The sequence below is a fragment of the Microcebus murinus genome, chromosome 12 (assembly GCF_040939455.1).
Source record: "Microcebus murinus isolate Inina chromosome 12, M.murinus_Inina_mat1.0, whole genome shotgun sequence".
In the NCBI taxonomy this organism is placed as follows: Eukaryota; Metazoa; Chordata; class Mammalia; order Primates; family Cheirogaleidae; genus Microcebus; species Microcebus murinus.
In genome coordinates this window covers 25,716,008-25,860,186 of record NC_134115.1, presented here as the reverse complement: position 1 = coordinate 25,860,186, position 144,179 = coordinate 25,716,008, and the positions used below count along the sequence as shown (strand labels likewise).

General features: G+C 37.6%; 1 protein-coding gene across 1 annotated transcript; it reads left to right on the top strand.

The window, feature by feature from the left end:
* Positions 1-29,823: 29,823 nt before the first annotated feature.
* LOC105874783 (transmembrane channel-like protein 1) lies at positions 29,824-140,789 on the top strand. Its single transcript, XM_012770907.2, has 17 exons — positions 29,824-29,952; positions 52,629-52,719; positions 53,457-53,538; positions 61,851-61,957; positions 64,781-64,879; positions 87,578-87,720; positions 98,166-98,310; positions 98,941-99,135; positions 102,315-102,494; positions 102,612-102,773; positions 109,430-109,558; positions 121,822-121,889; positions 126,780-127,019; positions 131,596-131,721; positions 135,186-135,264; positions 135,378-135,429; positions 140,767-140,789. Exons 1-17 carry the CDS (start codon positions 29,894-29,896, stop codon positions 140,787-140,789), a joined length of 1,980 nt encoding a protein of 659 aa, XP_012626361.2. The 5' UTR covers positions 29,824-29,893.
* The last annotated feature ends 3,390 nt before the right edge of the window (positions 140,790-144,179 follow it).

The following is a 144,179-nucleotide window of genomic DNA, read 5'->3' as shown; positions in this document are numbered from 1 at the left end:
ATTTTAATTAAACGTTTATTCACCTAATAATAGATGCTAAAGAGAAATATGAGAAGTGACATCACTACAAATTTTGTATATAATTAAAAGATAATAAGACAGTATAATGAACAACTCAGGCCAATAAATTTGAAAACTTAGATGAATTGCCCAAATTGCTTGTATGGCAATCTACCAAAGTTCACTCAAGAAGAAACTGATAAACTTAATAGCCATTTATCTATTAAAGAAATTAAACTTATAGTTAAAGATTATCCTACAAATATTTACAGCTGTGATTGCTTCCCTAGGGAATTCTAGCAAGTATTTAAGGAAAAGTGATTCTAATTATGCACAAATTTTCCTAGGAAATTGAAGAGGAGGGAATGTTTTCCAACTTTCACTGAGATCAGTACTGCTCTACCTAAACCAGACAAAGACATTCCAAGAAAACAAAACCACAGACTTATATATGCAAGCAACCATAAGAAATTAAAATTTAAAAAAATATAATTTACAATGTCAGAAAAAAGAATTACAAAGTATGTAGGAACAAATCTGACAAAAGTGATGTGAAACTTGAACGCTAAAAACTACAAAACATTGGTGTAAGAAATTAAAGAATGCAGAAATAAAGGGATAGCCTGGTTTGTGAATTGGATAATTCAATATTGTTAAGATACCAATTATCCCCAGGTTGATGTATTCATTGGTATATGGGAGATTCAACACAATCCCAATCAATATTCCAGTAGACTTTAAGAAATGCTCACAAAAATTGACAAGTTGATACTAAAATTTATATGAAAATACAAAGGACCTACAAGAGGCAAACTATCTTTGAAAAAGAAGAGCACAGTTGAAAAACATATACTTGTCCTCAAGTCTTATTATAAAGCCATAGTAATGAAGACAGTTTGAGTTTGGCATAAAGACAGATAAAGGCAATTTCTAGGTCATGAGAGTTATGTTTCCTAAAAGAAGGTGGCAGGAGCTTATTAACTTTCCCCACTGCCTCAGGCTGTCTTAAAGCAGTGGTTCCTAAAGAACCACTAGCAGTATTAACATAACCTGGAAGTTTTTTTAGGAAAGCCAATTATTGGGCCTACCCCAGACCTACTGAACCAGAATCTCTATGGGTAAGGCCAGGAATCTCTGTTTTCAAAAGCTTTCCAGGTGATGATGTTGCACATTAACATCATGTTGCATTGTCTTGGCCTCTTCCTGTTAGAAATCCTCCAGAATTGGGAAGACAGGTGAAAAGGAGACAGGTGTTTGGAGACAGTGGCTGAATTCAACACCACCAAATGAAGAGGAATTTTGATGGCATTTGTTCATGGAATCCCAATGCTGCCAGGCTGAGCTGATGAGTGAGAAAAAAGCTAACCTTCTATCTAACTGTCAGGCTTTGGATGATAATTGTGCTTCAGGGTGAGCAAATAGCTTTACCAAGCACAGACATTTGACCCAATTTGTTGTTTGGAACAAACTTACTGTAAATAGATGCTTCAGAATAATGCAGAAGTTGTGGGGAAAAAAATCTAGGATTCTGAAACCATTCAACTAGATCTTTTAAAATATTCTCTTTCTGTTACTCTTTGTCTCTCTTAGTCTCTTTGTCCTCTTTTTCACATGCACAGACATAAATAAATGCACGCATATATTCACAATGAGATTTCATGACACATGAGGCAGGATGTGGAGCTAAAGAGTTCTGATAAATGTCTGAGTGGTGTGATCACCTTAAACAGCCATAGGTGAAGGTCTATTCTAGCTGGGCCTGTGCTATGAACTAGTTTCTTGGGGAACACTTGCACACATTAGGGAGACCAAGTAGTTTCTGAGGCTACCATCAGAATTTTATTCCTACCTCCGATCAGTGGAAAAATATGCTATAATTGCATTAGGAAACTGGGTTTAATATAGTCTGATCTTACTTTCTGGAATTAAGATATGGCTTGTCCCAATAATCAAAGTGTTTCCATCCCAGGTGAGGCAAAGAAGGGCTAATGAGGAATTAAAAAATAATGAGCACCTGCAATTATTAGCTACTCCTTTAGAGGAGTCTCTCTTCATCAACAGCTTTCTTTTCTACTTTCCACCATGCTGTTAGGAGACTAGGTTTAGATCTTAGACCACTGTCCTTCCCTTCAGGATGTGATAGTCACAATTACAGTCCCAACTCTCTGGTGTATGAAGGTAAAATTAATTACCCTCCACTGAAAACAAAAAATTGCTTACAATCAGGATACCGAATACATTGGCAAGGACAAAGTCCCAACTTTTAGTGGACTTGGCAGACTGTCAAGCTCTTACTAAGTGACCCCACTGTACCCTTTCCCCCCATTTTTTTTCCCCTGTTGCCTCACAGTCATGACAATTTGTTCTCTGGATGCCAGAGTACTGAGTACTGTCAAGAAAAGAAATTCTGAAGGTGGGTGGGAGTCTCTCGTTCCAGACTCTATTGACTCCTGCTTCTTTCTTTGTATGTATGGAACTGATTTTATAATTTCTGTGGCACTGAAAGACAAGGACCTTAAATGGCTGCCAGTCCTTTGTTTATTGATCGACCTAAGCCTGTGCTACAATTGCTCCTCCCATTGCTAACAAAAAATTGGATGGTGAAGCTGACCATTGGCTCAAGCAGCATGACAAGTTTGAATTTGGCTGCATCTACTCTCAACATCGATTGGCATCATAAACAGCCATGGGTGTCAGAAGAGCTAAGAGCACCAGGAGACAGAGTGTAGAGTAATAGTTTGTGCCTAGTCTTTATCTTTTGGTTAAATGGCTCTTAAGATCACCTCACACTAAATATTATGGCACTTTTCCTACCTGCAGAATCCGAGGTATTAAGGTAAACTCAAAGTAGATATGTTTTCCTTATCTTCCTAGAATTTTAGATGAAAGATGCCAAAAATGTGTATGTTGGTATGTATTAAAGCATTGAACAGCCCTTGTAGACTATTATAACCTTTGTTCTATGCCAGGTACTCTACTATCTATATTGCATGCATTTATTATTGTATTTAGTTCAAACAGCAACCCTATATAATGGTTATAATTCCTTCCTTTCACTAAGGCATAGAGTTTAAACAAATTATCCAAAGTATAAGATAGCATAACTCAAACATGGCTCTGTCTGACTCAAAAACACAGGCTCTTTCTACCAGAGCCAGCTGCCAGCCCTGAAGCTCTGAGTTGTCTTTTCGAGTTCTGTTCTGTGGTATGAATGCAATAGTCTTAGGAACTAGATGAACAAAAGTCTTTCTTTCCTATTCATATTTCTTAGTATTAGGCCAGTCATGGAGATAACCTCTGTTCTTCATGGCCATGGTCTTGAAGAAATTGGGTTTAATTCAAAGGAAATTAAGTATTGAAATGTATATTTATTTATATTTAATAATCTGCTTGTTTACAGAACTATTTGAAGAAGTGTAGCAAAAAGCAAATATCCTAAAACTCTCTAATGAACCTGATCTCTCTCTCTCTCTCTCTCTCTTTCTCTCTCTCTCTCTCTCTCCTCTTTCATAGCTCTTTTGCCTATATTTCTCTGGTGGAATTTGCCAAATTATTATATCTTGTGTCTTGTTTCTATTGTACTTGTTTAATTTCATCAAGGTAACCTTGAAGGCAAAGACTCTCTGTATTAGCCAGTGTTCTCCAGAAAAACAGAGAGAATAATAATTATATATACAAAATAAGGATTTGGCTTGTGAAGTCTAAGACACCCCAGGATCTGTAGTTCTAGTTCTGCTACTTTCTTGCTGTGCAGACTTTAGCAAGTCAGTTAATTTTTCTAAGCTTCAGATTTCTTACCAGTAAAATCATATTTTTAATAACTATCTTATATTATTATTATATGCATGAAATGAAATAATGATTAGAAAGTACTTGGCACGAAAAGGGTCTTAATTTTAGCTTTTAAAAAAGCTGTATATGTTTATATATAATAGAGTTTATATATATATTCTCAGTTCCAATTGTGCAGACTATATCCACTGTGTTTTTCATAGAGTTATCAGTTTTTCCAGGAAATAGTTAACTTTAGTGAAATACATGGTTTGACCACTTTTGACTCTGATATTCTTCAGAAAGTAAGATAATTAGAAATTCCTGATTGTAATATTCATGTAAAATATTTAACAATCATGGGTAAAATGATGCCAGGAATAGGATCACACACATAAATTATTTTCTTTATCCTAGTATTACCCTTAGTGTCTATGCTAGGCACATGTGTATGTGTTAGGACCAAAAACTTACTAGTATGTTTGTTTATAACATTCCCAACTCCCATCCTACTAAAGAAAAGTCTATGTTGGCTTAGTTTCTTAGTTTTTCTTTTCTCTAAAATTTATTATATTTTAATCAGTGTTATTCCATTTCAAGCTCCCAATATATTTCACCCTAAAGGCTCTCGTTTTGCCCTTGCTATTCCAGAAGCATATTTGTGTCAATGAATGACTCCTATTTTTGCCTTAGATTTACAATGATCTTTTTTTTTGATGCTTCATTTTTATTATATGATGCCATCAGATTGTATGAATTGCATTTTGTTTTGTTTTGGTTTTTATTTTATTTTTTTAGCATATTATGGGGGTACAAATATTAAGGTTACGTATATTACCCTTCCCCTGCCCCATCAAGTCAGAGCTTCAAGAGTGTCCATCCCCCAGATGGTGCACATCGCACTCATTATGTGTGTATATACCCATCCCCTCCCTCCTCCCACCTGCCTGACACCTGATAAATGTTATTCCCATTTGTCCACTTAGGTGTTGATCAGTTAATACCAGTTTGCTGGTGAGTACATGTGGTGCTTATTTTTCCATTCTTGGGATACTTCACTTAATAGAACAGGTTCCAGATCTATCCAGGAAAATACAAGAGGTGCTATATCACTGTTGTTTCTTACAGCTGAACAGTACTCCATGGTATACATATACCACATTTTATTAATCCACTCATGTATTGATGGGCACTTGGGTTGTTTCCACAGGTTTGCAATTGTGAGTTATGCTGCTATAAACATTCAACTGCAGGTGTCTTTTTCATAGAGTGTCTTTTGTTCTTTTGGGTAGATGCCTAGTAATGGGATTGTTGGATCAAATGGTAGATCCACTTGTATCACTTTAAGGTATCTCCATATTGCTTTTCACAGAGGTTGAACTAGTTTGCAGTCCCACTAGCAATGTAGGAGTGTTCCTATCTCTCCACATCCATGCCAACATTTATTGTTTTTGGACTTGTTAATAAAGGCCATTCTCACTGGAGATAAGTGATATCTCATTGTGGTTTTGATTTGCATTTCCCTGATAATTAGAGATGTTGAGCATTTTTTCATATGTTTGTTGGCCATTAGTCTGTCTTCTTACAATTATATTTTAATTGGGACAAATGGGTTGGTGTTTTTTTGTTTTTCCTTGGGTTTCAGACCTCACCATGTTCAGCATAAGATGTTAGATGTAATTATCTGCTGTCTCTTCTCCCTTTGTCTCTAGATCTTTATTTCCTGACTCTAGAAGATTTGCCTAGGTCTGTCCCCCACCCCATTCTCATTCTCTCTCTCCTCACCATCCATCTATCTATCTTCCTCTATTCTGAGTGCCCTTCTGGGTTCACTTAAACCAAAGCGTTTGTTGTTTGTACACAGTACAATATATGATTGTCTTAGTCTGTTTGGCTGCTATGACAAAATACCATAGACTGTGTGGCTTATAAACAACAGAAATTCATTTTTCATAGTTCTGGAGGCTGGGAAGTCCAAGATCCAGGCAGATTTGGTGTCTGATGGGAGCCTACTCTCTGGTTCATAACCAGTCACCTTTTTGTTGTGTCTCCTCATGGTAGAAGGGGTGAGGGAAGTTTCTGGAATCTCTTTTGTGAGGGCACTAATCCATTCATGAGGGCTCCAGCTCATGACTTAATTACCTTCCAGAGCCCCATCTCCTAATACCATTATATTGGGGTTATGTTGTAACATATGAATTTTAAAGGGCCATAAACATTCAACCTATAGCAATAATGTTTTTTAAAAAAACTTTTATTGTCTTATGACATTCTATGGTGAATAGCTATTTTGGTAATTCTTGAAAAACCTCATATTTCCTTGAGAATATCAATGTTCTACTGTATTTTCTATTTATTTTATTTCTAAATCTTCTATCAAGGCATCTCAAAAAAAGAGAGATGATAATGTTTACCCTATGGGGTGTTACGAAGTGACTTTTAAAATGCTGTCTTGAAAGTTTGTAGTATCTATACTGACCAAACAAATAAAAAAAAGAAACACAATCTAACAAGTAAATGCAAGATTGTATTCATTTCTATATGTAATGAGATACAGCGTGGAAAACAAATTGGCTGGGGCAGGAGGGGCTAATTCAGTAACTTGGGAAAAGGAGATGGTAGCTTTTCCGTGGTGTTGACTGTCGAGATGGACAAAAACAGACAGATCAAGAATGTCAAATCAATAGGCCTTTGTGATGAAATTTGGGACAACTTCAAGGCAACCCTCAGATCTTTAACTTACTATCTGTGTGAGCTGAGAATATCTACACACACTCATACTCTCTAGTTCTCTAAAGTAGCAGTCTCCAACGTTTTTGGCACCAGGGAGCAGTTTTATGGAAGACAATTTTTCCATGAACAGAGGTGGGGTGGGAGGATGGTTTGGGGATGATTCAAGCACATTATATTTATTGTGCAGTGAAACCTCTCTGCTAATGATAATCTGTATTTGCAGCTGCTCCCCAGTGCTAGCATCACTGCCTCAGATCACCAGGCATTAGATTCTCATAAGAATAAGCTTATGAAGAAAGCTACCTGGATATCTTGCATGCGCAGTTTACAGTAGGGTTCGCGCTCCTATGAGAATCTAATGCCACTGCTGATCTGACAGGAGGCGGAGCTTATGGGGCGATGTGAGGAATGGGGAGCAGCTGTACATACAGAGGAAGCTTCCCTCACTCACCTGCTGCTCACCCCCTGCTGTGAGGCCTGGTTCCTAATCAGCCCAAGACCAGTACTGGGGGGTGGGGATGGCAGAGCTAACTCATTTGGAAAATGATAATAATTTATACTGTTTCATAGGGATATTATCAGATAACCAAATCCTCCATTAAGTGGCAAAATAATCATTTGGGACTCCTAGAGTACATACCATTCCAGAAAAAATATTATTGAGGCTAATATATTCTCTGACTCTGTGCATACAAAGACAAGGACAGAAATAATATTTATAGCCAATCCACACACCTTGATCACATTTAATTTCACAAAACTTACTTCTAACAAGCATTATTCTGATTAATAAATCATCTGATGTTAATCTGAGATAGAGATGGCTGAAGTACTTCTGACTAGAGTCTTTTTAACGTTGTGGGTTACTAACTAGAGTACTCAAATATTAACTAGCTGCCATAACAAAATTATGCCGTATAAATTAACACACAATATCACATTCTATGTAAGCTATTTTAATTACATTACAGATCATACACAAATTATTTAAAGGTTTAGTCTTCCTGAATATTATAAGTTGGCTCTGTGGGAGAAAAAATTGGGATAAGTTGAATACACCTAAAATTTGGAATTTGTTTTTTTTAAGTGATGACTACATGAACGCGTATCCCTAGTTGGGTAGCAAATCCTACAAAGTGTGATTTTCCCTGAAGAGCTAAGGAGCAGAAAAAAAGTGACTCATTTTAGTTAATGACTCACTTTTTATTTTTCTTTTCTTCCTCCTCTTTTAGAAAAAAATTAAATTAAATTAAATCATTGCATCCTTCTTGGTGCTATTACTATTTTGTCACAAAGACAGATCTTCCAAATTTTAGCAAACTACAAATCCAAGTCTTACATTGCTCTCATTTTCTTTGTCTCTGTCTTCTGTGGCAGCCCTTCCTTCACCACTAAGCAGTCATTGTTCCTCTACCCTGCCCCCACCACCTTTTGTTCTTTAGAAGACACTAATTAACATTTGCTAATGTATGCTAATGAGCAATCATTAGCATCTCTGATGTGAACAAAAGCAGTGCTACAAAGGCAGGGTAGAGATGTGTTCAGAGTTCAGCCAGCCTTTTATGCTTCCTTATGCTTTAGGAACAATCCTCTGTTTCAGTTGTTTCACAATTCTTTAGTGTTTTTTGTTTGTTTCATTTTGTTTGTTTATGCATGTATCCTGACAACCATTCTTCATGACTTGGAATATTGCAGAAATGCTACGGAGGACAGAAAGATTCCTTTTTGTTCTAAATAATCCAAGGATATAAGCAAGCTGCTAAGGGTTTATAACACGCATTTATATTTTCATCTGGTTGTTATTTTGGTATCCTATTACTATAAAAGATTTTAACCACAAAACTCACGCAAGAGAATGTATTTTTATTTCACCACACTTGTTTATAGTGATTGCCCTTTATGGCGGTAATTGCAGTATGAGAGCACACACCCTGAATATATATTATGGTAGCACGGTTAAATGAAAAAAAAAAAATGTTCCCTCCCCCCAAATAATCTAAATGCAAAGAAAATGCAAGTCTCACCATTACTTATTTTGTAACTACAGAGAGCTCTAAACTGCCTTCATAAATAGCTATTTATTTATTGAATATGTATAGTTTAAAAAAAAAAAGCCAACCCTCCAAGACCTATAGAGTAAGAGCTGTTTTTGTTCTTTCTGTAGACCAATGGTGTTGTGAGATACCTAATTGCAGTTTCTCACAAATACTCCAGCCTGTAATTCGCCATTTGAAGAACTATGCTTCAGCATTTTATATTTGTTCTTCCAGCGCAGGGGTGGTAGAATTTGGAAACACACCAGCTACCCACTTTGCTCAGCCTGTGTTTAATTATAATTTCATGTATAATAAAAGCAGAAGGAAAAAAAATGCAAGAAAATTTTGATGTGCGTCTCCTTCCCCTCCTTCTTAAGTACATAAAAAAATATTTATTTCTATTGTAAAAGGAGAGAATGGGGATCTTTATTTTGTGTGGATTTTCTTTTTATTTCCTTTCTGGTCGGCTCGGGGAGTTAGTCATCCTCTCTGTGACCTTAATGTATTTTTCCACAGACTTCATCTTGTTACATTTGTCAACTACAGTATTTTATATTGTGCTTTTAATAAAGCAGCCATCAGCAGCTATTTATTCCCTGCTTCTTGGGGGCCCTAGAGCCTCAAAAATGAGTATAATCTAGAAGAAAAAACATTGGAGGATGACAGCTATTGTAACAGTTGTAATTTTTGCCTGTCCCCCTTCTTTTGGGTGGGTGAGTCTTACCAAAAGCCAAAATTATTATTCTCTTTGCAATTTTAAAACCACAGAGATTGAAAATAACTATTTAGTTTCTTCAAGAAATTATAATGTTTGAAAATATGACCAGCTTCTAGGGCATGTATTATGCAAGTTTCCATTAGGATGTTTTGGAATACGTGTGCCCCCTCGTTTTCTCAACAACTGTTTTTAAGGATGATAAGAAAGATTGTGGCACCCGCAGAAGGAATATCAACCCAGGTCTGTCAAATTGAATCTTTCCCCCAGATACTTTGATGGTATTTAAGTATCATGATCTCATTCTGTGTTTCCTATTTCTAATATTTTTTAAAATGTCTTATAGTTTATAGGTTTATTAAAGTATTTGATTGATATAAGAACTAAATAATTCTTCTGTTCATGCAATGGCTTCTGCAGTATCATGCTTCATTCTGTCATTTGAAGGACTTGGGATTGTTATAAACAATTGCTATGAGCATCTTCTTGTTCTTACCTAAAAGTAGCAAAAAGAAAAGTAGCTGCTTATATAACCAGAGTTTGATTTAATGTCTTGAGTAGATATTTTTCTAGAGTAAAAGGAATTGCACCCCATCATTTTTATTCAATTTTGTAGACAGTGGCTTCTGTTCTCTACTTCACATCCACTAGCCGTGTTCATCATAAATGAATGGAAGCAGAGAGGTGGGCCATTCTCTACGTGGAGATGCTTACCTGAATGTGGTTTGGTAACTCAATCTGGCATCTAAGTGGCTCACTGTTGGATAGTTCTTTAGTCGTCTTTATGGTTAAGTTGATCATTCCTTTTGAAATTTGGATTACTTTATTTTTTGTTTGGTTTTTAGAAAAGCAGGAAATCTAAATGCTGTTCTTGGCTATAGCTTGTACACACACGCACACACACGTATGTATACATATATATAATTTTCTCCATATTATAATTTGCATCACCATCATCATTAAAATTGCTATAATCAAAACTTAACAATGTGAGGGGCACTGGATGGCTTCAGACATAGAATTTTCAGAGCATAAAGTCACACAGGGTCTATTCATAAGGATGCTGAATTTTAAAGAGATTTTAATTTTTAAATCAATTAAATCACTTATTTTTTATAGTTTCACTGATCTGTTTTCCCCCTTGTCTCTTATTCCCGCCCCCCACCCCAGAGGAGAGGTTTCATGCTTTTATTAAGGGGCTCATAATTCTCCTTCCTTATAGAACATGATGAATTTTTCTTTGTAATATACCATCTTTTTTTTAAAAAAAAAGGTCCTTTATTCATATTTTCTAGGTCCTCATCTTCACCTTCTTGTTAAAGCAAAATGTTCATAGTATAGATAAGCTGAAGATGATCTAATTTTTGTTAACCTGAGGTTACATATATATTTAATACAATGTATACAATAGAAAATTGTATTTATATTGCATAAATACAATTGTATTTATATTATATTTATATTGTATATTGTATTTATAACATGTAGCAAAGACAAAAATGCAAATTTTTGCTTTCTTTATATTTTTAACTTTATATTTATTCTTTTCCTTTATCATTTACTGTAATTCTCACCCCATTTTCTTCTTTTACTTTCCTTTCTTTGCCATACTCTTCTCTTGCTCTCCTTATTCCTTCCATTCCTCTTTCTCCTTTTTTTCTTCTCCCCTTTCTCATCCTTTAGTTTCAGACTTTTGAATTGGCATAGAGTAGACCCAAATATAAACAAACGGGTATATTAGTAAGTTGCTCAGTCTTTTAACGAAGTCTCAGTCAGAGAAGAACAGCCCAGGAACAAAAGCAAAAGCAACTATGAAATTAAGGAATTAATAATCTAACTTGTGTTGTTTCCATAACATTATGGAGGGTTGATTTTATAACCTGCACCATTAATTTCTCATTCTTATTGGATCTTTCCTATTAGCATATAAAAACATTCTATTCCTCATTGCCCATTCTCTCTTGAAGCCACAGAAATTCAGGCTTTTGTCTATAAACTTCATCAAATCTATGCCTGCCAAGATTATCACTGATCTCCATATAGTCAATTCCAATGGTCCATTTTGAGTCCTCACCACACTTGACTTAGCAGCCTATAATATAGCTCTTTGACGCACATCACTTGCCTTCTACAATTCTTATTTTCCTTCTACTTAACCGATTGTCATTCTGTCACTTTGGTTGGTTCTTCTCCCTGTCCTCTCAATTTTGGAGTCTCTTTTTTCTGTTTTGTTTACGCTTATTTCCTTGGTGATCTCACCTGGTCTTATGGCTTTAAATACCATCTATATGGTAATAATTCCCAAATTTATATTTCTAGCCCAGGCCTTTCTTCTGAACTCCAGGCTCTACTTAACATCATGCTTGAATCTCTAATGGGCATCTGAAATCCACCACATCAAATTAAACTCCCGATCTTCAAAAATATCTCCCACCTAAACTATTTTCCCTATATCTCCCATCTTCATTTCTTGCAATTCCATCCTGCTAGTTGCCCAGCCCCCAAATCCTCAGGGTCTCCTTTGATTATTCTCTTTCTTTCACATCCCACGTCACACCTGACAAGGGTGACATGAGTTCATTAGCTAAGATTTGGAAATGTGCTTGTCATGCCATAATTAACATCCTTGTCAAGGAAGTTTGGTCTGAATTCAAAGACACCCCATTTGTATGAGAGGGGCTGATTTCCTCACATACAGAAAGGAATCCTGAGAAAACACACACAAAAAGCCTAGTAAACATATCTAATAGATTACTGCTATAGCCCAAGTAAGCTGGCTAAGATACTCATATCTAATCTCTAACCTTATTGTTAGAAAGTCATTCTTTTCCATCAAATAGCAAGTCCCAATAAAGGCAGTGGTATTTTCTTTCACAATCTACAAACTCTTATCCCAGAGCATTCACTCTGTATACCTTTGGTAGTGAACCATTTGGGAGTGCTATCTGAATAAATAAATTTTCAATTTCTAAAATAATAACCTGGTGTTACAAATGTTGCTTCAAGAGAGAAATTGTGGGTCAGAGGAACAGGTGACACCATTCAACTCTTCTGGCCACTTGGCTCTTGTGTGATCCTGAAGAAGCATAAACCACTTTCAGCACTCTAGATTAAAAAAGAAACAATATCCACTTTTCTGAACGACTCCAATGCTTCTGAACTGGGACATTTTGCTGTTGTTTCCTTTTACTGTTTTAAATTACTGAGTCTATTTGCATGAAATGAGGATCTGGGTTGCCTAGGAGTTCATCTGCTCCCACTGCATATTCCTCTCTTAAATACGCATACTTCAATGCTGTTTTGCTTGCTGCCTCCAACATTTTGACAGACTTCTCCTCCTTTTCTTTCACTATCCTCCCATCACTCCCCAGGAGAGAAGGTTATTTTTAAAGTGCATGATCAATAGGCATTGGGAAGCAGCCAGAGCATGAGGGATCATATGATTGGGAATAAGCCACTAGGGATTGCTGAGAGAAGCGATGGCAATGAGCCATCTCAAAGATTGAGAAAGGAAAGACAGTCTGTAGCTCCCATTCAAGTATTCTGAGTTATTCCTTTGCACAGGCTTTTGTCTTTGAGGGGGTTCTTAGCTTGGTTCCTTAGCATTGGCTTGAGTTGAAGGAGGCACAGATCAGTGCTGATAATTACTTTTCAGCCCAAATAATATAACATTAAAATCAAACTTGGTTTAGGGATAGTGATAGAGTCTTAAATCTCCTGGTCACAGTGCTTCTGTTTAGTTCTTGATGCTGATGATGCCTTTGCTGACGGTTTGAATCAAGAACAAAACAAGTATTATCATGATGGCTATCAAAAATGACTGTACTATAGCCAAAGGAATGCTGTTGAGCAAAGAAGGCACCTAATTAATGGCATGTGGAGATGATCATGCTCAGATCAGCATCGCGATTGGAAAGCCAACTCAAGAGAGGGGAATGGGCCATTTCTGCAGCACTCTTCATGGCATCACTTAGAAATCACAGCTCTGTTTTAATTCCGTAGTTGCCACTGCAGCGAATGTCTTCCCTTATGGATTTTTAGATTTTATTTAATGGTCATTTACAACTATCCTTTCTGTGCCAGAGAAGATGATCCGTGATCCCAATCCTGCTTTTTCTCTCCTCTGGTTATTAGAGAAAACTAAATCATTGCTTATCTCCTTGGCTTAATTCTGATTCTGCTGTTTTTATCTAATATATGATCCTTCCTAAAGATTTGCTTCTATTTTTGTTCATGAAGTAGGTTTACCTATTTTATTTAATTTACTTAATCACATTCTAGTGAATTGGTCATTACATATCAGTATAAGATACTGTGCAAATTTTTGTTTTAAATTTTCTTTGACTATGCATGTTGCAAAATAGGCTATGGGTGAGCATTTGCTGTTTGTCCTCAGCTGTTTCTGTGTTTTACATAACTGATAAGACCCTGCTCTGAGGCTAATCTTATATCATTAAAATGCCTTCCTAGGGAATTTTTCTTTGACCGAAGAAGCTTAGTGGTGGCATTAATTGCAAATAAAATACCATGACCTATTGTAGAATGTGGAATATCTTCTTAGAAGTGCCTGCCTTCATTATTGCAAACTCTCAGTAGTGACATAAAGATCTTTGTTCTGTCTGGATCTACTTACAATCAGCAAGAGAAGGCATATGTCCACTCTGAACAAAAGAACATTTATTTTCACATTCTGTGGCTGATGTTGAGTGATAACATTTTTGCATATCCTAAAAATTTTTATGCAGATGCTATTTAAAAGCGAATAATGTGGTTTTACAATAATCTGCTTTGTGAATGAAATTTACACTCTTGGCATGTGTTGCCTTTTCAATATGCCCGTCAAGTTCTGAATAATAACCCTTGACAGTGTGTGAGCAGAAACAAAACCAGAGATTGTTTCATCTGTTCACAGCAACATTGTTTGTCATCTTTGCTTTTTTGGACATATGCCATTCTAATTTAAATAAAAATATGATAAATTTAATATTTTATAAATGAGTTTGGTTTTTAAGAAATAGTCTGCTCTAATTTTTACCAAGACAAGCTTGAGTGTCTAAATCTGTGATGAATGGTCATTAGGTTGATAAGGGTAAAAATCTGCCAATTAATATATTCTTCTAATATTTCTGTATCATTAAAAATTTTGTAAAGCCTTCATAAAAATGAAGCAAAACTAAAAACAAGATGCTGTAGAAATATAGGGTGAGGAATAAACAGAACATGTGTTCTTTGGCTTGGAAAGAACTGTAAAATCACCTGTCTCTACTCTCTCAAGGGGAATCATATATTGGGAAATTTAGGCTATATCAATATAATACCTACAAAAATAATTAAAATAGAAAATATCAGACTTTAAGCCTTTTTCTAAAGACTTTTGGATGCTTGGTAAACTGGTTGGAACGAATTATTCTCAGTTTTTAAGTAGTTAATTTGGTTATAATAACCTAATTGATTTGGACATATGGCTATAGCTTTACTAACAATTCAATTTTTTTGTAAAATGAGATGACCCAACAAAACCCAAGTCTACCTACTGCATTACAGAATTTATTCTGGTTGAAGTTATTTTGAATTGAGGTGATAAGCTTATAACTGATATGCACTGCAAATCCTTGAAGGCAAAGAAACAGAAGAATCTTTACATAGTATGCTGCAGCTGTATATCTTTAATAAGTAATGCTCATTTTGACATGTTTATTGAAAAGTATTTTTATTAACTACACAAAAGCATGATGAGGAAAATAATAAAAGCAAAAACCAATTACTAACAATTGGTATAGGCTTTAAATAATTGCTATGCTTTTTTTTCTTTCTTTAACAGTACAAATCCAAGTGGAGGAAAAAGAAGATGACACTGAGGAAAGCTCAAGTAAGTGGTGATGAGCCCACTTGGGATATGTTTCCTATGAAATAGCAGTAAATTCAGGGAATTCATCCTCTTATCTTGTGGGCCTGAGCTACTGCATATAGGCAGAAGCATGTATAGATACTTTTTGGTGGCCTCACAAAAGGGATCAATCCAGGAAATGGAATCCCCATTCTAGCTTCTAGTCAGATACACACACAAACACACACACACCCCATTGATAACTTGCCCATGATCAGGTATATGGTGGTCCAGGAAATTTTGCTTTGTAAGTTTTCTCGTATTTTCCCCCCAAAAGCCTTTGGCTCTAAAAGCTTTTCTCTAAGACTGAGTCTCTATAATAGGACAGATTGACTGTTTTGACCGAACCAACCAGGTGGTTCAATGAAAATGAATAAATGTGTTTGTTCTCTTGTACCAAATTCATGGGTATTTTGTCCAAATTGCTCTGTTACTTTCACTTTGTGTAGGCTCAGCTCAAGAGACCACATTGTGACCTTTTTTTTGGCACCCAGGCCATGCAAGAACATGAGAAAGACCAAGAGCAAAAGCTTTGATTTTACCAAAAATGAAAGGAAGAGCAGCATCTAAAAAAAGAGCTCTGGCTGGGCACTGTGGCTCACTCCCGTAATCCCAGCACTTGGGGAGATGAAGGTGGGAGGATTGCTTGAGGCCAGGGGTTAGAGACCAACCTGGGCAACATAGTGAGATGCTGTCTCTACAAAACATAAATTTTTAAAAAAGAAATTAGCCAGGCATGGTTGATGCATTCCTGTGGTCCTAACTGCTTGGGAGGCTGAGATGGGAGGAGCACTTGAGCCCAGGATTTTGAGGCTGCAGTGAGCTATGATCATGTGTCACTGCACTCCAGCCTGGATGACAGAGTAAGACCCCATTTCAAAAAGAAAAAGAAAAAGAAAGAAAGAGGAAAAAAAGAACAAACGAGAGTTCAATATAGGGACATCAATGCTATCGATTTAATACCCTGATCACAATGTGGCAGCAAATGAATGTTCACAATGCCGACTGTTTTCATTAATTTGGTGCCTCCTAAATGAAAACAGCCCAGAGTCTCACACAGATCATGAGTTTCATGACTTGAACAGTGAATCGGCTCCATTCCAAAAGATAGGCTTTGTACACAAATGTGCAGTTAGTAGGCAACCATAAAATGTTCATTTTTTTAGAGTTTGAATATTTGGAAACAAGATAAAGACTAAAGACTGCATTTTGTTCCTAGATGGTAATAGCTAAATTTAATGATACACATTTCATCTGTGGTAAAGCTATGCAAGTTTAATAGTTTAGATTTTTTTTTATTGACTTCAAACTAATTTATTTCTGGATTCTCCCTCTCTTCTCGTCCATCCCACATCCTCATCATACATCTATAATTACTCTTTGGAAGAGTTTTAAGAGCCACTTAAAAAATTTAATTCTACTGTGGTTGAAATAATGTTTTGTATGATGCCAACCCTCTTAAATGTATTGACACTTGTTTTAATGGCCCAGAATATAATTTATTCCGCTGAATAGTTGATGTGCGCGAAATGTGCTGTTGTTATGTAGCGTGTTCTATAAATGTTAATTAGGTTAAGTTGGTTAATAGTGTCAGATCTTCAATATCTTTAATTTTTTATTGTGATAGGTACACTTAACATTAGACCTACTGTCAATAAATTTTTGAGTATATAATACAATACAGTACTGTTAACTCTAGGTACAATGTTTAGAGCAGATCTGTAGGTGTTATTCTTCTTGGATAATTGTAACTTTATATCCATTGAATAAAAACTCTCCATTTTTCTCTCCCCATGGCCCCTAGCAACCACCATTCAACTCTCCCCTTCTATGAGTTTGACTAGTTTAGATACCTCATATACTTGGAATCACACAGTATCTATTCTTCTGTGACTGAGTTATTTCACTTAGCATAATGTCCTCAAAGTTCATCCATATTGTCCATATATGTCGGGATTTCTTGCATTTTAAAGGCTAAATAATATCACATTTTATGTATATACCACATTTTCTTTATCCATTCATCTGTTGTTGAACATTTAGGTTACTCTCACATTTTGTCTATTGTGAATAATGCTATAATGAACATAGATTAAAAATATTTCTTCATGATCCTGATTTCAATTCTTCTGGACAAATACCTGAGAGTCACACTGCTAGATCATATATGGTGGTTCTATTTTCAAGTTTTTGAGGAACTTCCATACTGTTTTCTATAGCAGCTGTACTATTTTACATTCACACCAATATTGTACAAGGGTCCCAATTTCTCCACATCCTTGTCAACACTTGTTGCATTTTGTATTTTTGACAATAGCCATCCTAACAGATATGAGTGGATCATCTCATTGTGGTTTTGATTTGCATTTCTCTCTTGATTAATGATGTCGAGCATCTTTTCATATATTTTTGCCCATTTGTACATCTTCTTTGGAGAAATATCTATTCAAGTCCTTTGCCCATTTTAAAAATTGAGTTATTATTATTGTTATTTTGCTTTTGAGTTGTAGGAGTTTCTTATATATATTAGATATTAACTCCTTATCAAATATATATGGTTTGCAAATATTTAATGTCTTTCTATAGGTTGCCTTTTCACTCTGATTGTTTCCTTTGTTGTGCAGAAACATTTTAGTTTGATGAGGTCCCACCTATCTATTTTTGCTTTTGTTACCTATACTTTTGGTATCATATTCAAGAAATCATTACCAAGACCAGTATAGTGAAGCTCTTTATATTTTCTTCTACTTCTACAGTTTCAGGTCTTATATATAAGTCTTCAATTCATTTTGAGTTGATTTTTGTGTATGGTTTAAAATAAAGGTCCATTTTTTTAAATTTTGCATATACATATCCAGTTTTCCCAACACTGTTTTTTGAAGAGACTATTCTTTCACCATTGTGTATTCTTTGCAACCTTATGAAAGATCAGTTGACTGCATAAATGTGGGCTCTTTGTTCTGTTCCATTGGTCTATATTATTTTTATGCCAATACCATACTATTTTAATTACTATAGATTTGTGAAATATTTTGAAATCAGGTAGTATAATGCCACCAGCTTTGTTCTTCTCTCTTAAGATTGTTTTGGCTATTTGGAATCTTTTGTGGTTCCATATGACTTTTAGGATTTTTTTTTTTCTATTTCTGTAAGAAAGTGCCACTGGAATTTTGATAGGGATTGCTTTGAATCTGTAGATTGCTTTGAAAAGTATAAACATTTTAATTATATTAAGTCTTCTAATCCATGAGTATAGTGTGTATTTCCATTTATTTGTATCTTCTTTATTGTATCAATGTCTTATGATTTTCAGTGAAAGAAGTGTTTCATCTCTTGAGTTAAGTTATTCCTACATATTTTATTCTTTTTCATGCTGTTATAAAAGGAATTGTTTGATTATTTTCCTTTTCTGATAATTCATTATTAGTGTATAGAAATGCAATTGATTTTTGATTTTGTATTCTGCAATTTTACTGAATTGACTTATTTGTTCTAGTAGACTTTTGTGGAGTCTTTAGGGTTGCCTATGTATAAGATCATGTCATCTGCAAACAGATATTTTACTTTCTTCTTTCTGATATGGATGCCTTGTTTTCCCTTTTCTTGCCTAATTTTCTGGCTAGGACTTCCAGTACTATGTTGAATAGAAGTGGCCCAAAGTGAGTATCCTTGTTTTGTTTTTGATGTTAGAGAAAGAGTTTCAATTTTTCACTGTTGAGTATAATAGTAGTTCTGGGCTTTTCTTAATATAGTTTTTATTAGGTTGAGGTAATTTCCTTCTATTTCTAGTTTGTTGAAAGTTTTTGTATGAAAGGATGTTCAATTTTGTCAAATGCTGTTTCTGCACCTATTGAGACGATCGTGTGATTTTTATCTGTTGTTCTGTTAATGTGGTTTATCATATTATTTGATTTTTTAATGTTGAACTGCACTTGTGTCCCAGGGATAAATCTTACTTGGTCATGGTGTATGATCCTTTTTATATGTTGAATTTGGTTTGCTAGTGTTTTGTTGAGAAATTTTGCATCTGGGTTCATCAGGATATATTGACTAATAGTTTTCTTTTTTGTAGTGCCTTTGTCTGGCTTTGGTATGAAGGTAATTCTGGCCTCATATAATGAGTTTGGAAGTGTTCCTTCCTTTTCAATTTTATTGAAGAGTTTGAGAAAGATTGGCAGTAATTCTTCTTTAAATGTTTGGTAGAATTTACTAGTAAAGGCATCAGTTCCTGGACTTTTCTGATGGGAGGTTTTTGACTATTGATTTAATCTTACTAGTCATAGGTCTGTTCAGATTTTTTGTTTTTTCATGATTCATTCTTGGTAAATGGTATGTTTCTACAAATGTGTTCATTTCTTCTAGGTTATCCAATTTGCTGTTATTTAATTGTTCATAGTAGTCTCATATGAACCTTTTATTTCTGTGGCATAAGTTGTTGTGTCTCTTTCATTTCCTATTGTATTTATTTGTATCTTCTCACTTTTTTCTTAGTCTGGTTAAAGTTTTGACAATTTTATCAATTTTCAGAAAACCAATTCTTAGTTTTATTCATTTTTCTATTGGGTTTCTAGTTTTTTTAAAAAATTTATTTCTGCTTTAATCTTTGCCTCTTTTTTTTTTTTTTTTTTTTTTTTTTTTTGAGACAGAGTCTCGCTTTGTTGCCCGGGCTAGAGTGAGTGCCGTGGCGTCAGCCTAGCTCACAGCAACCTCAAACTCCTGGGCTCGAGTGATCCTTCTGCCTCAGCCTCCCGGGTAGCTGGGACTACAGGCATGCGCCACCATGCCCGGCTAATTTTATATATATATATCAGTTGGCCAATTAATTTCTTTCTATTTATAGTAGAGACGGGGTCTCGCTCAGGCTGGTTTTGAACTCCTGACCTTGAGCAATCCGCCCGCCTCGGCCTCCCAAGAGCTAGGATTACAGGCGTGAGCCACAGCGCCCGGCCTGCTTTAATCTTTGTTATTTCTCTTCTGCTACCTTTGGGCTTAGTTTATTCTTCTTTTTCTAGTTTCTTAAGGTGTAAAGTTAGGTGATTTACTTGACAGTTTTCTTCTTCTATAACATAGGTATCTATCACTATAAATTTCCCTCTTTGTACTGCTTTGCTGCATCACATAACTTTTAATATGTTGTGTATTCATTTTCATTTCTCTCAAGATATTTTCTAATTCCCCTTTTGATTTCTTCTTTGACTTATATATTGTTTAAGAATGTATTGTTTAATTTTTAGGTATTTGTGAGTTTTCCAGTTTTTCTTTAGCTATTGATTTCCAGTTTCATTTCATTGTGGTCAGAAAAAAACACCTCTCCCAGTCTTCATGTGTACCACCCTTGTACAGGAAAAGATTCTCACTAATTTGTCAGGCTAGGGATTCTTGGGTCTCTCAGAAGTTCCCTTTGTATGTACCTTCTCTGGACTTCTGTGTGTAAATTCTTTCAATTAGAGGGATTTGACAGTTTTCCTCCTTTGGTGTCTATCTGCAGTAATACATCTTCTGGGGCAGCAGCATGTCCTGTGTGTGCTCTCTCTCTCTTTTTTCTTATTCTTTTTATGGTTCTCAGAGGTTTCTAGGCATCAAAAGTATGCTGGGTCCGGTTCATTCTCTGAGACTGGCCATTCCCTTAGGCATCTTTCTGAAAAGTCTGAACATTGGGTATATATTTTAGTCATCTTTTTCCCTTTCCAAGGGTAAATCAGGGGCTGGAAGTCCTGCCAATCATGTTGTGCTGAGCTGGGGGGAAGGGCTCTGGTGACTGAGTACAATCTAGTCCAAATCTTCACCTTTGCTCCTTATGGTCCTGAGATATCTCAAATATGCTGGATCCCATTGGCTCGTTGGTAGACAGGTGGGACAGAGGCCAGTTTCTCAAAACAGCCCCTCCAAGTGTTGAAATGTTGGATGCCCTGTCCAACTCATTTCTTCCCCTGGGGAATTTAGATTTGGGGTTTATCATCTTCTTACTCTGTGCTAAGCTTGGGGGTGGCTACTGTGAGTGGTAGCATATTATCCAAACTGCTCTTTTTGCTCTCCTTAGCTCCCAACCAGGGATATTTCCTATCAGTACTCAGATTCTGGAGGGAAAGAAACCAGTCCCTTAGGCAACCCTCAGAAAAATCAGAATGGTGGACGTACGGGTTGGGGAACCTGAAGCCTTATGGCCACATGTGGCCTTCTGTATCCTTGAGTGCAGCCTTTTGACTGAACCCAATTTTTATAGAACCAATCCTTTTAATTCAGAGTCTCCAGTCCTTTCCTTCCCTCCCCAGGGGAAATCTGGAAGCTGATGATTTCCTCCTAATTGTATGGTGCTCTCAGGGTGAGAGATCATGATGAGAGGGGGTTTCAGGTTTTCCTAGCAGTTACCTTACTGATTTTGTGCTTACCCAGGGTGCAGGCACCTTTCAATTGGTTACTGGATTTCTGTGGAACCTTTCTGTTCCTGGAGGAAAAAAAGGTCTAGAGCTTCCTATTCTGCCATCTTGCTGATGTCATTCCAGTAGTTTATTCTTAATAAAAAGTACTGAAATCAGAGTAACAAGTAGCTGCTTGAGGTTTTATTGGGTGAAATTGTTTCTTATCCCCTGTCAGACTCTTGTCCTTTCTGTAATTAGTAACTAATATGACTAATAAAAGCTGGGTAAATTTTCAGAATGTTCAAATAATATGCCACGTTTGCCACAATATTTAATAAGCAGAAAGTCATTCTCAGTTTGAATGAAAGAGTATATATAGTTTTCAATGCCCAGTTAGAAAAATTATCCCCCTGTTTATCTCTGTTATTTAGTAATATAGATAATATTTAGGTCTTATACCTGAAATATCAATTAAAAAGTTTTGATATGGCCGGGTGCAATGGCTCATGCTCATAATTCTAGCACTACGTGAGGCTGAGGCAGGAGGATCACTTGAGCTCAGGAGTTCCAGACCAGCCTGAGCAAGAGTGAGATCCCATCTCTACTAAAAATAGAAAAAAGTTAGCCGGGCATGGTGGCACGCACCTGTAGTCCCAGCTACTCGGGAGGCTTAGTTAGGAGGATCACTTGAGCCCAGGAGTTTAAGGTTGTTGTGAGCTAGGCTTATGCCATGGCACTCTAGCCTGGGGAACAGAGCAAGACTCTGTCTCAAAAAAAAAAAAAAGAAAGAAAGTTTTGATAAGTGGTATTAAAAGATAATTTAAAAAACATAAAATTAGGACTAACACATATGGAAAAAGAATGTATTTGACTAATGAAGAAACTTGTGAAATGTTATAATATATTCAAAGGAAAACCTAAAGAACAGACATTTATAGATCATAAATATTAAAATGATTGTGCAAATGGAGGCAGAACATTTTTTGGAAGGGGGTTTATCTCTCCACTGAATAGAGTTTAATGTCAACAGATAAGAAGTGTTTTGGGCCGGGCGCGGTGGCTCACGCCTGTAATCCTAGCACTCTGGGAGGCCGAGGCGGGCGGATTGCTCGAGGTTGGGAGTTCGAAACCATCCTGAGCGAGACCCCGTCTCTACTAAAAATAGAAAGAAATTAATTGACCAACTAAAAATATATATACAAAAAACTAGCCGGGCATGGTGGCACATGCCTGTAGTCCCAGCTACTTGGGAGGCTGAGGCAGGAGGATCGTTTGAGCCCAGGAGTTTGAGGTTGCTGTGAGCTAGGCTGACGCCATGGCACTCACTCTAGCCTGGGCAACAAAAGTAAGACTCTGTCTCAAAATAAAATAAAATAAAATAAAAAAAAAGAAGTGTTTTGCATTGCTAGTTAATAAATCTCTATAATTTTCGGAGTTGTAAAAAAGCTCCCATAAATCACAATCAGATAACACAGACAGGTATGCTACAGATAATTCATAGTTTTCTACTGAAGTACATTTTCTCCTACAGTAGCTTTTATTTAAGAGAATAGTAATAACTGTGAGCAATATCTGATTTTTTATCACAGTTTATTGTAAATGGCAAAAGACATTAAAGAGCAAGAGAAATGAAAGTCAAGTAGGAATGTATGTTATAGACCTTGCATAGGAAGGGACTGAATTATCTCTCTACTCTTTACCTGGAATCTTCCTAAGAAGTTGCAGACATAGGAGACATTAATTACTAGTTTGGTGAATAAAACAAAATAATGCTGCCATTAGTCTCAATTTTACATTAAATTTATAAGTTATCTATTTCTATTCATAAGCATAGAATGATAAAGCAAATGTGTATTTTACCATTTCTTTTTTTTTTTTTTTTTTTTGAGACAGAGTCTCGCTTTCTTGCCTAGGCTAGAGTGAGTGCCGTGGCGTCAGCCTAGCTCACAGCAACCTCAATCTCCTGGGCTCAAGCGATCCTTCTGCCTCAGCCTCCCGAGTAGCTGGGACTACAGGCACGTGCCACCATGCCCGGCTAATTTTTTCTCTATATATTAGTTGGCCAATTAATTTCTTTCTGTTTATAGTAGAGACGGGGTCTTGCTCTTGCTCAGGCTGGTTTTGAACTCCTGACCTTGAGCAATCCGCCCGCCTCGGCCTCCCAGAGTGCTAGGATTACAAGCGTGAGCCACCGCGCCCGGCCTATTTCTTTTCTTTTCTTTCTTTCATTCATTCTTTCTTTCTTTCTTTTTTTTTTTTTTTTTTTTTTTGAGAGAACATCTCACTTTATTGCCCAGACTAGAGTGCAGTGGCATCATGATAGCTCTGTGCAACCTCAAACTCCTGGGCTCAAGCGATCCTTCCTCACTGCCTCTTCTTCTCTAGTAGCAGGGACTATAGGCGCATGCCATTATGTCTGGCTAATTTTTCTATTTTTTGTAGAGATAAGGTCTTGCTATGTTGCTCAAGCTGGTCTCAAACTTCTGGACTCAAGTGATCCTCCTGCCTCGGCCTCCTAAAATGCTAGAATTACAGGCACAAGCCACCATGCCTGGCCCTTTTTTTAAAAACTATTATTTTTATTTTAGCATATTATGGGGGTACAAGTGTTAAGGTCACGTAGGAAATAAAAGAAATAAATATTTGAAATCAAGAATGAAGAAAATTTGAATTGAGAGAAATGTCAAGGGCTGAATGAATTTCTTCAAAATTATTCTAGTTGATAGTATTTTTTTTTTGTCATTCCTGTGCTTTGTCCTAAGATAGAAGTAATAGAAAATGCATAGTAGTTAAGCATTCAATAATTATACGTTGGAATGCTAACCTCTAAACATGGACTTGATTTAAATGATCTTAGAGTTATGGTATGATACTAAATTCCAAGCCAATTAGTTACGTAAGTAAATGAAGACTAGAACTATAGGAATTATTAAAATTTGGGGATCTACATGTAAATATTTGAGTAGGTGAACCACAAAAGAAATAAAAATCTAGAAAACTTCATTTAAATGGCAGGCAAATTTATATTTCATGATGCATCTTATTGTGATGTGGAGAGTTGTTAGATTGTGGTGTCAGATGTATGATACTAGTTATGAACAAGTAAGAATAAAATTGGTAGTGACAGAGAGCACTTTCTGGTATCACTCACTGAATTGTCAATTGCTGTGTTTAGGTGAAGAAGAAGAGGAGGAGGAAGATAAACTACCTCGAAGAGAGAGCTTGAGACCAAAGAGGAAACGGACCAGAGATGTTATCAATGAGGATGACCCAGAACCTGAACCAGAAGATGAAGAAACAAGGAAGGCAAGAGAAAAAGAAAGAAGGAGGAGGTTGAAGAGAGGAGCGTAAGTTAGTTCAGATCTAACTGAAAGTGTTACTCATTCAAAAGCTCCAATGCTGAAAGAAGACCATACCTTTCAGCCACTCTGTGACTTTAAAATGAGTAGTTAAAACTACTTTTAGAAAGACAGCCTTAATCTGATGCTGCCATTTGACTCCACTTAATTAGATATATTTGAATAATTAAAATAGAATTAAAAATGAATATACATTAAAAATGGACCATGAAAAATTCTCTTATGAAGGATCTAAACTGTCATAGGTCATTAACATGTTATAGTTAGCTTAAAATTATCCCATTAGTTGTGTGCATTGTTATTAGGTTAAGTAGAAACTTCTAAATAATGAACTCATATCACTTTACCTTACAAAGCAGGTGTTGGCAAACTATGGCTAAATCCAGCCCAAGAGCTAATAATAGTTTTTATTAGTTTTAAAGGGTCATTAACAAAAATCAAAGATGAATATGGGACAGAGTAATGTAGCACTGAAAGCCTAAAATATTAACTATTTGGCTCTTTATAGAAAGGGCCTCTGTTACAAAGGATTTGGGTTGTCATTTCCTTTTTAATAAAACCCAGCATCATTCACTTCCACCAGGTCAACATTTTCCCAAACACTGACTTTGTGAGGAATAATATAGTAAATGCTCTTTAGGAAAAATTCAATAAAATAATTTTCTACTCTTTGCTTTCCAATTTTTTTTTTTGAAATTTGCAGATAGCAGGCAAGTAGGAAAAGTATGCGTGTAAAACACATCTAATAATAGAAACCCTAGATTCACTGGAAAGGATTAAAGAGACAGCCAACCTATTCCACAACTCACAGACAGTAGGGCCATGTGAATCACCATGATGTATGTGGTAGAATCTCCTCTAAACAGTCTAAAACTTTAAGTGAGGAAGAACTTTCTCATATGTCCTCCCAAAATGATACACTTCAGTACTCAATAGCTCTAACTATTATATTAGTCCTTATAAGTGATTGTTATTAAAAACAACTATATGAAGATTTTGTTGCATAGAGAAGCTTGGTATTAACAGATGATGCTTCCCTTTAGAATAATAGAGCATCCCATCCATTTCATGTTTTAGTTTATTTTAATTTTTGAATTTTCCTCATCCCCTCTTTCTCCTCTTTTTGTTTCTTTTCCTCCTCCTCCACTTCCTCCTTAAGCTCCTTTTCTTTCTCTTTTTGATTCTCAAGACATCACCTGCTTTTAAATTTTGACTCTGGTATTTTTTATTTATATCTTCTTTTCAACCATTTTTATGCTTTATTCCTTTCAGGAACAAAATGCAACACAATTTGAAGTCCCACATATTATTATGATTGTTAGTTCTATTACTATGTAGTAATAGTTCCTTATTAGCAAAGCTTATGCTTTCCATAGTGTGTTTCATTGAGAAAATGTCATCAATAGGGATGTGTGCATGATATAGGTTATGTGCCAAAATTTACATTTCTTTTCCACTTATGCCTCAGAAAAATCCTTCTAAAAAAGTGAATTGGGCAAGAAATTTTCTGCCCTCTTGGTATGCACAGGGCCTTCCTGTCAATTGCTCAATCTCTAGGAAACGGTGCCATGTGAACCAGCTGGGCCCCGTCTCTGTGACGGTGTCTCTCCTTAGCTGGGCCCAGTTTCATTCTGATTTTGAGAAACCAACAGGCACTTGTGCCTTCTTATTTCCCACTCTTCCACAGAACCAAATGTTGTCCCCATAGGTTTTGCAAATTATATTATTACTGCCACAATTTGTGGCGATACATTTTCTAAATTGTATCGTAAATTATTTGTGAGGATTGCTAGCTCTATTTTCTATTTTAGGGTCTACTTTTTATTGTTCATTTTCAAGATATGCTTTTTTTTTTTAAGAAAATGTATTAGCAAGTATATTTTTTGAGGAAGATTAGTAGGCAAATCAGGGCACATTTATTTAGGTTAACTAATTCAAGGTCTTTTTATTTAAATATTCAAACAATGCTTCAGGGAATTTCCCTTGCACTGCCACAACATTTGAAACCAACTGAAACCAAGGTTGTAATGCTAACTATCTTTGGAAATCATTAAGAAACACTGCCTTGTTAGACATTTTGGAGTATTTCCAGTAATATTACAGGCTTTTGCTGACCCAGTTTTAAGCGAGTAAGTAATATATTCATAGCAGTGTGAAATTCGGCATATTATGCCTTCTTTTTCCTAACAACTGTTGTTTAAATAAATCAAACTTAAGATAGAAAGTCATTCTTGCACAGATGAGGCTGAAATTTTAGAAGATGAAGCATGCCTATACTATATCCTTTTAATATGATTGGCTTTTTCTTTGAGTGATCCTAGAAAAGCAGGGTCCCTATAATGCTAGAGAGAGTAATAGCTGCATTACCTGTGTATTTGAAGGTAACTTATCTGTCAACAAGTATGCCCTGTAGCACAGTATGACCCTCCTAGAGAAATCAACAATTGACAAAAAACACTTTAAAAATAGACAGCGATGAATCATTTATTGTAGGGATAAATGTCTTTTCCATACTATGATAATCTTAGAGGGTATTGTTTATATTTCAGTCTACTTTGAGCTGTGATGATAACCCTGAGTCACCCAGAAAAGTTCTGTATATATGTATTTGTTCAATAATTATTTATCCAGGTCCACTTCTGTGGAAGGTAATCTTTGCCAGTTTCTTTGGGATACATGGATGTGAATATGCCTGAAACCTCTGAAAGTCCATAATATATTAATAGAAAGGGAGAGGCCACTTAGATACAAATTATTATGAAGTAAGACAGTATATATGTGCCAGAGAAGAAGTGCAAAGTGGTTTAGTGTCTCAGAGAAGTGAAAACTATTCTCAGAGGGATAATTAGAAAAGGGATGAATAAAGACACTTCATATGCATTTTAAAAGAATCTGAATTTGTATAGGCTAAACATACACAGTAATTTAATTAGTGTTAGAAAGGTTTCCATTAAATGATTTCTAAAAATAAATGTAGGTTTCGTTATGTGGCAAATCCACACATCAAATACATCACTATTTCATTCTTTGATGATGCTAGATTAAATGAGATGTTGTTTTATATATAATCCTTAATGGAAGTTAAGTAGTATCAAGCTTTAAGGTACTTATATATAAATATCGTGAGTTATTTTGAAAGGGTGGGTAATTTAAAGGCTTAAAATATCAAGCAATTCAATTATTAATCTTAAAGCTTTTTTTGCTTTCTAATGGACTCCATTATTGATCATTTCTTGGCATCTATTTTCTTTTATTTTTGCTAGTTCTGTAAATATTTTAGTGAAACAATTATCTATATAATTTAGAGTGATTTCTATATCTGTGTGGAAAAATTTTAATCATTTTTATTAAAACATATATCTTTTCCTCTTAAGACAAACCAACCCAAATATCATTCTAATTGACAAATTAAAAAAAACACATGAATATAGATGTATTAATAGTAAAACAAAATCCTCAACTATTTTATGCCATGCTGTCATGCCATCATAGGCTTTTATATAATAAACACCAAATAATTAAAACAGTAACAAACTAATAATAATCAGGGCTGTATCCTAGTAGAGCGTACTTCCACAATTCTTTTGAACTAAGATTATTATTCTAAGCAAAATATTTGAATTGTCTAAAAACAAACTGTCATAGGAAGTGTTGTTTTAAAGGGTTCATATGAATTTTTTTTTTTTTTTTTTTTTGGTAATCATGGCATAATTAAAAACTATGGGTTGGTGGTAAAGGGGATTGAAGGTCATTTTGTAGGGTGGGCTGTAAAACTGCAGACATGTCCCCCTGTTCCTCAGCTAGAACTTTAAAAAATAGCTTTTGCCATACTCCAACTGTGTCTAGTCATGAGCTTAGGGAAGAACAAAACATGTTTCTGAGTAAGACTGAATTGGATTACAATTTCTTTTTTTTTTTTTCTTTCTTTCTTTTTCTTTTTATTTCACCATATTATGAGGGTACAGATTTTAAGGTTTCAATAAATGCCCTTTCCCCCTCCTCCCACAAGTCTGAGTTTCCAGCATGACCATCCCCCAGATGGTGCACATCTCACTCATTATGTATGGATTACAATTTCTTGATCATTCAGGTGCCCAGCCCATCAATCCCAGCCCCAGCACCACAATATTAGGTCTAGAAGAATGTGTTTGAAGTTAAGAGATAACAGCTTAATAACTGAAACAATCTATTGCCAAAAAAAATTAATCTCTACAATATCATATAGCCTTCTTCAATCTAAATTGCTCATGCTTAGATTGTGTTTTCTTTGAATGCTGGACCTGATATTTTTGTAATACAGAAGAGAAAAAATACATCTCATGTTCAGTAAAGAGCTCAATTCCTTTGAAGGTCTCTTCAAAGGATTCACTGCCACTAAATATATTTCAAGTTGAATTTTATCACTTGAAGTTGTGAGTTTAATTAACAGATTAGCTTACCTTTGAGAAATAGATTTTTATTTTTCCCCTATTTCAATTTCTCTCTCTCTCTCTCTCTCTCTCTCCCTCACTTGAGACAGGGCTAACAAAATTTTTATGGGTACTTCAAAGACATCTTCACCTCTAATTTATTATCCTTCTTGAAAAATAAAGTATTTAAATGAAGTGTAGAATTGGTGGAGGAAGGTATACCAGGGAACAGAGAGGAGAGGGAAATATCTTGATAGATCTATAACTATTCTTTCCATAGACTTTCCATTTCTGAGAGTTTGAGGCACTGGACATAAAAGAACAGCTTAGTTCCAGGAAATCAGAAGGCAAACACTATTATTCAATGTCATAATTGTAATCCTGCATCAGTGTTCAGATATCAGTTTTAATGCTTGTGAGGATTATGGGAGGTCTTAGCACTGACTAAATACAGCCAAATTTTTAAAAAATGGGCAAATATCTGATATCAATCTTCCCTAAGTTTAGAAGTCAAGCAAAGCTTAACTTTATTAAGATTTTTTTTTCTTTTAAAGGGAAGAAGAAGAAGAGATTGATGAAGAGGAATTGGAAAGATTGAAGGCAGAGTTAGATGAGAAAAGACAAATGATTGCTACTGTCAAATGTAAACCTTGGAAGATGGAGAAGAAAATTGAAGTTCTCAAGTATGGTGTCACCTTTCATAAGTAGAAACACTTTCTTTGATATTGGTCTCCTAAATTCCCTGAGTCTTATATATTATAGGTAATACTGTATATATCACAAATATATATAATACTCATATCATTATTTATTATGCTCATAGTCATATGAACACTTATAGCATATATCTGCATATATATATGTACGTACATGTATAAACATATATATGTCTCTTATCACTAGAGAGACTGGGCTAATGATTATAAATCGTAAACAGCTATGAGAAATTGTTGGGGGTCTTACAACTTCTGTGGTCACTGTTAACCATTTGTTTGTTAAACTGGAGTTTCCTTACTTTGACACATTCGTTACCATCTCTCTGAAGGAAATAATATATTTGAATTTTACAAGTTTGTGTGAATTGCACACTCTTGTTTCTCTGCAGGATCCCGGTCTCAAATGATCTTTTCAAGCGACAGCTCACATTAAAAAGCAGGGAGGATGCTAAGCCAACAGAACAATAAATAGGATTCCAATTAAGGGTTATGCTAATAGCTATTCCCTGAACATGTCAGTGACCCAATTTCAGTCTTGTGTTGACTGCTGATGTGGGTGCAAACACACTCAGAGCACACAGATGTATAAATTCCTTTTATGCAAAATCAAATGATTATCCCATGTGGGGAGCAGATTCACCCCTGATGATCACACTGTATTTCCTTTCCCTGGTGGATGAGGGAGGAGGGGACGTGAAAAAGGGAACATGTCTGTGATAACGGCCATGTTTGCATAATTCAGTTTTGCCTTAGATTGCATTTTTCCACAAACCACTTTTATAAATAGTGGTGAGTTTCCAAAACTATCCCCCTATGAGCCGATTTAACTAATAATACTGTAAAAATGATAGTATAGTATTATTGTCTCTGATGATGAAAAAAGGAACTGAAGTAGCTATCAGAATAATTCACTTCCGTCTTGGTGCTGCCAGAACTTGCGTGTTATTTAACCTCCTGGAGCCTCAGCTACCTCATAACCGAAAGAAAGGAAGACATTATATGTTTTCTGTTTCTTTTTACAATTTGATTATTTTTTATTGTGGCAAAATATACATAACGTAAAATTTACCATTTTAACCATTTTATGTATTTTTTTATAATAATAATTTTTCTTTTTTTGTCCATCGTTTAAAAGTGGGAAGTTTTACATAAAAAAATGCATATGTCCAGCTTCTCATGGGCAAGTGGAAGATTTGGTGCCACATTCCTACAAGAAATAACCGCTGGGGCTAAGCAAGAACTGTCCCCTATTAACAGGGCATTCGCTCTTCGGCTTGCCCAGTTCCAAACAATCCATATCACTTGTTTATGCTTCTTGGGAAGATCTTGTAGGCATTGGAATTTGCTGCCTCCTACCAGGATTGCTGGGGGGCAAGCTCAGTATGTTACTAAGACGGTGATTCAGACCTTCAAAGCCAAAGTCAGCTTACAGAATGGAAGCAGAAAGTTAGGCCCAGAAGAGAAACAACTGTGGCTTTTCACCTATGAGCTAGGCTCACCATCTTGGGAAGTTTTTCTATGGCCAGCAGTGGTTCCTGCTTTGTGGCTGCGTCTGTGAGTTCCAGCTGGTGCCAGTGGCTCTGACCAGCCTAATTGTCTTGGTGTCAGCCTCTGTGATGAAGTTGTTGGTACTAAAGTGCCCGATTTGTCTCCCTTTGTAGGTTTTTGAATGCTTTATTAAGCTTCTCACCTATAGATACCAACCCCATTATTAGAACAAGTGGTCAGTATTTCATGGTATAGATACATAAATGTTTTTCTATCCAAATGTTACCAATGCATGGACATCAGGCAGCTTCCCCCCGACCTTTTATGTATTTCAGAGATATCTAACTCGGAGACTATTTCTAAGGATTATGTTATTCTTAGAATTAGCCTCTAGTCATTGCTCGTGGCTGCCTGTGAAATTAAAGACACTTGGGTCAGAATAACTGGAACAGATGTTCTGAGCACACGTTTGGATCTGTGTCTGAGTTCCAAGACTTCCCTTCTGGTCCTGGAGCCATAAAAACTTGCTGAACATCTAAAACGGATTTTAGAGAGGCTCAGGGTTTTAAAAGGTGTTTTAGAATAAAGCCTCAGGAATGATGGCTTATGGTTCTGAGGACGTTGTGGGCACTCAAAGATAGTTTTCACATTTTTAAAGAATGTCTATGACTAGGAACATGAGCATGCTCAGGGCTTAAGGTCTATAGTTGGTTAATACAGGCAGTTGCTGTGTAGTCAAGGAGCTCTAGGAATTGGTTGTGAATCCATATGAACTCTCAAACATGGCTCGGGAACTTGAGTTCTGCATTTTCAAGGTAGAAGAATTGGCTCTAGAGGTCCAAAAGGAAGCCACCTCCCTGCCACCATCACCGTTGTATATTTCACTGTATATTAATACAGTTTCACACATTCATGTAGCCTTAAATCTATACTTATCTCTGGGTGGAGGGGCAGATATGTGTGATCCAGACCAGAAATGTGTTTTTTTTATTTACTCTAAAAATACTGATTAAGAGTCAGGATTGGGAGCCACTGTTTACAATTCTAAGAAACAGAAAACTTCATTAAGCAGGACGTTCTGCTCTGGGGATGGTTTATTAAATGAGTGAGAATATGGGGAGGGGGCAGGAGGAGAAAGGGACTTCCCAATTATTTGAAAGTCAATTCCCAGTTTCTATTAATTACCAAAGTTTAAAATACCCATCTGTGAGAATATTAAGTATAATGTGTTTTTAAGTTGTTCACAGGTTTAAATCAGAAGTTGGATGGCTAACTAGGTCTTTCCTATCTATAAGAGATGGCGGTACTAACTTGGTAGCAGCCACCATAGGTAAAATAAAACACTCAGGAGGAAAATAATGGGTCTACTATTACTCATTTTGAAGCCCAAACCTTTAACTGTATCAGAACACTATATATGGTAAATTAAAAGCCCTCATGACCGAACCTAAATAAGCAACCACCTTGTTTTGTTACAGTGGAATAATAGGTTTTGGACTGAAAATCAAGAAACTTGGACTTCGACCTAAGTGTTACCTCTAACTTCTCTTTGAGCCTCAGTTTATTGATTTATAAAACATAGGCTGGATTGTGGCCCCTGTTTTGCAAACTGTTATCCTTTGAAGTCAAGTAGTGAAATTTGGTGAAACCAATTCAGAGCAAGGGAGGCAGAGCTCAGAGGGAGGGTCACCCAGACCTACACAATGCACTTCCATATAAAGCATTGATTTGAAGAAAGAATGCTTCTGTGCCTATTAAATAAAAGCCGGTTTTTAAAAACTCACTTAGCTGGGTATTTAAAGAAGCTTATTTTGGAGAGGGGAAAGTACTAATGTTTCATGAGTTCGCAAATTAGGATAGAGAAATACTCCAAGTACGCTTTTGCATGGAATTGACTCTTGGGTAGACAGTATTTTTAAATTATTTTATTTTGATAACAAAAATGTTTATTTAGCTAGTATATCCAATGCTTTAGTTTCTGAGCTTTGTAGCACCCTGATCTGCTGTTTCTGGGAGTTGTCCATTGGCTGAATAGGCCTGGTGATTTATTAATGAGACACCCAATAAGGCCAAGAAAGATATCCTTAGGATTTCACTTACACTTAAGCAGGTGCTTGAAACTGTCAGCCAGCCATTAAGGTAATGTTCCTCCTTACTCAATCTCCCTTCATCCTTCCACACTTTTTTTTTAAATTTGTTTTTAAATTTTATTTTGTTTTTCACTTTTGGTTGGGGGAACTAATACATTTCTAGGAAAGTGAGAACAGACCATGGTTGATTTCCTCTAATGGAGCCATCTGGGAAAACTTTGGGGAAACTATCTTTTTGGCTCCCATGCTCACCCCTTCATCTCTAGTTTTGATTTTCAGCTGAAGATTTTCATGGGCAAGATTCATGGTTTATGCTTTAATTCACAAAGGTATTTCCTTCATCTGTCATTGGGAAGGAATGAGAGATTCCACACAACAGGACTTTTAAACATGTGAACACACCACCAGCACAACCTTCAACCGTTTTGGATTCCTTTTAACCACTAACTCACCAAAGCATAGACCTTCAGCTCTTGTATATTACAGGTATCTTGAGTATAGTGCTTTTTTATCTGAAGAATGGATAATCTATAGTCAGTCAGTACATCTGGATTTTGTCAGTCAAAATGGGACATTGACATTCAATTTTTCTACTATTGAATAAGTCCATACCAGGTGTCAAGCATTATGCTGTAGGCAAGTTTCTTAACCCCTACATCCTTGAGTTTCCTCACTATGAATAGAGATAAAAGTAGTATTTCTTCATAGAGTTATTGTGAGAGGATTTAATCAGACATAAAGCACATGAAATGGTGCCTGGCACATAGTAATAATCTTATACATATTAGCTATTATTATTTTACTAACATAATTTAATTTATCCCCCTCAATTCATCCTTTAAGGTAGCTTTTATTATTTTGACTTTACATATAAGGAAACTGAAGCTCTGAGAGAGGATGGGTAATTGTTTATGGTCAGACAACTAATAAGTGATAGAGCTATGATTTAAACTTGTCGTGTGGAAAATTACCTTGATACAACGGCCACCTCTCTAAGTACGTTAACAGGCACATGCTCCCAGAAGTCACAGGACTAAAGGTGCACAGTCCAAATTAAAATGCTCAAATCACATGGCTTATTAAGTTTATTTAAAGCACAGTGAGAAGCGGGGGGGGAGACAGGTACATTAAGACACTTGGGAAAGAGTGGCAATAGAGTAAAATTGTGGGCAATAGGACCACACTTCTGTATCCTGGGTTTTGCCGTGTTCATTCCTTGTCTATCTCATCCTGCTGATGGTGTGGCTAGGAGGACTGAATTCTCAAAGGGGCCCACAGAATGAAGATGAGTTGGGCCAATGATAGGTACTTGCTCCATTGGAATGACACAAGGCAAGTACACTGGAACACAGCAGTAGCTTGTCAGTTAGCCTGCAGAAATGCCATACACTGTATCTACATTTCTTGGGCAGAGCCCATGTGAGAGGAAAAGAACCAAACCGGATGACATCAATGGGTAGCTAGGTTAGCAGTGACAGGTATCAGTCCCAAACTATAAGGATAATGACTTGGTCTTTCCACCCCTTTCTAACTATAATATTCTTATTTGTTCATCACATCTTCTCCCTATTTCTGTCTTTCTTTGGCAGGTATTACAGGTTACTGAGTCACCCACTGTCTGTATTGGACACATCAATTATGCCTATGTGTCACATGCTGCATGTTTACTTATTAGCTATATTTAACACACCCTATGCTGAAGACCAGCTACATAATTTACAGGATCTAGTGTAAGCTCTTAAGTGTGGGGCTCCTTGTTCAAAAATAATTAGAAATTCCAAGATGGTGAAAGAAACCAGAATCTGTCACCTCTAAATATTCCTCTTTGACATAAATATTTTTGAGCTAAAGGCAATGAAGAAGCAGATGCAGGAAAGCTCTGTGCCTCCTGTGTTTGCCTAAAAGCAGGACAGAGAATTACCAAAGCAAAAGATCTTTCTACCGTCCTCCTCCCCTTTCCCACCTAGAGACAAGATGTAAATTGTCTTTTACAACCTTTATCAGCTCACAGACAGCACCAGAAAGATCTGGAACAGACTTCACTGCTTCCCACAGTTTTCCCTCCTTTGGAAGCCAGGGTCTGCTTTCCTCTTTGTCCTGTCACTTCTCTAGCATGTTTTGCTCTTTATTGAAGATTTTATGTAAGCTGGGACTCTAAGCCACTGCCTTGAGTTACTTTTTTCCCACGTGATATGAGCATTAATAAACTTGCTTGTTTTTCTCTTGTTAATCTGTCTTTTGTGGCAGGCATCTGTCCCAGTTACAAACTTATGAGGGTCGGGGAAAATCCTAATTTCCCCTCAACAGTGGTGGCAATGGTAGAGCAGTAAACCAAGCACAGGATCCATCTCAGGGTGAGGCCCTGTGTGACAGCACGGGTCACAGGTCTGTGAAATTGTCCCTGCCTATGAGTTTTGCCTGAATATCATGAACCAAGAATTTGCTTATTATCTATGCTGAGAAGTTATTACTTTTAATGAGTTCTATTTATTCCAATCGCAGAATTCAATGGTCTCAAATAATTTAGTAAACTCATATTACACTATACAACTCTATGTAACTCCAAGACAGTGTTCATGTACTTATAGCCATGGTTTCCTTTTTAAATACCATTTGAACATTTGATCTCTATGTTCAAAGTCTTCAATGTCTGCCGAGTAATTAACAAAGTTTGGAAGCTTTTGTTTAAAAAAAATCAGTGAGCTCCACAACCAGAATTCCAGCTTCCTTTCCAAATTGACCCCTTATTAGTTATTGATGATTTTAAGCATGAGATTTAGGAGATGGACAAAACCATCTCCAAACTGTTTTGAGTGTTTACTCCAGATCAGATTCTGTGCTAGATGGTGTACACATTAACTTATTTAACTCTTATTTAACTTATTACCTTATTTAACCTTGAAGACAGAAAGTTATCCCTATTTCACAGATGGGGAAATTGTGATTGACAGAGGTAAAGTAGCTTCACGTGGCTAATAATGATGAGGATAAAGATTAAAATCCTGATTTCTCCATTTCTAAAACCTCACGCTTTTCCTACAGTGCCATACTTCTCATTGAACCATGTTTCCCAGGGACATGAGTTTAATCTTCTCTAGGCATGCCAGGTATATTCTAGTCTCCTCTCCATTTTTTTGGTGTCCTCTTCATTCCAGTCTCCTCTCCATTTTTTTGGTGTCCTATACTTCTTCCAGGCATGAATTTATCTCCCCTCTGAGGTTCTTTCTCTGCCAGCTCTTATAGAAAGCAAATTCTAATAAGTTCTCCTTATTATTCATTTGGCTTTCTTGTTGTGCTGCATTGTGTCACATTTTTAAAACTGTATGTAAATCTTTTTCCTTTCAGAATAGATTTTTAAGTTCCTCAGGACACAAAAGGTATCTTACAGCTCTTTATTTTCTCAGGGTTGATCACAGTGCTCAGGACATTGTAAACATTTGATTAATGTTTCATGTGTGGGTGACAGTGTTAATGATGATCTCTTGTTTTTGCTGGACACTCACTTCTGAGGCAAGAGAACAATTAACATGATTGGGATGTTTAAAGGGCCTGCATGAATAGGTAAGTAAAGGCCAGGAATGTAGTAGTAAAAAGCCCTGGTTTGTAGGGTTTGCCCATTTCCATGGTGTAAATACTTCCACTATGGCCAATTTCAAGCAATCAACAGTTAAGAGCCAGCTCATAAACTTCCTGAAAATTTAATAATCAGTGGCTCGTGTGAGCCAGTATGGTCACCTTCAGCATCCCTTTGGAGGAATCTAATAATGCCCTTTGATCAACTAGGTTTATGTTACAGGGAACTAATCTGGAACAACTCAGAGCAGAGGTGAAAGTAAAAGAACCGTTTGTTATTTAATCGGTAATCAACTATGAAATGCTTGAATTAGAGCTTCCTGTGAAAAGGACAAACAATATTCTATAATTTCAGGACTCCAGATAAAGGCCCAAAGTGCATTAATGACTTCTTATCCCAGTTTATCTTACCACTCTGCTAACTGTCTTTCATTTTATATTTTAGAATTTTCTCCCAACTCTGTTAGCATGTATAGAGAATTTGTCTTTCTTTCATCTCCTCCTCTTTTGCCCATTCTCTCCTTTTAAAATCCATCTTAAAGAAGAAAATGCTATTGAAGAAAAGTCAATTCTGGATTGAGATCAGAAGTCTCTTGTCATTCACTGTAGAGTTCATCTGCCACAATTGCCTGACTCATTATTTTCATTGTATTGAAATACATCTTTCCAACTAATAACTAGCCTGCATTTTACATAGTTCTACTAAACAAGAACAGTGATCCTGACAATTTTCTTTATTAGGCTTTAGCTTATTGATATTTGCTGTATTATTATGACTGTGTAGTAAATTATTGTGATCAATTTTAGTAATGCTTTTCAAAAAATATTTTTTCTTAGAATTTGAATGTTTTAGAAACTTTCTCAATTACTAAGAAAGTCAGCTCTGAAATATGGGATAAATATAACCTTGTTTACCAATAATTCTTCCTTGTATTGGGACTTGTTTATCACATTGACTATTATACTAGAAAAAAAAATTTTCCCTGGGGCCACAGTGTTTTATTAAAACAAAACATCCTTTCTAATTTGTTATTTCTTTTTTGTTTTCTGTGCATGAGTTATATGCAATACAATCCACATTGTATAAATGGTCAATATTAATTATAACAATAAGAACATCAACAAGTAGGATTTTCACAAACCAACTGCAGGGTTTTGCTTCCCACAGCCCTGGGCTCAAAACTAGTCTGAGTTAAATACAACTCACATGGATGCCAGTGTGTTAATCTTTCTTAGCTGTACTGTACCATTTTACCATAGTTACCTGGAGAACCTCTTGTCTTCACCTTGGCATGGCAGGCTTTTCAGGTAGCCCACAGGGCTACTATTCTTATTTCTTTTAGAGAGTTGTAGAGGTATTTATTACTCTTGTAACTACCTCAAGATCTCAAGTGCATGGCCTACTTAAATCAGCTTGAGGTTCTGCCCAGTTGGTTAGTGGAAGTGTATTAATCATTCCTGGATAATCATTAGAAAGATGAGTTTAAAAAATATAATATTCAAAGATGCTTTTCAATATTCCTGGCAATCAGGCTTATTCACCAACTTCCACAAACATTTAATTATCCAGAATTCAAGTAACCCTATGTTAGTTTTCTGCTACTATAACAGAATACCACAGCCGGGATAATTTATAAAGAAAGAGATTTATCTAGCCCACAGTTCTGGAGGTTGGGAAGTCCAAGAACATAGCGCTGGCATCTGGTGAGGGTCATCCCATGGTGGAAGGCATCATGTGGTGAGTGAGCACATGAGACAGAGAGAAATGGGGCCATACTTATCCTTTTATCAGGGGACCACTCCCAATATAACTAACTCACTCCTGCAATAACTGCATCAATCCATTCATGAAAGTAGAGCCCTTATAGCCTAATAGTCTTAAAGATCTCACCTCTTCATACTGTGAAAGTGGTAATTAAGTTTCTAACACATAAACTTTGGAGGACATATTCAGACCATAGCAAACCCCAAACTTCAAATAAACAGAGTTGTTTTTTTTTTTTAGAGTACAGTACAAAATAATAATGATAATAATAAATAAATACTAGGCATAAGAAAATTCTAAAGTTTTCTTCCAGATAGACACAGTGTGGTTACTATCATCTTAATTGCATTTCTTTGTACCCTATTTCTTACTGTAACATACGTCAATGTATTATTGACAGTAAGATCCACTGGGATCAATTTACTCAGCTTGCTGGAGCATACTATTTCCCAACAATTGTTGATAAATCACAATTTATCAAACTTGCACTTTTTAGAATTTTAGTAATCAGTAATAGAAAGTTTTCACAACTTTTATTCGATTATTTGTAATGTTTTCTTTGAAAGATAATTAAAAGGAGAAACACATTAATTATCACAAAATTATCTAGGAATGCTCTTAAATATATTTAACTTAATACATTAACAGTAAAAGCAAAGCAAGCATGGATCTAATAAGCACAAAATAAGATTAATTAGAGAAATGGGTCCTTGCTGTTTTGAGGAAGGATTATCCAGATTTCAGGTAGGGCAGTTCTTGTGAAGATAATTTTTTGTTTATCAAGTTTGTAATAAGATAACAGTCAAGGCATTTTGAGGATGACTTTATATATATGACCAAGGAATGGCAAGTGGGATACTTTTTGGTGGGCTTAAATAAACATGCTGTAAAATAAAAATAGTTAAGCTTTGTTAAAATGCAAATATTAAATTTTTGGAGAAACTTCTATTAAGATATCACAACAAATTGCATAATAGAAAGGGGAATAGTTTTATGTTTCCAATAGAATGTGTCCAAGATTATCTTCTGCAGTCATAAAAATTAGAAAGTTTTAAATGATATGAATCACTTCCTTCAAATAGTTGTGTTGATGGTGTTTTTGCAATGTATATGCATGAGTTTACATATATACATGTGTATATGTATATATTAATATAACGTATATACACACAAAGCCACTCATATATACATGAAGATAGGTGATTCTTTGGATGAATTAATTTTTATATTTTATGCATACCCTGTTATTGTATTTCTTGATTGGCGCTTGGTCACAGGGAAGGTTAGAAGGGTGGCTATGGAAGGACACTGTGAAATATTAACACTCTAGTCAATTCGGCAGAACAGGCAGTTCAGATAGAGAACATAGTGTGCTCTGTGAATGACCTCACCTGTGTTCCCCAAGTGCTTAGGACACTGTGGCAAACAAGCAAATTTACCAGTAGTCCTTATAATTTGCAGAGCAGACTGAACTGCCATCATTTTAAACCATCATTTTAAATTTCTTGCTCACTCATAGATCACAGTTCTAACAGAAAACTGAGGCTTTCTGTAGGAACTATTTAGATTTAGCACTTTTAAGTATCAACACACATTTTGAAAAACAAAATTTATAATGCTTAGAAATATTTAAAGAGTATAAATATGAACACACAGGTATTGTGCAAAAACGTTTTACCTAAACTTTCAAAGCAGAATGCTGCTTCGCTCTGAGGCAGAGCCCTGTGAATTTCTCTGTTTCACAGTATTCAGAATTCATTAGAACGTGTTCGACTAGAATGCACATGAGCCAAGCAAAATTAGCACAGTCTGTCTACCAAGCCACCTAAATGGTCTTGTGAAGAGCAGAATGTTAATATATCTAAGAATATGACATTGTGTGTGTGTGTGTGTGTGTGTGATTCGTGGTGGAAATATCACCTTTGTTGGAGAAATTCCTGCATCCAATGCCATGGAATGACTTTCTCTGCATACCTTAAGTCTACCAGCCCTTTAGCATCCTGTTGAACCCTTATCTATAGTATCTTCACTAACTCTCAAGCCTCCCGTTGTCCTCTTTCTTTTCACTTCAAGGCTATCTTGCATTGTGATATAACTAATTTATGTGCCCATATCTCATTTTTCTTAGTAGAGTTTAGGTTTCAGAAAGGAATCTACATATTTCTTTGATTTCCTTCAAACACTTAATACATTGCTAGAAACATAAAACACACTCAGTAAATATTTTGGAAAAAAATTAATAAATGAAAGAATGATAGAAATAAAATAAATTTGTTTATTGATCAGAATTTTGGATGTGTCCACCTTATAGCTGTGTATAGAAATCTACATTTTCAGTGCCATTTCTACTTCTGAGAATAATTTTCCCACAGTAAAATGGGGGAGAGAAAATGCTACCGTTTTGCAAGTCTTTGGTGATGAGAGTAGTTAAGGTAAGATGTTAGATTGAGCTTTCCTTCTTATTCTTAGGTTTCTGATTTTAAGGTTTATTTGTGGCTCTAAGGTCACATTCTCCCCAAATCTTATTTCTGCTCAAATACCGGAGCAGTGACACTTGGCTAGGCTGTACCTGGATGCCTTGGGGATATGGCCCAGAATCTGTAGCTGTTATAATACTATCCCTATATCAGTGTTGCTAATTGCATGCTCAATTGAGTCACTAAAACAAAAGATAAAAAAATAAATAAAGCACAAAAACCATTGTTATAGAGCTTAATAAGAATATCCAAAGAGAAATTTATAAATTTACCATTATAAATTACTTCACACTAAAAAAGAATTCATTACAGTAATTTGGTTGTACATGGTGTAGGGGAGGGAAAATATTCTTTTCCCCTCCACTCATTTTAGGTTTGTTCGCCAGAGCCCTGTAAGTTAGACTGACAAAAGCAGATTATCAAGTGAAAAACAAACACAAGTTTATTACCACGAGTATTTTGCTAAACATGGGACCACTCATTGTTGAGTAACCTTAAGACATGGCGAGAACTTGGGCTTACATAGCATCTTAACAAAAGAACAATATATTTTTAGAGAAATTACAAGACAAAGAAAAAGGACTTTTGAGTTTCTAGGGTGGCAAATTGTGGGAAGGCAAATATATGGGGGAACTAATAAAAGTTATAGACTAATTAGTAAGATTTGTTATGTAGATTCCTCTGGTGTCCTCTCTGGACTGATGTTGACGTCTAGCCTTGTCTCCAGTGATTAATTTTTGTCTTTCCTGGTGAGAGGGGAGGTAGGTCACCTTTACAAATTTATTGCTTTTAGGCAAATAGGGGGTGGGCAGAAAGCTGTTCTTGTATCTACTTCTTGATTGCCTTTAGCTTAAAATAGTCATTGTGTTATATTTTTGGCTCATTTTTGGAATAATATGGCACACAATCCTTATTGGGCATTTTATACAGGGTCATATTCTACTACCTCTTAATTTTCTCTGCTAACAATAGTAGAGTCTTCAGATATTTTGGTTTTCTTCTATGGAGGAAAGCTAGTTGTGCTGTGACCAATATTTAAAAATCAGCACAAGCTTTAGCTCCTGGGAAAATCCATATGGTCTTCTCTCCCCTCTCCCCTGCTACTATGATGTAATAGAAAGGATTTTTTTTAAAACTATAAATTGAATCTTAAAGCAACTAGATATAGAGCAGAGCTAGAAAAAGACTCAAATAGTAGGTAGAGAGTCTAGTATTTTCTTATTTTAATTTAAAAAATTTTGTGAAACCAAACAAGCCCAGCCATGTTGTTTCTCCTTTAATTCATCTAAAAATAACCTGAAACGCTGGACTGACCTACAGAGTATAACCAAAATGTGTTTGAATCTTTATTTGACATTTAAGCCAGTGATGACAATTAGCATTGTTTTAGAGCCCCAGGGAAGAAAGAAGTGATCCTAAATACGAAGAATTTCTCTGTGTAGTAACTTAGAATTTAATACAAATTTGACCTGCCTAAGCTTTGCTTTAGTTATTCCACCAACGCTAGCATCTGGCTTTAACATAGCTCCATGAGTATCATAGGAGTCACAGAAAAAAAATCCCTTAAGAACTCTTTGTACACAGATCACTCTAATATTTGTTGCTGATAAAAATTTAGAGGTTTTGGTAATCTAAAAAACTCTCTATATACATTTTATATGTGAAGTTGTATTATCTAAAAGGAGCTACACTAAAATAAACCAGACATGAAAGCTAAGAGGTTATATAAATGCATAATTTTTTTGCTTGTTATTTATTTGTTGTTTGTTTTCAGATGGTCAGTCAGCAGTTACCCTTTAGGGAAATTAGATAAAGAGTGAGCTGTGGACATGAAAAATGAAGTTATTCACCAAAGTCAAGTATCAAGCCTCAATATGTTAATATGCAGAGTACTGAAAATCCAAGAAAACAGAAATACAATTATATATGTTATAGTAGTTTTTTTTAGCCTAGCTCTCTAATAATTACTTGACCAGCATAAAGACCTCTTATATTTAGTAGTTCCAGCAAATAAAATTTGATTTAGTGCTGGAGAGTGGGAAGATATGATACCTTTTCTTCCTATCATAAAGGTCATAGCTGACACTTCTATAACAAAAGACAGGTTAACAGAGAAAAACATAACATATTTAATCAAAGTTTTATGTGACATGAGAGCTTGCAAAATGAAGACCTAAAGATCCAAGGAAAAGCTATTTGAGAACTGAATTCTGACCTTTTTTTTTCCTCTTGCCCAAATTCCTTCTGAGAGGCCTGATGAGTCATGCCTACAAATGATAAAATCCCATTAAACAGGTTTTTATTAACCTGGTATAATGTTATTTACTTTCCAACCTCATTCTGGCATAACATCACATGACAGATAGAAGACCCCCCCCCATCTTAAATCAAGCATTCCTTTCTACTGACTCCATGTCGTTAGACAAAGCTTACCTTTTTTCACCAATTGCCAACTAAAGAATCCCTAAAACCCGCCTATGACTTATAAGGCAACACCCCTCACCCCTGCTTCAAGATGTCCCACCTTTTCAGACAAAACCAATGTATACCTTCCATGTATGGATTTATGATTTTACCTGTAATTTCTGTCTCCATGAATGTATAAAACCAAATTGTAACTCTGACATCTTAGGAATGTTTTCTCAAGACCTCTTGAGGCTGTATTCCCCCGGCCATGGTCACAAATATTTGGCTCAGAATAAATCTCTTTAAATTATTTTACAGAGTTTGTAGTTTTGTTTTTTTTTCCATTAACACTGTCCATTTTTATGCTTAGATTCAAAGAAGAGTGGAAAACTGTGCAGAAGTGTGATTGGACAAGAAGGGAGTGATCTAACAGTAACAGACTAAGTGGGATCACCCAGCAAGGCCCGTCTGTCCAAATTCTTCTTGGCTTCTCTGTGCAGTTTTTCTTTCTCTCATGTATGGAGCAGGACCTCTCTCGAAAGAGGGTCTTCCGACCTGCTTTTGGACAAGGCCAGGTTGGGGAATTTCTTTATGGCCAGCTCCTAGGCAGAAGGGTGCGGGAAGGTTAGAGTAACAATTCTAGTTTTTATGGCTGGCTTGGAGAAAAAGGATTTTAGTTTCTATGACCTATCTAGGGAAGAGGAATTCTGGTTTCTATGAGTTGCTTTAGGGGAGAATGAGGAGTGAGAGGCAGGAAGGCAGGAGGTCAGACAGACCTTGGCTCGGAGGATACTTCTGAGGTCTTTCCATGTCCTTTAGTTCCAAGTACTCAGCATGCCAAAGCACTGTACTTTGGGGGATTGTGATCTGAGCCTTGACAGTTCCAAATTTTGCCCACACTTCTTGCATATTGGATTCATATGTGGAGCTTAAAAATATTGACGCCATGTTCCGCCCCTAGTTAATTGTGACTTGAGCGATCTGGGGGCGAGAAGAGTTGGGCTTTGGAACTTTCAAAGTTCTCACAGTGATTCTGAGGTGTAGGTAATTTAGGAACCATGACCCAGCTATCATCTGGTTTTCTTACTGGTATTCATTTATTGGGTTAGCATTTGTTGAAATTCACTCCTGCACCGGGAGCTATATTAAGCAGAAAAATATGGGAAATCAGAACTAAAGACATAAACCTTGCCCTCAGGAAATCCCAGTGCAATGGTTAAAATGAACCAAAAAACAATACATTGGGAAAACTACTACAGAAAAGGCGGAGGTTAAGTCACCGTGACCTGGGAGTGGAAGGGAGTGTTGGAAAGAAAGAATCAGGAAAGGTTTTGTGGAGGAGCTGTAATTTTGGCCTGACTCTTGAACTGGAAATTAAGAACAGGAAGAAAACAGGTGGAGGCGAAGGGGAAGGACATTCCAGAGAAAGGAAACAGCATGCATAAAGGCATGGATGCATTAGAAGTCAAGTTGTAGCCAGCCCCTTATTTCGTTTTCCTCTAATTCATCTTGTATGTCATTGTTTAATTCTATGGCATTTAGTTTTTTTATAGTACTGTATTGCACATATTAGTTTCCTGCTCAAAAATACTCTCTTTATTGACATGAAAATGAATCCTGCACTGCTCAACCTGACATTAGGGCATGCCAGTTACTTCTGTAAAGCATTTAAACTGTCAGCTTCATTGCCCACCTGAAGACCCCAGGGACATTTATGTCTCTTCACTTTTGCTCACATCATTCCCTGGCACGGAGTTCCTTGGCCACATAGCTGAATCTCCCTTTGTTCAGGGTTCCTTCAAACCACCTCATCTCTCTCATCTCAATCTTGTAGCATTTACTTTTACTACTACTCATTTGTCAGTAACTAGGTGGTGCCCTAAATATTTATCTGCATCTTGACTTTCTAATGGAATTGTAAATTCCATTCCACAGACAGGCATAGAACCACATTCTTTTTTTTTTCCTCTTTCTACATATGGCACGGTGTCTTTAACTAAACAAAAACTTATATTTTTATTACCGAGAACAAAACTGAATGACAATATTATAATGAGTTTGGAAAATAGAGGAACTAACATTTGCATAATTGCCTCATCTTTGGCCATCCATGCATCCTACCTTTACATAGTTATAAGGAGAGGGTACAAGTTGTTCTGTATTCTGAAGTTTTATCTGACATGATATCATCAACATTTCCTAAGAAAAATAATAAATGCCTTTGGGTAATAGTGGGCAAAGCCTTTACCGATGGTGTGCCAGGTACTGCTTTGCTCATGTTATTTCAACGTTTGTATGTTTTTATCCCAATGCCCCGAGATAAACAATGGTGTTATTCTCGGGAAACTGAGGACACTGAGCTCAAAACGGTAGAGCTTTCCACTTACTCATTGGGTGACCTTGGATACTTATTTTACTTATCTAATCCTCAGTTTCCTTGTTTCTGAGGTGGGGATAACAATAGTTGCCACCTTGCAGGATTTGGCGGGGGTTTAAGTGGGACAGAAATAGCGCCTGGCATATGGCAAACATGCAGTGTATGTTAGCTGTCACTGCTGTTACACCTGCTACCCCATTTTATAGGTGAGGACACTTGGGATTAAAGACATCTAGTAATTCTCCCAAGATCACATAGCTAGTGTGTAACAGAGACAGGATTCAAACCATGTCCCAATTAATTATGTTGTGAGATAGGGATCCAAGAATTTCATAGAATGTAGTGTAAATACAACATTTTACAATTTAGTGAGACATAGAATGTGTGCAGAGTTTTGAGGGAAAACACAATTGGAGAAACGTATCCTCATATTATTCTCTGGTGTGTGTGTGTGTGTGTGTGAGAGAGAGGGGGGGGAGAGAGAGAGAAAGAGTGAAAGAGAGAGAGAGAGGCAGAGAGAGAGAGAGATCTTCTTTTGTCTCTTATCTCAGACTCTGCAGCTGTCCATGGGTCTGAGCTCTCTAAAGCAACACAGGACTCAGGTTAGAATTCCTGGCTGCTTCCTCCCAGTCTGTGTCCTAACTGGGGCTTCTATAGCCCAACACCAGGGCCCTGTCCTAACTCAGGGTTGAATCCTCCCCTGCCCACTTAGTAACAGGAATAATTCCCACTCTTATTGAGGTGACACTCTGAGAGAAAATGAGCTGGAGTTTTGCCTGGAAGTATCTAGTCCTTTCTCAGCTTTGTAATTTGGAGACTCAGTACAAAACTTGAAGCCAGCCCTCTTAGTACTATTGCTGTTAATGTAGTAGTCCCCCCTTATCCACTGGGATACGTTCCAAGATCTCCAGTAGATGCCTGAAACCGCAGATAGTACCATCCTGATTGCTGTCAACTGGGACACATTTCTCTTCATGTCTTCCACTCACAAATTTAATGCATTTTCCATCTTAACAAAGCACTTGTCACACACTACGGCCATAACTTTTGCAGTTTTGGGTGTAACAGCAAAACTAGCACAAATTTCTTATTCCTTCCTCACAATGTCAGGAATAGAAGATCCATTCTTACCATAGATCTTAGCAACCTCGGTCTACAGTTTTTTTCTTTCCTTATTAGGTCAAGAATTTCTCCTTTTATTTGAAGGAAGCCCTTTATTGCTTCTCCTTGGCATATCCAAATTGCCAGCATCACTACTTTTGTGCTTTGGAGTCATTTATTAAGTAAAATAAGGGTTTTACTTGAACACAAGCACTATGATGCCACAACAGTCGATCTGATAAATGAGACAGCCACTAAGTGACTAGCGAGTGTGGAGCATAGACAGCGTGGCTGTCTGTGCTGGGGATGATTCATGTCTCAGGTGGGACAGAGTGAGATGGTGCAGGATTTCGTCACACTACTCAGAACAGCGCACAATTTAAGACTTATGAATTATTTACTTCTGGAATTTTTCATTTAATATTTTTGCACTGTGGTTGACCATGGATATCTGAAACCATGGAAAGCAAAACTGTTGATAAGGCGGGACTGCTATAATAGTTATTATTTATAATGCTCTTGTAGTTTGCTATGGACTAAGCTAAACATATTACATAATTTCCTATAATGTATATGATAAGCCTACAGAGTAGCTATTATTGTCTCCATTTTATAGATGAAGTAACTGAGCATCTTAACCATTCCAGCTCCTGATATCAGCATCCCCCTTAAAAAACATGTGGGTGGAGTCACCACTTCCAGTATTAGGATGATTTAAAATAATTCCACCAGCCTAATTATGGAGTTAGATTATCTAGGAGGTCTACAGCCCTTATTTTCAATCTCTGTACATTCAAGTAGCTTCTTACCTCTGCAATTCTCTTTCAATTACAGTAACATTTCAGGAAAAGTCAAAGTTCTCTGGACAATTGATTCATTTTTTTTTTAAATGGCAATGCTTGTTATGAAAACACTTCTCATTCTTCTAATCCCTTTACTGGGAAGTGCTCATGAGTACAAGTTTTGATTACAGTTGGCCTACACACCAGTTTTGAAATGTCTCTTTCATTTACTTGAGCAAGAAATTGGTTGCTCAATAATACCATCAAAAACAAGAGGAAAGAAAAAGTCAACTTAACCCAACTGAAAAGGAGAACGTGTTTCCTGGGATGAGAACGTGTCAAAGGCAGCATAGCATGTCCTAACTCCTCTGTGTGATCAGAGTTGTATCATGTGTTATGGGTAAATTATCTATTTTGTAAGTTAGGGCAAAGTGTGTGCCTTCAACTAACTGTGAAAGCATTCTTGAAAGCCCACGAAACCTTATTATTCTAATTACCAACACGAGAGGTTCATAAATGAATGATGAGGCCAGGTATTATTGTCATTAAATAGACCTCACTCAATTATTTATCCCCAGGTCTGGGGTTACAGCTCAGAGAGCTGTGCATATTGTACAGGGTTTGCTTGAGCTCTGAGGCCTGGAGACTGGATTACATTCTTGGCAGGCAGCTTTTTTGTTGAACGCAATTCAAGGGGCTGACACACGTTTTTTTCGGTCAGATATTTGAATGGTTTGAGGCCAAAAGATATTCCAAGTTTATTCACAAAAGCCTATTTCATTTTAGCCATGTAGAAAAATCCCTTTACATTATCCAGATAAATACAACTGAGTAGGAAAGTGGATTAACTATAGAAAAAATAGAAAGAGGGTTTTTTTTGCTTCTTAGTTTTCTAAAAACTCTGTTCTTAATTTTCTTACATTCTGGTATGTGTCATGGGTACTTCAGCGTATTATTTATTGATCAATGTTTATCTCCACATTGGATATTTTCTTTTTGTACCTTGTTTGTAATTGGTTAAGAAATATGTTATCATGGAATTTGGTGATACTGGTTTTCTTCTACCCTGAAATCATTGCAAATGTCAGCCCTGAAAAGAGTATTAAGGTACGTCCTGTCACTGAGTCACTAATGTCTTTGAGCCCAACGTCCCTTCCTCTAGGTCTGCCAGCTGCAAGAGTACTTTCTTACATCCTACAGGTGTCATATTTGGGGGATCAAGAATCTCTTCTTGCCAAATAATTATTCTCGCCCCACTCCATGGTCCCTGGCTTTGTTTTAAAACTAATTCCAATTCCAATGAGTTGAGTCTAGTGGTCATTCTGGCTGGGGGCAGAGGAGAACAGGGAGTACGTTTGATAGGAAACTTGGGCCAACTATTTCTCAGAATGAAAGAGGGGGTAGGGCATTAAGGATGAGAAGAAATTCATACTGGAGATTATTTAATATACAGTGGAGTCTGGACTTTTGTCTAAACACCAGAGTTAGAATATATGTGTTGAGGGTGGGATGGGATAGTTATCGAAAGAGACATATGAAACTATATATAGTGTCAGGAAAAACTATTAGCAATTGAATAGACAAAAATAAAAACATATTTATATTATTCAAAGGAAAATTATATTTATAATTACTGACAAAAACCATACTAATGCCATGGAGATAGAATTCTATATTGGGCAATAAAAAACACAGGATTTATAGAAAAAAATGGGGATGGGGCACAATACTCAGAAACATCATTAGTGACACATTACACAAAAGAGAGAAATTTAATAAAACTGGAAGCAATGTTTTACACCTGTTAATGATTAAGCAATATATAAATATTATAATACACAAAGCAGTTTACTTTGGGAAAAGACCTGAAGTTGCTTGTGGAAGTAGCCTTCAAAAGGGTTGCAGCTTGTGAGTTTTTGTGGTGTATGGAAGGAGGGTCATTGTAATACCAGCTGTGAACAGCTGTGGCTTTTCTAATCCCTTTGAGGAAGTGAGGTAGCTAGTGGACGAGGTGTGTGCCTTGTGTGTTTTCTTGCACTGCTTGGTTTAGCTGGGTGCAGTTTCCTGCATTCATCTAGCATTTCTTGCAGATAAAATCACATGTTTGCAAGCCCCATATTTCTGTTATGCTCAAATTGTTCCGTAATGGATCAGTCATGTTAGAACAAATTCTCGGTTTCAAAACAAGTGTCACAGTAGAATTGACTGTGAAATAATCTCTTTAAGACACATCCATGAGCCCAGCTTATTCTTGCCACTGCTCCAGCAAACAGGGAAGAAATTGCTGGACCCTTTGTTTTTGTTGGGAAATCCTGGCCTGTTAAAAGCCACGCAGTAATTGAAGGAACCTGTGCCAGACCTTGTCGAGGTCTGTGTGAGTCCTGGGTAAGTGTGTTTTTCTCCAAAAAGCGGGACATTCATGAACGTGGGTATAGAGGGAATCAAAAACATGGGCAAGGTCACAGAGATAGGCGGCAGAGGCTGGATTAGAGCCCAAATTAACCAATTTTCAGTTGAACATTTTATAGTGTCTACTAGATGCCACCCTCCCTCCTGTTGTATCACCTCTGCAACACATAGTTCATGCTTAAATGGGATGTGTTTTCTTCACTGCATGGATCTAAAAACCCAGCCGTGAGAACTCAGTTTATGATTTTTGACATTGCTCTATGGAATATTTTAGAATGCGTTGAATGTTTTAAAAACTGTTTTTCATCTAATCTTCCCAGCTCAGAGGTCATGTCAAGTATCAGGGCATTTGACAATTGGCCACCTAGTAACTCTTCTCCATTTCTAGGAGGCAGCCTGCTGAGTTTCAGAGAAGATTAACCATAAAGGGTGCAATCCAAAAGTCTGAAAATGGTTTCGCCTTCAAGCATTAATCGATGTGGAAAATACAATTATTAGATAATCCTCTGCCTACATTGACCCCAAGTCCTGCCAATCAGCTCTATTCCGAGAAGGTTTATGTTTATTAAACACCTTCTACGGTGAAAGCAGTGGTTCATGCTCTGGGAGATACAGAAGAACAAAGAAAATATTGTCCCTGCTACCAAAGAACTGATTTGGAGGTTCTGTTTGATGACTAAAGACAATCTCCACCATTGTGCTTGTGGTTTCATGGCAGAATATGGGTGGGTGCATGTGCACAGATGAGTCCTGAGACCCACTCCTTGGTATCCATGAACTCAGCAGCTGTGCACTGTTTTCTGACCACTGTGTATTGTAAAGTCCTGAGTTTAGCATTGATACTAAGGAACATCTTACCAAAAAAAAAAAAATCTTCACTGACCCTTCATTTTTTAAGATTTACTTTGTGTGTTAATAAGCAGCTTATTTATAGCCATGTGTTGAGAGGTCTTTTATGTAAAACCACACATTCCTGGGGCCAGCCAACTGCAACAGCCTTGCACCCGGGGAACCATGATCTAGGTTAGGGTGATCCGTTTCTATCACGACACAGGCTGCTCTCCATCACGTAGATAATATGCTCTTCAGCCCCAGAGTGGAGAAGAGAAGCCTGGGCCATCTCTATTTTTAAAACTCTTTTAAACAACAAACATTTATTTTCCATAGTTCTGGAAGCTGGAAGTCCGAGATCAGGAGTTAGCATGGGCCGGCTCTGGTGAGGGCCTTCTTCCAGGTTGCAGACAGCCAACTTCTTGTATCCTTACATGGTAGATAAACGGCTAGCTAGCTCTCTGGCCTCTCCTTATAAGGGCACTAATCCCATCTGTGAGGACTCCACCCTCATGGCCTAATCACCTCCTCAAGGCCCCACCTCCAAAACTGTCACATTGAGGATTAGATTTCAATATGTGCATTTTGGGGCGACACAGAGAGTCAATGTATAACAATGATCAAACAAGATTACATTTAAATTTAACTGTTCACATTATTCATTTTGATGAATTAATGTATTTTAACACACGCGCAAAGATACTAATGTGACTAGTGTAAATACATAAATATTTGGGAATCGCATTAAATTTTAAATTTAAAGCCCTTTCTAAATGTGGGGCCCAAAGTTTTCCTTTCTTTTTCCCTCTCTTCTCTCAACCCCATTTGCTTTGTAATATGATTTTTCTGTTTTAAGTCATAATTGCTTCTGAGGGATTAAATATCAGGTCAGTAACAGCATTCTATGTCAGTTTGTCCTAAACTCTTTGCCCTCTTTTTTTTCAAAAGGAAATTCTGAAAAATAAGGAAAGCATTTTAAAATAAACATTCTGACTGCCAGAATCTGACATAAACTTCAGATTCAATTTCATATAAAGTGGAAATGAGAAGAACTAGGATTCTCTATTTTGACACTTAGCATAAATCCCTTGCTTTTCAATGACTCCAGCTGATTAGTAAGTGAGACTAAAATATCTTACTCTTCCTGGCCAGAATTAAAAAAAAAAAAATTTTAAGCATGTGTTAAAAGTGGCTAGGTTATGAAATATAGTTTTGGTTCACTTGTTAAGGTCTAGAGGATCTAGAAGAAATAAGGCTGCAAACTTAGTAAGATTAAATGTCTACTACCTCTATATTCTATTCCTCTCAACCCACCTCCACCTACTTCTTGTTTTATTTTCTCAGGGAAGCAAAAAAATTTGTGAGTGAAAATGAAGGGGCTCTTGGGAAAGGAAAAGGAAAACGGTGGTTTGCATTTAAGATGATGATGGCCAAGGTAAGTATTTCCATAACTCAGCATGGTTTATGCCATGTTGCCCCCAAGAGGGAGAATATTGGTTCTGTTCTGAAGGGGTGAAAACAATCTCACACTTCATATGTATAAAGCACAGATACACATACAGTATATACACAATGTATCTATGATATTAAAATTTGCAGGAATGATTAAAAAAATCATCCTCAGAGGACTTAAAATGAAAAATAAGTTGAAAAATACTGATTTATGACAAAAGACTTATTCGTGTGATTTTATCACTTCCAAATATAAAATATTGTGCCATTTTCATTTTCATTCTCTGGAAGCAAAAGGGTTCAGGTCAAGGTTTCTTTCTCAAAATATAAGTTGCAGGGCCATGTAGCTTTTCTCTATCAGGAATATAAGAAGAAAAAAACATGATATACTGATACAAATATAGGTTTTTGGGAAAGATACAAAAGAAACTAACACTTATTTAGCATTTACTATGTGCCAAGCACTGAATCGAATCCTTCAAATTTTGTTACATTTAATTCTCACAGTAAAGTATGAACATGGGTGATTATTATCCCTTTTATTATATTATCCCTTTTACAAATGTTATGCTAACTATAAACTAAATGTAGTCCCATAAAGATAAAACTTTTGTGATAAAGTTCATATATTTAACTTTCGCATATGTTTTGGGGTGAGGGACGAATATCTTATCAAACTAAGAGGCGGAGCTTTACTGCTGTATTTGGCTTCCTTTTCAGAAATGGGTAAAATTCCTCCGTGATTTCGAGAACTTCAAAGCTGCTTGTGTCCCGTGGGAAAATAAAATCAAGGCAATTGAAAGTAAGTGCTCACCAGAACTCAGATGGAGAAGCTTGTCATGGATGAATGTCTCATAAGCTTATCAGATGCCTTCTCACTTTCTGGATTCTTGGGAAGATTTAAAACAAAACAAGTAAACAAAACAAAAGTGTTGTTAATGTACTTACCAAGGACAGCACTGGAGACTCCACTCTCGTCCTGTCTTAGACCAAAACATTCCCTTTCCGAACTGTTTTTCTTTCCTACACAGGGAAGTCACTATTGTGTGAGATGATGTTGAGTCATATTGTTTAGCATTGAAAATATGTACTGCCATGAATGTTAGACAGTAATCAAAATGAACGATGTTAAAAAAGAGTGAAGAAGTCTTAAAACCTCATTTCTAAATCTCTGAAGTAGAACAAGCAGCATTCATTCAGGAACTGGCTCTCTGAATAGCCATATTTTGCCTTCATTTTGTAGAATATTCATAGTGTACAATAAAGGCAGGAGAATGTCCCCAATCAAAAACCTATTTAGTTCAGTGCTCTAGGCTTAGAATAGGGCAAGTAAAAAATTTAAAATATTGTACATAAAAAACAATAAATTATTTTTTAAAATAATAGAGAATGTAAAACAAAAAAGGAGTGACATTTGAAATAATTGTGAGTACCATCTTGCCATTTTCTGGTTTCTAAGTGTTTTGACTACAATCTGATTTTCATCTATGCCTCTCCAGATCCGAGGCAGGTTTTCCTGCTGGTTAAATGTGGCGTTGCATAATTAAAATGGAGGCTCCATAGGGAGATAACACAGCTGATGGATATTTCACTGACATGACTGGGCATGTTTTAAGAGTAGCTAATCCTTAGTTCTCTGTCCTTCATTGTTGAATGGCAATTATTAAGTGGTAATGAACTAAAATGCATCAGCTCATTAATTGTATTCCCTCCCACATATTCCTTATGCCCTCCTTTTCTTGCTTTATTTTACTCTTTAACACATCACTGTCTAAAATACTACATTTTTAATACACCTTTTTTGATGTAATCTCATTTTATTTTATGTTAATTTTTCTCAATGCACAGGAAAGCAGGGATTTTATTTTGCCCACTTTTGGATCCCACTTGGCACTTGATAAATACGTGTTGAATAAAATTCTAGACAAATTCTCCAAATGGCTATCATAAGGCAACAGAGAAAGGAATTTAGATATATCAAAAAAGAGCAGACATCATGGAATCCTTAAGTTTCAATTGTGCAGCTGAAATATGATGCCTTGAAAGGCACTGAGGAACAGAAGGCCACTTGGAGCATTAGAATGCTGATATAACACATGTGGAAAGAACTTCGGATTTGACCCTTGCTTTGCTACCAATTAACTGTTTGACTTTGAACCAGTCATTACCAGACTTAGTAGACTGAGTCTACTAAGTTATGAAATGATGGGGTGAATTATGATCAGTTGGGAGGTGTATTCCAAAAAATTTGTAATAAATGATACTTAAAATATACACATTTGAAAATTATTTATTTTGAAAGCATACTGGAGCACGTTTCAGCCTATCCCAATAATAATGTTATCCTCACTTGTGTTCCACTAGCCTATCTCCAGCGAGATAGAAACAGATGGGATTATTTTTGTTGGCAGAAATTTCACACAGGAATGAGTTACACATATGACCGCCAACCATCATGAGCGTTACAGTGGAAAAGACAGATTGAGATCCACCCAATAATACCTTAAGTTATCTGCCCACTTCTCCCTCTTCTTCCAGTAAATTTGAAAAAGCCAGACTGGACAATTGAAGGAAAGGTAAATTACTTTTCTTTCTGCATGTAGTTTATGATTTGATTAGGTTGTCCTGACTTCTTCACTGTTAATGGTGCTTTGCCTCAACTGCGAAGAACTGACTCTTATTTTTTATTCTATCAACAATCACCACAAGCACCATTTATTGAGTTAGACAGTCCACAAATATTTTAATCTTCAATGTTCCTGCAATGTGCACATTCACCTTCCTATTTTACAATTGTGGTTAAGTAACTGTCCCAGAATTAGTAAGTAGGGGAGCTGAGATGGAAGGTAAAGTCTGGCTGGGTTCAAAGCTTATGCTTTTCCATGTGGTATACTGCTTTTTACTTTGAGGAAGATTTTATAAACCTTTTTGAAAAATATGTTTTGTACCATTTCCCAGAGAAGATTCTACCAGGCCAATGGCAAGATCAGTAGTTATAGGTTTCCTTGATGGTTCTCCTATTTAGAGGATGATTTCCCATTTTCTCATGTATTTCCTTTTGAGTGAGTGATTTATTATAATTTCATAGTTTACAAGATGCTTAATGTAGTAAGATTTGTATCATAATCATAAGCACACCATGCGCTTTTAGGCTATTGTATTAGTTGAAAACTATGAAACTTATCTGAACATACATTATTAGAGCCATTGGATTGGACTAATCATCTTGTACAGAGTACCCTACCAAAGATAGGGAAAGTGTGTATCTGTGATGGTCTTTGAAGGCAAACTGAATGGAAAATGGGAAGAAATAGGACATGGAATAGGTTTTCTAATGGTGGAGGCCTTTTTGCCCCCATCAACTGTATAGTTTAAAACAGTTCTTTGAAACCTCTGGCCCTCTGTTTACCCATTCAGGATTTCCACAAAACCTGGGATTTTAACTATATACAGTACAAGGTAATTTCCAGCTCAACTTTCTATGATGTATAAGTAAGTTACAATCAGTTTTAGATATATATGTAGGCAAGTGACATTTTTTACTTTACACTTTTGAGTGATCAATTATTTAAAAAATTAAATGAAGAGCAGATTTATACTGAGATGCTTGTATAATTACTTTCTCAAATTGTTTTCAGAATAAAGTTGGTTAAATATGTACCCCATTTATCTAAAAAATATATATTTAATTATAAAACTAATATAAATGGTTTTCTCTTGAAGAATAACAATGTAATCTTGCAAAAGCTTCAGAAATATTATTATATCCCTTTTCAACATCAGAATCATGTAACATATAAAAGTATATATTTAATTATAAAACTAATATAAATGGTTTTCTCTTAAAGAAATGACAATGTAATCTTACAAAAACTTCAGAAATATTATTATAACCCTGTTCAACATCAGAATCATCTAATATATAATATCCTGTTTCATTTTCAGAATAAGCTTGGCATTGATTAATTGAATGAACACTCACCGAATGCCTACCATGTCCTTAGGTATATTTCTAGGCACTGTTGCTGCTGACAAAGACAGGCAGAGACTCTATCCTTGTTGATCTTACACTCAAATGTGTTAATATGTGTATGGTTGGGTGAGGAAGACAGATAATAAAATACAAACAAATAAGTAATGAAGATGATTATGGATTATAGTAAGTGGCATGTTCAAAAGAAAAAGGGTTGCATTCCACTCCCAAAAGTCTTTCTAATCCACCTTGCTCTCACTCTCTGATCAATCTCTAAATAAATACTGAATAGATATTTTCTAAATGTGGTTTTAAAGAAGTCCCAAATTACCAGCCTTCACTGAGTTTCCTCAAAGCTCTAATAATTGGCAGAATCAAGAGTGGAACTTAAGTTACAGTCTAAAATTCATGCTATTTGGATTCTAGTAAGATCTGAATTCCTTTATTGGTATGGACTCAGTACTCCCCTGATGACTCACAACACTTTTTTACTTAAAAAAACAGATTTGTTAATTTCTATCCTAGAAGTTGCTGTGAAGTTCTACATCACATGGGAATGCCACGGGGTTTGACTGTCATGTTAGCCTTGTTAAGGGATCATGCTTAAAACCCCAGGGTTACCCTCATGAGTATACCTTATTAACCACATTGCACTGTCAGAATCATAATCTACTTTTTCCTAATAGTAGATTACACCATCAAAATTATGGTGTAAGAGACTTATTTTCTCAGACTAGAAATAGCTTCAGATAGGCAACCTAAAGCACAGAGTTTAAAAATCATGTTTCTCTGCTGGCCTAAGGGTTCCAGAAAATACAAATCAAAATTGTCACATTTAATTCCCTACCCTGGAGAGTTTGAAAAAACTCTGCTTCATATCCTAGCCTAACATGATGGTATTTATATTGCACTCATACCGCAGGCCATTTAATTGATCTTTTCCCATTTAGAAATGCTCAAATTTATCTGCTTCCCTTATTACCCATCTGTTCCAGAGGAAATTATATATCATGACAGACTGCAAATTACTTCACCTTAATAATAAATAACCAGAGGGAGAGGTGAAACTTTAACCTTAGTTTGAAAGAAATACAAGAAAATTCAGGAACAAAAACATGCATAGGCCTAAAGTTTCACTTTAATATATATCAAAGACTGTTTTAATACATTAATAATTTACTACTAAAGAAGTATTTATTAGTCAAATAAAAAATCAATTATTCATGGACATCAAATTTGTGAATTTGACTGTCTTTAGCTGATTGATGGACATTACCTACAGCTCTTCTTTCGCATACATACATTCATTGCATATTTATTATACATATCATAGTTATTTTAAAACTAATTTAATTGTGATTCTGCTTGAGGAACCCTATAGCATTGTGGTTAGGAGAGATCTAGATTTGGAGTCAAACACCTGTAGATCAAGGCTGCCTGGTTCAGAAGCCTGGCTTCATCATTTTCTAGCTGTGTAACTTAGAGGCCAATATCTCTGTAAAATGGGAGTAAAATAGTTCCTACCTCATAGGTATTTGATGATGATTAGATAAGTTCACATGTAGAGATCAGATAGGTGTCTGAAACAAAGATTCATTAAATGTTAGCTATTATTAATCAAGTCTTGGTTCAGTCAACTACTGTGTTTAAGTCTTGTTTCCTGATTCATGCAGTAGGACTAAGGACTAAGGATACTTAACCTCACTGGGTCTAGTGACAGCAAAATGAGTTGATGCTGGTCAAGTTCTTGGTACACATAATTGACTATCACAATATGCTAGCTACTATTATTATTATTATTAATTATCGTTATCCATTCTTGTTCCTTACAAGAATAAGTCAGTTTTATCTGAGAGACTAAGCCTGTAGAAATGACTGTTCTTTTCATTCATGCTCTTTCAGCCACACTATACTAAAGGTTTTTAAATAATTAAACACCAGTTTTAGTCAACAATTTCTGGTAGGATAGAATCACTAGAATAACGAGGTGAAGAGGGAAGATGTACTTCTCTTCATTTTTGTGTTGAGACAAGGAAAAGTCCTATGGAGCTTTGATGACAACCATTTGATTCATTTTCTCTACTTAAGATTTTTGTTTGTTTTGTTATTACGTTTTCTGGTCTGCCACTTGCAGGTCTAATGTAGAGAAAACCTTGTCTTCTGGATTCCTTAGTCTCTTTGACCTATGTCTGGGTATTTCTTATAATCATTCTAGTTTTGATGAAATCTGTTTTCCTGCAATTTATTTTCTTTACACTTAGGATTCTGTAAAGAATCAACTGCCAAATAAAATAGTTGTGAAACTACTTTCAAGTTTGGAAGTTTTGTATATTTCATGCATAATGAATATGCGTGTGTTGGAGGAGGGGATACTTGCTGCAACATCTTAATCCGCTTTTCTTTTTTTGCATTTAGGTATATTTATACTCTGTATTCCAGTTAAGAAACTCATTTGCCAGGGACTGTGTATGGGGGCTGGGAGAGCAATAATTAGAAGAGCAAAACTGTAGGAAGGAGGAAAGGAAGGGAAGGAGGGAGGGAGGGAAGGAGGGTCAGTATCCTATGCTTAGGACTCTATAGCAGAGTGTCTCACATGTGTTTCCAGGGGAAAACTTACCCTTTACCCTGGAAACCTAGAGGCAGAGGCTCTCTTCCAGTAAATGAGTAACTGTAATGCTTAATAACCTGGAAGTCCACTGCCTTCAATAAAACATGATGAGCAAACCTGGCTGAGCAGTCCTTGGGTAGTCATTGCCAGAGAACACAGATAACAGCCATGAAATGATATGAAATGACTGGGAGCCAGGTGGATGATCAGATATCCTAGGAGAAGCAGATCTGTTTTAGAATTTCTGCAGACGGACCGGTGCACCTGGTCACACACCTGGGAGGACGTGTGTAGCAAAACCACACACTCTTAGAAATCTTACAGAACTCTCCACCCTTCTAAAATGTGAAATGAATCCAAATTCCTCATTTAAACTTAAAGAAAAACAAATAGACTTCAAAAATCATTGATTTCTTCCAAAATGTCCATTTAAAGATTGACTTCTTTTATAAGTTTCTAAAAGAACTGCCACTGTGTTATGAGAATAAGATGGGTACATAAAGAATAGACCAAGGTCCAGAAATAGAGGTATTACTCTCATATGATGCTAGTATGACCTTAATAGGTAGAGGCTAGAATTTGCTTCACAAAAGAAACTTTTTCTTTCTTGTAATAATATTTCCCCACTGATAATGTTTCAAAACCAGAAGCCTCGAGAAAAACCATTGGTCACCAGAGGAGTTTCACTGAACGAGATAGAACAAGGGAGCTGGTGCAGGGGGTAGCTGAGGCTGTTCATTGTTTTTTGGGGGAATTGAAAATGATAATTAGGAAGAGTGGAAAAGGTAGCAACCTAATGCTGAACATTAAGCAGTCATCAAAGAAACTTAGGCTTTTTTTTTTTTTAATTTTTTTTTATTTTGGCATATTATGGGGGTACAGATTTTAAGGTTTCAATAAATGCCCATTTCCCCCCCTCCCCCCAAAAGTCTGAGTCTCCATCATGACCATCCCCCAGATGGTGCACATCTCACTCACTATGTATGTATATACCCGCCCCCCTCCCCCCTCCCACCTGCCCAGTACCCTATTACGGTAGCACCTATGTGTCCACTTAGGTGCTACTCAGTTAATACCAGTTTGCTGGAGAATATATCTGGTGCTTGTTTTTCCATTCTTGGGATACTTCACTTAGTAGTATGGGTTCCAGCTCTAACCAGGAACTTAGGCTTTTTTTAAATCCATGAAATCTCAACCTAAGACTTCAAATTCCTGGTTTTTATTCTTTTTTCTTCTCCCATTCTCTGCTTTAAGAGGATGCACTCATTTTTTTCTCAGTCAATAAGGATTGGACCAATCACTTTGCTTTTCACTGTTTGTGGCAGGTGCAAGTTGACTGAACATTCTCACCTAGGGCCTTCCAATTCATTCCCCAACAGTGAAGTGGCTTTTTAAAAGTCATCCCCATCTTCCTGTCCCTCCAGCCCTGTTGCTTTATGGCCTGTCAGTGCCTTCCTGTGCCATTTTAAATAAAATCCTCTCCCTTTGCCTTGCCTTAAGAAGCTAGACACACTGTGGTTTGTCCTCTCTGTGGTCATCTGTGGCCACTCCCCCCCCTTCATTGTAATCCAACCACACAGGCCTGAATTCCTTCCTCAACTGCCTCATGCTCTTGCCTCTCTTGGGAATTTTGTTCTGGCTTTTTCCTCTGCTTGGGCTGTCCTTCCCCAGCTCTGGCTGTTGCTGCCTCTTGTCAAACTTCAGATCTCTGCTCAGATGTCATCTCCTCTGATATTCCTTCCTCGACAAAACTATCTAAAGCAACGCCTCTCAATACTTCACCTTCCCCACTGTAGGACCTATCCGGCTGTTGTTATTATGAGATATATATATCATGCACAGTTGCTGTTTCCACACCTCACTAAAACGCAAGTTCTATTAGAGCAGCCACCCTAGCTATGACATTGTGCTTCGGAGTCAGGATAATCCCTGGTGGAGATACTTAGTAAGATGTGTAGAGTGAATGAATGAATTTCAGCTTTTAAATTCTTGTAAATTGCCAGGAATGAGGGGAAACAACAAAAAATGCTTTGTAGGATAACCATCCATAAAGAGTGTGGTAAACTACTTTGAGAAGAGCATTGTTTGCCTGAGAAAAAGCAGAGTGAAGGACAGTAATTATAATTATATTGATAGCTAACTACCGGCTAGGCACTGTAGTCACCTTTACATACATTTGCTCACTTACTTGTAGTGGGTATTATTAACTCAAGGAGTAAAATAGGCCCCCCCCCCCAAGATAGCAATTATACTGCTCAGCAACAGGCAGCTGTCCCTGGGGTGGACTCTGGAGGGGCAGGTCACAGTCCACACCACCGCAGTCTGCACATCTTCTGCATTCTGCGTGGCAGGAAACACTGGCAGCATGACTGACATTTTCTCTTCCTGAATAGGAAGAAAGATGGTAGAGCCTGCAAATGTGAAAGAGGATCAATGCCCACAGTTAATAGATATATTGTGGAGCATCAGCAAGACACAGCTTTGTGCTGCTTTGTGTGACCTCCCTTCAACCTTTCTGTTTTCTCTGTAATAGGTCAGTTCGGCTCCTCCGTGGCCTCATACTTCCTGTTCTTGAGGTGGATGTATGGTGTCAACATGGTTCTCTTCATCCTGACATTCAGCCTCATCATGTTGCCAGAGGTGAGCTCTGACGTCCAGTTTACAAAACATGCAGAAAAATGTTTCTCATATGGTCACTGTTCTAGAGAAGCTTTTATCTGTTCTTCAAGACTGAAATGATTAACTGGCTACATTTACCTCTTAGAGTCATAGGATTTGTAACAAAGTTAACCTTCAAGATGGTGCCCAGGAGCCAAAGGTCCTAATCTACAGGGTGTGTGAGCATTCTGAAATCATACCTAAAATGTCGTGTATATGTTTACACATGCATTTTTCTGTAGAAAGGTTCATGGCTTCCATGAAGTTCCCAAGGTGATATCTGTGCCCAAATGTTAAGAAACATTGTTCAAGAGAAAGGCTGTGGAATCTCATGAGTTGTATTTATTTATTTTGCCAAGTTTTCTTTAAAAGAAATGTTTCTTAATGCAACTCAAAGCATATAGCTTTTCTATATGAGAGAAACACAAAATGAACATTTTTTTTCCAGTTATGAATAAGATAACCCAGATACACACACACACACACACACACACACACACACACACACACACACACAATCTAGGGTAGGGTGGGGTCTTTTAGGACTAAAGTCAGAAAGCAAAACAGGATGAGAGTCCAGATTGGAGAAGGCAGCAAAGCCCTGAGCTCATGTGTGGAAAGGTTAGCTAAGGCCAAAAAGCCAGACACAGGTTGGACTTTCACCTACATGAAGTTAAATGACTCTGACCTCTTTGGACACTCACCATATAAAAGTTGGGTTAGGTTTCATTTAACCTACAAAGGGCCTTTTTAGGAACCAGCATTTCAAAGCCAATTTATTCAATACAGCATTGTTAACAGCCAAAATGTGGTGTTTGAGGTGACTTTTTATCATCAAAGCTTCAAATCAGTGTCGGTTTCTGCACCAAGTTTCCCTGTTAGTGTAACAACAGTGCCTCACCTTTATACAAAGGAATGAGCTTTCATGGCACAAAGTATTTTCACTTATTTCACTTATACTTACCGGGCCTCACAAACAAATTTATGAGGTAGACTGTAGAAAAGTACCCCCCGCCCCTAATTGAAAACATGTGGAAACTGAGTCACATAGTGCTTATGTGACTTAGCTAATGTCTCAAAGTGAATTTTGTTTTTGTTTTGTTTTTAAGTAAGTTGATCTAGGACCAGGACTTACGATTCTATCTTTTGTTCCAAGATTCTACACTCCAATCCACTAGTTTTATAATCCCTGAGATAATTCGGGGACTTCTAAGGCTGCCTGGCTCATCGAAGACAGCAGACACAGACCAGAAGTCCTGTGTAGTTAATCTCCCAAGTGAACACTTTCAGGCAGTGCAGCCGAATGTGCGTATTTCTGTCTATTTCAAATTAATTCCAGCTTTGTTTTTGCTCATTTCTCTAAGGAGACCTGAAACTCCTCCATCCATCACCGGCTACTGTGACACTGCTTAGTGTCAGCTGCAGGTGTACGGGAAGTTGTATCAGTTTTCCTCACACCATGCTGCCGCCATGTGGAGGGAGTGAAAGGCTGTCGCTAATCCATCTGAACTATATGAAATTCCAGGATGGAGCAGATTGTTTTTGATTGGATGTATTCTGAGAGCTAGGAAGCGTACTGGCTTTGGATGATGTTTTATAGGTTGTGTTAGATGCTGATGGGCATTCTGATTTCTGGGCAACGATTACCAACTCCAGCAAAGGAACAGAAGAAGATGGGCACCCTGTGTGCTAACTTTGCAGAGCCACCAGCAGTCGGGGCTGGTCACCTCCTGGCCACAAGGCTATATTTCTCACAGCCTGTACCCAGCAGCCTCACATAGCACCCCCTGAGGAATAAGCCCCCCTTTGCCCCTAAGCTCCTGTGTCTCTGGGCAAGCCTGAGACCTTAATCCCCTTTGACCTCTGCTCCCCCAAACTTTGGGGTGAGACAGTACGTATAGAACCCATCTCCTAGCCTGTTCAGACCAGGAAGCCAGAGGGGCCACAGGGCTGCGGTGGAAGACTGTGCAGCTTGTGCAGAGGGAGTGAGTAGGGGCTGATTTCCCACCCTTGCCCAGTCAAGCTCTATACCCAGGCTTTAAAATGCATTCATGCTCTGCCGCCAGCCCCAGGGTAGGGAAGTTTCCATCTCCCAGAGGAAACAACATCTGCTTGGCAAGCCCTGGGGCTAGAGAGGTGCTTTCCCAGTTCTCGCCAAGGCCCCTTCCTATGACCTAGGATTGCCCTCTCACTGGCCGAGTGCCGCTTCCCTGCACCGTTCTCCCCTAATGTGCTTCTCTCCTAATTTGGTAGCACAAATTCAGGGCAGCATTCCTGAACTAGTGATGAAGCAGACACCATAATCAGGCTGCAAGTGTTCCCTCCTTGTAGACACCCTGAAGTTGCATGATTGGTTTTCTTGACTTCTCTCTTCCTTGGCATGAGGGAGAGAATTTCCCTCCACCCTCACCCCTATGGGGTACTCTCAAAGAAAGATGTGGCTAGGCTGGTTTTGTTGAACACTCTAGTGCCCCAAAAGGCTACCTCTCTTCTTGCCAAACTTCCTCTAAATCAGAGCAGTTTGGAGGTGATGGTGGGAGTGGAATTTCTCAGCAAGCCTTCTGAGGAATGTGGCTGGCCCAGCTGCTGGTGGTCCACTGAACTTGGACTGCAGAGTCCCTGGTACTTCCTTTGTTCTAAACTCTGGAGTTAGTTGTCGATTCCTAGAAAATGAGACCCCACATGGAGACCCATAGAATGTCCATGAAAAGTTTCAAAAGTGCTTTTAAACAAAACCATTGTGATCACATGTGTGCTCAGACTTTGTTTCTAATTGTTCACTGCTCTCTTTGCTTCTCCATATAGTACCTCTGGGGTTTGCCATATGGCAGTTTACCTAGGAAAACGGTTCCCAGGGCTGAAGAGGCATCTGCAGCGAACTTTGGTGTATTGTACGATTTCAATGTAAGTGTCCTCATACCACTGTGTTGGTGGGAGAATGGGGTTTTCCTTATTTTATTTTATCCTGAAACCCTGTGGCCTTCTCTGCCAGGGCTGGCTGAATGTCACTGCCCCCTGTTTAAAGAAGAAAAAACGAAATTATGTATATATATATATATACACACACACATTATATATAAATGTGTAAATGTGACTAGGCTGTAGGAATATGATAATATGATTAAATGGGAATGTAGACTACTGAATTGAAGGTGAGCTCAGAGTTCAAAGACTTGAAGCAAATATCCTTATCTTTGGCTTTGGAAAAGAACAAAGAGAGTTTGCAAATGTGCTTTTTGGGAAATCTTGTTGCATTCTTAGGGAACTAAAACTTTTACACTTCCCATTAACCTCTTCACTTCCTAAACAAGGCTCCTATTTAGTATTACTGAGTAGCCAGCGTTGAAGAAAGGTAAATGTTGAAAACTAAGACATACTAAATTCTAACTTCTAATTAATACTAAAATGAGTATTACTCTATTAGAATATTAAAATGAGCATTGTTCTTTGAATTCCTCTGGGTGGGAGTTATTACTATGGCAGAGACTTGTTCCTGGCCATCGAACACTCATTTTGGACTTTGATTCAAGTATGTGACAACAATGCAATTCTACAAATATTTTTAAAAATAGTGACAAGATTAGCGAAATTTGGAAGCATGTGGGTGAGAAAGTACAAAGGTAGAGATTGGGAAATTAATAGTTCCAGGACTTTCTGGAGGACAGTGAATAAGAATAAAATTGTATGTGGACTGCATACTCTGTAAGAGAGCTACTAAGGGGTGAACAAGGGCATCTGAGGGGCAAATTTAGGGGGAAGCAGAGGGAAATGTTTAGATAACAACTGGGCTCCCCAAGATTGTATTCCTGCCCTTGACAGCTCTCTCATGTCCAGTTTGGTAAAATACTATTTATTGGTGGGTAGAGGAATACAGAAACCAGAGAATCCTATGATATTTATTTCTAGGCCTGCCTATAAACAATCCTAAGGCAATGAGATTACTTTAAAAGGTCTAGAAAATATAAGAAAGCCATTAAACTGAAATTGTTCACTTTCTGCATACTGTAATCGCTCGTTTATTTGGCATGTATCATTGCTGGGTTAACAGTGGTAATAGCTCTATTTCCTCAATGCCTGCATCATGCAGTGAACTGCGAGTGGTAAGGAAGGCCCCTCACCTCACAACCCTCTTCAATGTGGATATTTTTTTCTGGGACTAAGCTTCGGGTTCTTCTCATACGTGAAGTGGAGAAAATAACAGTATCTACCTCACAGAGCATTACCTCACTTAGGGGTAATGCATGAAAGGGTAGACAGCACAGAGTACATAGCATCATAGTATGGGGTGAGTATCTCTTATCCAAAATGCTTGGGACCAAATGTGTTTCAGATTTCATATTTTTTTGGATTTTGGAATATTTACATAGACATAATGAGATATCCTAGAGAGGGGACCCAAGTCAAAACACAAAATACATTTATGTTTCATATACACCTTGTACAGACAGCCTGAAGGTAATTTTATGCAATATTTTACATAACTTTGTTCATGAAACAAAGTTTTGACTGTGTTATGACTGCAACTCATCACATGAGATGAGGTGTGGAATTTTTCCCTTGTGGGGTCATTTTGGGGCTCAAAAAATTTCAGATTTTGGAGCATTGAAGATTTTAGATTTTTTGATTAGGGACACTCAATCTGTAAATATTATTTCATAAAAGAGCCATAACTTGACCAAAGGCAAACAGCTATTAGGAGACAGAATTGGGATGTAGGGATGATGGTATTATTAGGCAAGGCCATGTATGTGGATAGAGACAAGATAACAAAAGGACTTTTATTATATTAAATAAATGAATAAATAAAGAAAGGTATTCTGAGGAGTCATTGAAAGATTCAGGGAAAGAAGGTGATAGGATTACATAGTTGTTATTAAACTGTTCAGTGAATAGAATTATTCTTGCAGAGAAAATACTGCTGCTTTAAGGAATTTTATATGATGCATGAGTTTTATGACTTTGGTAGTTTGAAGAGCTTTGTCTGTGTTTTATGCACTGATTTTATTTTACATTTGGCAGGGGAAGATAGGTTGATTCATATTAGGGACACTTTGTTTTTCAATTTTTGTAAGAAGAAGGAATTCAGTCTATCCCGCAATAACCAAATGATTGACATACTCTCTACACTGGGGTCAAAATAACGTCACAAGAACATCAATGAGAGACAGTGTAGTACCCTTAATTGTAAAACTCAAGATAACAACAAGAAAAAAATGTACAAAACTTAATTTAAAATATAGGAGATTTTATTTCACAGTAAGAATCCAGAAGAACAAAGCCAAACTGTCACTTGTAATAAGACATCATAGATTAAAATGAGGTGCTATTGTGAACAGGACGTGGTAGAGGCAGAGAGGCTGCCTGAGCACAGACTGTCTTGAGTATCCTGTGCAGGTGGAAGGAATCAGCTGCCAAAGACAGCTGTGAACTGTCCCCTTAAGAACTTCAATGGAATGGGTAAAAGAGTTCCTCTTCAGCACATTAGCCTTGGCTACAATAAGAAAAGAAGGGTAAATAAAATCTAGTTAAACTCAAGGATCTAAATGACTCATTTCAGGTAACTGGAAGAGAGAATCTAAATTTCTACTTGTATTACTTTTATTTTCATCATTATTTTTGCTAATATTATCAAAATTAATGTTAACTAAGTACCTATATGGGCAGGCACTGTGCTTAGTACTCCCATATTTGTATTTGTTTATGAATATGATTATACTCATATAATTGTACTCATTTCCTGTTCAGTTTCCATCAGGAAAAGGGAAATAATAGATACCTCAACAGAGAGAATTGAATATAAGAACTTTGTTAAACAGGTGTTAAGTGACTTTAAAAGCAAAAGGGGACACTGAGGAAACATAGAAACAGTAACAAGTAATACAGAATGCAGTTTTCACTCCTATGGCTGGGAGAACAAAAAGAGGAGTCTGGGGTTATTAGGATCTAGGAGCTTGGAGGAAGGGCCCTGCAGGGCCCCACACCTCTAACCAGGGTGTGTGATTAGGCTGGTTGGGGTGCACTCTCTTAGGCTGGAAATGGAATCAAATGCTGTTGCCAGAGTGAAGCAGCATTGTTGGAGCCCTGCTCTCAGGAAAGAGCAAATCCCTTCTCTCACTTCTGCTTCTAGTGCCTCCTATTGGAAGAACTTACAGGGAGGCACTTTCAAAAGAGGAAAGGAATTCTCCAAGGCTCATTTCTAGCATCACAAAACTGAAGCAGCTTAATAACTGGCACACTGTTCTATTTATATTGTAGTCTAATCCTCACTCTACTAAATCTACTAAGGTGGTCCTCACCACCCCTAATTTACAGATGGGGAGAGTGAAGTTGGTTGGATTTGATAATTTCCTCCAAGTTCTATGGATGATAAATGGTGTGTCTGGGATTCTCATCCAGTCTGTCTGACATCTCTGTCTGACTCCGAAGCCTAGAACAAGCTGCTTCTACATTAGTGCCAGGAGCCCATGAGTTGAATACAATTTTAAACTGAGAATTCACAAAAATAAAATATTTTTAGCAATAGAAGTACCCTTACACATCTTCTGTCCTATGCCACATATTATAAAGTCAGAGAAATTTTGAGTTGCAGGAGCATGTTCAGGTCTTATGGCTAACAAGAGGCTCCTAGTTTAGTGTTCTCTCCATGTCCTGTAGTCTGTCAGTAATTTTCCTGCTATGATTGCCAGCAGCATTCCTATTCCTGAATCATTGACTAACTCTATTTAATGCTGTATCTACTTCCCAAGAGAAGAGTTGAAAAAGTTGGGTCCCATTTTCATCTTTCATAATAAACTTGAATTCCTAAATCAGCTTCTCAGATAAAATGACAAGTTCCATTTCCATTGTCAAGTTTCTTCTTGCCTGAATTTTTTAAAATCATTTATATATGACTTATGATTTATTAAAATATTTAGAAAGGAAAATAATACTTTGAAAATATTTTTCTGCTTTGGTTGGTCAGCAATGTTCTGTTTCTGGTTTTTTTTAATTAACAATTATTTTTTGAAGTAGACTAATAATATATATATATATATATATATATATATATATATATTGGCTGAGTTCTTTACTTGATCCTTTGAACAACGACCTCATAGAGTTACCCATTCTGTATTATAAGATGATGTAAGTAGACAGCCTAGAATTTCATCTATCATGGCATCATGGAGGAACTGTTGATGAAATGTCTTTAAATTTCATGAAAACTCACAATTCTGATTTCTAAAGAGCCCAGAGATGTCAGTAGGACAAGATATGCTTCAGGCGAAGGGCAGAGGTGACTGTGATAGCTGAGAAGTCTAATTGGACCATGGGTTGATTTGTTTCCTCTAAGGAGGAAACAAATGTGTCAGCTTAACTAAGCTATCCTATACAGAGGCTGGTGAAGAAAAGCAGAAAAAGATTAAACGTCTGCATTTATGGAACACTGTAAAATAGAAGCAAGCATGATCTCTTATAGAGGAGCCTATTGGAAGGGAACGGTCAGAAAACTGCTGGGGTGAAGGTGGGGGAGGTTGTGAGTAGCTATAATCTCTTGAGCTTCATTTGGGAACTTTGGAATGTCCTCTCCATCCCCATGAAAGCTCAGAAATCTGTCACTTATAAGCATGTATCACAACTCATCCAAATTCTTTATAATAAATAGTAGAAAAGTACCATCTGAAATGTGCAAGGTCAGCCACTTGTATGGCTTCTCGAAGTCACAATTTGCTATTTATAAAGCACCGTATTTTTGATCCTTTTATTGAGTGCCTAGGAATGGGTCTTAATGATTAGGAGGCAAATCTATTTTATTAAAATAGTAAGAAATAGAGAGATTATCTATTATGTATGCTGTGAATGAAATTGGCAGGAATGGTATGTGAATTGGTAAAATTAGAAGAATGAGTTTAACTCAGTAAGAAGAGATGTCTGTGTTGGCAAGGTACTTGGAGGCACAAGGGTGATGCAGGAATGATGAACAGTAAGAGACTGTACAGCTTTGATATTCTTATGAGGAGAAAGGGAACTAAGGTGAAATTTGGAAGGGGCTTCAGCTGATATCAGATGGTGAGATCATATGGGGAAAGATTTGAGTTGTGAATAAAGAGAAATGCATTCAGCTTTCCAGCTTGAGGGTGTTTTGTACATTGCTGAAGGATAAATGGTGAGTCCACTTTGTACCCCCTTTTCTGCTGGTCATCAAGATGTAGGAGGTTGGGACAGGAGAGGAGAGTTAACACTGATGTCTTCAGTGGCACGTACATGAAATCTACTGTTATAACAACTCTTCAAAATGGAGCATATCATCCCAGACTAATCCTTCTGCCTTTCCCATTTCACATCCATATCCTTGAAGTCTGTCCTCATAGGAGATAGGTCAGAGACATTCTGAATATTATTAAACAGGACTTTAGTTCTTTATTTAATCAACATTGACAGATCCTTTAAGTAATAATCTCCCAAAGTAAGGGTGCCTCCTCTGGAACATACCTTAGTTCTCTTAAGTTCCTTCATCTCTTATTTGCACTGGCCATATGTAGGGAAGATATTTTCGTAATTCACACACGGAATAACACATCTTTTATTTTATGAGTATTTCAGTAGTTCAAATGAATCTTTATTTTCAGGGAGGCCTTTTAAAGAAGTGAGTCATTGCAAGTTTCCTCCTGAGAAGTAGACAGCAAAACAATATTAAGTGCAGGAGATATTGGACAGGGGATAAGGTGAGAGCCTTGAGATGGCAATGCAGGCCTGACACCTGTGAAAGGAGAGAAGGAAGGAGGGATTCAGGAAGAGTCTCAAATCACAACACAGTTCTAAAAAATATCTTGCCCAGGCTAATGGTGAGTCTCTAAACAAAGTATGCCCATTGGAGAAGTTCCATATTGGTCCACTATAACACAGCTCTAGTATTTTCCATTGTGCTCAGCTACACAGGTATACTAAATAGAGTTTGGGGTGTGTGTGACCTCAACTTGAAAACATTATGATCCACTCTGGTGGAGCCAAAGAGGTGGGGAGCCTGTCTGGAGGAGATATGAGCGGCACATCTCTATGGCTTCTGCAGGGTCTGTTGACCCTGAAAATGTGACTGGGATCCTCCACTCTAGATCAGAGTTACTGCTGGTGCTGTTAGTTCCAACAGGTTTTAAACACAGCCAGCATGACCTCTTTGCCACAGCCATTGTCTATGCCTAGCTCACTGCTGAGTCAGTAGAGACTGAACTCCTAGATCAGAAATAATTCTTTTCGGGACATGACCCCCAAGTCAGACTACAAAGCCCTTTGGGGACAAATCCAGGCTTGTTAGTTTTCAAGTCCACCTAGAGATATGTTTCTTCCCTTAGGAGCAGAAATCATAAGATTGGAAGGGCTCAGGATCCTCCCACCTATATATGTAGTGAGATTCCTCTGATGACTTTGCTGGGCAGAGGCTGAGTGTCGCTCAGGCATGTGACACTGGGATTGTCAGTATCTATGGACTGTGTATCCCTGGCTCCTATATTTGTTTCATTTCCTCAATGTCTGGACTTGCTTCCTTTGGTTCAACAGGCTCATTAAGTTTGATTAAAAGAAGTGGCATTGTGTATTCTATTCTAGACCCTAGATTCTTTTTTTTTTTTTTTTGCTTTGTAATCTTCTTAACCTGTTCCTCCTGGACGTCTTTATGACACAGCCATAGATTGTGATACGAGAGATTCCTGGATCTACTTTTAGCTTTCTTGGTATACTAAACTTGGAAATTGATTTCTTTGAGTCTAAAGTCCTATCGTACCTTCTTTGCTTTAGCAACAATTCCAGTTTTCCTCTGTTCCCTCAGGCTGCCCCTGGCCAAACCAAAGATGAACTTTCTTTTTGCAATTATTTGGGATGCATATGGTCCTAATGCCACACATACAATTTGAAAACTGCATTCCTTCTTTAGATATGATTACAGAAACAAGTCTTCTTTTCATTAATGTAGTGAACATATATTGAGCCTTTGTCAGATGCCAGACAGTAAGCAAAGGTGAGCAAAAACACAACAAAGTCTCTGCCCTCAGGAGTGTGAAATCTACTAGAGCAGTCTAACAACCACAAAAATAAATGCAATTGGAAATGTGCCAAGTGCTATGAAAGGAAGCTGTATCACATTAATAAAACTAATGGCAGCAGATCCGACATGGTTTAAGGCTTAAGGGAAGGAGAGAGATAATACCAAAACTTTTTTCTGCAAAAGTAACATTTGAATTGGGTTCTGTAGAGTAAGTCTGAGCTCCCAGTTGGAGCGAAGGGAGAGTTATTCTCAGCAGTGAGAACAGCAAATGCACAGACCCCATAGGGAAGAGCAACGGCCTTATCAAGGGACTGAGTAAAGGCCAGTGAGCTCAGAGTGTGAAGGGAAAGCAGACACACATAGTGTTGGAGATACAGGAGGGAATCAAACCATGTGGGATCCTCCAAGATCTAGACCATGATAATTACTTTGTTCTCAGAACAATTGAAAGTAATTTAAGTGGGTGGTGAGTGGGTAGTGATATTATCAGATTTGGATTTTGAAAAGATCAACAGATTGGAGAAGGTCAAGATGAATGTCAGGAGACCAAGGAGGAGTCTATCAACCTGGTGAGGTTAGAGACTACAGTTGTTCAGAAGAGCTGAATTTACCTGGCAGAAATTTGCTGTATTTAAATATTGGCTGCCAAACTAATAGATTAAAGGCTGAGCCATCGAGTTAGATTAGAACTTTATAATTTATTAAATTTTAGTCTACAATTGAGACACATAGCACCAAACCATGAATCTAACCATCTGTTGTGACAAATAAGACTACAAACATTTGAAAGCAATTCAGCAAAAACTCTATCCTATGTGCTAGTATCATATGTCTCCAATAGACATCATTTGTTTGTAAATTATACTTGGAATTAATTACATTCACTAATCTTAAATATTGGGAATAAAATATCTGCCGCTCCTATGGGATTGAAAATTCCTGAACTCAATTCATTTTTTTCAAGTAGTCACAATATATTCTCTATAGTCTCAAAATTTTTATTTGTTGAAAAATTCCTTTTTAAATAGATAATGTTAAGGTATTTCCCAGCACAGGCTATATCCAGATGACCGCACACATCTCATTTCACATATGAATTCACAAAGCTTCTCTCTGCATGACTTTAAAGAACCAGAGGCAGATTTATAAGTTCAGAAGTCAACTGGTCAACAAAATCCCTTAATATAGTGCTTTTAAATCTTCACCTTGTGAAATGAAAGAAGACCATTTTTTCTTATGTGGAAAAAAAATCATACACAGCAGCTCATTTTATTGTACTAAGTCTGTCTCATTTTGTAAGAATTTTAGGCAATTAGATGGTACAAAAAATTAGAGTTTTTCAAGCTTTAGTGTCTCTCAGACACTTCTGTGTTTTGATTCATTACAACTCAACATAAGATTATTATCGTCATGTTACTGTCTTGAATGATTTACTCTATTTCATTAAAAAGGATAGTAGAAAGCAGAATAGAAAAGTAAGTTTACATGACAGTCTGAAGGAGCTTAATCTAACTGAGGTTTGCTAATGATCACCAGAAGCAATTTCTTTGTTCATTCATTCAATCGTTCCATGAACATAAATTGAATGTCAGATGCTGGGAATAGGAAGACAGCTAATATATATTCCCTGCCCACAGGGACCTTCTGATCTAATTGGATGTGTAAACAATTGCTATACAAAGTGACAATCTCAAGCTAATATTTAATAGATATATGTTTTAGGCACATGGAGGTATAATGGAGGGAAGATTCCATGTTTGGGTTAGAATTCAGTTTACTTGACTCCTGACAGAACCCAGTAAACAGTAACTTTATTTCTCCTATGAGTTCTGAATAATTTGTTTGAAAAGGAGAAGCAGATGGGCAAATAAATTCCACATTCATTACTATAATAGAAGCCAAATTGGGGGACCAATCTGGGATCCTTAGCCAAATGGTCTTGCTAATATGAAACCCTAAATTAGGCCAATTTCCCCTGAGGACAGCTTGTTTCCTACAGGAAGACAGTTATGTTTGGGCTGGTCCAGCCCACTTAATTCACTCCCAATTTACTGAGCAGAGAAGTCCATATACTTACCCGGGGGTGGAGTAAAGGGACAGAGGAGGGCTGAGGAGTATCACATCTAGTGGGGCTCTGTGTCCCAAAAGGAAATACCAAGAGAGAGGAATGAGCATTCATTTTTCCTGTAACAACTGGCTCTGGTTGATAGGTCAGTGAAGTCTTTACAGAGATATCTTGAACTAGTTTTTTTAACAATTTATTTAGGAGGTATACATTGAATTCCATTACATATGTGTATTGTATAGCAGTAGAGTCTGGGCTTTTGGTGTACCCAACCCCTCACGTAGTGTACATTGTACCCCAAAGGTAATTTTTCATCCCTCATCCCTTCCTAATCTCTCCCTTTGTAAGTCTCTAATGTCCATTTTACCACTCTGTGTGCCCTTGTATAGCCATAGTTTTGCTCTCACTTATAAGTGAGAACACACAGCATTTATTTTTGTGTCCCTGAGTTACTTCACTTAGGATAATGGCCTCCAGTTCTATCCAAGTTGCTGCAAAAGTCATTATTTTATTCTTTCTTATAGCTGAGTAGTACTCCATGGTGTGTGTGTGTGTGTGTGTGTGTACATACATACATACATATACTCCATTTTCTTTATCTATTCATCAGTTGATGGGCAGTTAGGTTGATTCTATGTATTTGCAATTGTGAATTGTGCTGTGTTAAACATATGAGTTTAGGTGTCTTTTTGATATAATAAATTCTTTTCCTCTGGGTAGAGACCCAGTAGTGGGATTGCAGGATCAAATGGCAGGTCTACTTTTAGTTCTTTGAGAATTCTCTGTACTGATCTCCATAAAAAGGGTACTAATTTACATTGTCACCAACCGTGTATAAGTGTTCCCTTGTTGCCACATCCACACCAAGATCTACTGTTTTTTGACTTTTTAATAATTCCCATTCTAATTAGACTAAGATGGTATTTCATTATGGTTTTAATAGGCATTTCTTTGATAATTAGCAATGTTGAGCATTTTTTCACGTTTGTTGCCCATTTGTATAAGTTCCTTTGAAAATTTTCTTTTCATGCCTTTTGCCCACTTTTTAATAGAGTTGTTTGTTTTTTTCTTGCTTAGCTGTTTGAGTTCTTTGTAGATTCTGAATATTAGTCCTTTGTTGAACACATAGTTTGTGAATATTTTCTCCCATTCTGTAGGTTGTGCATTTACCCTTTTGATTATTTCTTTCACTGTGCAGAAGCATTTTATTTTAATCAAGTCCCATCTGTCCATTTTTGTTTTTATTATATTTGCTTTTGGGGTCCTAGTCATAAATTCTTTCCCTAGGCCATTGTCCAGAAGAGTTTTTCCTAGGATTTCTTCTAAGATTTTTATTGTTTTAGGTTTTACATTTAAGTCTTTAATTCCTCTTGAGTTCATTTTTGTATATGATAAGAGATACAGATCCACTTTCTTGAATTAGTTTTAAAGAGTAGGAATAGATTAGGCTCTGGAATGGGGAGAGCAAATGGGAGCAGTATTCTAACCAGAGAGTGTTCCAAGGGCTTGGCGTCACATATGTTAATGAGGCAGAAACTATATAGCACTTAGCAAGTGACTGGATGTGGGCTATGGGTGAAAATGGGAAGACAATGAAAATATCCAGGTTTCTAGTTGGGGTGACTGGGGAGGCTGATGGTGCCATTCCCGGAAATGGGAGAAAGAAGCAGGTTTAGGGAACTTTTTTGAATGTGCTATGTCCATGCTTCCTAGAGAACATCCAAGTGGAGTGAGATCTGTAATGACATTGGGCATAGGGTCTAGAATTCCCACCATTAATGTCAGGGCTGGGCCATGACATAAAAGGCAAATAAAATTACTTTTTTACAGAAGCCAGCAGAATTAACAATGCTGCACAGCATAATGAAAAGAACTCAGTCATGGGATTCATACAGACCTGGGTCTGAATCCTGCCACATACTGGCTGTGAGCTGTTAGACAACTACTCTGAAACTTTGTCATCTGTGTACAATAATAGTATTAATACCTACCCACCAGGCTGATATAAAAAATAAATGAGTTTATGTATGTAAAGTATTAGCACAATCCCTGACACATTTTAGGTATTTGACAAATGTTTCTTTCTTTCTTTCTTTTTTTTTTTTTTTTTTTTTTGGAATTCAGTAAGATTTTTTTTTATTTTGGCATATTATGGGGGTACAAATTTTAAGGTTTCAATAAATGCCCTTTCCCCCCCTCCCCCCACTCAGGGTACTTAGCTCATGAAAATTACACTTTGTTGGGGACAAGGAAACAGGAAGAAAGAGCTTGTATCCATAGCCAGAAAGGAGAAGGGAGGCAGCAGCAATGTCCCCTGTCTTACAGGAGGCAGGAGGATGTGGGCACCAATACATGGATGGGCACCAAAAGAAACTGTCTTCTTCACAGCTCTTTGAGGGGCAGAAGCCACTGTGTATAGCCCTGACACAGCTTTATTCCATCTACTGAAAATGGAACCATCTGCTAAGGCTCAGCCCAGCTTCCTCTTTGTAATCTGCACACTCCCTGTTAAGAACATGTAGAGTCAGCTTCATGCCCCTGGATCTAGGTTGGAAAAGGAAAAGAGACTGAGAGGTGAGCAAAGCATGAGGCAGAGGCCCAGTGGGTCTGGTTGGGGAGAAGAATGGCCACAGGCCGGTCTCAGCACGTTGCCCATAAGTGCCTGGGGGCCAACTGCTGTTTTTGTGAAGTGAGCTGAAGCTTGTTTGGGTTGTCATTAGTCTTTTCACTTCTCGTTTCCTTCCTGTGTCCCACTATTTTCTATGTTAAGGAACATTCCCCATCTTTCATCCACACTTGAAACCTTCATTAATACCAAGGTATAAATGACCAATAACAACTCAGAGAAAAATAAACCATATCCCAACACGACTCCAGTCTTACTTTCTCCCCTTCACATACCCTCAGAAGACACACTTCATAAATTATATCTTCCTTTTCCACTAGTTTTGATGTCACAATTTTTAAAAAATAATTGTCTGACAGTTACAGCAAATTAAAGAAAAAAGTTGCTAAGGATGATGGAGCTCATTCACCATTCTGGGGATAGCGTGTTGTCTTTCACAATGAGTATTTATTTCTAATTATGAGAAACATCCAGAGGATGAAGTTCTAACAATTTCAGGTGAAAAATACTTATGAATCGGATATTTCACATGCAGAATTCTGTGGGGGACTTGTGTAATCCAGTCTCCTAATGCATCTATGTAGAATATTTGGCAAGTTATAAGTTCTCAGTAAATGTAAGTTAGGTAAATAAATGCATGAATTGATTCCTAGTGACCACACAACCAAAACACTCTCTTTTCTTGTGGAAATGTATCAGCGACTACGCACTAGACCCCCTGCAACATTTGAACAGAAGTTGGAGTCTTCGTAGACGATATGCAAGCATGGAACCTCAGAGTTGGAAAGGAATTTTCTGTGCTCATTGGAAACTTGGCTCTGGCTGTGGTTTCTCTGTCACAGATTTTGGGGTGGGAGAGTGCTCCCACAGGGAAAGCAGCACGCGCTGACATGGAAACTGAATAGAACCTTGGCCAGGCTGGGAGTCATTGCTATTTTAGTCCCTTCCAGATGTCTACTGCTGTAGTTTCAAGGGAAGGAGAAAGACGTGTGGAGTGTGGCATGCCCACTGGGTGAAAGAGGAGGGGTGTTCCCCTTCTAAGCTTTTCAAATCATGTTTAAAGCCACCCCTCAATATGCTACTAAGATGGATTGGATAAAGCTTTTTAAAGCTGTTCTCTTTAATAATACCCCTTTCATTTACACTTGACTACATATATAGCAAGCAGGCAAACTGAAGAAACATTTGTGAAATAATCGGGATTCTCCCCACTCCCCTAAACAGAACCCTCCCCCCCCTTTGGTTGTGATCTAATATTTATGAAGTGCCAGCCATTGAACATATGTTGAATGGTACATATGCCAGAGGAGCTAGCTGCCCCAGTAGCTATTGTACTAACCTAACAAGCTCACCAGATGCTTGTTGTATATCTACTTTCTCCTTTCATGTTATTTTTGGGGTGTCTTTTAATCTCAATACTGTCATTATGAATTAGACAAAGATGTCAAGTTGTAATATTTATGGATATGGAGATGACGCCCTCTGAAATCTTTTCAAAAAGGATATCTGGAGTCCTTTCCAAGAGGACCTGGCACCACCAGGGACCAGTCCAGGGGTATAGATCAGAGTCCATGCCGGGTTGCTAGGGGTTCTGGTTTCTTTCTTTCACTGGGATTGTATAGCCCTAGCATGACACAAGTCTTAGGAGATGAAGAAAACACAGGAGAAGCATATAGCACAGTGGTTAAGTACATAGGGTTTGAATTACACCCTGTTTAAGTTCAGACTCTTGTCACTTACTAGCTATGTGAAACTGGACAAGTTATGTAACCTCTGTAAGACTCAGTTTCTTCATCTGTAAAATAGGTATAGGGACAGTAGCTATTGAATCTTTGGCTGTGTGGTGAGTGAGGAGATCACAGCAAATAACACCTTCTCCAATGTCAAACCAGGTTGTGAGCTAACCAGAAATAAAACAAAGGGTAGGTCAGGTAGAAGTCAATATGTCATCTCGATTATTGTTCAAGCTGACATTAGAGAATGTAGCATCTCTTAATGGACAAATAGGCTTCACAGCCAGACTCTTCTACCAGTGCAGGCCTCGCCTTGCAGGGGCAGAGCACAGCACCTGCTCTCTCAACAGGAGGAAGAGAGGTCTGCATTTCTCTGTCCATGCTCTACCGTCAATTTAGTCTCTCCTCTCTGGGGCTAGAGTGAGGCACTGGAGGCCAGTGGAGAATGTTACATTTATGGGTCTTCTCCACATGGAAGGAAACATCAAGAGTGGGGAATATGATCATCTCTAGAAGTAGCAACTTCATAGGGTTCTCGTGAAGATTCTGTGAGATCAAGTAAGGTTTTCAACAAGTGCTAAATGTTCAAGGATATGTACGCACTGATATCGCATATTACTGCAACCATTATACCTGAGTGTCAGCGCTGTGGCAAGGAAAAACAGGGGGCTTTGGATATTATTGTCCCATGGGAAAAAATAAATAAACAGTTCAGGATATAACCTTTAAACCAAAGAGTTTAAAGTGTCTACACTTACCAGGTTCTGCTTGTTACCTAAAGCTCGACACTTGTCCCCGAGCCTGCATCAGAAGAGTGAGGACGAGTGGTTTGAGGAGAAGAAAAGAGTTTATTCATTTAATGCCATCATGTCCTAACCACAAGCAGAAACCTAGAGCTTTTAAAGAGAGGCTTTTCAGTTCTGGGCTATTATTGTTTAACTACAGTTGATGATTGTCCCATCTCCTTTGAAGACAATCCTGTGTCCTCTGGCCAGGACCTCTGCTCGGACTGTTCTGCTGAGCCATCTCCTGTAGAGCAAAGAACAGAGGACACTTCCCTACCCCTTCTGACCCTGGCTTGAGGCCCCCAGGGATGCAGGTCCTAGTTCTCCAAAAGGAATGAGGGATGTTTTAAAGAAACAGAAACAATTCTGCCATGTTTTCCAGGCCATTCTCTGTGTTAAATATTCCCCAATGTCAATTTTACCCTTTCATATCTATGGGAGGAGAGGCCACATAGTCATCAAACTACTTCCTGATGAATTGGTGCAAACATTTAGATAGAGGGTTTATATTTATGTATGCCATTGCAAAGTTTTGATAATATATTTACAACCACAGATTACCAGGTAAAAAAAGTCACAAGCAACAATTGCAACAGTGAAGATTGGCAAAGCAAAGTGGACTGTCACCTTGCATACAATGTCTGATACAGGGCTGTATTAGAGAGAAACACGGGAACTCTGAGTGCAGATCTATTAGTTGCACCCTGTAGGTGATCCGAGAGACTGGCTTCTGCAAATTCAGAACTCCATATACAGAAATACTTGCAGCAAACAGGTTCAAGATGACAAAGCCAGCTGCAAGACAGATTAACAGAAGAGATGATAGCCTGGGGAAATCCTCATTAAGGAGCTGTCTCTCCATCCTACAGGAAAAAAAAAACATAATTAAAGAAAGGTTAGCAAAAATATCAACGTTTTCATTTTTCCCTTTTCCTTAAATAGATACTTTAGGTCAACTAAATGCTGGCCCCTCTACTGGGGCCTTGGGTCCTCTTTTTCCATGGGAAACCTCTTTATTTTGGTATTATGGATCCAATGTTTTCATTTCTGACAATTTCAATGAGATGTGAGTTGTTAGAGATACTTCACAGGGTCCGTTTCACTTTCTGCTTCCAACCAGGGTGGGGACCTGAAAGAGGCAAACTCATGTATAGTGGTCAGCACCTGATTGTTTTACTCTGCTTTTTTAATGCATAGTTATATTACCATACTTACCTCAGGGTGCTAGGAAATGTCTCTCACAAACTATTTCTTAGGAGCCTAACCTTCTGAAGGTTATCCTTATCTGGATGAGGACAAGTGGCAATATCCTATCCCACTTTCCTGCATCAATTCCAGGGTGTACGCAATTTCCATTATAGATACAGGGCTTTGCTTATTTTCTGGGTTACCTCCAATTCAGATAGGGTCCCTTATCACTCTGTATGGAGGGGGCAGAGCCCATGAACATCTTGATAACCTGTGGGATCTTGAGTCCACCATGTCCAGCTTTGGAGAAATGGTTCACCAGGTTCCCATTGTGGGTCCACTTGAAGAAGTCCATGGGTGACCACAGAACATTGTGCAGCAGAACCTGGTGCAGATGAAAGGAAGCAAAGATTGCCCCAATGGGCACTGCCATAGAGAAGCTAAACATGCTGATAACTTGAGCTGTCAAGCTATCTCTGTAGCAACCTGTACATGGTGTCCATTACCAGCATGGCCATTCTCCATCTGCCTGGCCTTTCCCCCTGGACTGCTGATGACCATCATCCCATCGTTCCTGCTCTGCACTGATATATGTGTGCAGGAGCTCAGTGAAAGCCCTGCCCCATGCCAGCAGCTTCTGGTAGGAGTCCATCTTGGAACTTCAGATGCTTTCTCCATTCGGGTAGGACAAGCTTCTACCCAGCCTGAAAAGGTATCTACTAATACAAGTTTAGACACCCGAGTGAAAATGCCAGTCATGCAAAGGATTGGCATCCCCATTGTGCAGCAGGTCACTTCTATGTCTTTGGATTGTTTCGAATACACAGTCCATTGCAAATGCACTCTTCCCAAATGATGTCCCCCCAAATCCATTAAGGTATCCCGTCCCTAATGTTTGCATTCATGTAGGTGCCTCGTAAGAGGCTAAACCAAGGTTTTGGGTAGGAGAACAAGTCCATGAGAATTGTCTCCATTTAGCTGTGTCATCCCAAATGTCAAGAGCCCCAGCTTTTAGCTTTAAAGGGGATCTAAGTGTAGCAAGGCCCCAAGGAACAGGTCACCTCCAGTGGCCTCCTTAGCAGCTCTGCCTGTGACATGATTTCTTTTTGCCATGCTGGCCACTCACTTGGGCTCAGCCACAGCCTGTATCAAGGTATTATTTTAGTGGCATGTTTAACATCTTTATTTCCTGCCATCTAGAGACCCTTTTTCTTCCAAATGACACCAAGAGCATGCACTACCATTGAGAGTCCATATAAATATTTACTTTTTTCCCTCTGGATAACTCTTCTGGTTAAAGCAATCAGCTCAGCTTTCTTGTCCAAAGTCCCAGATGGCAATGCCATTGCCATGATCACCACATATCCAGCCCTTTCTTGTCCCTAGAGCTGCTCCTGTCAGTGAAAAGATCCCAACCTGGCTCTGGCATCAGCCAATCTGACAGATCCATCCTGCTAGAACACACAGCCTCCAGAACCTCTAAACAGTCATGCTGCAAAGGCTCATTATCTTTGGCTGGCAAAGGGTGGCAGAATTGAGAATAAACACAGTCCTTAATAATGACTCACAAATAGCTGTTACTGCCTGGAGGCAAAGAGGCTATCCTCTCCCAGCATTGTTCAGTGACTTTGAGAAATATAATGCTGGCCTGGGATGTCTCTCAGCATCTATGCTAAGACTGCAAGGCTCATTCTTTGTTTTTTGTATTATTTAAGTAGTTCATGCCTATAGTCCGAGCACTTTGGGAAGAAAAATATATTTTACATGTATATATATAATAAACTAACTGTAAATAATATACCTATGTCAGAGTGAAGCCATAAATTACTGACTTTTATAAAATTCATCAATAAGCTTTAAAAAAAGAAAGTCAGGCAAACCCAAAGCAGGGGCAGTTATAAGCTGTCCCCTTAAAGATCCCATACAAGAGCTTTACCATCAGTCCAAAGTCTAGGATCCAGAGGCCATTCCTAGGAACCCCAGAGGAATAACCTGCTGTTTGCAAATCTGTCTGATTGCAGTTTCTGCAAGTCCCACTAAGCTCCCATCAAAGAGGGCAGGAGAGCCCGTTTACAACCTCTAACACAGTCCAGTAGCACCACAAGGCCACCCCTGTCTCAGGATCCTGCTATTTAAATGCGACTGAGTAACATTTAAGTTCCTGGGCTTGCCTAGAGCTGCCTCACCACTGCCTGGGCCCTCCCCCCCACTCCCTGCCTGGCTCACAGAGCACTGGAATTGGCTGGTGCCAGGACCAGGGTAGCAGCTGGGGGAAGGAGCTCCCCGGATTGCTTCTGTCCACGTGGCTTGGCACCAACTGAATCCCCACTGTCAATTTTGCCCAGGGCTCCTGTGGGGAATATTTGGATTGTAGCTGCTAGTGAGCCACGAGGTGGTGCTCCCCCCTTCATCTCTGAGTCCTGGACTTAAAAAAAAACAAACATTTTCGCTCCTAGGGGCTTCTTGCTACCTGAAATCCTTTGCAATTTGGGGCAATGTTTTTCCTCAATGTCCTTTCTTTTTATAAAAAGCACACCGATTGTACATAAATTGTCCTGCTCTGGTTATGGATGTCCTCTGGCCAAATTGAGCTTCTTGCTGGGAGACACCATCCAGAACTCCAAGTCACAGGGTCGTAATTAGTGGGCATAGAACTGAAGAGTTCAAGTCGCACCCCCAGCCCCCTCGCGGTGCCAAGATGGCAGTGGTGGCAGCGGGCAGCATTTGCCCTGGGCTGTCCTCGGGCCTATGATGGGTCTTACACTGCCCCAACTGCAGCGGGCGTCGCATGCCTCTCTCCCTGCCCAAGACCCCGGAGAGCTGGCAGGCGCTGTCGCTTCCTCACTGCCTCATGTACTTGCATGGGGTAGGGTCGGTTGGGCAGCAGGTACTTCCGTCCCCCAGCCCCACTTCCCCCTCACCAGCCACGTAGTCAATGGTCCTCCCAGGGCTGCAGTCCCACATGGTGCTTTGCTCCCTCCCCCCAGCCCAGCAGCAGACCCAGAACTGGTGTGGACGAACGAAACAAAGTATCATGAGTATCCCACCCACCGCCAGTAGAGGTCTCTTTGGTACCATTAACTTTATCCCATGCTTTTAACATTGTATTAGATGTTATTGTCATTAAATATGAAATGTCCGACCTCGAATGAAACTTAAGGAAATTGGACATTTCATACCCCAAAACACGTGTGGGATCTTGTCCCATTTACCTGACCTTTGACAAAATAATTCCAGTAGTAGGATGGTATAATAATTTAAGGTTTCATTTAACAGCCACTTCTCACACTCATGCACATACACTGGATTACTATAACATGATTCTCCTTATGTAGAGGTTCATAACTGTAAGTTGACCATTGGGCCAAAATTTTTCTCAAGGGACTTTTAGATGGCACTTCCTTATGTTGCAACAAAATTCACAAATCATAAACACAGACAATACAGAGAATTCTCAATGTAAAATGTGAGGCCTATCAAAAAAATTGGAATGCAAAGGGGGCAGACGCCATCCCAAATGGTACCTCAGCACCTCAAATGTCCTGCCATAGGTCTGGAAGGTTCTAAACCCTCTCCAGATGGTGGCCTAGTTCCCCCCTACCCCCATTCCCTAGGAATTGCGAAAGAGTTCTGAATTCAAACCATGTTCCGTTCCCTAGCTTCATTCAACCTCATGACTTACTACCCCAAACAGCACCTCCAAACAAATGCCCTGCTATAAGACTCTGAATGAATGTTCTGCCACAGAGCTGGAAGGTTCAAAACCCTACCCAAATGTGTGGAATTAGGGTCGCATCATGCATGCTGGGGAACATACCAAAGAAACAAATGGCCATGGTGTCTGGACACATCTCCAATCCATTTCCTTCCCCTCAACTCAGTTCAGGTTGGTCGTGGGGGTAGGGGGCGCTCCATCTACCTTGGTGGGGGGAAAGAGATGGGAGTTAAATAATCCCGTACTCTCTCACCTTGAAAAGAAGCCACTCCTACCAGAGAAGACCCATGGCTTGTCTCAGGGCTGCTCCCTGCTTCCTCCAGGAGTTGCGGAGTGCCATTCCACCAGGAGCTGATGGACCCACGTATGGATTCCAAAATCTGTTACCAAAAGCTCAGCACTTGCCCCTGAGGGTGCTTCAGAAGAATGAGGACAAGTGGTTTCAGGAAAGGAAAGAGAAGTTTATTAATTTACCAGCAAATGAGGAGGATGAAGACTCCTGTCTAAAATGCCATCATACTAATCACAAGCAGAAATATAGAGCTTTTAAAGGGAGGCTTTTCAGTTCTGAGCTGTTATTGTTCAACTACAGTTGATGATTCTGATTGTCCCATCTCCTTTGAAGACAATCCTGTGTCTTCTGGCCAGGACCTTTGCATGGGCAGTTCTGCTGAGCTATCTGCTATAGCACAAAGAACAGAGGACACTCCCCTGCCCCTTCTCATCCTGGTCTGAGGCAGGGATGCAGATCCTCATTCTCCAAAAGGAGTGGAGGATATTTTAAAGAGATAGAAAACATTTTTGCCATTTTTTTTCAGGCCATTTCCTCTGTTAGGTACTGTTGATTCACCCTGGGACAGAAGGGAAAGAATGAAGGTTCAAGGCAGGGTAGAAGGGGGTTGGACTTAACACAAGTGAGAGAAAGCAGAGCCCTTAACCCGATGAATGTGAAACAAGATGGCATGAACTGGGAGCTGGGAAATCCTGCCAAAGTGGATTCTCCTGAGATAAAGATTTCTGAGTCTTGAGCAGTTGGCCAATCCACTTCTATTTGGTTCCTTATCTTGGACTTGACACTAGCCTACCTGTTCTAGTTGAGGTTTTTATTAGTAATTTAGCCCCAAATGCTCTTTTGGTCTTGAACTCCTGGACTCAGTGATCCTCCTGCTTTAGCCTCCCAAATATTCTTTTAGGTTGAATATTAGTCAAGGTTCTCCAGAGAAACATAACTAATAGAAGACATATATTTGTACAAAATGTATAAAAATTTATTGCATATAATTTATTTGGATTTATTATATATATCTTGGTATATATAATTTACCAGTTAATATAACTAATAGATTTATTATATATATAAAAGGAGGTTTATTCTGAGGAACTGGTGCACACAACTATGGAAGCTGAGCAGTCCCATGAGCAGGCTATCTGCAAACTGATGCCAATGGTATGATTAAGTGTGACTCTGGAGACCTGAGAACCAGAAGAGCCTATGGTGTGAATCCCACTGTGAGGGCAGGAAGAAATGAGATGAGATGTCTCAGCCCAAGCAGCAGGGAAAAAGGGAACAAATACCTCCTTCCTTCTTTTATTCTTTCTCATTTTGTTCTGAGGGGATGAAATGATGCCCAACTACATTGGGCAGGGCCATCTACTTTATTGAGTCCATCTATTCAAATGCTAATCTCATCCAGAAACACCTCACCAACACACCCTGAGACTGTGTTTCATCTGGGCACCCCAAGGCCCGCTCAAGTTGCCACATAAAATTAACCATCACAGGTTGGATTTATTTTTTTGTAAACTGAAAAATGCAGATACAGGTTGGTGTGGTGCAGGGAACCTCAGCACTTTGGTGTCTGCTTACGACCCTCTCATCCCATTCTGTCCCTCGTTAAGCTCACAAGCTCCTCTGAGATTTTCTAGAGATTTTATTTCCTGCTAGGTCTTAAAGAGTACATTGTTAAAAAAAATAAATTTGCAGCAATTTGAAAATTTGAAAGCAAGACTTTTTTTCAGATCTCTATTGGACTCTGATTTGAGGTAGGCATGGATTTTTTTTAAAGGTAATTTTCCAGATTACTTCTCTTAATTTTTCCTCTGGGAATTAGTATCCCAGGCATTTTCTCCTCATGCCCTCCTGTCTCCCACTTCTCCCTTCTTTAGCAATGGGCTTCAAAGTCATGGGGTTGATTTAAATGATATTAAAACAACCAATTGTATTTTCTAAGATTCAAGGGTGACTCATCTAGTCTCAAGAGGAAGCCCCACATTGGCAAGTTATTATTTTTTCATGTCACGAAACATAGTAATTTTTTAGTTATCGCCAGAAAGAAGTCAGAGAGGCACGGGGGAATGGATATATACTGTAGTGAGATGGAAATTATGCTTCAATGCTGAGTGAAAAACAGCGAATGTGAGAATGAGAACAAGGTGAGTATTATAAAGGAAGTAGCATCAGAATGTGCTAATGTTCTGCATATAGAGAGGAGTTATTCAAGTGGTTTTGGGGGATGGTCATTCCAACTCTCACAGATGATTTTTAAGAAAGAGAACATAATGCACACATAAACATGCTTGTTATGGGGAATGTTATAATGGTCTCCGTGAGTAGAAGATTGTACAGATGGGTTCCGATGTCATCTCATATGCTCCTCACTTTTGCTAAGTGGGAGCTGAGACACAGTCCCTGTGGTGTAAGGAGAACAATCTAATTATGGCTCAGGTGACTGGAAACGGAAACCTGCCACAGCACTTGGAGTAAGTACATTTCAGATTTCCTCCTTCCCCCATGTTAAGCAAGCTCTTAACCACTTCGGTACGGTGCTCATCAGCCACGAAACCTTGCCCACAGCCGTCACTCACAGTCCACACAACAGTGTGTGCTGTGCATTGACGACGAGTCCGTTTTGCTCTTGTGTGATGAGGAAAGCTTGAAAGCCCTGAAAGCTTGTTTTACTTTACAGGCAGCTTTACTTGTAATGTAAATCAGAATAGGTAACATAGACATATATGTTTTCGTTACGTTATTTTTAAATGTTCACAATTTTATTTTGATAAATGAAAAATTAGAAAAGTCTTAGCACGGCTGTCGGCTAAAGTTGACATGCGTGTTCATCTGTGGCTGTCGACTATAGTCGAAGCTGGTACCAAAGTGGTTAAAATTATAAATCTAATGATACGGTGAAGTATGTTTTGATATTTAAATCAATGGGGATTTCATGGTAATGGCCCCACAGCTGAGCAAGCCTATATTTGCTTACACATTTTATCTATTTAGAAATCACTGAAGCTGCCAATCAATGTGGCAGCTGACACATTCACTTTACGTAACAAAACAATAGGGCTCGTGTCAGAACTATGACCCAACTTTGAAAATTAATGTCATTTTGTCATTCCTCTTAAGAGTTGATGTTTTACTTTGAGTTGCTCTTCACAGCATCTGCTAAGTGGCTTTGTTGTTGGATTTTAGGGCTTGGCACAATATTCCGTCCTCTTTTATGGCTATTACGACAATAGAAGAACAATCGGATGGATGAATTTCAGGTTGCCACTCTCCTATTTTCTGGTGGGGATTATGTGCATTGGATACAGCTTTCTGGTTGTCCTCAGAGCGTAAGTTTCACTTGCCTTTTGAAAGCAAGCCATGATTCTGGAATCCACTGGGGGTTGTAAATTTAATAATTGGATATAATTTTGTTGCTATTTCATGGCTAGAGGATGCAGAGTCTGTAAGAGCTGAAAAATACTGTGTTTTAATACTGACACTAATGTTAGACTATTACATCCTCAAAACAAAAGGATCGAATACAAACACAGGCCTTTAGGTCATCTCATTGGGTCAGCCTCATGGCTGCATGTTTATCTTGTGTTTAAACATATTTTTCAAACATGCCTTTTTGTACTCTCAGGTGTGAATCAACGTTGCCAACAAGACAGGGAAACAGCTGCTGATCCCTCTTTTGCAAGCCGAGAGGTTTGCAACCTGCAGAATCACCTCAATAGGCAAAATCTGTTGTTGTCTGTTCATTTTTTTACAAACCAGAATAAGCACTCATCCAAAAAATTTTAGCTGTGTAAGACAGCAAAAACAAATGGCTCCCGATGAGACCATCACACTCAACTGTATAATCATGGTTTGTCTTGGGAAAGGATTTATTAGAGTATAGGGAAGAATTTCCGTGGAGAACTGATAATACTGCAGTTCATTTTTTTCCCCCTGACTGAAATATATTTATAATATCCCACTTAAAGGCATTGCAGAAAACCTAGCACAGTTATTTGGGGCTATGAAAAATCCACCCTTTAGCTGATTTTTTGAACTAGTTTGGGAGAAGTGTGAAAACATCTCATGTAAGGTCCTCATGCTTTCATTTGTGCACAGGTGAATCAACCTTTTGCTTCACTGTTGGAGCCCTCTGCCTGAGGGGCAAAGAGGGAAAAAGTGCACAGTCCCCCTGAGTAGGAGCTCTACAGCAGCCTGTGACACACTTTGGGTCCTAAACCTGACTCACTGGTTCCTCCCCCCCAAAAAACTCTTATATTTAGCTTTTAAGCTCTTTCAGGACTTGAGAAAAATCTTATTGGAAACCCCATATCCAAGATATTTATCAACCTGTCCAAGTGTTATATAAGGTAACTGCCCATTGGATAAAGTACTACCACATTCCAAAAAAATTAGATATTTCCTCTTCTTTTTCTATTCTATTACTTTGGTTGGAATAAGTCAGTCATACCATTTACATTCCTGAGGGCTCATAAGTATCATCTCTGTGTTGGTCTTTAGTCTTCATGGTCTCTGGGGAAGAATGTTTTTTCATGTTCAATTGCTCAGATTTTTTTCAGTGACTCTGCAGAGGCTGTGTACCCCAGGGGCTCTCAAACCATGTGTCTAGGTTCAAATCCCAGCTCCACCATATATGTAATTACATAGCCACCAACAAATTGCTCAACTGCTCTGTTCCCCTGTTTTTCATCGCTCATAGAGATGTAACATGTGTGAGTGAGTAGATACGTACCAATCACTTAGAACATATCTGGCAAGTGAAAAGTGTATAACAAATGTTAACCATTTTATTAGGATTATAATTCATAGGCTTATCGAAGAAACAAATAAAGCCAGCATGGAAGGAGTCGAGACCACATAATAGCCCTCCAAAATAGGGCAGTCACATAAGATTGTGCCATTGCACATTAATAGATATGTATATTGAATAAAACAATTTTCTGGCAGATGAATTTAAAGCATCTAGAGCATCATTGTGTAAGGCAAGCCACATATGTAATTAAAAAATTTCTAGTAGCCATATTAAAAAATAAACAGGTACAATTAATTTTAATCGTATATTTTATTTAACCCAATACATCAGATTATTATTACTTTAACACATAATCAATATAAAGTTGTTATTGAGAAATCTTCTGTCTTTTAGGGTAGTTACCAAGTCTTTGAAATCTGATGTGTGTTTTTCACTAGTCACATTTCAAGTGCTCGGTAACTACATACTGCTGGTGGCAACAATATTCCTTAGGGAAGCTCCAGAGGATGTAGTGGCTTTTTAGAATTTGCTCAAAGACATCATTAAAGGTAGTTGCAGGGCACCAACTCTACATTTCCCCTTCAGTGTCATTGTGTTATATCAACCAAACCAGGCTGGGTTTGGCTTCTCACTCTGGCTTGAACCTTTGGTTGCACTTTACCCGATTGGCAAGTGGTTTAAGCTCGTCAGTCGATATAGCAAGACAATTCAGAAGCAATACATGATTCTCACCTCACTCCAGCCCTGGGGACAATGCCCGGTAACAAAAAGAATTGATGGGATATAAATAATTGTATAGAATCATTTATCACCTCTTCCCAATCAAATATACTCTTGGAATAAGTATAGAATTTATGGGATGTTAACTCAAATTGAATAGAAAGGAACCTGAGCTCAAAATTCAACTAGGCTACATTAGGACTTTGTCATCCTGCCCAGACTGTTAGCCTAGTCAGCCTCATCCATAAAATGGGGCTAATATCTATTTTTAATTACTAATAAGGAAATTGGCAGGTAAAATGAGAAAAAAAATCCCAAGAAAGTACTTTGAAGTTTTAAGGTAGGGTGGCTCAGGACTCTCACCATTGTAGTATTGGAAGTCCTGCATTTGGGAACCTCCTTAGTCCCTGGCAAACAGCCTTGGTTTTGAGTCCTTTTCCTCTCCCTTGTTCCATTCCTTCCTTCTTTCCTACCTTTTCCCTTGCTTTCTTCCTTTTCTTTCCAGGTCCATGTATATTCCTAACCACATCAGCAGCTTAGCAATCTTCATAGTAAATATAGTCACGTAAGTATTAAAAGCAAGTTAACAGAATATAATGTTGTGAAGTTGCACGACATGGAAACCACCAGCTCCTTCATATGTTGTCCTGCTGAGTTTGAAGTTTTATATCCCAATGTAAATGTGGTTTGATATCAAGACCCAATTGTTCCCATTTAAAACAGTTGTCTAAGCTAAAAATTCTGGGTTTCACTGATACATTTTATAGAAGCTGAACTAATGGTAACAGCAGAGTCATTCAGGGAAAGCATGCCTTAATGAGAAACTCCTTGCTCTCTTATCCCAATAGGCTTTTCCAAGACTTTTCCCTATTGCAGGGTTCCCTGGGATTAGTTTTATTTTTTCAGTTTATAAGCCTGGCCATAATAATATTCATAGAATAGGCTAATAATATCCTCAAATATCTAAATCATGTGCCATATATAACCCTAAATGGTGTTAAAATTTTTGTCTACATAGACTATCATATATATTTATTATATATATCATAAACCTACCTATACTGTAAATCAGCCTTAATACATGAATATAAATATGTTTATATTTGGCAAAATTACAATATTTTCAGCCATATTTCTGGATCTGCAACAATAATTATAACTTATATTAATGTTTGAAATAATAATAACAACATTTGTTGAACATCGACCATGCATCAGTTTAAATTATATCACCTTTAACCCTTAAACATTAAAAAGTGGGTATTAATTTCACCACTTGATTAATTTCACCACTTAATGAAATAAAACTCAGAGATACTAAATGAGCTGCCCAAGTCATTTGCCCAGAGGACTTATTTGAACCTAGAATTTTCTAGATCAAAAGGTATGTTCATCAGGCAGGGCATGGTGACTCAGACCTGTAATTCTAGCACTTTCTGAGGCCAAGGTGGGAGAATTGCTTTAGGCCAGGAGTTTGAGACCAGCCTGGGCAATAGCAAGACCCCATCTCTACAAAAAAGAAAAAGAAAAATAGGAGGAATCTTCTACCCACCACACCTTTCCACCTCTCTGTATTGTTCTCTTTACACAGGTCAATTTGTTCCTCCCATCAATCTTGTATACTGGATTGAGTAGGTATTAGTTATTCCTATTGGACAGATAAAGAAATTAAGACTCAGCAGAGTTTGATGATTTGACTAAGCTCAAATAGCCAGTAAATTGCAGAACTTGGCTTTGAACAACACCATCCTCTAATTCTGTACTTACTTTTTTTTCTAATCTCTGATATGGACTCATCTATGTTGCTGATGAAAAGGACTTGGCTCTAGCTTGTCCTGGGTAGCTTTTTACATTTTTTTTAAATCTTACATTAAAATTGTTCCTTATTTGTTATCAAATTTGTTTGGAGCTTAATGGCCTTGAAATGACTCCAATGGCCAAAAATTTTGTAAAAATACAAGAAAGAAAATTAAATCTATCAAAACCAAGTCTTTGTCTTACAAGATCCTTGCATCTTCCAAAGTTACATTAAAACTATGGCAAATCTAAGTGAGTGAAACTTTATTTTCTCCCTTCTACCTGGATTGTCAGTGCCTTTGTCCCCTTTTCTTTCCCTTCTTTAATACCTGTTTATCCAGACAGCTGTGACCTACCTAATACCCTGCCTAAACATCTTCCATGTCTCTTAGAGTGACATAGAAGAGTGACATGAAATCTTAGAGTCAAAATTGTTTCTCGGCCGGGCGCGGTGGCTCACGCCTGTAATCCTAGCTCTTGGGAGGCCGAGGCGGGCGGATTGCTCAAGGTCAGGAGTTCAAAACCAGCCTGAGCAAGAGCGAGACCCCGTCTCTACTATAAATAGAAAGAAACTAATTGGCCAACTGATATATATATATATAAAAATTAGCCGGGCATGGTGGCTCATGCCTGTAGTCCCAGCTACTCGGGAGGCTGAGGCAGAAGGATTGCTTGAGCCCAGGAGTTTGAGGTTGCTGTGAGCTAGGCTGACACCACGGCACTCACTCTAGCCTGGACAACAAAGTGAGACTCTGTCTCAAAAAAAAAAAAAAAAAAAAAAAAATTGTTTCTCTTTCCACCCTCCTACCCCTTCCCCCAATTAATTTTTCTTTGTTGAAGAAATGTCTCTTTTCTCATTAGAGAAAAATAATCAGAGTCCCTCAAAGTCTAATATTTTACTTCTCCGAGATATTTTCATTGATGATGACAATGTTTGATTTCTCTAATGATGGATTTCAGACCATGTCACAAGCTATGGAAGGGTAAGTGGGACTGGCCTACAGTGCATGATGTCCTGGCAAGTCCCACAAAGCATATGATTTTTTCCACTTCCTCAAACTGCAGTTGACTTGTTTCAAAAATGCTCGGAGCAGAAAAGCAGTGAGGTATGAAAGACTTAAAGCTACCATGTTCCATTTCCTATTACTGCTTTATGAACTGCATCTATGATTATGATTTCCAACATGAAAAATTGACCTCTTAAAGCATAGACTAGGGATAGTTGTAGTCCATAGTGAATGGCAACTATTTAGAAAATGAGATGATATTGTTGAAACCTATCATAATAACAAGGACAGAACTGAATAGCAATGGCATAATAAGCATATATGATATGTTATGTACCATGCAAAAGTGATTTATGCTACATGTATTTATTTGGTGATGCTCTTTCCAGTGCTAAATTTACTTCCAGAATGGCAACTTATGTATTTATTCATTCATTTAATCACTATTTATGGAGCACCTATGTTATGGGCAATGTAGGAAGCTAACTAATATCTGAGGATTTGATGGTGAACAAAATAAAGTCTTTGTCCTTGTGGTGCTCAGCTGGGGAAAGAGATGACAAAGAAAGGAATGACCAATGGTTATAACCAATATACTATGAATTTGTACTTTTGTGTTATCCTTTGCAGTCCAATATTAGATTATTAAGTACAAAATGATAGATTTCCTAAGTTTGACAGTTGATATCTCTGACATTTCACTTTGACACTTCTTGTTTTGTGTTTATTGTGAAGGTACATCCTAAGTCTTTCAAACATATGTTTTGGTTTGTGATTATGCTTCACTTTTTTTTTAGAGCAATTTTTGTGAAACCATGGATGAGTCAAAAATTTGTGTTATTTTTGAATATAACTTCTATGGCGGAACCAATGTGGCATAGACGACTCGAAATATCAATGAAGTGTTTGGGAAGGATGCGGTTAATGAATGCACACAGTGCATCAGTGGTTTGGGAAGTTCCATTCTGGTGATTTTAATCTTGAAAATGAACCACATGAGTGACCTGACACCAAGGTGAATAATGATGAGCTGAAAGCTATAGTAGAAGCGAATCCATCTCAACCCATGTGTGAATTAGCAGCAAGGTTTGATGCAACTATTTCAACAATATTGGGCCATTTGGAACAAACCAGCAAAGAAGCTGGATAGATGAATACCGCATGAATCAAATGAGCATCAGAAGAGAAATCGTCTTGAAGCTTGCCTTGTTTTGGTGGCATGACATAAAGGTGAACTGTTTCTACACTATATTGTTACATATGATGAAAAAATGCATTCTTTTTGACAATTGCAAGTGTTTGGCACAATGGTTGGATAAAGATGAAGTGCTGAAACACAGTCCAAAACTGAATATTCATCAAAAAACCTAATGGGGTCTGTTTGGTGGTCCAGCACTGGTATTATCCACTACGGCTTCATGAAACCTGGTCAATTGATTACAGCGGATGTCTACTGCAACCGATTGAATGAAATGATGAGGATGCTTGCGATGAAGCAGCTGAGATTGGTCAATAGAGACAGGCCAATCCTCTTGCAAGACAACGCTTGACCACATGTCACACAAATAACACTGCTCAAACTACAGCAGCTGAACTTGGAAACTCTCTGTCATCCACCGTATTCACTAGATCTTGCACCAACTGACTACCACTTCTTCAGACTTTGGACCACTTCTTACAATGAAAAATGCTCAATTCTCAACAAGCTGTGGAAAACGCCTTTCATGATTTCATTGCCACTTGCTCTCCAGGCTCCTTGGCTGCTGGCACAAACAAGCTACTGTTGAGATGGCAAAACTGTGTCAATAGTTTAGGTCCACACTTTGATTAATTGTACTGCTTCTTGTTTGAGATATAATAAAGCACCCTTTTGATTTGAAATTGGACATTTCATATTTAATGAACAAGAATTCGATATGATAATTCCCTTTTTTTTTTTTTTTTTTTTTTTTTTTTTTTGGTTTTTGAGACAGAGTCTCGCTTGTTGCCCAGGCTAGAGTGAGTGCCGTGGCGTCAGCCTCGCTCACAGCAACCTCAAACTCCTGGGCTCAAGCAATCCTGCTGCCTCAGCCTCCCGAGTAGCTGGGACTACAGGCACGCGCCACCATGCCCGGCTAATTTTTTTATATATATATATTAGTTGGCCAATTAATTTCTTTCTATTTTTATAGTAGAGACAGGGTCTCGCTCAGGCTGGTTTTGAACTCCTGACCTTGAGCAATCCGCCCGCCTCGGCCTCCCAGAGTGCTAGGATTACAAGCGTGAGCCACCGCGCCCGGCCAATAATTCCCTTTTATTCGAGTGAAATATGTTCTAAGACCCTTGGTGAATGCTGTCAATTGAAACACGTTTCTGTTCATGTCTTTTATCCACAAATTGAATGTTGTTTTCATCTTAACAAAGCCCTTATCAAGCACTGTGGCCATAACTTTTGCAGTGTGAGGTGCAACAGCAAAACTAGCACAAATTTCTTTTGTCTTTTTTCAGTTTCACAGATAAAAGATTCATTCTTACCATAGATCTTAGCCACGTCAGCATTTGATTTTTTTTTCTTTTTTTATTAAGTTGAGAACTTTGGCCTTTTAACTTAAAGGAAGCACTTTATGGCTTCTCTTTGGCATATCTGAATTGCCAACATCAATATTCATTTTTTTTTTTTAATTTGGTGCAAAGTAAGGTTTATTTTAGATAAAAGAGGGAATAGAATGGAATTTGTCAGAAGCTGTTGGAGGTCAAAACAAACAACCATGTTTCAGTGGTGGAAAATTTGAAAGAGTGGTGGCATTCTTAAATCCATGTAGGTGGTGAAAAGATTCTTGAAAGATGGAACATGGAAGGACACTAAAAAGGACAAGGCTAAAGATGTGAACAAGGTGGTTTCTGCAGGATTCATATTGTGTTTTCAGAACACATTGCAATAAAAAGTCTTTATAAGAAGGTTCACTTATGTTGTTTATGAGTCATTCTTCATGCTTAAATAGGGAGACAGAATCATTGAAAACTACTAAAATTTAGCTAATTTACAAGTCAAGTGAGAACATCATTACTCTTGTGCTTTGGGGCCATTATGAAGTAAGGTAAGGGTAACTTGAACACTGCCATACCAGAACAGTGGATTTGATAACCAAGAAGGCTACTAAGTGAGTAATGGGTGGGGAGTATAGACAGTGTGGATATACTGGACAAGGGGAGGATTCATGTCCCGGGCAGGATGGAGTGGGATGGGATTCCATCACGGCACTACTCAGAATGGCATGCAATTTAAAACTTATGAGTTGTTCATTTCTGGAATTTTCCATTTAATATTTTCGGACCGGGGTTGATTGCTAGTAATTGAAACTTCATGTAAGGGGGGACTACACGGTTACTATCATCCTTGAAATAATTTTCTTATTCTGGTATAGTGGTTTTATCCTGTGAGCTTCTAGAAAGTTCTTTCCTACCTTCCTCTCAATCACTTTCCTCATTTTGATTTTCATTTTAGCAGAGAAAGACTACATTATAGTGACCCTGTTGGCTTAGGATTTATGGAGGTATTTATTTGATTTATTAAAAACATCCCCATGTACCCATAAAATAACCAAATGACCCCAGTGTGTAAATGGAGCTGCAAACTTGTGGTCCAAGGGAAGAAATTGAGTATGAAAACCTTCGGCAACAGCATAAATGCTACAATTAATTGCCTTCCCCAACTTCCCTGGCAAAACAAATGATATATTGAGATTGCTACTCATAGACATAGTAGTTGGAAACTATAGCTCCCTTGAAAGAGGAAGAATTTTCATATGCACATTTTTTTCTCTATAGATAAAGAGTAGCTCTGTACACAGAACATTTTTTAGCTACAGGGCTATATATCTCAATAAAAAAATCTTGTCAGCAAAAGTTTATCTTTGGTGTCCTTCCTCATTCCTTTCATTATTCCACCCCTTTTCACATTATTTTCCACATATTAGATGATCCCAATTTTCTCACCCTCCTGGGAGGCTGTCTTCAGCTATAAAACATTGTCATTGATAAAACTCCATTGAAAACGTATTGGTCCAGTGGCCATTTTTACTTAAGGTCCTAACTTTTGCTCAATGACAGTGCACAAAATGGACTGTGATAAATTGATTAAATAAATCATTTTCTCCCTAGGTTAATTCCATAGGGAATGTCTGATTTCAAACCTTTTTGACCTGCAAAAAAAGGCATTTTTCTATGGTTTAACCCACCTCATGATGTCTTAGCTTGGGTACAGAAGTGAAGTCAGAATACCTGAGCCCTTGACCTGTCTCTGTGCTGTACTGGTGGACAATGTCCAGCAAATTATTTCCTATCTTTGAGATTCAGCTTCCCCATCTGTAAAACGTAGAGTAACTACCTTGATCTCTTGCTAAGTTTCTGAGGAGAACAAGTACATACACATGACCACCCTTTGCAAAGGGGAAAGTGGTGGAAGGAAGAAAGGAATAATTATTAGTGCTTATTTTTCATAGCATGTTAGCCTGTTTAAAATATATAAACCTCCATAGGAGTGGAGCTAATGATGGGGAAATTCAGATGATCTTAGAGAGATGTCTGCCAACCTACAATGTCAGCTTTATGTCATTGTTTCTCTTTCTTCTTTTGGTTCCATACGACTATAATATTTAAAAAAACCAAAATCTTATGGGACTGTTGTATGATATATGTCTTATGAAATTTCAGTTTTGGTATTATAGTGATGGGGAAAAAAAGAAGTGGAGTAGGTAGAATATAGATTTCCAACTACTAAAATAAACCTATAAGTAAATGCATTTTAAACTCCTCAAGCAAAAAACATAAAAATAAAAATAAATAAATAAAAACCACTGATTAGAATATATGTAACCACTTGACATTAAAGTTGTATACAAATCTTGATTTCTGGTTAAGAACTGTGGAGTAGACAGAAATTTAATGCATCTAATGCAATTGCTTTTTGGGAGGAGATGCTAGTGGGAATTAAATTTTACATAGGAGTTTCTCGGCCTGGTGTAGTCCGTCCATGGGCTTCAGGTGGTCTGGGAACTAACTAAAGTTGTGTGGAATAAGGTTAATATGTAAAAAAGTCTATACATATATATTTTTTTTTCCTCAAGAGGAACTCAATGGTTTTCACCAGATTCTTAAAGGGATCCTTATCCCTTTAAGAACAATTTATATGACATTAATGTCCTGGTTTAAGTAAAGCAATAAAAAAGTGTTTTTTTATGTACATGTTTATTAAAATCATCAATGCTGAGTAGTCTTTTAATTTTGAGGGCCTGGAAAATGAACAATATAAAAGTTAAACCAAAACAAAAAAAAAACACTCAAACTATTTTCTGGCCATTAGAACAAGCTTGTTAAAAAAATGTGTTTTTTAGATATCGCTTCTCCAATTTATCCATAATTATCATATTTTCTTGCTCCCTATACTCCTCTTTTCTTTTTTCCTTCTTTGTTTTTTCTTTTAATTCTGGCTGGTGAGTTAAACTCCCTGTCTTTACAGGATGACTAAAAACATTGGTGACGATGGAGGGGGTGATGACAACACTTTCAACTTCAGCTGGAAGGTGTTCACCAGCTGGGACTACCTAATTGGTAATCCTGAAACAGCAGACAACAAATTTAATTCTATCACCATGAACTTTAAGGTAGAGACTCAAACTTAAAAAGCCTGTTATTTGTATTTCTAAGAGTAAAATTGGAGGCATTCTATATAGTCTAGCGAGTGAAGTATTGTGACAATTAAAAGAAAGATTAACTTATCATTTCTGCTTCTTGGGATCAGGGCTTGGTTCTGATTATGCTTGGACAATATCCAATGAACTATAAAAGCACTATTATCCCTTAAAGACTTTTGTCCTTTATATTTGGTAATAAAATAATGTTATTGGCTTGACACATGAGACCATCAGTAATCAGAATCAGATATTTTAAATAATAGAACAATGCTCACTAATTATTTACAGGAATGAGCTAGCACAATATTTAAAGTGACTCTAAAACATTATTATGTAGTTTTAAAAAATTGTACTGGAAGGAAATATCTTTTAGAATAAAGATGATTCTAGTGTTAGATCAATTTGCAAGAATTCTTTCTTCTTTCTCTCTCTTACCTGCCCTCACTTGTTAAGCATGTTCACCTGGTTTGTGAAATCCCAGGTTTGGTTTACACTGTCATTCCTCACATTCTGATGTTTGCAAAAATAATTCCTGAGTTCATGATACTTTTTGTAGCTAAGATATTCCTTTTTGTTTTATATTGTTTTGCCTCGGTACAGGAAGCTATAATAGAAGAAAGAGCGGCCCAAGTAGAAGAAAATATCCACTTGATCAGATTCCTGAGGTTTCTTGCTAACTTCTTCGTGTTTCTAACACTTGGAGGGAGTGGATACCTCATCTTTTGGGCTGTGAAGCGATCCCAGGAATTTGCACAGCAAGATCCTGACACCCTTGGGTGGTGGGAAAAAAATGAAGTTCGTTTCTGCATGCTTTTTATGTGTTTAGAACCTGACAGTTGTTATTTTGTGGGTTATGCTTCTATGATGGAGTATTGAATAAGGTCTCTCTTTGCCCACTCTCATTCTGCCTTACAGTTAACCAAATTTATTGCACATTTCCCACTCTATTCCAGCCTTATTTCTAAGTTTACTATTGGTTTTTCATTTTGTGACTTGATGAAAAGTTAGATCAGAAAAGATATTAGAAAACACACAGTCCAACCACTGTATTTTTCAGAAGGAAATGATGAATCTCAGGAGACTGGATGATGTGTTTATGGTCACAGAGTTAGGGGAAATGTCAGGGTAAGAAACTTGGAGTCTTGATTTCAAGTCCAAGACTTTTTTTATGACCCTATGTTGCTTTCTCCATAAATACCCCATCATTGAAAGATCAAGTTGTTAACTGAATTCTTTGAAGCAGCCATGATACAGTCTTTGCTTCCTACATTGATCCCACTGGAATCATTCATACGGCCTCCCCAACTTTGGGCAACTTGGGGCTTCTCTCTGTTTTTCACTGGAAGCCTAACTGCACCTCTCCATCTCCTCCTCCCCCTGACTTACTTCCTCTCCCTCCAAATGCTACGCAGATGAGAAAGGCCAGCTCCTTGGTAGGAATTGAACTTTATGATTTGTATTTGCCTTTAGAGTATCTGCCCCTTTAGCAAGTCAAAGAAAGGAGGCTAGAGGTAGATATTTAGAATCAGGTAATCACTGGTCATGAGTTGTTGCTAGGGCCTGCTCCCTTTCATGAAGTGTTCTAGCATACAATGTGACATCATTTTGAACTTGGGCTTTTTCAAAATATAATATGTGCAGCTTTAGGCTGTGGGAAGCATAGACTTCCCACACTGAAACTTTTGCAGAACCCTGTAGATCAAAATATTAGGATAAGTCTTCACAAGCATAGAATTTCCCAAACTATCTGGAAAAACAAATGATATACCATGTTTACCCAAAAATAAGACAGGGTCTTATACTTATTTTTCCTCAAAAAGACACCCGAGGGCTTATTTTCAGGGGATGTGTTATTTTCCTCTCAAAGCCTCAGCTTTGGATGAGGCTGGCCAGGACTGGCAGGTCCCAGGATGGCCGGGACCTGACGGGGGAGCCCACCTTGTTGGTGGGGCTGCCTGCACCTTTCCAGTCACCTCTGGGATAGTAGCTGTCACGATGGGACAGATGAGAAGGGCTGCTTGTCTTCTTTACTGCTTTATGAGGAAATGCATGGGTTGTGCAGATATGCTGCGTAGCCACGCCCATCACTAGGTCTTATTTTCAGAGTAGGGCTTATATTGCACAAATGCTTAGAAATCCTGCTAGGGCTTATTTTATGGGTAGGGCTTATTTTCGGGGAAACATGGTAATCTATAATACTTATCAAAAATTCCTCCAAATAAAAAAAATTGTATGTATTTCTAAAGTAGTGCCAATAAAGATGAGGGTCCATATATTTTAAAGACTATCCAGGGGTCCTCAAACTACCGCCCACGGGCCACATGCGGCCCCCTGAGGACATTTATCTGGCTTGCCAGGCGTTTTTGCTGCTGCTGCCTGTCCTGCTTAGCAGTGGACTTGTCCCAGACCCACAGTGCGCACGTGTGGAATGTGTGGTACTCTCCAATGGCCCTCCAACGGTTTGAATGACAGGGAACTGGCCCCTTGTTTAAAAAGTTTGCAAACCCCTGGACTATACTATCATAGTCATTTCATGAAAACCTATAAAATAAGTCATTGGGCAGAAATGAACACCTCAATCCATTTACTAAGTTTGCTTTCAAAATTCTCTTACAATTATAATAGTGTGTGTAGGCAAAATTATCATGCAGCTTTGACCCATAGTTTATACCGATCATGTTTTTGTATAAATGAACCATATTAAAGGATGTGTAGTTGATTATCATTAAAAGAGTCACTCTTTGTAGGAACCTCTTTAGCATCCATTTCAGGCAGCCCTTGAGTCTTAGGAGTCAACGAGGGTAGCAATGGGGATTCATGAATAACTTTACAAATTTGATGAAACCAAATTTAAATTTACCTTATATAAAATTTTGCAGGATCTGCCAAGTTTTTACATTAGACTGCAATTATATCATGTTGATTTTATATCATGTCATGCTGAGTTTGAATCCGGTTGGTCATATTTATATAATGTTCTTAATAAAAATGACACAAACATATTAGCAATTATTTTCTAAATATAGCCTGGTAGTTATAGTCATTCAAAACATGGAGTCCACAGGGGAAAATAGGAAATGTATAGTGGTGACAATTTGAGCCAAATTGGGAAGGACAGTCACTAGAGTTTCTTGAAATCTTTTTCCCCATTATAAAATTAGTGCATGTTTTAGATTCTTTCCTTTGACTTAATTTAGTCTAATAATATAATCATAAGGGCACTGGACACCCAAGAGATAAGAACCACATTTCCTACTATTCACATTCCTATTCATGTTCTCTCTCTCTCTCTCTTTCCACCCCCCCCCCCATTACTCTCTTGCCTTTGGCATTATAGATCAGTCTTTCATTTTTAAAATGTTTCTGCCTTGGCTTCTATAACATTATATCATGTGTTCTCTGTTTGTTTCTCTGTATCTACTCTCTTTTCTTTGATAAAACCCATCCCAATTTTTCTGTGTCCCTAAAAGTTTGCATTCCCCAAGATTCAGTATTTAGTCCTGAGCCCATCTCAGGCAGCTCAACAATTTTAACTGATTAAATCAGCCCATATGCTGGTGATTATAAAATTAGTATTTCCAGTTTGGATCTCATCCTCAAGCAAATCATTTTCTATTTCCCTTGGAACTCTTGTTGGGAAGCGCAGCACCGTATTAGAATCGGTTGCCATGTAGAACGGCAGGTGCTGTCTGGGTAGAGAGTGATGTAAATTGCATTCCTCACTATGCCAGGAAGCAGAGTATTACTACTGGCACACGCACATGCTCCTATACATGCATATCTTGAGAATATGTGTTGAATATTGTCTTTGTTGTTTTATTTAGATCAAATTCTAAAAATGCATGAAATAATCTTTTTTGGTCTTATAAAAGATTAAAGGAACCTAGCAGAGAATTTTTCCAAAATTCTGGAGGAAAACAATAATACTTTCTGAATACCTTTAACCTAAGTTCCTTCCTTATGTCTCCTTGTAGATGAACATGGTTATGTCCCTCCTGGGGATGTTCTGCCCAACACTGTTTGACTTATTTGCTGAACTGGAAGACTACCATCCTCTCATTGCTTTGAAATGGCTACTGGGACGCATTTTTGCTCTTCTCTTAGGCAACTTGTATGTATTTATTCTTGCCTTGATGGATGAGATTAACAACAAGGTAAGCCTGTGTCTGGATTGTCCTTGCCATCAGTGTTAAATTCACGGTCTCAAGATTGTCAGAAGTGCCTTTGAACACTGTTGTTTTCATTTTTGTTTCCATCCCTTTGCTTCCTAGATTGAAGAGGAGAAGCTAGTAAAGGCCAATATTACCCTGTGGGAGGCCAACATGATCAAGGCCTACAATGCATCGCTCTCTGGAAATAGCACTGGGCCACCTTTTTATGTTCACCCTGCAGATGTACCTCGAGGTCCCTGCTGGGAAACAATGGTGGGACAGGTAATGCCTGACAGAAGTGTGTGGCAATTAGTGAATTCAAAAGAGCAGAGTCAATATTTCTCCCAAAAGAGAGGTCTTTTTAAAATTGCTTATTAATAAAAATAGCTGTGATTTATTGACTATTTACTGAGTGCTGGCTCTGAATTTCATATATATTATCTTAAGCAGTTCTTACATCCATCTCTTGAGGTAATACTCTTATTGTATATCCCTTTTACAGTTACATATTTAAAAAGGATAGTTTAAAATGGTATGAACAGATGTTTACTATCTATCTGTGTTATAATAAGGCACCCAGATTTAGATACACACTAAAACAAATATTTAAATGGAACTCTATTGCTACTTGTTTGCTATAAAGCAAAACAAACAAAACAAAAATGAATTCTTTTGGGAGTACACACGAATACTAATTTAATTATGTCAATTTTTGTCAAATAATTTTCTCGTAAGAGTTCAGGACAATACGATCAAGATGTTTGCATTCTTGATGATTTTGTAAAGGACCCCAGTCCAAGACTAAGTGGTATTTTACCAGCAAATAGAAATAATGTTTCATGTGGCTTTCTACCCAATAAGGAAAACCAAGCTAAAACAGAACCAAGCAAAACCCACAAAATGTGTACTTCAAGTCTCTTATTTCTACATAGATCTAATTTATATTTTGAAGAGCTTATGATTTTATGTCATTAGAATTGACATCCTTAATGTGCATTTCATAAACTTATTTGGGGCTTTAGTTCCTCATTGAGGACAGAGATTTTTAAATATATCATAGTGCTTCTGTTTGCTAGACAGCAGTTCTGTTTCAGGAGTAATGTAGTCTTTGTGAAATTATTTGAATAATTTTTAGTGTACTTATTTTTGTAAGATAAAAGAAAAATTGAAGAATTAATATTAGTCTCATAAAACTCATATAAAATTAAACAAATTTGTATATCATTAGATATATTTAGCCTTAATCAGATGCTTATCAAACTTAAGGCAATCAATTGTGATTTTAATTGTGGAAGAAAAACAAGATAAATGTATATAATTAGACATATATCATTGAAGAATGATTATAAAAAGTATAGTATAATTAAGAATTTTATTTTACTTTATTTGTTGAGCTTTCAGGGACCAGATTAAATTCCTTACTCTTTTTACATGTTAGTAACTATTTGATTTGCAAATGTGAAAATGTCATACATGTTTATAGGAACATATTATGTATAACAGAATCAATGAAATGAGCTGGAATAAAAGTCGTCTGTACTTACTAGAGAGGTGCTTGTAATTCAGGGTGTGGCAAACAGAATAATGTCCCCAAAAATTGTTCACGTCTTAATCCCTGGAACTATGAATATGTTACATTACATTGCAAAATGGACTTTGTAGATGAGGTTAAGTTAAGGATCTTGGGTTGAAAAAATTATTGTGGATTATTTAAGTGGATATAATGAAATCACAAAAGGGTCTTTATAAGTGTGAGACAAAAGGTTCAAAATCATAAAACTGGGATATGAGAACAGAACCAGAGGTTGGAGTGATGTGCTATAAAGATGGACAAAAAGACCAATAGCCAAGGGATGTAAGTGGCCTCTAGAAGCTGGAAAAGGCAGGAAATAGTTTCCACCACCACATCTGCACTTTGATTTTAGACTTCTGACTTCCAGAACTGTAGGAAAATAAATTTGCATTGTTTTAAGCCACTAAGTTTGAGGTGGTTTGTTATAGCAACAATAGGAAATGAGTGCACAATGGTTCATAGCTTTTCATGTTTCAAGGTTCTTTGAAGTGAAGTATTGGCATGGTGCTTGACACGAGTCTGTTTTATCACATCTAAACTGCTCCCTAAATCTAGAGCACAAAATTCAAGAATGGAAAAAAATAAAAATAAAAAGGACAGTTTTCACAAACTCAAAGATTTGAGGCATTCTCTTTTGTAAATTCTAGAAGGCTGGTATAAGGACTAAGAAACCTATCCTTTGACGGGCAAACCTTATTGAATAGGATTAATAGAATGAGATCTGCCCTGGCCACTTCTGGAGAGGAGGCGTGGATTAATTGCATAAGAACACCAATGCAATCTAGGAGAATATTTATGTTTCAGATGCAGAAGCTTTTGCAATATTCCCATGCATACTGACTTAAAATAAAGGAAATACCATTTATTAATACTTAATTCTTCCTTTGGAAGCTCCTGGACCATGCAGCTTGTCTTGTATTTTGTCGTTGTGGTTGTTCCTGCCTGTAGTGATTTTCCTGGCTTCATCATCTTTCCTTACAGCCATTTGGATTCCCCTTCTCTTATACCTTCCTTTCTCCAAAGGAGCATTAAGCACTTGTGGGAAGGTCTGCAGGAGCTGCCAGTGGTGGTGGGGTGGGGCAGGGTTGGCTCTGACTGGAATGTTGATGAGGCAGGTGGAATCGCTGAGAACAAGGAAAACAGTACGGGACAGAACTCTGAGTGTTGGCAAGGTCTGGCCTTTACGAAATAAATATCCATATCCATGCTGCTGGAAAATTTCTAGCCTTTAATTACTTAAAAAATGACTCCAGAAGAAATAGTAAAGGCAGCTTCTCTGCATACAATGTTGGAGATGCAGCCTAAAGACTCCTTCATTTTTCTGTGAGAACATTCCAGATGTTTCCTCTTCGCCATGCATGCCCTCTGCTTTGACTCTCCTCAAGGATGCTGTGGGACTCAAAAGCCTTTGTTTTGAATACAAGATAATTCAAAATGAGCTGGGCATGGTGGTGCACCCTGTGGTCCTAGCAGACGGCTGACCTGAGAGGATCCCATGAGCCCAGGAGTTACAGTGAGCGAAGAGGGCATCACTGCACTCTAGCCTGGGTGAGGAAGCAAGACCTTGTTTCAAAAAAAAATGTATTTTAGCTGCTTCTTTACCTCTCAAAAATTCCCAAGTAGTCATTCAGTCTCATCTCCATGGCATTTGACAGGTAGGCAACAGAGCCATTGCTGGGGGACAGCTATTGAAGCTGGATACTGAGCTGTGCATTTGGGGAAAGGAGAGCAAGTGACAGCTGGAGATAATCACAGCAGTGGCTAAAATGTATTGAATACTTCTCACGTGCCAAGCATTTACCTCCTTGAATTTTAAAAGTACCTTCTGTGATACATTATATTATGATTCCTATTTTATAAACAAGGAGACTGAGACTCAGGAAAGCAATTTGCTCAAGACCTCTCAGAAAATCAATTTCAGGAGCCCAAACTGAGCCTATATTGTTTGCTTACAGAGTTTGTGTCCTTATTCCTAGGGCTGAATTGTCCCCCAGAAACAAATTAGCATCAGCACACCCTCCCTGAACTCCTGCTTTGGAACATCTCCAGTCTGTGGCCCTTGCTGGTGCTCCTTGCCTGTTGTTTTCCCGTTACCTAGTAATGACTGATTCCCTTAGGTTTGATCATCACAGCTGCCCAGACATTTGGACTAGATGTCACGAGTGCAAAGGGTTTAGGCGTGGTGCTCAGTAGGAGGCTGTACTCCTACTGACATACTGACAAGTGCGCTAGGAACTGGGCTTGGATGATGTCCTCGAGATGGGCTGGATCAGCATTTTTTGGATTCCCTTTCCTCTAACTTGTATTTCTCCTATGATATCTGAATAAATATTTTTAAATTTTAATTTTTGAATCCTCTTCAGGTACCTTAATGCGAAAGTTAGGTCACATGACTTTCTATGCTTGGTTTCAACCACTGGAGTGATGATGGTTAGGAGCAGGTGGAGGACTTCCCAACCACTCTGAAATGTTTTCTCACCTGAGGAATTCTTCCAGATCTGGCATTGGAAACCTAAAACTATCCCTCCTAGCCTACCTCTGACTGATGCTCGTTATTAAAATCTGAACGCAACATTACCTGGGGAAAGGAAAGGACAAGAACAGTAGAACAGAGAAAAAGTTACATCCAGAAATAACTTCATATTCATCCCACATATCTTGAGTGCATGCTAAATGCCAGTATTGTGCTAGATACTGGAGATACAGTGGGGAAATATATAGCCCCCAAATTGTAAATTTACAATGCCAAGAAGCACTGCATGGATGAAGTGCATGGACTCTGAGAACTTTTTATAGGGAGCTTGCCCTTGTCTGGGAAATGAGGGAGGTTTTGCTAAATTAGCGATGCTGTAGGGATGCAGTTGGCATTAACTGAGTCAAGAAAGAAGTGAAGTAAGAGTGATTGAGTACAGTGAGGACCATATGCAAAGACACTGTGGGCTGAAGGAATGTGGAGTTTGAAGATCTAGGAAAAGGCCAGTGGGCCTGGGCGAGAGATGACAAAGGGAAGAGCAACGCAAGAACACAGAGAGCCAGGCAGGAGTCAGAGATGCAGAAGGTTTCAGATTAGGCAGAAACCTCACACTCTCTTGGCCCATGTTTTACTCCAGCTGTTGCTGCAGCAGACAACTCCTGGCATCCTCTGCTGTCACCACGTGGGGTGTTAATACCTTATGGGACCATCGTAGACTAATGGGAAATGTGAGCTGGTGGATACATACATCCCTCTCCTGTCTCCAGAGTGGACAATTCCGAGGCGTATTCTGTATGTCTCCTAAGTGGGTCTTCAGAAGTATTGAGGGCTACTTGTCCCGGTAGTGACAGCTTTTCCCATACCTGGGGGGAAAGGCTTTCCCTCCTGTGCTGTATCATTCTCCCCACTCCTGTTCTTTGAGATCATGTCCCCAAATGTACTACGGCTTACGAGCCCTTGTCACAGGCACCACTTTTGGTGGGAGCCAAGGCTAAAACTATGCCTTATATTTTTAAGTTTAAATGTTTTCTTTTGTTTTCATTGTATTGATTTTACAGCCAATGTGTATTTATGGTAGATGATATACACACTTTCCATTTATAAAAGTAACAATTATTTTTTTAAAGCAAACCTTAATAACATTAAAAGAAAGGTCAGATAAATGATATTTCAGATGGTACTTGGACATGGGAAGAATCGTGAAGGTGGGATGTGACTGTCTGGGCTTTAGGAGGCACTGATCTGAGTTATGAGGCTGGAACTTAAACTAACAACTCCTAGTTGAATAAATGACCCTTCGCCCCATGAGGAAATTCTTCCTCAGTCGTCATTTTTGAGGGGAGATATCATAGGTAGCTGGAAATAAAAAGTAAAGACTTCTCATATTATGGAAGAGCACTCTGTATTTCTGGAAAAATAAATATTTAGATGTCTAGTGTCTTCAGCTTTAGGTCACAAATTATTGAGAAGGAACAGAAAGGGAAGAACTGACATGAATCATCATGTTGAAAGTTTATACTTGTGTGTCTAGTCTTATATTTATTGCCTATTGCCATATGAGTTTCAGAAGGAAATAGTGAACTTCCTCTCTGACCCTCAGCACATACATTATGTACATAAATTCAAGTCCATACCAGTAAGGTAATCAGTTTCTAATTTTCTAGACCTTTCCTTGGCATATATATATACACATATTACATTCATATATGAATATGCACATGGGATGTTTTGTTAATGAATGAGTTCATATCACATATATTGTTTTGTAAGCTTTTTTAAAAGCATATTTTCTATCAGAGCATAGTATTTTAGCACTTTTTAAACAACTTCATTGAGATATAATTCACATACCACAAGTTCACCTATTTAAAGTATACAGGTCAATGGTTTCTAGTATATTCACACAGTTGTGCATCCATCATGGCAATAGCATTTTGTGTTAAGAGCTTACAATGTTGCATTGTGTGGACACTCATTTTTTAATCTTCTCCTGAGCATATGTGAATTTATTCCAATTTTTATCTGGAAGAAGTTGTACGGATCTGTGCACTTATATGGATATCGCTGTATGATACATTTCTAAAAGTGGATTTCCTTGATAAAATTCCAGACACTTTAAAAATGTGATAGATCTTAACAAATTTCGCCCCAACACTGTGCCAGTCTAACTTCCCCATCAGTTTCTGCCAGTGCCTATTTCACTCCACTCTCACCAACATGGACAGGCATGGATTTTAAAACACTATCACTCTGTGAGGTAACAACTCATTGTTTTAATTTACATTTTGATTATATGGGTTTTAAGTGCTTTTCAATGTTTTAATGGACTGTTTGTGTATGTTCTTCTGTGAATTTCTTATTTGTGTTTCTTGCCAATTTTTTCCTTTGTTGGATTGCCCATCTATTTTCACTTTGATTTGTAAATTTTTTTAATGTGTTAGGAATAGTAACCCTCTATTATATATATCGCAAGTGCTTTTTCCAAGTTTGCCTTTTAACTTTGTAAATAGGGTTATTTGCCACATAACAGTTTTAAACTTCTGCGGGGTCAATATCTTCCTATCTGTTTCTGGTTCTTGTGTTGTGCTTATAAAAGTTTCACAGTCAAAAGAAGACTTTTGATACAGCAAATGGAAAATAATTATTTGTTAAATATAAACAATATAAAATAAACATAAATATAAGATCACATTTATATATATAATATCAATAATATATAATAGGGGTGATACATTTTTTTATTTACTAAATATGCCTAGTCTTTTTTTCCTTCACCATTAATTTCAGTCTTCAAGCCAATAATTTTTTTTTAGAAACAACACGAATTTGCTGCCAACACTAGGCCCACTGGAAGACAGAACTTGTGTTTTAACAGAGATCCTGTCTCAATAGGAATTTGTGCGGCTGACTGTCTCTGACGTCCTGACCACCTACGTCACAATCCTCATTGGGGACTTTCTCAGGGCGTGTTTTGTGAGGTTTTGCAATTACTGCTGGTGCTGGGATTTGGAATATGGATATGTAAGTATGACACTAATTTTTCTCCTCTCATATTTTTCCTTCGTGAGTCATCATTTACACACCCTATTAAAGGTGAAGGCACTGCAGAGTTCTGCGGGTGGGATCACCATTTTAGATGTCAATAAATGAAGACCAGCAAGTACGGGTATAATTCAGAGGAGGGCAGACTTGAGTTTCATGGTTTACAATATTCCAGTAAAATTAGCACAGGATGGCTAAAGTAGTGGACTCCAACCTGTTAGTTAGCATGTTGAGCTCAGTAAATCTGGGCCCCATAGCACCTCCCTCCCCCAGCCCATGAAGCTTGCTGGCATTTCTAGAAGCAGGGCAAGATGGCTGGTATCAACTGCATATTCTGTCAATTCCTTTGGATTCTACTAGGCTCCTAGATAATGACCAAGTGCCGGAGAGTGTGCAGTAGACTTTGGGGGCAGAGTCAGGGGAGGTGGATAAAAGGATTCAGAAAATATGGAGCTTGCTCTATGAAGCTCGCAGTCCAATAAGAGCTTAACAGAAACACGTGCAGGCAGTTGTGCAGGCTTCAAGGAAGGCCCTGTTTGCTGCCAGGGCGCTGGCAGGTGGTGGAGCTGAATCTGGCAAGGGTGGCTTCTTTTCCTGAAACAATGGTGCAGGTATCTCGGACTCCTGCTGGTGCTGGCTCTGTCACCAGCTTTCCCCCTCTGCTCCACCCCAAGTCCAACTGCAAAGTCTGAGAGTGGCAGTAGCATATACGCTAGCGGCATACTAGTGTATCTGAGGGTTTCCACTGTCCCTCTTTTGCAAATGAAATTGGCTCCAGGCATCTCAGGAAATATGAATTGGCGGTTGCTAGCACTCATCTGCTTAAAATCTTCTAGTGGCTTCTAAGCACTTAGAATGAATTCGAAGTCTCTTTCTAGGCCTTCAATGCCCTGTATGATCTGCTTCTTTTCCTTCTCTCTGAGCTGATTTGCTACCACGTTTGCTCTTGCCCTGCTGTTATTTGAACTGTGAGAGGCACGTGGCAGGTGTGACGGGTTGGCTGGAGGACTGAATGTTGAACCTGTGCATTCTAGCTCCATCAAGGCAGCACTGTCTGTCCCTTCCAGGCATGTGGCTGTGGAGCCAGTTGTGGCTTAGTGTTATTGAGTCAGTGATGTTTCTTTCCTCACCAGTGAAAGAATGTCCTCTGCAGCTCCTCCCCCTCTGTCTCATGCCCTCTACTCTGTGGACATGTCCTGCATTCAGGACTGTTTTCAAGATTCCAGGCTAGATCTTCTGTCTGGCTGTCTGACTCTGAGATGGTACCTTGTATGAGGTCATCCCTGTCACCCTCAGTGCAAGTCCCTCCCCGACGAGCCGGAAGCAGTTAGGTAATGCTCTTCGGTGAGCACAGTGAGGTAATGCTGTGCATCCGATGCTGCTGTGTTGCCTCCATTCCCTGCTATGAGGTATTCAGCTGGCTCGGTTTCATTTCTATTTCCCCGGCCTGATTCAGCTCCTCTGAGACACCCATAAAAATGGCCATTTCTTTCTTAGACCATCGCTTGGCTTTCGTTTGCCTTTTGTGCCTTGCTGCTTTCCTTTTAAGTGGTAGAAAATTTGACTGCAAATATGAAGTCAATATAACATGATCTGGATGCATAAAAGCTGTAATTAAATCACTGTAATTTATTATTTATTGAGTGCTGACAGTGCTCTCTGGTAAGTACAAAGTAGAGGAAAAAGACAAATTCCTGTTTTAGGTCATAGAAAAAGAATTCTTTCCCATGTTACCTTTGGAAGGCTCTTTGGTAAAATGCTCAGAATCAAAACAAGTTTTAAAACATTAATGTTGGATGAAGGATCTTTGATGTGGATCCTATTATCATTGACCCACCAAATGCATAGCTGACACAGGTGAGTGCCTACTAGGTGCAAACTATCATGAGCACGCCTCTGTGCTAGGTGATAAGGAAACAGAGATGTAGAAGTTGTACACCTACAGAGAAACAAGGCCTGCAGGCTAGACTCAGCCAACAGATATATTTTTGGTTCATTCTGCCCAGTGTTGTTGTTACTTATCTTTGTTTTTTTTATGAGCTAATATTTAAACACAGGGAGATTTTACACAGCAAGTGTGAATTTTTTGCTTTCCTTGACATATTGTAAAGCCTGGCAACATTAGACCCATATTGCCACTAGGGAGAAATTAGCTAGAGTTGAGAAACCACTGCCCTCTGCAATCAGGATATTCATGCTCCAATTCTTCACACTCTTCACCACTCTTTTATCTTGCAAGCTCCCAATATCAATAGAGGGCATAAAAGATAAAATCCATAGGAGAAACCAACTACTATGGGACTTTTGGGAGAGAGAAATAGAGAGAGAGGGAGGGGAGAGAGGGAAAGAGAGAAAATGGGGGAGAGAAAGCTATGCTTCAGTAGAAATGTAGACATTATGGAGGAGGAGGCATTTGAGTAGAGTCTTGAAAGATGATCAGGATTTCAAGAGATGGAAGAGGAGTTCCTGGTGGAAGGACAAGTGTAAGACAGGGCCAAAAAGCTAGAAAATATGGGCAATGCAGGTATAGATGCAGAAAATTAAAACGAGGCTGTTTTGGCGCAGAAGAGGCTGATGAAAATGTTTCTTTGCTATTTTCCTGGACTTGCTGGACTTGACAATATGGGTGTAGAAAGTATCTGTCATGGAGGGTAAGAGAACCTGAGATGGGCAGAGAAGAGACTTGAGAATTCTTTCAGAAATGAAAGAGAAAAATATAGACTTTCTGCCATATACATACACACAAAAAGCATATTGGTTTTTTTCCTACTGAATTCTAAAAATAATGTCCGTTCATTGTAGAAAATTTGAAAAACACAATAATGCAAAATATGAAAGTAAAAATCACAGGTAATCTCTACCATTAATGAGATGATGTGGATTATTTACATCAAACAGTTATTAGTATATGTAGATAAACGAGTACTATATATTGATGGATAGTATTATAGATTTTTATAAATATATACAAATATATATTTATATATGTATTTTTGTGTGTATACAGATAGATATAGACTGGTTACATGCTTTTTTAAAAACCTAACAGTGACCATTTCCCAGGCTTTTTAATGTTTGTATAATATTTTACATATGGGTGTACTATCATTAATAGTTTTTAATTTGTTGTCAGTCTAACGTGTCTAATTTTTTATGATAAATATTGTGATAGCATTTAATTATATCCATGTAAATAAATGTCTTCTTTGATAAATCATAGTGATACGTACAAATTGTTTCCTTATAATAAATTTCTATTAAGTTGAATTGCTTAATCACAGAGAAGGTACCTTTTAAAAAGCCTATTCACTTTCTTTTATTTCAAAATATTAAGGGGGTACAAATGTTTTAGATTACATGGATCATTTTTATAATGCTTGAGTCTGGCTAAAGGTATGCCTATCACCCAAATAGTGTTCATATTACCCATTAGGTTGGCTTTTTTCCTCTCCTTCTCCCCCTTTCCCCCAGTTGCTCTTCACTGAGTTTTACTTCCCTCTGTACACATGTGTGCTCATCAGTTAGTTCCAATTTAATAGTGAGTACATGTGATATTTGTTTTTCCATTCTTGTGATTTTTCACTTAAGAGAATGATTTCCAATTCCATCCAGATTATTGCAAAAGGTATTGCTTCATCTGTTTCATGACTGAGTAGTACTCCATGGTTTACATATACCACATTTTATTTATCCACTCATGAATTGATGGGCACTGGATTGATACCACATCTTTGTAATTGTGAATTGTGCTGCAATACACATTTGAGTGCAAGTGTCTTTTTGATAAAATGACTTCCTTTTCTTTGGGTAAATATCCAGTAGTGGAATTGCTGAATCAAATAGTAGGTCTACTTTTAGTTCTTTGAGGAATGTCCATACTGTTTTCCATAGAGTTGTACTAATTTGCAGTTCCACCAACAATGTATAAACATTCCTTTCTCTCTGCATCCATGCTAGCATCTATCATTTTTGGAATTTTTAATAAAAGCCATTCTAACTGGGGTAAGGTGATATTTCATTATGGTCATAATTTGCATTTCCTTGATGATTAGTGACATTGAGCACTTTTTCATGTTTCTTTGCTATTTGCTTTTTTTCTTTTGAGAAGCATCTCTTCATGTCTTTTACCCACTTTTTAATGGGATTGTTTATTTTTTTCTTGCTGATTTGCTTGAGTTCTTTGTAAATTCTGGTTATTAACCTTTTATTGGATGTGTAGCTTGCAAATATTTTCTCCCATTCTGTAGGTTGTCTATTTGCTATGTTGATTGTTTCTTTAGCTATGCAGAAGCTTTTTAGTTTAATCAAATCCCATTTATTAATTTTTGTTGTTGCCATGATTGCCATTTGGTCATTTTTCATAAAATCTTTGCCTAGGCTGATAACTAGAAGTTTTTCCTACATTTTCCTCTAGAATTCTTATGGTTTCATGCCTTAGAGCTAAGTCTTTTATCCATCTTGAATTAATTTTTGTGAGTGGTGGGAGGTAGGGATCTTGTTTCATTTCTATGCATGTGGTGATCCAATTTTCTCAGCACCATTTATTGAATAGGGCTTCTTTTCCCCAATGTACATTGCTGTCTATTTGGTCAAAGATCAGTTGGTTGTGGGTAGATAGTTTTATGTTTGGGTTCTCTGTTCTGTTTCATTGGTCTATGTCTCTATTTTTTTTATAATACTGTGCTATTTTCGTTATTATAGTCTTGTAGTATGCTTTGAAGTCTGATAATGTGATGCCTCCAGTTTTGTTCTTTTTGCTTAAGATTGTATAAAGCAAATCTTACTAGAGCTAAGCAAAGAAATAAATAGTACCATCATAATTGCTGAGCATCTCAACACCACACTGTCAGTGCTTGATAAATCATCTAAGCAGAAAATAAAAAAATAATGAATGGGAACCAAATTCTAAATCAAATGGACCTAACAGACATTTACCCCAAAACTACAGAATACACATTTTTCTCAGCAGGACATAGGGCATTCTCCAAGATTGATCATATCTTAGGCCACAAAACAGGTCTCAACAAATTCAAAAAGTCAAAATCATACCATGTATGATTTTCTCAGATCACAGTGAAATAAAACTAGAAATCAACCACAAGAGAAACACTCAAACCTACACAAAATCATAGAAATTAAATAATCTGCTGCCAAACAACTATTGAGTCAAGAATGAAATTAAGATGGAAATGTAAAAACTCTTGAGCTGAATGACAAATGAGATGAAAGCTATCAAAATCTTTTGGGCACAGTAAAAGCATTCTTCAGGGGAAATTCATAGCCTTAAATGCCTACATGAGACAGAAATATCGCAAATTGATAACCTAATGTCATACCTCATGGAACTAGAAAAGTAAGAATAAAATAAACTCAAAGCCAGCAGAAGAAAAGAAATAACAAAGGTCAGAGCAGGACTAAATGAATTAGAGAACAACAACAAAAGATAATACAAAGGATTGATGTAATAAAAAGTTGGTTCTTTGAAAAGATTAACAAAATTGACAGACCTCTTGCTAGATTAACCAAGAACAGAAGAGAAAGGACCCAAGTAAGCTCAATCAGAAATGAAAAAGGTGACATTACAACTGATACTGCAGAAATGCAAAACATCATCTGTGAATACTACATAAATCCCCATGTCCATAAACTAGAGAATGGAGAGGAAATGGACAAGGTGCTGGAAACACACAACCTATGAAGACTCAGTCAGGAAGAAATAGAACTCCTGAACAGACCAGTAATGACCAGTGAGATCAAATCAGTAACAACTCTCCTCGTGCCCCCCCCACCAAAATAAAGTCCTGATGTTTCACAGCTGAATTCTATCAGACCTACAAGAAGACCCATAATACAGAAATTATTCCACAGTATTGAGAAGGAGGGAATCCTTCCCAACTCATTGTATGAAGCTAGTATCACCTTGATATGAAAGCCAGGAAAGGACACAACAAAAAAAGAAAACTACAGACCAATATCCTTTATGAAAGTAGATGCAAAAATCCTCAATAAAATATGAGCAAATAGAATTTGAGAGCTCATAAAAAAAAATAATCCACTAAGACCAAGTGGTCTTTACCCTAGGGATGCAAGATGGTTCAATATACCTAAATGAATAAATGTGATTCACCACATAAACAGAAGCAAAAACAAAGATCATATGATCATCTCAATAGATGCAGGAAAAGCTTTCAACAAAATCCAGCACTCTTTCATGATAAAAACCCTCAAGAAACTAGGCATAGAAGGAATATGTCTCAGAATTATAAAAGCCATATATAACAAGCCCACAGTCCACATAATACTGAATGGGCAAAAGTTGAAAGTATCCCCCACTACGAGCTAGAACAAGACAAGGATGCCCACTGTCACCACTCCTATTCAACATAGTGCTGGAAGTCTTAGCCAAGGCATTCAGGCAAAAGAAGAATATTAAGGGTATCCAAATTGGTAAAGAAGAGGTCAAACTATTGATCTTCACTGATGATATGATCTGTATCTATAAAAACTCAAAGATTCCAATAAGAGTCTCCTGAAATTGATAAAAAAAAAATGCAGCAAAGTCTCAGGATACAAAATCAATGTACATAAATCAGAAACATTTCTGTTATTAATAATAATAGTCAAACTGAGAGTCAAAACCCCCATAATATGCTGAAATAAAAATAAATAAATAAATAAATTAAATTAAATGTAAAAAAATGCAAAAAAAAAAAAAAGACTCAATACTATTTACACTAGCTACAAAGGAAATAAAATACCTGGGAATATACTTAACCAAGGAGGTGAAAGATCTCTACAAGTACTACATACAAGACTCAGAGGAAAGTAATTGCAGAGGGATACAAACAAATGAAAAATCATACCATGCTTATGTTGAACAATATTTAACAATCAATATTGTTAAATTTCCGTACTACCCAAAGTGATTTACAAATTCAACAAAATCTCCAACAAATTACTAAAGTCATACTTCACAGATCTAGAAAAAATAATTCTATGCTTTATTTGGAATGAGAAAAGAGCCCAAATAGCCTATTCACTTTAATTACAAAAACCAGTTGGAGGCTATTATGCTGCAGCCTCCAACATTAGATTTAGAGATTCATAGAATATTCAAGTAGGGTGGAATTTTGACATAATCAGCAATGCTTTATTTTATGCATGAAATTGAGTCTTTAAATTAAAATTATGTTCTTATGTAGCTAGAGAATAAATAAGGATAATGAAGTACACTTCTGGACAAAAACATTTTGTTAAATAAACTGAATTGTATACTAGTTCCATCTGAGTAAGTTGGGTTAAAAGTGATCCCATATATTTTTTAAGTCATAAGTTTATGGCCAAAGTATTATCACAACAAACCTGTGCAGATGAACTGAGGTGGGAAAATTACTGGCTTGCAGCCGGTTACTAGACCATGTAATGTAAGGTGATATTTCCCCAAGGCTTGTGTGAGCATGACAGTTCTCAGTGTTTCTAAAGAGTTCATGGACTCAGGGGGAGTAGAATGCTTGTCCCCAGGAGGAATTTTAACTGCTATAATGTGAGACCTATTGTAAACTCTTCAGGTGTTCATAACAGCTCAGTGAAGAATGTCCTCACTTTCACTTTAATTTCCATTGACACCATCCTTACCATTTATTAATAAAAAAAAGTAAAAAATATCTAGGAAGAAATAGCATTGGATGCAGGGCAGGGGATAAGGGTATGTTCAATCAAATCCAGTATCTTGTTTACAGTTATATTTTTAAGGTAATCCTTGTTCAATTTATATAAATGTAAAATATGGGAAAGTTCCTTGAGGTCTCATGAAAAGGGCTCAAAATTATTCATAAATAAGAGGCATATGATTGACAGACCATCCAAGTGGATGCCCAATTATAATATATTGTCTTATAATTTTATGTAGTATTTATGTGTCAGAAACTCCACAGAAAATTTACATAATATGATTCCATATAATTATACCAGAACACTGTAAGGTAAGAATTATAATTCCTTATTTAAAGTAAACTGAGCCTTAGAGGATGTTAAATAATTTGCTCAGACACATAGCTGGTCCATGGTAGGCCTCAAACCTAGAGTTAGGCCTCAAACCCACGTCTGATCAACTTCAAAGCCATCAACCCAATTCCCATCATGTTGAATTTTCATTGTAATGCTTAACCCCAGAAATTTCAACAACTCTGCCACAACATAAATAATTCAACAGCCAAACCTATGGATTTTGGGACTCAAAGTGCTCCTGGGCTGAGACAGGTTACTTACAATAGGACAGAATTGGCAGGATGGGCTGGGATATAGAATTAGAAGACAAACTGATGTTCTCTAGCTGAGAATGTGGAGATATTATGCAGCAGTTCAGGAATACGGCATGATAAGAGTCAGCAAGGAATCATCGACAGCCCATGAGGGGGTGGGAACATGGGAACAGGGCTGGCTATACAGGCTGTATTTGAAGGTCCACTTGATTACATGGGCAGAGTCTGTCTGCTTTAACAGGATCCTACTCTCGACTCGTGTCATAGTGCAAAGCCCCAAATGCTGCATCTTCCCAGCAGGTGAGGCTGGCGTTTGTCCTAAATTAGTGTTTCTCAAATTTGAGCATACATCAGAATTCCCCGAGGACCTGTGAAAATGCGGTATTTCTGATCCAGTAGATCTAGGGCAAAGCCCCAGAATGTTGCTTTTCTAACAAGTTCCCAAGTGATGCTGCCGACTCTCACCTGGGGGCCACACTCAAGAGCCAGTGCCCAGGTCAGCCTCTAAGTAGTTTGATTCCAGCTGTGAGAAATGGGATTTGTGTGGAGAAGGTCAGGCAGCTCCATGCAAGGACAGAATTAATTCTCTCTGAGATCCTGAAGTGCATTTTGCAATATCCATTTGTTGGCAATCTGCCCCAAATAACTAAACTTACAGAGAAAGAATGGATCTTCCCAGGCTTTTTCGTCCAGTGAGCACCATATGTCTCCCCTCTGGGTGGATTGCTGGCTCTAGCACACCACAAACACAGGTCCAAAAATAAAACAAGACCATTTCCAATCCCTTGACTGTTATGGACCTCAGCCCAAATCCAAATGGGCTCTCTGTTGCTTGCAGCTCACTAGTCATCTTCCTAGGCATGAGCAGCTGTTAGTGAGTTTCTTACACTTATTTCATGTGAATAATTTTATTTAATTGTATTATCTCAGGTTTCAGGAAAATCTGATTTTTTTTTCCTCAAGCATCATTTACGTTTAAGCATTTTCTATTTTAGAGGCCGTTAAACAAATATATTGTGAATTGATTTATTTATTAAAGTATTGCTTTAAAAAACTTAAAATATAATCTCATGTGCTTTAAAAAGTCTACTACTACTAAAATGAACATTGAATTTTATACTATATTTGTAATTTTGTCCCTTCACATATGTTTTATTTTTAGAGGGAGAGCTTTTGTATTTATTGGATAAAGTGTTACGTTCCATTGCTAAGCTGTTTACTGAGAAGCAATTCTTTCATAACTGGGTCTAATATTCAACCAATAACAGATTTTTAGATTAGAAGTAATCTTAGAAATGATCTAGTTCAGGTGTTAGCAAACTTTTCCTGTGAAGGGCCAGAGAATAAGTACTTTAGCTTTTGTGAGCCATACAGTCTCTGTTGTAACTACTAGCCTCTGTTTCAGTCCCAAAGAGTCATAGACAATCTATCAATGAATAACTGTAGCTGTATTCCAGTAAAAATGTATTTACAAAAACAGGTGGCAGTCCAGATTTGGGGCACAGGCCATAGTGTGTTGACCCTGATCTAGTTCATCTTACTAATTTATTTGTGAGGAAACTAAGGCCTAAAGATCGGCCCAGCTCACCCAGCGAGGAAATGGAAGGGCAAAGTCTACTACTCAAACGTGAATCCCAGTTACACTTTTTAAAAATATCTTAAATCTTTGTCCTCAAAGGTCTTCCTGTTTTGCAGAACATTCCTTCATCAAATGATTGGGAGTCTGTATTCAGTAGATTTATTTGAAGACCATTTATGCACTACAAAACTGCACTACAAAACCACTAGTACAATAGGGCCACCCTATATCCTTTCTCTACATCAGGCCGGCTTACGCATCAACGATTTTATTCCTCCAGCTGTCCCTGCTGCAAACACAGTGTGGGGACAGGGATTCCCAGTGTGTCCTTTTTGCTCTTCTAGTCAACCAGTTTTAAAATGTCTCATCTCAAATGACCCTTACGAGGTTTACACATCTGTGAGACAGTAAACGGAGTAGATATTTAAAAGGTTTGAGGTTTTTTTCCATGTTTATTAGTTTCATGGGCTCAATTATGACACCATTCTGGAGATGCCAAGGTTGAAGGTTTGATTCTTGAACTGACACAGAGAAAGGCTGTTCCAAGGCTGCAGATAGCACAGGCCACCCACTGAACTGCGTTCACACAGGGCTCCAGGAGAAAAGTGTAGATGCTTCAGAGCAAAGTATGCCCACAGAAGGAGACAGATTCAAAGTTCATGTTCTCAAGATAAGATAAGAAATAATTCATCTTTCTCCATGAAGGACACATTTTTTTCATTGTTGATTTTAGAACAAAAACTATCAACCAAACCTTTTTTCATCTTGTGAACATCATCTTTCCAGAAAATCAGCAAATTAGTGAAACACTTTATATATATCCTTAAACAGTATCTTGAATAAAATTATGTGGCAATTATCCAAGTCATCTTTATCCTGTTTAATATGCAGGGCTATTTATTGTTTCATTGTGTATCATCTTATTATTTTATCTTGAGGCTTAACCACTCCTGTTATGTCATACTTGCTGTTCATTCCCTGAATCTGTTACAAAGCAGATTGCGCGTATCTTTCACTTGACTAGGAGAGTTCTACTGCCTTTTGGGAAAATGGTGCAGTTGAGGCCTAGACTCATGAGACTCTTGAGACAAAGCACTTGAAAGTTGGGAATAGTTTTGATGGAGTTCCAGATCAGTGATGGATTCTAACTTCTTACAAATGTATGTTTGAGTCCTTGGATTTGAAAAGAACAGAGACTCTCTCAGGTCATCTTACTCGTCTTACTCGTGTGCGTGCATATGCATGTGTCTGGAGAGGGAGTTTTTATTGGGATACATGTGGTCTGAAGCACACCTGGAGATATTACGGTCTGGGGAAGAAACCTGCCAGTTTCTTGGTCTCCTTTTCACAGTCTTCTTGTCCCTCCCACTTCATATTTGCTGCTCTTTTATTTATTCTCTTATTACCAATTAGTCAGTGTCCTCTGAATACTTTACCCCAAATTAAATAGGAGCCAGTTTCATTGCCTTTGTTAATTAGCATTAGCTCCACTGATAGAAACTTTCTTGCTAGGATGCTAAATGTGTTACCAGGGACCCTTTGGATGGGCCAGCCTAGCACAGACACCCACTTCCATTGTATTGATGCCCTCTCTGCACAAAGAGCAGCCTGGCACTGCTGCCCTGAGCATGATAGTTTTATCTAGGACGTGGGGATGGGACATTGAGTTGAATGACTGCTTAAACTTTTGTTATAATTCCTTTTCTATATTTATTTTATTTTAAAGTTAACTCACATTTTTGTTGAAAAAAACTTTTAACTGTTTAAAACTTAGAAAAAAAAATAGGACATCGCTCACATATAAGCTATTAATATTTTGCTGATTACTTTCCAGTCTTTTTCTATGCATAGTTTCGTATAGAGTTGATTAAAGATAATGAATGTATAATTTTATATATTTTTTTGTTTAATATCAGAGCATAATTTTTAGTCATTTATATAAATATTCCTGCATAATGATTATAATCAGCTGCGATATATATCATGGTATACATACATCGTAATTACCTAACTAATGTTAAACGCTTAGATGGTTTAATTTTGCTTGTTAAAATTTATCACCATTTCAGATTATTTTATAAAGACAAATTCCTAGAAGTAGATTTATAGAGTCAAAGAGAATGAAATTTGTAAAGCTTTTGATATATATCATCAAACTGTTTTCCTGAAAGATTGCTACAGTTTATACTTTCACTAGAAGTGAATGACAGCATTTGAAGATGCCTCTGTTAAAAAGGATGCTTTCTTATTATTTTATTTAGCTCTGGTTACTTATCGTACTGATTATTCTGCTATTGTTGTTGAGGGAAAGTAATTGAGAGCCTAGTCATGCCTATGCAGAACCACTAGCCTTTCAGTCTTCACTGAGATGCTAATCTAATGAACATTTGTGTCTCCTCCAGCCTTCGTACACTGAATTTGACATCAGTGGCAATGTCCTCGCTCTGATCTTCAACCAAGGCATGATCTGGTAGGCCAACTATTGGACAGCTTATCACTTATAGAAAAGCATCCAAGGTCATTATTGCATAAAGCACTGCAGCCTGGTGTTAGAGGAGACCTCAATCTGTGTCTAACTCAATCTTTGCCTTTGCAAGGAGGATGGCTGTGAATAGTTTACGCTTTTTAAAAATATCTTAAATCTTTGTCCTCAAAGGTCTTCCTGTTTTTGCAGAACCTTCCTTCATCAAATGATTGGGAGCCTGTATTCAATAGATTTATTTGAAGACTATTTATATTTTTATATCCTATAACACCAGGATCTAATAGTGAAATACTAATGATTACATTACCATAGGTTAAGTATGAAATAAATTAACATAAGGCTTTTCTGAGAAACTGATTTTACTTTGTCATTACTACTAAATATATTTAGAATATATGGCTGGGCGCGGTGGCTCACGCCTATAATCCTAGCACGCTTGGAGGCTGAGGTGGGCGGATTGCTCGAGGTCAGGAGTTCGAAACCACCCTGAGCAAGAGCAAGACCCCGTCTCCACTATAAATAGAAAGAAATTAATTGACCAACTAATATATATAGAAAATATTAGCAGGGCATGGTGGCGCATGCCTGTAGTCCCAGCTACTCGAGAGGCTGGGGCAGTAGGATTGCTTGAGCCCAGGAGTGTGAGGTTGCTGTGAGCTAGGCTGATGCCACCACACTCACTCTAGCCTGGGCAACAAAGCGAGACTCTGTCTCAAAAAAATAAAATAAAAACAAAAATAAATAAATAAAATATAATTTGTGGCTACTTTAAAAAATAATATCTCACCAAATTCAATACTTTATAGAGATGAATACATGTTTTAGGAAGGTCAAGTTAAAAATATGACTTCTATTTTGTAACTTGATTCATAGAGCCATTTACACATCAGAATTATTTCTTTTGATGTGCAAATGATTGTCATATCTTTTATTAAATAAAAGCACTCTCATTGTAAACCCTGACAGGTTAAGATGAGTTGATACAGTAAAAACCATTTTTGAGTTTAAAAACTGAATCACAGCATGTGATTCATCTGGGGACCATGTGTTTGGAAATTTGTCACTCTTAACTAAGACCACCCCAACCCACAAGCAGTTATAATTGAGCTACTTTATCCTGTGGACATGTGCCTAATACAATATTCTGCTACCAACCACACCATTGGCCTAATCACACGTGCTAGGATAGCCTCAATTTTTGAATAAGCTCCCAATCTTACTCCAATCCTTCAGCCATAGCTGACCTGAATTATTACATTTTTGGGTGCCAGTAGGGACTCTGCCAATGTCAAAACCGTCTTGCTTTGGTAACATGAAGACCGCCTACAAGGGCTCCATCATCCTGCTATGAGGCCTGTCAAATTCTTTTGCCTCACTAGATAAATCAGTATGAAGAAAATACTATGAAAAGATTATTATTTCTATTGTCCCGACATATATAAAGTGTAATTCCCATTTCCTTTCTTTCTAAATTTTGCCCGTGTGGCTCACATGTCCAGAGTCATTACGGCATGCAAAAAGGAAAGTGAAGGTGGCCCAAGCAGTGGATTACTGCCAGAGAGTAAAGAAAGCAGCTTCTATGGATCCTGATCTTTCCTTTCCTGGCGGGGAATCTGCTGTCATGGCATGAAATGGTTGACATGGCTATTAGAATAATGAGAAACCACTGTCTTCTATCAGTGGCTTTTACACCAAGTGTCATAAATCCCTCAGGCCTGGTGGGTGCCATTCGTGCTGACACATGCTGCATGTCTACTGTGTTTATTCAGAGTTTAGACAACAAACAGATCGGCCTAGAAATGTATTTTTATTGTCAGAAAAGCTGTTGTGATTACTGTCCTGATTAGTTCCACTTGTGGTTTCATAACTATTGTAGTCCACTATGTTCATATTGAAATTATTAAAAATCTAAAAATTTTTTCCAGTTCTCTCGTAGGCAGACCCATTATCAAAATCTCTGCCCTGTCACTGTACTACCACTTTCTGTGTATTCATTCTTCAGGCAGTGGTCAAGCCTGCTTCTGGCCAGTTTGAAGACAACGTTGGAAAGTGATAGCAGTTTTTGAGTGTACAAAGATATTCACACACTTTCCTGACTTCCAGAAGTAAAATAGCTATTAGCCCATTATTCACCTTCAGGTCAACCCTTTGCACAAATACTCTCTTCCTCAATCCCAGGAGCTTGGTGAGGGTTGGGGACGTGGTGTGAGGAAGGTGTAATGTGAGATTAGTAAACTCATTCTGCACAAATGTCCTCCCATGTGGGAGTTCCATTATTTTATGAAGCATGAAGATCTGTTGGCTGAGTGTAACCATTTTCTACAGAAACAATCAAAACGGCATGGGGATTTTGTATGCAAATCCATTGGTTTGTGACTGGAGACATTCAATTACTGCATCAGGAATTGCTGAGTAATAGAGGTTATTTACTCAGATGTTATTAAAGTCAACATTTATAGGTAAAAATCCATTCTGTGATGATTTGGCTGAATGATCAGAAAACCTTCATTTGTATGCTATTTTTTTTGAAATAGACATCATATTTTTCTGTAATAATATTTTTAAATGATGAAAGTGCATAATATCTGTATCGTAGCAGGATGTAGAGAGGCAGCAGGGAACACACAGTGAGAGAGAAGATGAGTTTTGGACATTGCTTCAACACTGCATCATTGGGTACCTTCCGGCCAGTCTTGTCACATTTTCCCCCCTCATTTTGTCAGTTAATCAGATGTGAATAATTTACCTGGCATGTATGTGTCACTGAAGTAGTAAGGAGAGTTAAATAGAAGAAGCTTTAATTTTCTTTGATCTCTTTGGAAGAGAAGCATTTGATAAGGCTGAGGTATTGCAATAATTTTTAACTGACAGATGATGGGATCAAGTCTGGATGAAGGACAGAGTGAGCCAAACTGATCAATGATTCATGAACGAAGCTAAGACCAGCATTAAGTTCAGATTACACTGTGCCAGGACCTGTTTTTCTAGCTTATGGCTCTTGATGCATTTGTTCAAAATACATCTTTGCGATGTTTATTTTAAAATTTATTTATCTATAGATATGTGCAAAAATAGTATGTGTTTACATATCTATGCATAAAAACAATGCACACATATAGCTAGAAATATCCATGGTCTAGGTTTTGAATTATGTACAAAATTATGTTTTAGAATCAATTATGTTATGTAGCAGTGAAACTCAACCCCAAAATCTTAGTGGCTTACAAAAAGAACATGTCCAATGTGGATTGGGGGAGAGCTCTGCTCTTAGAACTTACTCTTGCTTGAGAAACCCAGACTGATGGAATAGGAGCCATCTGAAACATTGCTAGTCACTGTAGCAGAGAGAGTAGAGAATGAAAAAACACAGAGGGCTTTTAAAGTCTCTACCCAGCAGTGAGATACTTCATTTCTATTCATATTTTATTGGCCAAAACAAGTGACATGGCCATTTGACGTGTAGAAGGAGGCAAGCATAATCATACACAAGTGTATTACATCACAATATTGGCATTTTCGGATATAACCTAATCTAGTGTTTTGCAATTCTGAGCCATCAGCTGCTCATGTTTCTGGAGTTCCATCTTCTTACATGCTGTCCTGTAACAAAGGTATACTGTGTTGTTTTAAAATCTATCTTTCAATTAGAAAAAATAGTTTATATTCCCACAAAGTCTTTGGTCAATTTACTATGGTAAAATATCATTCAGCTATGTTGTCTGGAATCCTAACAATAAGACAAACCAAACTGTGGCCAGTTCAATTATTTCAGAAACTAATTTCTTCATCTAGATCCCTAATGTTTCCGTGATATACCAAATTTAACTGGATTGGTTAAACAACTACTCTATGTATCCAGGGAGTATAAAATACCAATCCTAACCAGAAATGTTGAGGGCTTTATTAGAGTTGACACAGTTTAAAAGATAGGGCTCCACTTATGTTTATAAAATAAGTGCCTATGTATGTTCCTTTTGGTTTTGGACTAATAAATTGCTACTCATGTTTTTTTATGGTGCTAACAAGTTTTTCCATCCCAGAAAATTGAAACTTATTTTGTTGAAATAATCAATTCAGCCATCAGGTAAAAATGACCTCACCTAAGTGGTTCCCACCTAAAAGTGGTATTTTAAATATTTTTTAATAGTCAGATGCAAAAAGCAGAGGATTTCTGGGACAAGCTAAAGTAAGAAAGTAAGCAGATAAATTTAAGTGGATGCATGGAATTTTCATGTCAAAAACATATAAGCTAGCAATAAATTATCAACAAAATATAGCATATTATTGGCCATACACACAGCTTTGCAATCAGCTTTAAAATACCACAGCAGCTACAAAGGGAAAATGCACAGCATCAAAAAAAGAAAATTTATTTTAATATTTTTCTGTTTAATTAAGCAAAAATTAATTATCCATGACAAAAGTGATTAATCAAAATGTGCAGTTTATTAGAATAGAATGGGTGCCTTTAAAGGTCAATTATTTTTAAAAAGTTATATTAATGGACATGATTTGAATATTGGGGGAATTTAAGTTTATTTTAGAAATAGAAGAAAGAAGTAAAACAATTGGAATATATTGTTTACTCTGTTGTAGTTTAAATTTACTAATGACAATAGATATAGTTAGTTAACAGCATCCTTTCCAGGAAGGAATTATGTTTGCAATACCTACAATAATGAGGAAAATGGTAAAATGTATGTAGAAAATGGAAATAGATCAGTCAGGTTTACTTATAAAAAAGGTTTGTGTGACTGAAAACAGTAACATATTTTCTGCCTTCTGAAAAGAAGCATGGTGTGAAATAAACAGGTGTGGTGTGGCTTTGTTATGGAGTAAAGATCAAAATTGAGCAGAGCTCTGCTTTCTTTCTAGGATGGGCTCCTTCTTTGCTCCCAGCCTCCCCGGCATCAATATCCTTCGACTCCACACATCCATGTACTTCCAGTGCTGGGCCGTCATGTGTTGCAACGTTCCCGAGGCCAGGGTCTTCAAAGCTTCCAGATCAAACAATTTCTACCTGGGCATGCTGCTGCTCATCCTCTTCCTGTCCACCATGCCTGTCTTGTACATGATCGTGTCCCTCCCGCCGTCCTTTGATTGTGGCCCCTTCAGGTCTCTTGCCTTTGAAATTTGAGTAAGGCATGGTGTTTCATCAGGGGTGGAGGTGGGAATGGCCGCTCATTGCAGAAGCTCATTTTTTGTCAAACAGTGGCATTTTGGGTCAGTAGAAATGAGATGTTTTGGGTGGAATCAGGCTCATTATATGGCATGGAGATTCTTAGGCAAATTCAACCCATTAATCTTTTCTCCTTTGGGAATCACAAAAGAGAAAACAATTTATGCTGCTCCAGGCTCTGCCTGGGTGAATAAGGATGATGAATCTGAGCTGTTTCCATCTTGGGGGATAGCTAAGAGCAAGGTTTGATGACACCAGTCTGGACGTGAGAGTTTTCCCAAGGCTGCGCCATCACGTCCAGACGTAGCCAGCATTTGCTGCTTCTCCTGTGAACCACCACCTTACAAGGAAACACAAAGAACGCCCCACACTTTACCCAGGAAATGGAATCATTATTAAATAATGAGTTACTGTAAAGAGGATCACACAATTTTTGACACCAAATGCTACATGCTGGTAAAAAAAAATTAAAGAGAGTCCTCATATATATTTTCCCCAAGTATCATTCAAGTGAGCAATCAGGAGTCAATAAGGCTCTTCGATCCAAGTTGGAGATGTGCTTTTCTGCAGTTCTCTATGACAGTGTTCTTCCTATGGCAGCAAAGGCCTAGGATCCGCAGGATGAGATTTCATTCCCTAAAGGGCTTTGGAAATGAATCTATCACAAGTCCCTCCAAGGATCTCTGCAGGATAAGTCACTGGCCAGCATGCGTTTGAGCTGTTTCTCCTTTTCAGTGAAAGAAATGAGAATATGCAAGGCCATGTGAATGACAAGCAGGATGCTCGAAGGACCACATATAATTTTCCCTTCATGCCGTCAAACCCACATTATTTAATTAAAGTCAAAAGGTTCATTGCCCACAGACTAAGTATAAAAGAAGCATTTTCACTCTAATAGTCCCAGTTATTGCTCTACCAGAAAAGAAAATGTTAAGCCAGGTGATAAAGCAAAATGAGCTGGAGTTCTGTCATACTTGAGAAACTGAGGTTGACAAGCTCTTTTCATTTCAGTGTGTGTGTGTGTGTGTGTGTGTGTGTGTGTGTGTGTGTGTGTGTGTGTGTTTCCAAGTGGGCTGAAATAAATAATGCAGACAGTGACATCTGGAGACTAAATATGAAATTACAGTCTTGAAAGAGACATTTGTCTTAATAAATCCTCAATAAAACTGAGCACAATGGTCAAGAGATATGCAGTTCAAAGGTTAATTGCAAATTACCTGCACAATTTAATACCCAGGATAAATTTTAGGTGTGCATTTAACTTTTTAATTGGAAGTTAATTCTTCTCAGTGAAATGTGGCAAAGGACCTTACCAGTCTATAACAGAAACAATGCAGCATAAACATGGAGGTGGGTGGTGGTTACACAGACACATTCAGATTTAAAATATCATTGTGTTAGATACATACAGTGGCTGCACACTTTTAGCTTTTTAAGCCCTAACTCCTCTGGCTTTCCTTATGTTTTACGAAGAGTTACTCTGATTTTTTACTGAAAAAAAAAAATACTAATGTATATCTAAGGCATAGTATCTGACTTTGACCAAGAATTTCCTAATTGGCAAATTTAGGAGAAATTACTACATATATATTACTAGTTTGAAGTCAAGGTGTACTGGGAAAAGGGTATCTCTATGTCAGTCAGATGGTTTATTTTCCTGATACTCTCTTAGTTTTGGAGCTAAATAATGTTTATTGTGTTTATTTGTCTAGAATTAAAAGTTTGATAGGGCTGCTCTACCCTAGAAATGAGATGAGAAAACATGCATTAGTAGGAGCATCATGGCTTGCCATCCTTAGGAATTCTGAGTTTGAGGTGGTTTGTCTAACCTTCCTGGTGAAGGTTGTCTGACACTATCTGGCTTTCAGGTGAGCAGCAAATTGGCAAATATAAATTTGAAGTAGGTTAGTGGAGACATTACAGTAATGGCCAGTTGCTCTCTGGTGCAGGTATGTTTTCAGGTGAGGTTGCTATGGTATGTTTACCTATTCAGCAAAGCAACATGATGAGATATTTGAGTTTGTCCTGATTTTATAAGACCTGAATAGAGAGGGTGAATTTTCTAAAAAAGAAATTATTCTTATAAGCTAATAAATGAATTTATCTTAAATAGTTAGACAATTTAAGAACTTTTTCTTTGATGTCCAGATGAAAACAATTCTAATTGTTCCATCACATTTCCTGACACTCGATGTCCATGCCAATAATTTTGTACAATTTTTAGTTCTCCAAGTTTTTACACACCTCCTTTCTTATGTAATAGCAATTTTATTTTGTATGTATTTTTATCTCACTGTAAAAGTTATATGTGTTTATCCTAGAAAACTTGGAAATTGTAGAAATATTTTTACATGAAAACAAACCTTGCCCATAACTGCAAAAACCTAAAATATAACAACTGTCAACATTTTGGCATTTGACGTTCTGGTTTTTCTTTTATGCATATTTTTTATCCCTGAGATAATACCGTACACTAGGTACAGTTTTTTATAGACTTTTAAAAGTTAACATTATATTGTGACACTACTATTACATTACCCATTTGCAATTATACTTTATTGTCCATTTTTCTTTTTAAAAATTTATTTCCAAATATTAAGGGGATACAAATATTTTTGTTACATAGATAGCTTTTATAACGTTTGAGTCAGTGCTATTAGTGTACCCATCACCCAAATGGTATTTCAATGTGCCCATTAGTTATTTTTCTTAATATCTTTGCTGATTTCTAGAGTTTGGCAGCAGAGTGTTTTCATTTCTCTGAGTCCAGGACATAGTAAGGTGCTGGTCAATAATTTGAATTAATGAATGAATAATGGTTCATTGTGCACCAAGCACTAGGGGAGATGTAGGGGTAAATCTTTCTATGTCCTAAGCATTGATTCTAGTCCTGTGGAGCTTACATCCCAGAGGGGAAGACAGGCCACCTCATAAACTCTGCTAATCCAGAGTGGCTAGAGCTTTGCCTACAGCAGATCTATGATTAAGTGCAGCAGCCTATCACTTGAATGGATAGTCACAGGAAGCTGGAAAGGACTTGAAATGAACACTTTGGATAACACGGCAGGAGAGGGGATTGCCGGGGATTTGTAGTTGCTTAGGTAAGCAACTACAGACCTGGAAGAGGCCAGATCTGGAAAAGGTCCCCAAGAATCCCTCGGGACTCTAGCAGCTTTGCATTGTTTCACACTGGGTGCTGAGAAGATTTCTGTGGGTTGAGATACTTTTGCAAAACTCAAGTCTCCTCACTGTGACCACATTTGTCAGCCATAACCTGAGATGCTGGAGAACGAAGGATGGATTATCTTTCCTGGTCCTTCTTGCCCACTTCCTTCCCCTGTATTCCACATGGCTGGGGTGGAGGTGTTCAGATGATTGCAATGAAGTGATGAAGGAGGAACCTTATTGGAATAAGTCGATATAATCTAAATTGTCTCTAAGTTTAATTTCCCCATCTGTATCACAGGTTTGGCAAATTAGCTTATAGGTCTTTAATTTGTGAAGCAAAATTTGTACCTCAGTAGTCCAAAGACTCCTGACAAAATACTTGGAGTCTCTCTTTATTTGTTGAAGGAGTATTAGTTAGATCAAGGGAAAAAAGACATCTGATTTCGGAGTTGTGGGTCATCTTAATTTAGCAGTCGAAAATGTTTAAAGATTAAAAAACAAAGGCAAAACTGAACATTATGTTAAATGCTACATCAACCTTTATTCTGATGATACATACAATTTGGTGAAACCCAGTCCAAAAATCTTCTCTGAAATTACAACTTTTCATAGTAGAATCAACATGCATATATGGAAACAATAACTTGGCATAATGAAAATTATGATACAATTCTGGATATTCTATACCAAGTTAAGACATCTTGCTCTCATTTTTCCAGTTTATAGAAACACTACTTCTTACATTAACGGGTCTTAGCAGGGGAGCTAAGCTGGTGTTAATTAGAGCCCATGTAGGAGAAGAAATAGTGAGGGAATGAGCTCATCATGGTTACCTATTAACATCTCTGATGAAGGAGGTCTGGTGGAAAATGAGGTGGAAGCTATTGCGTGGAAAGAGATATTAGATTATTTGTGGATTTTATTCTGATGGGTCATTCCTTGTGCTCATTTCCAAGGCTAATTAGAAACTGAGTACACTGTTTACTCGGCCCAAAGACAGCATTCTCCTGAAAGAACAGCTGGCTGAGAGGTATATGTATGAGCTATTTACAGAATACATTTCAATCAAAATCTTAGAAATGTAGTTTTAAAAAATCTTCTCCTAAAGCTATGGTTAATTTCTTAACTGCTTTGACTACATGTTTGTCTAGTCACGTTTCTCATATCGAATCCATATGTTGACCATATGAGGTCAAAGTATCAGGAGTTATAGCTAAATGTCAAACTCCTAACCGGAAAGAGTACCTGGGCAGTACTTGAGGAAGATTTCTAGTTTTCTTGCTGTAACCAGGGTTTTTTTTATATGTTGTTAATAAACTCTCCTGTCCCCCCTTTTTTTTCCAGTGGCAAAAATAGAATGTTTGAAGTCATTGGAGAGACCCTGGAGCATGATTTCCCAAGCTGGATGGCAAAGATCTTGAGACAGCTTTCTAACCCCGGACTGGTCATTGCTGTCGTTTTGGTGATGGCGTATGTGCTTTCTCTACTCATAGAAAGGGCCTTTGTAATGTTCTTCCTGTCTTATTTTAAGTTTCATCTTTTCCAGCTCTCTCACTGGAGGGTTGTGCTGTAACCTAACCAAATTCAACACTGATTACATGTGGGTGAGAGGCTAAAATTCATGAACCATATTCTGATCCTATTGGATGTAATTCACAGCCATCTGCATCTGTCTTTGCTTCCCGGGATTATAAGATTTGTTCCCAAGTAACCAAAATAATTATCTGTAAACAACTAAAGCAAGGGACCCATAAATGCTAAATACTAAATCTAATCAGCACATTGAGCTTCCCTCCAAACCCGGCCCCCACCTCTGGTTCCATAAAACAGATGGCTGTGAATATACAGAAATAATGAACCTCTAAGTTAATATTACCCCTGGGGATCTTATAGGCTATATTTTAGGGCCAAAGGCTTAAGGGGTCTAAAAATTGCCCTGTCCTTGCTCTTAGAGGGCTGTCGATATCTGTGTGCCCATCGTAATAGAATCAGAGGATCAGAGGATCTTGGGAAGTTCCCATAGCCCCTTCAAAGTCAGAAGTGATTTTGAAAGGGAAACTTGGCAGGAGACTTTTGTTCCCATATAACTCTCACTGGTTTCTGACTCTTGGCCACCATGGGTAAACCTATATTCTAAGCAAAAATATGTACTTGCTGTGGGAGAGCCAAGAACAGTGCCCTGGCCTTTCCTTTCAACCCTGAGCACCTCCTGAACAGAAAGTCTGGAACTGACAGGGCTCTCAGTCAAGGAGGGCAAGGAGCAAACCAGCCCCAGGGATGCTTTAGGAACAGAGCTGATGCAGAGGGTTGGATTTTTCTAAGTAAAGGTCAAACGAGGAAATCTCATGGAGGAAACTCCCAGTGGTCTGCAGTAAAGGAGCTGGGATTCTGACCCCGTTATTGCTGCCATCACAGTCACTGTCACAGTCAGAAGCCGTATAAGGTAGTGAAGGCCAGGGTCATCTTCCTCATTTTACAAGTTAAGAAGCTGACTTACAGGAGGGAACTGATTTTCCCTGGCTGAGGGATGCAGTAAAATGGTAGCAGTCAGACTTAAAGTAGATCCTTTGCCAGTAAATCTGAGGCTCATTCTTTCACGAGACGATGTCTTCTAGAAGGTGAGCTAATAATCTGTAGGGATAATTAGACAGTGAATCGGATTACTATTGTATATTATAGACTCTTGATCACGGGTGGTAGTAAGAATCCCACAGTAAATCTCTGGCACAGATGTGCTAGCAAATGACCTGCCGAATGCAGTGTGTTGCACCAGATGGCCTTTGAAGTGGTTTTCTTTCTCCACTTTTTCATGATACTACTGCGGCTTCTGAGAGCAGGTTAATAAATTTCCCGTGGCCTTTGAGAGTCAAGGCCCTTTAGTGATATTTAATGAGATCTTGTTTACAAAACACACACATAACATAAATGTCAGATTCAGTTACTACATTCTTAATTTATTGAGAGACATATCATTTGTTTTTAAGCAAAGGAGCAACATGGTCCCAATGCCACTATCTGAAGATTTAATAAACTATCTCAAGAGTGTAGGAAAGGAACTAACACTGTCTTTGTGATAGGCACTAATCTATACATTGATTCCTTTAATTCTTACAACAACCTTGAGCAGTTGGCTTCATAAATCCTATCGTTAATAGCACATTGAAGATCTGCCCCAAATCAAGTAACTAATAAGGGAATTCAAACTCATGTGTTCTATCCCAATTCCTATTCCCTCCACTCATTTGCACCACCAGACAGGGTCAGTTCAGGGTCAGTGGGAATGTCGGGAGGGTTGGGAGCCACTTGTTGGGGATGGTCTAGACTCAGGGTCGGCATACTTTTCTCAGAGGGCCAGATAGCGACATTTTAGGCCAAGAAGAAGAGTTGAGACTCTTATGTAAGTATTAATATAACCATTTAGAGATGTAAAAACATTTCTTAGTTATGGGCTGTACCACACAGTCTGGGAGCCAGATGTGGCCGGGGGCCCAGTTTGCCGGCCCTTGATGGGGATGGCTGGGAGCAAAGCTGGCAGCCAGCGTGGGTCAAACAGGTGTCCTGAAAGGCCAGTGTTGGCTCTGAGGTTCTGGTTGAAAACCCAAATTTCAATTTATTATTGATGTGATTTTTAAAAACCTGAGATCTTATCTTCTACTTTACGGGCCCAGGCAATTGGCTTGGCTTTTTTATTACCTTTAATTAGAGAATATTACAAGCATTTTGAATTTCCCCGATGGATCATCCTAAATCAGCGTGGATGGTGTTTGAGTATCTGAGTAGAGTTCAGGTTAGTTTTTTGCAGTTTCATTCCTTTGGAGACTAGAAAATGATTTGTGAGAAATATTCATAAAAGGTGTATTAAAAGGGAGAAAAACGTGATGGATAGACAATTCCAGAACTGGAAATGACTTGTGAGATTTTGAGTTCATCTTCCAAATCCCGGAACTGTGGTAAGAAAATCTTTATAATACGTGCACTTACATGCACACTCATGCATACACATGTATTGAGCACTTACTGCATGCCAGATAGTTCCCTGGATGCTTTCAAGTGTAGGATTTCACTCAAACTCCTGTTGATCATATAAGAGATGAACAAACCAGGCTCAACCTTATCAATAATTGTGCTGCTAGCACCAGATGGCTCATAAAGGATATTATCTGGCATGTTGTAGAGTAGGGGGAATGTGTTCAATATCCAGTTATTTGCAACAAAGTGTAATATCAGTTACCTTTTTATTTTTACTGTGTTTTTTTCTTTGTTTGTTTTGCCTTAAGCGAAGATAAGCATATTTGGGTTTTTTTGCAGAATTGTATGGCTAAAATTTGCTCTTTCTAGAATGTAAATGTCATTTCAAATCCAGGAATTTTCCTTGATAAAGTGTTTTCTTTTTGAGGGAGGAAGAAATGCAAAGAATACATTCAATGGAAAAAATGCATGTAATTAATTATGCTTGTGAGGATTATATTCTTAGTCATGAAGGCCAAGGGATGAGATTTAAGGCACAAAGTCATTTTCCTTTTTATTTGACATATTCCCTAAGTTTCAGTAGATTTTTCCATTCTCTTGGATGCCATGCCTTCAATTTAAAATGTTACTTTCAATCATAATTTAAATCGATGTTAGTATATTTCCAAGAAGAAGCAGCTAATGTCAGGCAGTGTAGACAGTGGACAGAGCAGCAGCAGGCTGTGGATTAGGAGCCTTGGGGTCTAACTTGCCAGCTCCATCCCTGTGTCATGCTGAGGATGCCTGTTTCCCTCTCTGGGCCTCCATTTTTATCTGTAAAATAAGAGATTTAGAGTAGAAAATGTCATACCATCCATTCCTAGGCTAACACTCCATGATTCAGTAATGTAAATTTAATGTAAATTTAAGAAGAAACTTGAGTAACTGAAAAATATCATAAATTTATTTTATTTTTTTAAATTCAGTTTGACCATCTACTATCTCAATGCTACTGCCAAGGGCCAGAAGGCAGCAAATCTGGATCTAAAAAAGAAGATGAAAATGGTAGGATAAAATCTACTTCATAGAAATATTATCTTTATTAATGTCAAGTAATAGAAAATACCAGGAAGTCTCATTTCTTCTCCTCTCCTTTTTTTTTTTTTTTCACTGCGTAGCAAGCTTTGGAGAACAAAATGCGAAACAAGAAAATGGCAGCTGCACGAGCAGGTTGGAGAAGTTTCTGTTTGCAATTTTTATTTTTGTACAAAAACTGTGCTCTTCCTGTTTGTTTTCTCTCCAAATGGGCATTAGGTGGTGATTGGCATTGTTGCCCTAAGCAAGTCATTCTACAAGCCTTTCCTGTAGGGGACTGACATATATTTTCCCAGTTTAAGAATTAAATTTAGTAATGTATGTGCTCTGTCCAGAGCATTTAAAAGTAATATGTTCCAGACAAGGCCCCTGTTGCCTTGCGGCATAACAAAAACAAGGTGTTGCCTAGAGGCATAACAAAGGACCTGAGTTGCAAGTAAGCAAGAGCTACCCCGACCCACTGCATTGGGGGTCTGGAGGCCACACGATAAACACATTGTTCTTGTGATTGCTGCGTACATTCTATAAGATGGCTGGTTAGTCAATGATGGGTAAGACCCCTCAAGGGAGGGGTGACCTAAGCCAGGCACAGCCTCCAGGGTTCAGCCAAAGATCTTAGGGGATCATCCTAAGAAAAGCTGGGGATAAGAAATGCACCCTGTCACTTGCCTTGCCCATCCTTGCTAATCTCAGTCCATGATCTATGCCTAGCGCTTAGAGCAACCACCTGGAAACCTTGAGCCAGGGGATATCTGCTTCCCTAAGGCTACCTATTCTGGAATTTATGGCCATTGCTGCAATGCCTGGGTGGTTACGTACAAGGAACTAACTTTAATCTTTTAGAGTATAAAAATAAAACTGACCCGGTGTATTATTACTTGAGTCAACTGTCTATATGTGTGTCCGCATTTTTCTGTGTGTTCTGCATTTTCATTTTGTGTTCTGTCATCTCCATCCTGCAAACAGGCCATGACACTTTCCCTCTACCTTTTTAGCCCTTCTAAAGCATCAATCACGTCCAGGGAGTTTGTTTGCTTTCTAGTGGGAAAATAAAAAGAGAAAGAAAAATTTAGGAATGTAAACTTAGCAATAGTGATAAAAAAAAGTGATCTTAAAAGTTGACATATGAAGACAAAGACATCCATATAGTCATATACAAATAGCAGATACAAATGTAGCATCTCTCTTGCCCAGTTTGACTATCTTTATACCTGGAAGATCCCAAGAGGGTCCTCTGAGCTTATCATTATTGATTGTCAGAAGCCTTTTCTAATCCATTAAACTTTCTTTTTTTCTTTTTTAGCCTCCTAAATTTTTAAAACATTAAAATAAAGCAGACTCTTATTTGCCAAAATTAATAATATGCTTTGAGTTCCCCATGGAAAAGTGATGCATAAAGGCTTTAATAAAAATCTTTGCCAGCTTTTCCCTCATTCCTAACTTTAAAACTCTTAATATTAGCAGGACTTTTTCTCCCCTGTAAGTAATAAAACCTCAGCCCAAATTGGTTTAATTAAAAAAGAGAAATGCATTAGTCCACACAAATGCAGGGGAGTGGTGTGTGTACATGGCTTCAGGCCACTTTCTACCCTAAGTGTAGGACATGGTAAGGTCTGAGTCCATTTCTCTGTGCCTCTCTCAAGACCAACCTCCTTTCATGCCGGCTGACCACCATGGCAGCAGAAATGGATGCAGTAACTTTCAACGCCGTGTCCTTAGACCGTAATACCCAGAGGAAGAGAGAATGTGATTTTGAGTAGCTCCCTTGGAAGAACTTGAGAATTTTTTGAAAATTCCCCAGTATCTCCTCCTTTTAGATTCACCCCAAATGGGTCACGTGTCCATCCCTGAACCAGTCCCTGGGAAATAGAGTGTGATGAGTTGCTGAAGCAGGTCAGGACCCACCTTTGGAGCTGGAATTGTCAGTTTCCTTGAAGCACATGAAATGTGTTGGGAGGGGCATATCTACCTAAGAGAAGGGGCTGCTGGCTGGTGCCAAACAACAAATGTTCAAGACATTGTTTTGTTTCCTTCTTCATGCTTGGCCTTTTTATTTTTTTCTCTATTCTATCTAGCATGTTGAAGTGTTAGGTCAATTGCTGCTGCTTAATTGAATATTAATTAAATGATTTGCAGTTATCAGTTTATTCTTCTTATAAAACTCTTTTTAACTACTCAATTATAAAAAAATGATGATGATTTAGCACCTCTTATATTTTCCTGGCTAGAGCTTGGGCCTATTCTCCGAAGTAAGACATCACAAGAATGGAAGAATAGGCACCACATGTACTTGCCATCAAATTGGCACTGACTGAGCAACACTAAGGAGCTCACACAGTAGTAATATTCTTTGGGGGTGGGAGTTTGGGAGCAAGTGAACTCACAACTAATGGACACACTGAGAATTGTAGGGGGAAAGGGCACATCTCAAATCATGATTGTGATGTGGTAAAGTCATAACATGTAACCAAAATGTTTGTACCCCCATAATTTCCTGAAATAAAAAAAATAAAAAAAAAAACTCTTTTTAAATCCATGCTCCAGGTGCACATAATTTACAGTTACATACTTTGTTATGTAATGTTTTTTATGAAAAATAGCATTTCCTTCCCCCTCTTATAGTATTTAGCTCTCTTCCCCTTGCCTGTACCCAACTAACGCAAAACAAACATTTTTAACTCTTTTGATTTATTCTTTAGGTATTTATATCCAAATTGCATATTTTTGTTGTAATTTCTTGACTTTTTAGTTTAAGTATTATTTACTAAAATTAATAATATTGACTACGATGGAGATAAGGATTGAGCTCTTTTTTATGTTTTTGCCCCACTCTTTCCACACATTCTACCTATATAGTTATGTTATTATTTTGGTTAAGCCAATACACATTACTATGGAAATATAATGTTTTCATTGCTGAGCTATGTAGTAAACCAACTACTTGTGCATACTTTTTAATTTTCCTAAGATTCATAATTGTCTCTTTTTAAACATTTTCTTATTTTTCTACATATTTTTCATTGATTGAATCTCCAAATCTCTGCTATTTATCGAATTATACTCTCAATATATTCAGACATATTGAGTTTTCTATCCATTTCATTTCCTTGGAGACATTTTCCCCAGAATCTTCTTAGTTTCTCCAATCTCAAGTGGTTCCCTTTTTATGTCTGGTGTACAGCTGCCGTCCTTTGAGTTCTCTTTACTTCCATCCAGCAGTATCTCTGTCACTCTATCCTGTCATGGATATCCTCTTTTCCATTTTCCCCAACTTCTACTTTCTTGGTTTGTTCACATGGTTTGGAGAAGAAAAGATATGTGAGAGGTAAATTTTCTGCGACCTTGCATATCTAAAACTGTCCTTCTTTTACCTTCCCTTTGACTGATAGTTTGGGTGTAGAAAATACCCATCCCATTAGAGTAAATAATTAAAAATAGTATTTCCTCAGAATAATACTCCTTCAGAGACTTCCCATTGCCTTCTAGATTCCAGAATTGCTAGAGGGAAGTGTAAAGCCAATCTTTCTTGAGTTACTTGTATTTTTGATTGTCTGATTTACCTCTCTGACAAGTTGTAGGATCTGCTTCTTATCTCCAGTGTTCTGAATTTTATGATGTTGTGTCTAGTGTGGATCTATTTTCATTCCTTGTGTGCTTACCAATAGACCCTTCACTCTGGAAACTCATGCTCTTCAGATGCAAGGAATTTTCTCAAATTGTTTGTTAATAAGTTCTTGCCATCCATTTCCTCTGCTTTTACTTTGTGGAATTCCTATTATTTGGATATTGGTCCTCTTAGCCTAGTTCTTTAATTTTCTTACTTTTCTTTCCTATACTCTCTTTATCTCTTTGCTTTACCCATAAATATTTCCTCAACTTTAATTTCTAATATTTTTCTTGGCTCTTTCACTTCTGTTATCATTAATTTTAATTTTCACAATCTGTTTTTCTCTCTAATTACTCTTTTTACAATAGCGTCTTGTTCTTTTTTAAATGGTTGCTATGGATTGTTTTGTCTCATGAGAATATTAAGAGCTCTCTTTTTGAAGTTTTTTTTTTTGCCTTTCATAGTCTCTGTTTCCTCTAAGCTGTTTCATCATCAGTTCTTTTTCCCCTACTGTTCTCTCTCTCTCTCTCTCTCTCTTTTTTAGACAGAGTCTCACTCTGTTCCCTAGGCTAGAGTGCAGTGATGTCCTACAACCTAAATATCCAGGGCTCAAGCGATCCTCCTGCCTCAGTCTCCTGAGTAGCTGAGACTATAATCATAGGCCACCATCACCAGCTAACTTTTCTATTTTTTCTAGAGAGAGAGTCTCACTGTGTTTCTCAGGCTGGTCTGAACTCCTGGTCCCAAGTGATCCTCCCACCTTGGCCTCCCAAAGTGCTAGGATTACAGGTGTCAGCCACCACACCCGACCTTTTCTGTGAAATGATCTTGCTTCTTGTCTTTCTCCTCTGCTGGTTTAGGATTTCAGTTTGTTAGAATTGATAGGTCACTTATCATTAATCTGTTTGCTTTCCAGCTTCTAGTATGTGACATCAGTTGTCGCCTCTCCTATTCTGCCCTTCTTTGTAGGTTTATGGTACTCCCCCCCCCCAATTGTCTTGACTTTCATGTTTGAGAGGGAGCAAACTTTCAATCCAATGTATTTACCTCCACAGCCTAGGCAAATCTTCATATCTCCTGCACTATGAGGATCAATGGTCTTATCTCCATCTTAATTTTGTTCATTCCATCGTGCTTACTTGGGGTACTGTGTTTAGAGGGAGCCTGGGATAGAACCTGGGACCTTGGTGGAAGTTGATTAGTATATTCTAGTCTTTGCAGAAGATGAGGGAGTAGAATCATGTACATCACACATACTGGCAGTGCTTAAAATAGTGAGTGGAAAATTCTGACTTCTAAGATCTGAATTCTAATTAAGGCTATTGCTATCTTTATTGTTTTATGTTTTTATTTCAGCATATTACTGGGATACAAATATTTAGGTTACATATATTTGCCCCACCCAAGTCACTTTAAGCTTGTCCATCCCCCAGACAGTGTGCACTGCCATTAGGTGTATATATACCCATCTCCCCCTCCCCCTTCTATTGTTTTAAATAATGATAAAATAGTATATAGCACGCTGTTTATCTGATGTTCTCCCATAATGTATACAGTCACTCAGTAAATACCTACTGAATATCCACTGGAAAATGAGCAACCCTTTTATTAAAAAATTTTGAAAGAAATGGTGCTATTTTAAAAAGCAGAACTTTCATTTTCTTTTCTTTAGAATTTGTAAGGACTTTGTAAAATAAGAAATACAGGAAAATTTTTGAATATAAAAATGCTAAACATTTGGCAAAGTGGAGCACATTTGTAGGATACAGATTTCAGGCCCCTCATTGGAATCATTAAGCACACTGAAAGCTCAATTTTCATTTGCCTCTTATTCATCTCTCTCTCTCTCTCTCTCTTTGGAACAGCTGCAGCCGCTGGTGGCCAGTAACTTTACAGGCATCCTGGGGGCCTGCAGGACTCTTTGTCATCTTGCTGTTGAAAAGTGTTATGTGACGGCCCAGAGAACAAACAACATAAATAACTGATGGATGATCAAGGTCATGCAGTCGATCAAGGTCATGCAGTCAATAAAGGCATCATCAAGCTACTTGGGCAAGAAGAATTTCCATTTTATTCCAAATTAAGGATTTGTTTCTGCACCACTATTTCCAACCCCCCCACCCCCACCTCCTGCCCTATTTCCTTGACATTTTCTTAACGAATTGAGTTTAAAAGGGAATGTGCTCCAGCGATACAGGTTATTGGTTGTGGGTTAATTTAAAAAAATAATTTGCTCCTGGACTTCCATTTTATGTATTTCTTTTGCCTTAGTTTTTTTGAACTGGGAGCAGGGATATTTTACCCTCTTTTTTCCTCTAAGTTCAGAAATATCTGCATAAAATACTCACTGTAATCATTTCTTAACTCACTTTTTGAAACCAACACCTTTATTTTCTCCTTTTTTCTACCCGTCACACCATCTGAGGCCCACCAAAATATGCACTCGAAACCTTTGTATTTTCTTCTAGATTCTGTATGAAAATTAATAGGCTTTTTGGAAGAAAATTCCCAGGTGAATTGGGACCTGATCAGCACTGGGTTGAAGGTCTCTCACCTTGAAGAGGTACATGGGTCTTCGATAATCCAATTTTTCAGGAGTTTTTTTAAAAAGACACCACAAGTCACTGCTGTTCCATCAGTCTTCCCACTTGACTTCCAATGATTACATCCTCTGTGTTTAGGCTCTAATCATCTGTAATTTTTCTTTGCTTTTTTGTTAAGGTTAGGAAAACACACTTTTATTGGGGGCTTTAGTTTATAGGTGTGTTTAAGCATTATTGTTTATTTAAAGTTTGAATTGACTTTGAATAGTAACACTCAGTGCCTTTACTAGCCTTGCTGTGTGACTGCAGCTGCGTCTCCCAACTCACAGTGTCCCTTTTCCAGGGCTAAGTCAATTTGCCTGCCATTCCCTGCAGTTGACTTACTGATTTTTATTACCCTGCCTTTGAGTTTTCCCTTTCAATCTTCTACTGGCCATAGAATGATCGCACTGTTCCCCTGCCAATTCTAAACTTAATTCTCTGGTCACCTTTTCCAGATTTTCTTCCATTCCCAGTCATATTACTCCCTTGATAGGCTTCCTGGGGTCCTTTAATGTCTTTAATCCAGAGTCTATTACTCATATTGATTTTTATAAGATTTGTAATGGTCCTTTATGATTTCTTGAATGCATGGATCATCTTTCCTATCCAGATTGTAAGCTCCCTATGAGCAGAGATCATACATTCTAACTCTTCTGTATGCCGAGTATAGTGCTGTGCACAGGTAGGCGCTGAATAAATGCTTGTTAATTAAATTGAATCAATTTAACTTACAGCAGCTGTGTTACGAAACAAAAACTGTTATCTGCATGAAAAATGTTACTATGATGTAAAAAATAGATTGTCTGCTGATAGACTGAGTTTATTATCTTATTAGATTATAATGCCGATGAGTCAATAAAGTTAGTGTTTATTTCTACTTGGATCATTTGTGCACTGTGTAGTAATAAGATTAGAGAATTGATTTATTGTGTTGTCATATTTATATTGTGGGTGACACTCCCAAGCTCTTGATCTACTTCATAAGGATGATGAGAAATGACAAACCGTTTCCCAAAGACATTCATATCCCCAAACAATGCACTTTGAGAACAAATGTTTATATTATAAATATTCAGATATGATATGTCAAGTTTCAATCTGTCTATAAATTAAAAAATAAATTGGATTTTTATAGCATCTAAATACTTACCTGATTTAAGTTAAACATATTTAGAAATTTTAACCTTTCTATCTCCAGAGAGCTGTTGAAAATATTTCCATATTACTACATGGACAAGATCTGAAATAGTGAATGCCACTTCTAAAGCTGTTTTATTCAGAGAATGGCCTTGTGCTAGGATGATCTGTTTGCTATTAGTTTTTCTATATTTTTATTTCCATGCCTAATAATAAAAGCTATAGGGAAAATTTAGAAGGCTGAGAAACAAACAAAAATCTAGACTGTACCTTTTATTCTTTCTGAGAGGAATAATGAAGCTCTGAAAAATACACACAAAAACTAAATTTACTTATCTGAAGAATTTTGCCATTCATTTGGAAAACTGAAAAACCACATTTTAATATATTCTTAGAATCTTTTTTTTTTTTTTTGGCTTCTGAGAAAAACATATAGATCAAGCCATATCCAGGGATTCATATTCACAAAACTTTGACCTGAGTTATGTTTTCTTATCCTGATGGGTCGCTACAAGTACCAGAGCCCCAGAAACAAAACCAAAATAAGAAGTAAGCAGGGTTTCAAAAACAAGAGACTTAAAAATAGAATTGGTAGGTATTCTCAGCTCTCAATGTCCATATGTACTTGTGTTTTGGGAAGAGACTTTGAGACCATAACTGTTTTTATTTCCATAAACTGTAATCTAGCCTTTATTCTGTCTACTTCCTGCAAGAAGGAAATGCCATTATATGAGGGTGTCAGTTCTCAAGCCTCTATGTGAGATTTCTTTTTCTCGAAGTTCTTTTGTAGTGGGTCACCTTGGCTACTTGGCCTTGGTGGTCAAGCTGCCTTTTCCAGGACTGGTTTTGATGACACAGTAGTTACAAATAATGGAAAAATGCATACATGAAATATTTGACCTCTTCTGAAAACTTAGATATTATTAAATATATGACCACATCTTATATACCATATATACCACCAAAAAGTTTTCATACAAATCCTTGTGGCTGTTTAAGAATTTATAATAATGGTACATGTTCATTACAACACATTTGGAAAATTTTAATAGAGTAAAGATGTAAGCGAAACTCCATAAAAATGTAACTTTAATTAACATTTTTCCCACAACTACAATCATACACACATAGACTTAATAAAATAATTTAGATCTAAGAAATATCTAGTTTTATCCTATTTTTTTAATTTAACATTTCCCCATATTATAAAAATTACTTCAGAACATCTGTTAATGGCTATAAAATATTCCTTAATATTAATATAACATAATTAGTTTATTATATTTATAAGTTTGGATTGGTTATTTAAATATTAACTTACATTTGAAATCTTTTAGAACACATTTTTGTATAAAAGCAGTAACTGTTAATAAAGACTTTTAAATCAATAAGTATACATTTGAAGGCAGTTTGTTCAACTTATTGATACAATTATATTACTTTTTATTGCTTAAGAATATGTTTGCTATTTGATTAGCCTTAGAAGTCGCTAATTTTTTTTTTTTTTTGAGACAGAGTCTCACTCTGTTGCTCAGGCTAGAGTGCCATGGAATCAG

Bases quoted from the DNA above. Each gene is read 5' to 3' on its own strand.
- LOC105874783 (XM_012770907.2), top strand. From the start codon at position 29,894: ATGATTGCTACTGTCAAATGTAAACCTTGGAAGATGGAGAAGAAAATT. The intron at 102,774-109,429 runs GTAATGCCTGAC...CTGTCTCAATAG, and splicing joins GGGAAACAATGGTGGGACAG to GAATTTGTGCGGCTGACTGT. The intron at 135,430-140,766 runs GTTGGAGAAGTT...TCTTTGGAACAG, and splicing joins AATGGCAGCTGCACGAGCAG to CTGCAGCCGCTGGTGGCCAG.